The 122,751-nt window shown below is 46.0% G+C and overlaps 4 protein-coding genes across 5 annotated transcripts in view; 2 read left to right on the forward strand and 2 right to left on the reverse strand.

The window, feature by feature from the left end:
- The window catches only part of GRID2IP (Grid2 interacting protein), a 142,123-nt gene extending 120,996 nt beyond the window's left edge, over window positions 1-21,127 (reverse strand). The window contains exons 1-2 of the mRNA XM_066576551.1: window positions 21,063-21,127; window positions 17,921-18,504 (exon numbers count right to left, since the gene is read on the reverse strand). Of these exons, the coding sequence (XP_066432648.1) occupies window positions 17,921-18,496 (576 nt within the window). The 5' untranslated portion in view covers window positions 18,497-18,504; window positions 21,063-21,127. The remainder of the gene's footprint in view (window positions 1-17,920; window positions 18,505-21,062) is intronic.
- An 18,703-nt stretch (window positions 21,128-39,830) lies between these two features.
- Window positions 39,831-54,834, forward strand: ZDHHC4 (zinc finger DHHC-type palmitoyltransferase 4). The gene is made up of 7 exons (XM_066576553.1): window positions 39,831-39,963; window positions 42,098-42,227; window positions 42,856-42,917; window positions 45,408-45,586; window positions 49,622-49,747; window positions 50,951-51,195; window positions 53,108-54,834. Exons 2-7 carry the CDS (start codon window positions 42,105-42,107, stop codon window positions 53,342-53,344), a joined length of 972 nt encoding a protein of 323 aa, XP_066432650.1. The 5' UTR covers window positions 39,831-39,963; window positions 42,098-42,104; the 3' UTR covers window positions 53,345-54,834.
- Window positions 54,835-62,506: 7,672 nt separating this feature from the next.
- On the reverse strand, window positions 62,507-102,910 carry E4F1 (E4F transcription factor 1). Of its 2 annotated transcripts, none has more exons than XM_066576555.1 (13): window positions 102,724-102,910; window positions 93,383-93,525; window positions 88,516-88,615; window positions 87,630-87,829; window positions 87,430-87,550; window positions 84,822-84,974; window positions 83,721-83,863; window positions 83,403-83,508; window positions 80,333-80,550; window positions 77,511-77,709; window positions 72,024-72,187; window positions 70,565-70,627; window positions 62,507-65,645 (listed from the first exon to the last, which is right to left on the reverse strand). In XM_066576555.1, exons 1-13 carry the CDS (start codon window positions 102,830-102,832, stop codon window positions 65,304-65,306), a joined length of 2,061 nt encoding a protein of 686 aa, XP_066432652.1. In that variant the 5' UTR covers window positions 102,833-102,910; the 3' UTR covers window positions 62,507-65,303. The 2 variants fall into 2 exon arrangements, with proteins under 2 accessions (XP_066432652.1, XP_066432651.1); XM_066576554.1 differs by having other exon boundaries at window positions 83,385-83,508.
- A 6,909-nt stretch (window positions 102,911-109,819) lies between these two features.
- On the forward strand, window positions 109,820-120,465 carry LOC136577598 (testis-expressed protein 47-like). The gene is made up of 7 exons (XM_066577524.1): window positions 109,820-109,903; window positions 110,071-110,143; window positions 113,060-113,163; window positions 115,191-115,255; window positions 115,412-115,613; window positions 116,523-116,682; window positions 120,385-120,465. Exons 1-7 carry the CDS (start codon window positions 109,820-109,822, stop codon window positions 120,444-120,446), a joined length of 750 nt encoding a protein of 249 aa, XP_066433621.1. The 3' UTR covers window positions 120,447-120,465.
- The last annotated feature ends 2,286 nt before the right edge of the window (window positions 120,466-122,751 follow it).

Genomic DNA, 122,751 nt, shown 5'->3' on the forward strand with positions numbered 1-122,751 from the left:
CAGACGAGTTCTGAGAGTAGTTTCTTAGCAGTAGTCTTTGCAGTCATATTGCTCACTGCGTATGCTTCTGGCCAGCCGGAGAAGACATCTACTACTACTAGGGCGTATTCGTATCGCCCGCTCTTTGGCATTTGGATGTGGTCAATCTGGATCCGTTGAAAGGGATACATGGGTCTGGCAAGGTGTTTTGCAGGAACCCTCTCCATACGTCCTGGGTTACATTCCGCACAAGTAACGCACGACTTACAGTATCGGTCAGTCAGAACCGAGATTCCAGGGGCCACGTAGTACTTCTGAATGAGGGCGTTCATCAGCATTTTGGATAAATGCGTGGGTCCATGAGCCCATTGTACCACTGCCGGGTACAGAGATCTTGGAAGACAGGGTTTCCTTGAGATTTGATACAGCCCTCTTCTGTCTTTGGTAGCCCCCTTATCTTCCCAGATTTTCAGCTCTTCTGGCGTAACTCTCGCCTGTGCTTCTGAAAGAGTTCTTACATCTGGGGTGGTAGACACTTCTGGTCCCGTCTGAGCGACCATTTCCATTGGCTGATCCTCCACTCGAGTCTCACTTCCTTCGTCTGGACCTGCTGCTGCTTCTTTAGCTGCCTTGTCGGCTAGATAGTTCCCTCTAGCTTCTGGTGAATTTAACTTTCCGTGAGCCTTGACTTTCAGCACAGCCACTTGGGTAGGTAGAAGTAGCGCATCCATCAGTTCTCCGATAGCCTCATGATGTTTCACTGGAGTACCAGCTGTCGTCAGGAATCCCCTGGTTTTCCATATTAGTCCAAAGTCGTGTGCCACTCCAAGAGCATACCTGGAGTCCGTGTAGATATTTGCAGTCTTCCCTTTGGCCAATTTACAGGCTGAAATCAGGGCTTGCAGTTCTGCTTCTTGTGCAGACATCGTTGAAGGCAGTCTCTGAGCTTGGAGGATAGTGTCTTCCGTAGTGATCGCATACCCCGTGTGAAACCTTCCCTTGCTGTCCGCGTACCTGGAACCGTCAATAAAAATTGTAAGTTCAGGATTCTGCAGTGGGGTATCTAGGACAGTAGGTAGGTGTGAGGTTTGTTGTTTCATAAGCTCAAAGCAATCATGTTCGGGCACCCCCGGATCATTTGTTTCTTTTTCCTCTTCTGACTCTACACCCCCCTCAGGAAGTGGGAGGAGAGTGGAGGGGTTGAGTATATGGCATCGGCGTAGAGTCACATTATCCGGAAGGAGGAGCGAACATTGCAGTCTGAGGTGTCTTGCTGCCGAAAGATGTTTTGGTTGCGTTTGATTGAGGATGGCCGTAATGTCATGAGGAGCTTGAACGATCAAAGCGTGTCCCAAAACAAGGTCCGAGGTTTTGTCCAACAGGACCTGAGCAGCAAAAACGGCCCTTAGGCAGGAGGGCCCTCCTCGGGCTACTGTGTCTAGCTGTGCAGAGTAGTAGCCAACTGGCCTCATTCTGGGGCCGTGAGATTGGGCAAGGACACCCGTCGCATGTCCCTGCCGTTCGCTGACAAAAAGGTGGAAGTCCTTGTTATAGTCCGGCAGGCCCAATGCAGGGGCTGTGGAGATGGCTGTCTTCAAAAGATAGAAACTTTCAAGCGCCTCTGGTCCTAGAAGAAATGGATCCGTCTTTAAAGCATCGTACAGAGGTTGCATCAGTAGAGAGGCTTCTGGGATCCATGATCTGCAGTAGGAGATTAGGCCAAGGAAAGCCTGTAACGCCCGCGCAGAGTTTGGCACTTGTATCCTCTGGACTGCCAGTATCCGTTCGTGGGTGAGGTGCCTGGCCCCCTGCGTGATGCAGTGACCAAGGAAAACCACCGAAGTGGAGCACCACTGGAGCTTGGATAGAGATGCTTTGCAACCTTGGTCGGCCAGGAAGTAAAGCAGGCTTTCCGACGCCGCCTCAGCTGTGGGGAGGTCATCAGCGCACAGCAAGAGGTCATCAACATATTGTAGGAGAACCACCGTAGTGTGTTCAGATTGCCATGGTGCGAGGATAGATGCAATGGCTTTTGCGAACTGACTTGGAGAATTCTGGGCCCCCTGAGGCATCACGGTCCATGTATATTGCCGGCCATCATGGGTGAAGGCGAAGAGAAATTGGCAGGACGGGTCCAACGGGATGCTGAAGAAGGCATTTGCAAGATCCACGACTGTGAAGTATGTGGCGGTGGGCGGTACCCCCGCCAACAGGGTATGTGGATTAGGCACAAGGGGTGTGTCCAAAATGGTGGCCTCGTTCACTGCTCGGAGGTCCTGCACCATACGGTATTTCACTGGCATCCCCTTGGGTGTCTTCTTCTTTACTGGAAACAACGGGGTGTTGCAGGGAGATTCACAGGGTATGAGTGCCCCATTTTCCAAGAGTGCCTTCACTTGCCCTGCGATAGCCTGTGAGACGGCAATCTTGAGTGGATACTGCGGCCGACGTGGTAGGCTGGCTCCAGGTTTCAGTTTAACTACCACGGGTGGCACTCGGAGTTTACCGATGTCTTCCGGGCCTTTGGACCACAGTTTATCTGGAATTCGCTGGAGGACATCGGCCGGCACTGTATTAGGGTTTTCCGTGCTGACTGCAAGGAGTAAAGGTTCTGATGCCAGAATCATCGTATCTTCTTCTGACAAAGGCGATGATACCTTTATTCCTCCATCCTCGGTATAAGTGATGGTGGCTTGTAGCTTGGATAGCAGGTCTGCTCCCAGCAGGTTTAGCGGAGATGTCTTGTGGATCACAAACCGTGCTAACACATTAGGGAGAGAGCCAATCCGTAGGGGTTTTGAAAGGCGGTGAGAGGTAGGACGTCCTTCTATGCCCATGGTCAAGATTTCGACATTGTCCAGCAGGGTCTTGAAAGGGAAATCCGCTTCCTTAATCACACTTCTGGCTGCACCTGTGTCCAGGAGGAAGGTAGTGGGACGGCCTGCAACGGAGAGGGTAACCTGGGCTTGTGGACCCGGCAGATCAATGTTGGTATCCCGCTGAGACATGGCCATAATGGACGCAGGCTTGCCACTGTCCTATTGTAGAAGGTCAGTGGCTGGAGGAGGTGGGGGAGGAAGTTGCTCTTTGGTACTTTGGCCGGAACGTCGCCTTCTTGGAGCGCGGCAGTCACGGCGGAGGTGTCCAGGGCGACCACAATTGTAGCATGTACGCAGATCTGGTTGTCCAGGCGGTGGCACCCGAAATCTCTGCAGGGATGGGTCCTCTGCCAGCATTGCAAGTGTGTGTCCTTTTCCTTCTAGCCCCTTTGCTACCAGTAACAGCGTATCCATGGACAATGTCTTGTATTCCGGACGAGATGTGATGAGGCCTTTCCGTATGGGTTCACGAAGTCCTGACACAAAGGCAGATGAAAGCATTTGGGCATGCGCTTTGGTTTGCGTGGAGAAGCCTAGGTCATTAAACAACTGTATCAGGCGAGTGTGGTACTTCTCCACAGATTCCCCCTTTTCCTGGGTGACGTCTTGGATGGTGGTCGCTTGATCTGCAAGACGATCCTGGGCCCACACCTTGATCTGTTCACAGAACTGGATACCGGATTCATATGTAACGTCGCTCTCCACCTTCAGTGGGTCCAGGTGCTTTTCAATCACTGGCCAGTAGGTGTCTCCTGCTTTAACTTCAGTAAGGGCTTGGAGGTCCTTCCAGGTAGCACTAAAATTCTTCTGAATCTGCACCAGTCTCCGGTAAAAAGGCATCGGCTGTCTCTCCGGGTCAGGGAGACTGGTGTTAAGGGTAGACGCCTGAGTGGGAGTAAAAGAAACATACAACACAGGAGCATCGGCTGGAAGCCGGACTCCTGCGGACTTGGGAGGCTGTTGGCTGTGGGCTAAACGTGCGGGCCCTGGCATCCGGGCCCGCTGGTCTCCACTTGCGTTAATGAAGTATTCAAGGCGGTCCTGCGCACTTCGGATATCTCTCTGTACTCCTTGGAACTCCCCCAGGAGGCTACGGGCTACATTGGCACTAGCGGGGGATGGATCTGCCCATGGATGGAGTCCGTAGCCAGGGGCAACGCTCGGGGAACCATCTTCCCCTAACATCATGAGGGGAAGGCTGCCAGAATTGAACTGGTTAGCTTGTTCTACAGTGCCTTCTAGGGATAGAGGCACAGTGTTGGATGGCACATGAAAAGAGCCATCTGCATGCAGCACTGGATACAGGGATGTCAGAGAATTAGGATTCCCGGGTGTAGCAAGATGGCCGCCGGAAGAAGGGGCAGGGCCAGGTGAGGCAAGATGGCCGCCGGAGGAAGGGGCGGGGCCAGGTGAGGCAAGATGGCTGCCAGAGGAAGGGGCGGGGCCAGGTGAGGCAAGATGGCTGCCAGAGGAAGGGGCGGGGCCAGGTGAGGCAAGATGGCCGCCGGAGGAAGGGGCGGGGCCAGGTGAGGCAAGATGGCTGCCGGAGGAAGGGGCGGGGCCAGGTGAGGCAAGATGGCTGCCAGAGGAAGGGGCGGGGCCAGGTGAGGCAAGATGGCTGCCAGAGGAAGGGGCGGGGCCAGGTGAGGCAAGATGGCTGCCAGAGGAAGGGGCGGGGCCAGGTGAGGCAAGATGGCTGCCAGAGGAAGGGGCAGGGCCAGGTGAGGCAAGATGGCCGCCGGAGGAAGAAGGGGCGGGGCCAGGTCCTGTCCCTGATGGGGAGGGACCGGAAGTGATGTTACCGACACTAGAAGTGGACACAAAGGAAGAAGTAACATCACGGTAGGGGCGGGGCGCCCCACAATTACTGCAGACCTCACGCCATGTGGGATTTTGAACATTACAAACAAGGCAAGTCCAGCAGGAATGGCCGCCATCATAGGGAGGGGGTATAGTGGACACAAAGGCATTACACTGTTCATGATACAAGTAATACACATCCCCCCCCTCCTTTACCTCCTCCTCCACCCAACTCTGCTCGTGTATCCCTTTTGCTACTCTATACCATGCCTCAGCAGACTGCAGCACCCCCCTATCTGCCAGAGCCCCCTTTTTGTCCTTCAAAACTTTCCTCCATTGTTCTGGCTGTAATCTACCACCCCTAATCTTCTCCCATCCTGCAACTTTTCTGATCCTCTCCCATTGTTCAGCAAACTCTGCTCCCTCCCTTTCAGCAACCAAATCACAAGCTCTATGACCTTTGTCCTTGCTCACTTTGTTCCCCATTTTCTAAACCACCTGCGTCTATGCCTAACCTTCTCAATCTGCTCAACTCTATCCTACCTACCAAGTCTATCCTATCCGAAGTTTCTGGACACAGTAATGTTCCTCTTGTAAAATCTGCTTTCTTCAAATCCTTCCAATATAACCCCTCTTTCCCACTCAGATCACAATGCACATTAATTCTATAACACCGAACAAACGGTACAGACGGGATTACTGGAGAATACCCACAACGGCTCAAGGTATATGGCTCACCTACCTTAGCAACAGCCCACCCTCCACTTGTAATCCCCAACAACACTCCCTGAACACAATTTGGACAGGACATTTAACTATACAGAGACTGACGATTATATTCAGTGACCAAAGACCTCAACAGTATCCGGAGCCGTCAGCCGTCACAACGCACGGCTAAAATTCCCACGTATTCCTCCCTTTGTACAAGAGCATATACCGAGCTCAATCATACAAAAATGAATACGCGTTTTTCAAATTTACCTGCCCGCTCTCCAAGCGTATTAGAGCAACCGTGCCCTATTACCTAGGGGAGCATGGCCCTCGGGCGTGCACCCTCAAAGCGTATAGGAACACAGACTATGTCCTGCTATACACTCGAGTCCGCCCCTCTACACACAAAAGGTTAATCCTCACAGAATTTGTCTCTTGGTCTTAGGTACACAGTCTTTAACCGTCTCAGACACAACAGCATACAGCATACAGAATACCCCTAGACAGATAACATGGTGGTTTTTCGGGTGGACAGAACTAGAGTTATTACCTGTCTTTCAGTGAAGGTCTAGTCTGGATCAGATACAGGCAGATTTAGCAGTTAGAAATCAGTTTTTACACAGGTAGATAAAGCAATCTTACCGTGTTCTGTAGTTTTTGGGCCCCTGAGTTCCGCGTGCTATCTGCCGGTCTCTATACGTTCCAGGCTGTGACCTCACAGATCCACCGCTCACCAAGGGACGACACTGAGCTGGAATAGGGTTTTCTCCAGCAGGCTTCAGGGTATTCTGCAGCTTTCCTAATTGTGTGGAAGCAGTATGCGCACACTGACCAAGTCAAACACAAGGTATGAATCTCATGTTAAAAATGGCTCTTCTGGCAGAGACGTCCAGACAGGCCTTTTTATTGAAAAAGGATAACACCTGCCCTTTATGGGCGTTTAACAGATTACATCACCAACATATATATATTCTTATTCGCTAGATTATACAGAGTCTCCCGCCTCCCTACCCTCCCGTCCTCACGTCCGCCAAGGTATGGACTTTGTATTCTTTAGCATGCAGACAGCCTTAAGGAATTCTGTGTAGTTGACAAATGATGTGTTTAACTAGCTTGTGTTTGACGAGTGGAAGGGGGCCTAGATAAACACACAGTATTGACCACAGGATATACACATAACACTATAGCCCTTAACTCTTAGAGGTTTCTTGTGCAATTTCTATGTACTTAGTCAACATTAGATCAGACATCCTTCACCATCCCATTGTCTACTAAATACTATGATTAGATTGTGTGTCGATCAAACTCCAGAGTTAAAAGTCATTACAACAACAAAATACATTTGGGTTTATATAAATCAATAGACATTTTATATTAATCATGATGTCTACTACAGTCAAGGGTCTAATAAACATAGAAAACTGACAGCATAAAAAGACCCCATGGTTCATCTATTCTGCACTTATATTATGCATCTCTTAGGATAGATTAGGGGTGTCAAGCTCTTTTCACCGAGGCCTACATCAGCCTTATGGTTGCCTATAAAGGGGCGATTGTAATTGTAGGACTATACAGTAATAGTGACCCTCATCGTGGCCCCAGTAATAATATTGATTCCCAAAGTGACCCCAGTTGTAATAGTGACTCAAATAGTGGCCACAGTAGTAATAGGGCCACTATGGGAGCACTATTACTATGGGGGACACTATGCCATCACTAATAGTAATAGTGCCCCCATACTGGCTCCAGTAGTAATACCGTAGTGACTCCATAGTGGCCTCAGTAGTAATACTATCCCCATTGTGGCTCCAGTAGTTATGGTGACCCCTCATAGTAGCCCCAATAGTAATAGTGACTCTCATAGTGGCTGCAGTAGTAATAATGTACCTAATAGAAATAGTGCTCCTATAGTCTCCCAAGTAGAAAGAGTGGCTCCTATAGTGGCTGCAGTAGATATAATTCCCCCATAGTGCTCTTAGTAGTAAAAGTAGCGACCCCGATGGTGGTCCCAGTAGTAATAGTGTCCCAAAGTAGTGTTAGTGCTCCCATCAACCCCAAGCCAGAGCTACAACCAAGCGAGTAGATTGCCTGTTAGGTTGTTGCATGGCCGGTGGGCCACCTAAAATAAGGTGGTGGTCTGGGTTCGGCCTGCGGGCCTTGTGTTTGATATGTATGGAACATATATATGCTTATCCCAAGTAGCTTGAATTCATTCATTATTGACTTTCCATCCACATCTGCTGAAAGTCTGTGCAATAGGCCGAAGAATCGGCTGATCAGCGGGGATCCTGAGTGGTGGATCCCCGCCAATCAACTATCAATAACCTATCCTGAGGACAGGTCATCAATAGCAAATACCCAGAAAACCCCTTTAATTTTCCTTTCAAAAATGCTAGTTTTCAAAATGAAAATGTCCTATGAAAGTATTGGGGGGAAGGGGTCTCTATTAACTGGGGGGGAGGGGGTCTCTATTAACTGGAGGGGAGGACCACTGAGATCTGTACAATTCACGGACATCCATAGATACTAATGAGTGGTTTATGTGATATTGCAGAAGTGGACAGCGGCTTTAAATCCAGAGGGGATGTGAGTGTAATCCCCGCTCAGACGCTCCCTGCCCTATTTCTTCTGTCTCAAATCCAATTTTGTATTCAGTGAGAATTTCTTTGAGAATCACAGCATGAAAAATATTCTTGAAACCTGGAAGGGAAAAATCACCTTGCAAGAGATAAAGGGCGGCCCCAAACCCAGCGACTACCCCCGGGGGAGAATGCAGATTGTTCCTGCTACTGAGATACTGGAGGCTGGCACAGGCAGCATGTACATCCACTACTGCCAAGACTGACACTTTAGCTGCTGCAGAAGCTCTTGGGAATGAGATGTCAATCGCTTTACAGTACAGGCTCTCCTGACATGTCTGCTTCACTTGTAATCTTCAAGGAATAACAATTCTGGAGCATCTTTTCTTATATCTCTGTGTTCTTCTGTTCCTCTGGTAATCCTATGAGAAGTTTATGAAGTAACGCGGATATCCAGGAAGCACCCGCCGAAGTTTATACCGGGGTCAGAGCGAAAGCGCTGCTCCGACCCGTGTGTAGTGGCCAGCGCTCGTAAACTAAGCTTGCAATTACGAGTGCTGGCCACTACAAAGGGGCCGGAGCAGTGCTTTTGCTTCGACCCCGGTGTATCCTGATGGGTGCTTCCTGGATAACCCCTTTAAATGACAGCTGAGTGTTAGCACCCAGTTATCATGTATTATTATATTTCCAGGAGCGATAATAGGAGGATGTTGCAAGAAAAGATACTCCAGAATAGGTAATACAAATATTTACTTAAAGGGGTTTTCCAGGGAGAATACTACTGTTGACATATCAAATACATAGAGGTCGGAGCGGAAGTCTCCGTTCCGACCTTTGTGTAGTGGCTGGCGCTTGTACCTGCAGGCACGGCTTTCATTGAAATCAATGCGAGCCGTGCCTGCAGGTGCAAGCGCCGGCCACTGCATAGAGGGCGGAAAGGAGACTTCCACTCTGACCTCTGTGTATTTGCGGAGCTGACAGCATGCGCCCACTCAGCTGATCGGTCGAGATCCCGAGCAACGGACCCCAGCCAATAAACTATTGATGACCCATCTTAAGGATAGGTCATCGGTACTACCGTGCTTCCCCGAAAATAAGACAGTGTCTTATATAAATTTTTGTTCAAAAAGGTTTAACTTTTTTACTTGTATAGCTGCCTGGACACAATTTAAATTGACTTTTTTAATTAACTGCTAGCAGGGCTTAATTTTGGACTAGGGCTTATATTTCAAACATCCTCAATAAGCCTGAAAAATCATTTTGCATCCTCAAAAATTCTGGAAAATCATGCTATGTCTTATTTTCAGGGTATGTCTTATTTTCAGGGAAACAGGGTATTCTCCCTGGAAAACCCCTTTAAATAGGCACATCAAGAGAGGTCCTGCTTTACTGCTTCAGGACCAGAGATTTTTCACTCTTTTATTTTCATTTTTTTTTTATCTTCTCCTTTCCAGAGCCATTTAATTTTGCTATTGACATGGCCGTTTTTGAGGGATGAGTTGTATTTTTTAATAGTACCATTTAATGTATCATAATGTATGGAAAAGCTGTTAAAAAATGTTCAAGTGGGTGCTTTCCATCACCATAATCTGATACCTGTAACTTTTTTGTCAACTGGGCTGTTTGAGCGGTCATTCTTTGCAGGATGTTACTGGGATATTACCATCAAATGGCGGCATAACTCTCCCACATATTAAAAAAAGACGCAAAGAAAAGTGGTCGGAGGTGACTACTCTGAGACTGAAATTAATGGGCATCGGATGAACTATTTATCTTGGAAATGCGCTTTAAGGGCAGCTTCCCATAAACCTAGCCATCCAGCTTTTTTTCCCTCCAGTACTGTAGTCTAGTGCTGGAGGGATACTGATGGTTTGTTCGTGTACAACTATGGGTAGACTCTACTTTCCGAACACGTAGAGGTGGTGGTGTCTTCTAATGTGTAGTACTCCCAAGTTGTGCAATGCATGCACTTTTGTATGCAGGACAGGACTGAGATCATCCTGATGGTCGGTAACACAGGTTCAGCGAACTGGTAGCGTCCAGGACTAACCGAGGACTGGAGATCCAAGCAGTGTGTCCGCTCCCTGGGTGTCGACAGCCGTGCTAGCTGTGTCCATGAAGAATTCACAGAAAAGTCCCAGGAGACTGGCATTAGAGCAAGGTGTCAGTCCAGTTCTCAGTTCGTCCTGGACACTACCAGTTGACCTAAACTTCTGAATCAGTTTCCTGACAGTTTGTGCCCTGCCTGGTCGTCTTCCTGGGTGTTCTTGATTGCAAGCCATGGCCACCTCACGTGGACTTCTGTTCTGGATTGTTAACGGCGCGCGTGGGTGTCCAGCATTAAGTGTCCAGGAACAAGTGTCTTAAGCAGTCGAATGATGCAGTTCAACAGCACAGTTATTAATATTCATCTACCTTCTCTCTCAACAGGTACGTCTTCATATTGCCCTGCATTGACTCCCTTCAAGCTGATCTGACAGATTTGACCCCCTCTGCTATCTAGTGTATTGCTGCTCATGTTTTTTATGTATTGCTATTTCATGTTATAACTGTGATATGTCTCCATATTGTCCTGCTTTTTGGCTCAATTTTTTTACTATGCGCAATTTTCCCCATCACCTCCCCGAATAGCTTTTTCCCTCTCCTCTGTTTCATCTAGTGTTGCTGGGCACATTTTGTTCATGTAAAGAGGGCAATAAACCTCTCCACACCCCATCCTGTTTATTAGCCTTGAGAGGATGGGGTCAGCTGGTTGACTAGTGACCTCTAACTAACCACTCCCAGCTGTAGTCTTCTAGCTTGAACCATAAATTTAGTGGTAGCCTCATTGCCACACATTGCCTAGACAGGTGAACTCCACATTCACCACTCCATTTACATCAGCCTATCAATCCTCTGCCTACCCATTCACAGCTCCCATGCACTTTTCACCTTCCTCAGATGCCTCCTTCCCCCCCAATACCGCCAAGAAACACCTTAGCCACCCTCACAAATCCCCCAACCACCTGCTCACCCTTGCTGCCCTGCTACTCCTAGCCACAGGGGACATATACCCCAACCCTGGCCCACCCCGTACTACTCTCTACCAATACCCCCCCCCTCCCGCCCCCAACCATACCAAACCACCCCACTAGCCCATGCGCCCCCCCCCCCTCCTGCCCCATTCAAATGTGCCCTATGGAACTCCCAATCCGCGTGCAACAAACTCCCAACTATCCACGACCTGTTCACCACCAAACACTTCAACCTGCTCCCCCTCACTGAAACATGGGTACAGCAGTCAGATTCTACCTTCCCCGCTGCATTGTCCTATGATGGCCTGCAGTTCACCCACACCCCCAGATCGAATGACAGGCATGGCAATGGAGTTGGCGTCCTCCTCTCACCGATCTGTACCTTTCAGGTCATTCCCTGGGCTCACTCGCTCACCTTCCACTCATTCGAAGTCCACACCCTATGACTCTTCCGCCCACTGTCCCTGCACATTGCAGTTATCTACCGGCCCCCAGGTCCACCCACCTGTTCCTACACCCTGTCATCGCTCCCCCACTTCCTATCATGGGAAATCCCAACCCTCATTCTTGGCGATTTCAATATCCCTACTAACGACCCCAGCTCTTCATCTGCCTCTCTGCTTTTAACGCTCACCTCCACCCTCGGCCTATCACAACTCTCAGACTCCCCCACTCACAGAGAAGACAACACTCTCGATTTAATCTTCCTCCACCTCTGCTCTGCCTCCCACTTTACTAACTCCCCTCTTCCACTTTCTGATGACAACCTCCTCTCTTTCTCCATCAGGCACCCTAGCATCTCCCGTGACCCTCCTATCACACCTCTAGGAACCTCCAGACCGTCTACACCCATCTCCATCAGGCACCCTAGCATCTCCCGTGACCCTCCTATCACACCTCTATGAACCTCCAGACCGTCTACACACATCATTTTTCCGAGACCATCCAATCCTCCATGTCTCCTATCTCTCTCCTCCCCTGCCCTAACCTGGCAGCAGATCACTATAAACCCCACCCTAAGACATGCCCTGGATGAAGCAGCACCACCCGTGACCTAAGCAGTCGACTGCAAACCACGGCAACCTTGACTCACAACCCAAATGCACTTCATTCTACAGCCCTCAAAGTACGCTGAACGGCTGTGAAGAAAATCAAAGCTGCCTGTAGACTTCCCCCACTTCAAATCCATCCTTAAAACTTATAACCTAGCCCTTCACCACGCCAAACAAGTTTATTTCACTTCCCTTGTCTCCTCACTATCCCACAAACAGAAACACTCTTCGACACCTTCCACTCCCTCCTAAGCCCCAAAGAACAGGCCCCCGTGACGGATCTGACTGCTGAAGAATTAGCCACCTATTTCAAAGAAAAAAAATCGACAACAGCAGAAAAGAAATCTCCAAAAACTGCACGGCTAGCCCCAATCTCAGTCTCATCAGCACTGCATCCATTATCCACTCACTTTCTATATTAGAGCCAACGACAAAGGAAGAAGTCTCCTGGCTGCTTTCCGCCGCTCGCCTCACCACCTGTGGCAGCGACCCTCTCTCCTCTCCCCTCCTCTGCTCCCTTTCCCCAACTGTCATTACCCACCTCACTACCATCTGCAACCTCTCCCTAACCTTTGGCACCCTCCCCTCCTCATTCAAACACTCCATCATATCTCCTCTGCTAAAAGAAAAACAACCGTTGACCTGACCAACGCTGCCAACCACCGACCTGTGTCAAACCTCCCCTTCATCTCCAAATTACTAGAACGGTCTGGTCTACTCCCACCTCACATGCTTTCTCTCTGACCACCCTCTCCTCGACCCCCTCCAGTCTGGTTTCCACCCTCTTCACTCGACCACAACCGCCCTCACAAAAGTATCAAATGACCTAATGACGGCAAAGTCGATGGGTGGCTACTCCCTACTAATCCTCCTTGACCTGTCTGCTGCATTTGACACGGTTGACCATGACCACCTTCTCACTATGCTCTGCTCTGCTCTATCGGCCTAAAGGACACTGCTCTCTCCTGGTTCTCCTCCTACCTATCGGACCGCTCTTTCAGCGTCTCCTTCGCTGGCTGTATCTCCTCTCCACTTCCTCTGGCTGTCGGGGTCCCACAGGGCTCGGTCCTAGTTCCCCTTCTTTTCTCTATCTACACAGCCCCAATTGGACAAACGATTTACAAATCTCTACAATACCATCTCCACGCTGATGACACCCAAATATACATTTCTCACCATGACATCTCTGAACCATTCCTCGAAAAATATCACTGACTGTCTGCTGTCTTTAATACTACGTCCTCCCTTTTTCTCTCAAACTTAACCTCTCTTAAACTAACGACCTCGTCTTTCCGCCTTCCAAACAACCTCCCCTCAACAGTCTGCCACCATCATAACCCCCAGACATCACGCCCGCTGCCTTGGGGTCACACTGGACTCTGACCTCTTCTTTACCCCCCACATCCAATCTCTGGCCCGAACATGCCAATTGCACCTCAGAAATATTGCTAAAATCTGGCCGTTTCTAACCACGGACACGCTAAAGACACTCGTTGTCTCTCTCATTCACTCCCGAATGAAATATTGCAACTCGCTATTTATTCGCCTTCCCCGCACCAGACTCACTCCTCTCCAATTCATACTAAATGCAGCAGCTAGGCTCATTTTTAGAGATAAGCGAGCACGCTCGGTAAAGGCAGATACTCGAGCGAGCATCGCTCTTCTCGAATAACTGCATACACGTCCGAGCAAATGCGGGGTATCTGCCTTTACCGAGTATGCTCGCTCATCTCTACTCATTTTCCTATCCAGATGCTTCTCAGACGCCTCTGCACTATGCCAGTCACGGCATTGGCTGCCTATCCACTACAGAACCAAATTCAAACTACTCACCCTCACCCACAGAGCTCTCCATGGCACCGCACCACTGTACATCGCTTCCTTCTTGTCCGTACACCACCTACCCCACTCACACCGATCCGCTAACACACTCAGACTAAACATCCTTTCTAATACTAACCTCACATGCTCGCCTACAGCACCCATCCTCTGGAACGCTCTACCCCAAGGCATTCGGACAATTCCCGATGCACGAAATTTCAGACACACCTTAAAAACGCACCTCTTCAGGGAGGCATGCCAAATCTCCTGACCTAGTCCCCCCGGCCCTCCCTATGGCTTCCTACATCTTCAAACCTGCCTATCACATACAACCTTTACCCCCTGCACCTCCTTACCACCCTCACTCCGTTTGCTTCCTAATAACTTTATTTCCATATGTAATTCTTGTACTGCCTTTGTTCCCCCATGCCTCATCTCCCCCCCCCTTTGTACCTCCTGTTTCACCCCCACCCCGTTTGTTTCAAACTGATTGTATACCGCATGTAATTTGTTGTATTGTCTGTGTTCTCCCGCGCTTGAAAGCGCTGCAGAATATTAGTGCTATACAAATAAAGATTATTATTATTAGTAGTATTAACGGCATCTTCCGGTACCAGAAAAGACGTGATTAGTGTTTTCCATACTACATAATTCAACATAACATTTATTATTACTTAACATGACATCATCCATAATTGCTGATGAAATTCTATCCTTAAATCATGTATCCCATGACCCACTTTCCATTGAAGTTTCTTGGGCTGAGCCCAAGATGGCTGCCACCAGAATGGCCGACAGATGCCGCCATAGTCCCACAAAGCTTTGGCTGCCCATCTACGTATTCTACAAAGTTTCCTACTTGTACTTCTTTTTAAGAAGATATTCCTGGTGGCCCTGACTTTAGAATTACCCTGTGTGTACTGTGATAGACTAGCCGTGGCCAGCCCTGTGGGGTCTTCTTGTGCGGCAGTGTAAAGAGTAGACCAAAAATGGTGCGATCGAGAAAAAACATCCAGCAAATGGGGATCCTGTGGACAGAACAAACTTGCTGCTAAAAGGGGTCAAAGGAGGGCGTCAAGTACAGCCAACAGCAGTCCAATACAATGCTGGTGCCCTAACTAATGAGTCAGAACACAAAACGCGCCGTTCCTTAGCACGGGTGGGCTATAACCGCAGATGACCAGTTCAAGCACCATTGTGTTGGAACTGGTCAGAGAAACAGAAAGGTGAGCCTCCAGGAGGCACAAAAGTGCAGAAATGGCATCACTGATTTCCGTTGCACCGTGTTGATGGGAGGTTAGAATTTGGCGCAAGCAGCATGAATCGATGACCCCTTCCTGTCAGCTGGTGGAGGCGCAGCAATGGTGCCGGAAATGTGTTTTTGGCACACCCTGGGTCCTCTGATACCTGTGGATGGAAGCCACACTGAATAGCTGTGGTTATCAAGACCAAAGGAGGTCCAACGCACTACTAGATGGGGGTCTCTAATAAAGTGGCAATTCAATGCCTGTTAGAAAATAATATAGCGCTATGTGGGGTCCTTAGCTGAAATTCCAGCTGCATTTTTCTGCTACTAAGAGGAGGGGGAAGCCGAATAGGTATGGCACCTGACCCGTAATTTCCTTTGAATTATGTTATTCAGTAGCTCGTGCCCGACGTTCGCCCCCGTGAGACTCTCTCAGATCTCTTGGCGGGTTTCAAATCAGTTGGAAAGCTAATTCCTGTTTTATCTGCAAGTCATTAAAAAGCCAATACAGTAATTACATTGCAGCAATTCATTCAGAGCTACATTTCCCCTGTTCATAGTAAATCATCGGCTTAATAGACGATAAAGTGTTCACTGTGCATAGGGAGCGACGATCCTTCTGGAATAGTCTATGTGAATATTAAAGGGGTATTCCGGGCTTTTACTATCGCTGCCCTACCCTTAGGATAGGTCATCAGTAGTTGATCGGTGGGGGTCCGCAGCTGGGGATCCCTGACGGTCAGCTAATTCTTTGGACCACTGTTGATGCAGCAGGGCAAGGCGTCGTCATCAGTGGTCAGGGCCAAAAGTGTAATGGATGGCTTCACTCCCACTGAAATTAATGAGAGCGATGCCTACTGTTACACTTCTCATTGTGGTCAGAGTTAGAAGTGTAACAGAAGGCATAGCTCCCATTCATTTCAATGAGAGTGAAGCAGTCTGCTACACTTCCAGCTCTAGCGGATGACTATGTCTGGCCCTGCTGCACTGTCAATGGGCCAAAGATCAGCAGATCCCCACCGATCAACTATTGATGACCTATTCTGAGGGTAGGTTATTAATAGTAAAAGCTCGGCATACCCCTTTAGAGGGATTTTTTTCCCCTGGACTGTCCCTATGCATGAAAATATCATAGAAGTTTCCTCTGTAGGAGGTGCAGCAGTTGCAGATACCGGGGCCCTGACTCGATAGTTGAGCGAAGTGTGACAGATTTGGCATCTGATGAGAAAGTCAGCGGACTAGCTACAGTATTCCTTTAAGGAGGTACGTAAATAATACATAGGTGAATAAAAATGTAAATGTAAAAGGTGGGACTTACCTGGTGTGGAACACCCATCCAATGACAGGTGTTCACACCGTCAGTCCGAGGAGGTTTGATACAGTATCCGGCAGAGCACGATCCCTAGTCCTTAGGGAGAGCATCTTCAGATTCAGTCTTCAGATTTGGCACCGGGGCCCTGAAGGTACATGTCACCCCTGTGCCTTCTCTATCCAGAGTGACTTTTGCTCTGCAGGACTAGATATGCATTACATGGTCATTTGTTGGGGAGCTGCCACTAAAATAGGGGGAGTCAACCCTTTTAAAGACCATTTCCTCCTGTTTTTCGTATGCAGTTATGTTGCAACCCAACGCATTTCAGAAATGCTTCTGACTGCACCATTCTCTTGAGAGCTGATTCATGACCCTTCCTTGCTTGTATACAGCATTCCTGCAAATTACTGCTGTAATTAGAGCACCGGGCGATGTCTATATTACATCACTTTGGTTGCTCTCTAGGTCTTGTGGTCAAGTGCATTTCACTAAAACCTTTCTTCATTGCTGGAGGGAGAAGCAGCAGATGGAGGGGAGAATTCCATGTACAAACCTCTGAGCCACGCTTTTGACCAGATGGACCGGATTCTATAATAATCTCTATACAAATAGTGATATTAAAGGGGTCGTATGGGATTAACAAGTAAAGGGACCTTTTTTTCACAAAAACAGCATCATCCTTGTCTGTTGGTTGTGTTTGGTATTTCAGCTTAGGCACATACACTTGCAAGGAGCTGGACAAGAGTGGGGCTGTTCTTGGAGGGAAGCAGCCATGATTTTCTTATTGTGGAGAACCCCTTTAAATGCTTAATGGCTATTCCACCATGTCCTATGTCACGTAGTGGTTGTAGACCAGCTGACCGATTTCTCTTTTGGCAACTCCTGAAGGCGGCACCTGGGGTCTCATGGTTGTCACCCTTTAATGCCACCAAGTGGGATCTGATCTTAGCTGCATAGGCCCCCAGGTCGTTACCACAAGAGTAGTCTCAGCGCGCCAGCATCTGACATGGACAAATCAGAGGCACGGTAGTGTGATATCAGAGGGCCAGGCAGAGACGTAGTCGAAAGACAGGTTGAGGTCAGAACAGGAGCAATCTTGTGTAAACAGAGAGACAGGCAGAGGGTCTGCTCAGACTGCAATCAGATGACTTGTGGTCAAAGTACAAGTCAATGTCAGGACAGGAGAAGACAGGAAAGCTGGGTGAACAGACAGGAGCCAAAACCAAAAGTCAATCATGAAAATATAGCACCTTTGCAGAACTTTGCGAAACCTATTACTCAGGCAGCCTACATTGTGGAGGGTGCTTTAAATAACTCAGGAGAGATCAGGCTTGGCTGGGGATAGAAAAGCTGGATGCACACATTGGCCCTTTACGAGACGGGCCAGTGCTGCATGCGCTACCTATGTTGGCACTAACATTGACAAGGGCCTTGTGGTGTCTGTCACATAAAAAGCAGGGTGCTGATGCCCGCAATCAAGAGTGGAGGCATTTCTGCCACGGTCGGCAGTCATTACAAACCACTTACCTGCCGGTTAAATTCCTGAGCTTTGAGTCTCTGTGTTTGGCTTGTGGTCTCTGATCTGCTTCCACTTGCACTGTACACCCTACTGTTTCTTTGCCTCCGACCAACACACAAGAGGCCAAGATGTATTAAATCCTCCCCACAGGACGACATTCTCTGGGACGCCTCCGTCAGATCTGTCACAGGGTCACCATTAATTTCAAGAAGTAAATCTCCAGTCCTGACCCCGGCATAGGATGCAGGAGATCCAGGAGTAACACTGGCCACCAGCAGAGGTCTACCGTCACCGAGTGTGAGGCCGATCTCCTCTTCTGCTTTTCTGGACACTTCCACAATTTGGACTCTTGATATAACTCCAATACTTGGCGGTACATTATGACACTCCTGACCCAGTTTGGTCAGGGCTTCACAGGTCAGAGAAGACACCGGCCTTCCTTCTACTTCCAAAATCTGGTCGCCAGGCTTCAGTCCGGCTGCATGGGCACTGCTTCCATCCTCCACCCATACTATATAACAGGGGCCAGAACCGCCCAGCCCAAAGCCAAATGCTTCTGGCCAACCGTCATTAGTGACTGGCATTGATATACCTGTGAAGACAAAAAAGTTGGATGTAAGTATAGTCCATAACTTAGATTGGGTCTCTGCTTTGGTCAATCCCTAATTATTAAAAAGTCAATTGACAAGAGGTAAATCACTCTGGAAACTGGGCTGAATGTTTTCAATTTCCCTGCACCACCTCCAGAAGGGGGAAATGAAGTATTACATTATACCCATTCAAATCAATGAATTATTTGTGTAGGAGATGCTCCTTCTAACTGCTCCCTACTGTGGCCAGGACATCAGGATCTTGAACAGAGGACCCTCCTCTATTACAGGGGTTGTGCCATATTTGAAATAACTTTTAATTAGTGGGAGTTCGACCACTTGAATTTCCACCAATTCCAATAACAGTGGTCAGACCCCCACAATCAACAAGTTTTTCCCTATCCTATAGACAGGGAATGATATATTTTATTGGGACAACCCCTTTAAGGTATGATCTGCTAGACTGTTAGCTATACAGAAAAATACTTACAGACAAGTTTTGCTTGATCTCTGATGGCAGCCTGACACCTCCATGGAGTAATGGTAGACTTCTGTGTCATTAGAGGTAAAGATCCAGGCTCTTGGTAATGCATAACCCAGCAGGTTGGAACAGTGCCTATGGCACATAGATTGTCAAAGTACATTTATACCCAGAAAGTGCCAGGATGGAGGAGTGAATGGTGACTGGAAAGGTCCAAGTTGCATCTCACTATAGATGATGTCTGGCTCACAGCACAAACAGCTTAGGTCGGTATTAACAGCTTTGGCCACTTAATCAGTATAGTAAGTAAGCTTAATTAGCAAAGGGGAGACTAACAGCCCATGACATGGAAGAGGTGGCTGATCACCCAGGAAACTGGGCTTTTATGTCTTACATACACAGAATGGCCACTTTATTGGAGACCCCCATCTTTGGCCTTCAGAACTGCAACAATGTGTTGTGGCGTAGATTCCAAAAGCTTGTAATCTACAGGAATATTGGCGGACAGGAAGCTTCTTGTAGTTACTGCATATTTGATGGCAGTACTGACATGTTCTGACCAGCTGACAGGAAGGGCTCATCTATTCATGCTGCTTGTGCCAAAATCTGACTTCCCATCATCACGGTGCAACAGAAATCTGACCAGGAGGTTTTTCTGCTGCTCAGTGATATAATTTTTGCGCTCTTTGGCCCGCTGGAATAATCTTTTTGTTTCTCTTAGACACAATGGCGGTGGAACTGGTCATCTGCTGTTAAAGCCCATCCGTGCTAAGGAATAATAAGTTGTGCCTTCAGACACACTAGAGCACCAGCATTGTATTTTGCTGCGGTTTCCTTTTCTGTGCAGCATCGGTTGATAATAATAAGTCCTGACATCCTCCTCTGACCCCCTTCGGTGGCGAGTTATTTCTGTCCACAGGCTCCCCTTTTGGCCGAATGCACACGACCTGGTGGGACTCCGCAAGCAGGATCCCACAGCGGAATCCGAGCCGGTTCCCGTCCGGTGACCCCTGCATACCTTTCCGGATGCTTTTTCTTCTGTACTCCGGATGTGCTGGCCGTCGCGCATGCGCAATAAAGATATGACCGCATTGTCGCTAAGTGATGGCGAGGATCCCGCGCCCTTTCCACAATGATGATTGCCGTGGGATGGACAGCTGCCATTAACTTTAATATTGGGCCTTAGCTGGAGGTTTGTCCTCGATCCCACCATTCTCGGTATACTCTCCACACCACTGCAGGAGAAAACCCCACGCTTCTGGCAGTGACATCCTGGCCCTTGTAATCCAGCACTGATGACCAGACCTCAGTGGAAGTCAATCAGATTGCTAGATTTTGTGGATTCACACTGAAACTGATCCAAACATAACTTGACGCATGATTTTATGCTGCACTGGTCTAATTTCCATACAGGGAAACTCCAATCATCAAGTGGCCAATCAGTGTACAGAGACCCCGTATGGAGGTATATGGCTTCATATTATAGTGCTGCAATGTGATGCTTCCCATAGAAGGCTGCTATAGGCCTCATGTACACTGCAGTACTACAGATCTGTCTTAATGCATAATGCAGTACCCATACACTGCTATGGGCCCATACTGTACCTCTGACTTTATACGGACACTAAATAAAATAATTATGCAATGAATGCCACATTATAGAGTAATTCTCACGGAGGCACCATATGGAGTGTCTATGGATCTATTCTACAAATCTATCAGGTGGCGCTGAACAGGGAAGCGATCTGTGATTCCAATATGTTTTGCTCACAGAGGACAGCCCAGACTGAATGTAATTGTGGCAAACCCTAAGCTGTAGGTCTCTAAGGCTGGGTTCTCATTGGATGGAAATCTTGCGGAATGTCCGCAGCGGAACCGCACAGAAATTCCATGATATTTTCGCAGCGGAGAGGGTGCTTCAAAACTAGTTGGACCCAGGTACACCCATCTACTAAGGCCTCATGTCCACGAGCGGATTTGATTTGCGGAATCCGCGAGGGGCATTTGCAAATCAACCCGCCTATAGGGATGCATGTGCGTCCGCAAATTAATTAAAACATGCGGATTTGATTTGCCTACCTTCTGGTCCGGAAAATAAATCGTAGTATGCTCCATTTCTATGCGGATCCCGCACTGCAGGCTTCCATTGATGTCAAAGGAAGCCGTCTGATCCATGGCACACCTGCAGCTGACACTGCAGATGTGTCGCGGATCCGCCGAAAAACAGGAGTTTAAAAAAAAAACGGCACACCCGCACCCATTCGTAGTGCAGAAGAAAGAAGATCCGGACAGGAGCGAGAAGACTCGGACAGGTAAAAAAATGGCCTTGGCTGTGGGGAAGGTCAGCTCCTGCTGCGGGCTCCTGTGGGCAGAATCCGACCAACCTGTGAATATGAGGCTTAATACAAATCACCCAATGAACTTCCGAAGTGCTTCATTTATGAAGGCCTGAAACACTGTGGGAGCGTTAGTCAAACTTAAGGGCATCACTAGATTTCCAAAATCCCCTTAGGGAGAGTTGAAAGCTGCTTTCCATTTGTCCCCCTCCCCTGTAGTAAGTTGTATGCCCCCCGCAACTCCAACTTAGAGAACCACCTGGCACTAATTAACTTCAATAAATCGGGAATGTGCGGTAACGGAGAAGAAACCGGCAGCTGCCGGTGAATTGGATGGACATATATGTCCTTTGCTCAGACTGTCGGCAATATAATCCTTGACGGACTGTCTTTCCGGACCAGACAAGTTATACATGTGACTCTTTGTACTATTAATCTCATTCCGGATTGCAAGTTACCAATCCCCTCCCTATCAGGCAATTCTTAAGTTTGTACAGTGGAAATATCTATTGCCGTGCCATTATGTCTACAGGAAGCGTTACACTTAACAACGCCCCCCATTTCCCAATCCATCATTGGGTTGTACAACCTCAACCATGGCAATCCCAACACCACCTGTAGGGAGAGACTCCATGACAAACAAAACTATTGTCTCAGTTTGAAATAATCCAATTCTTAAACAAACATCAGAAACAAAAAATTTAGGCACTTTTGGGCCAGGGGGTGGAATCAATGGCTGATAGAGGTATCGGACAGTCCAAAGATCTAATATATAGTCCCAAAAGTTTGGCCAACTCATGATGAATTAAACTGATTCTGTCTCCACTGTCCAAAAAAACTGTCACCGGAAAACTACGCCCAGTAAGAAGTATTTCAGCTTGGTGGATGGTATTCAGGCGACCTACGGGCCTAGAGGAAACTTCCCCTTAACCTCTAGGCCAACTAGTTTCCTGACTGAGATCCTTGAAGGGGACACACCTGTATAAAGTGACTAGTACGGCCGCAGCAAAAGTAGCGAACTCTGCCCCTCTGCTTCTGCCTTAGCTCCACTAGATAATGAGCCTACTTGCACGGGTTCTTCAAGGTCAGCAGTTTCTACGTATGTGGCCAAAGAATGCTCACTCACCCACTCTCTAACTCGGCTAATGACATGGCTTTGTCTAGATTTCTAGGTGTGGGATATGAAATCATTAGGTCTTTAATTCTGACACAAAGCAAAATGGCTCCGCAATGCAGGGTGATTCCACCGGATCTCGGTTGCCCATCAGTGAAACTCTCGTAGTCTCAAAAGCTTGCACCATTAACATCATTTCTTTTGGTTAGCCATTAAAAGGTATTACTTCTACAAGATTATTTGGTGCCTCTTCTTGAGGGCAGTAACGTTGTGTCCTGCTGACTAATACAGCACCAAATGTTTCTCTTTTAACCATATTGGAATAATACATGGTCTGTGTTAATACTTATTATCCTATAGGCAGTGAATGGAGGGATTAACGTTTTAAAACCATCCATATTGAAATTGCAGCCTATAATACTCCAGTGTCTAAGCAGATAATTTATGCCCTTGAGTTTGGGTGCTTTCACACTGAACAATTCTCATTTGTACGAGCAAACAAGCCCGTGATGTCACCGCCAGCTTGTTCTCTGTCTGTTTTAGACATACAGATTCATCATTGAATCGTTCAACGAGAATCATACAGCGAATGTGAAAGACCGAACAACACTGAATAAGTGACTGAGAACGACTGAATGAGCGCCATTCAAACTGAACGATAAGTGAACGAGCCAACGATGATTTTTATGCCGGCATAAAATGAACAGCGGTTCTTGTTCATCGCTCAGTCGTTGGCCCGATACTACAAGTGAGTTAAATGCTTATCAGGTGGCTGAAGGTCCAGTATGGGGGGGAGGGGGTCACAATTACTACTGAGGCTACTAACAGGGGTCACATTTACTACTGTGGCTAATAACAGGGGTCGCTATTACTATTGGGGCCACTGCAGGAGAACTGTTATTACTAGCAGGGCAGAGGAGTTGGAGTCGGAGTCAGAGTCAGAGTCAGAGTCAGAGTCAGAGTCAGAGTCAGAGTCTCAGTCCCATTTTGGTGGTGTTGGAGTCAGAATTCCATTTTGATGTACTCTGTAGAAATACATGGACTCTGGCTAATAAAAATATTACTAGTAATTATTAGGAAGTTAAAGTACCAGTGATTCTGGTGGTGCACTGTGCCACACAGCTGTGCTACATGTACGTCACATTTACAGCACTGCTACATACATTGTTCATCCCATATACAGGGATCAGAAGCAGCACAGCACTGGAGATGAAGGACCTATGATGACATCACCGTCATGCTCCGCCCTTGATCATATGATGGTGACACTCCTCCCGAGTAAATGACCTACATGCTCCGCCCCTTATCACATGACGTGATGTCAGCAAAGGTTCTTCATCGCCATTGAGGGAGTTACATGCTCTCCCCCTTATCACATGGTGGTGATGTCATTAAAGGTCCTGGCAGACTACAAACCCCCTGTGGCCTCAGTCACTATGGAATACTAACGAGCAGCTAGCCGGACAGCAGCCCTGTGCGTACAGTACCTGTGATGATGTCACCATCATGCGACCAGGGGCGGAGCATGTAACTCCCTCACTGCATATTAGCTTTTTACTCCCCACTTCTACACGAGCCAACCTAAACAACCAATCAACTTGAATCAGGCAACCCAAATAACCAATCACCGTGAATGAAGCAACCCAAATAACCAATCACCGGGAATAAGTAAATCCAAACAACCAATGAGGTTGCGAATGGTGTGCATTTGGGGAGTAATATAGATATATGCTCCCTCACTGTGGATGAAGGACCTTAGACATCAGAATCATGTGATCAGGGGCAAAGTATGCAAGTCACTCACAAACTCACTCAATCACGCACAGACGGACAGCTCATTGTTAGTAGTTTGATAGATATGGTATAATTAATTCAATAAAGAATTTGTTGCATACTAATTTTTATAGAAATTTTTGAAAGTTTTGAAATGTCCTATAAATATATATTCTATTCATCTAAGCCCCCATTTATCAAAAACATTGATAACTAGGATATGGAAACAGCAACAGAAAATCAGTTATTGCCTTTCCTCTCCATAAGGCAGGGCTCACGTGGGCGAATTTGAATTGCGGATTCCGCGATCGGTGTTTGCGTGGAAGATGTGCGATAATACGCTGACATTGAAAGGCATGAACTTTTGATGGTTTGTTCAGACGTGTGGGTTGGAATTGCAGATTCCGCAAGCGGAAGAAAAATTGCAGCATGTTCTATTTTAGCGCAGATGCCGCGTGGACGTCCTCCATTAAAGTCAATGGATGCACATGTTCTGTCTCCCATATGCAATGCATTCTGTATGAGTGGCAGAAACGCTCACTACTTAATAAGAAAATAGATAGAAAAGCTGGGATGCTGGCTGGAGAGGATCGAGAGATCTTTCCGCCGGGCGGACGATACGCTGTGCATTACGTACATCCATGCGAAAAAAACAATCGAATACGCAATCTTCCACCATGTATCGCAGGTCTTTCACTTCGGAAACCCACATGCAGAATCCGACCTTAGACTCAGTATCCTTAGGCTGCTTCTTCAAGACTTTTAGTTTAGATGAATCTATGTTGCACGATCTGCACATGCTCAGTAGTGAAGCTCCTCCCCCAGAGAACAGGAAGACAGTATTAGGGCAAGTAAAAGCATACCTAAACATACAATAAACTTTGCATGAATTAATAGTCCAGTGTATGTTCCCTGGAGGACTGTGGAGTCGGAATTGGAAGTCGTGAGTCTGAGTCTGGGAAAAATGAGGAAACTGAGTCGGAGGTTTGGCTTATTGACTCCACAACCCTGATTACTTGGGCCACTAACGAAGTTACAATTACAACTGGGGCCACTAAAAATGCACTCTGCTACAACTGGGGCCACTATGGAGATTACTATTACTACTGTGGCCACTAACAGGGGAACTGTTACAACTGGGGCTATTAAAGGGGTCACTTTTACTGTGAGAGGGTTACTGAGGGTAAATATTACTGTGAGGGGGTCACTGTAGGACACTATAAAGAGAAACAGAGGGTGTGGCTTTGAGTAAAGGGGCATGGCCTGTCGTAAAAAATTGCCACACCACTACAGTTCACCCTTTTTCCGTTATCCAAAAGTTAGGAGTTATTGTAACCCTGTACACAGCTAGCCATGTGAAGTATATAGAATCGTATTCAGTCTCTAGACAATGCTCTATGAGCAAAACTGCCTGCACTCCACACTGATACATTGTAGCGTCAGAGAGATTTGTGCTGCTGCTGTTAGAGTTTAGCTTACAGAGCATGGTGTATATTATATCTTTCCACACTTCTCATGCCCCAAGATAGTATCTGTCACAGAAGTCACCACAGTGCCACCACGTTACCATGTGTCAGAATACCCACATATTGCCTTCAGCAATATGCACATAGTGCCGCAGTGCCCCTCTGTGGGTGCCTGTCCCAGTACTCACATAGAACCTACCACAGCACCCCTGAGAAAACCCCTCCTGCTGTACCAACACAGCACGCACCACACAGGAGGCAGAGACACTATCTACGACCCACAATCATCTCTCCAAGATGAGACCTCCATGTCCTACCTGCAGGCTCCAGGACCAGGGGGAAAAGAGATGCCGAGTGCCTAAGTAGTTGAAGACCAGCGCGCTTTTTGTATCGATTACACCCCAGTGGCAGAGAGAAGGGAGTTTCTATAACAAGCGCTCTGGTTGCCTTGAAACCCAATCAACCATTCATTAAGAAGGAAGCTTGAGTGATATGCTGCTGACAGGGAGCGCAGCAATGCCAGGAGACCAATGCCACCTTCCATAAGGACAAACTAGGCAAATTCATAGGACAGTAGAAACATATGGATAGCCAGAGAACACCTTCCTGCCCATGGTATATCTATTATAGTAAATATATTCTGGTACACAGGGGACAGTATTCTAGTAGTTACATTCCTGTACATAGGGGGCAGTATTATAGTAATTAAATTCTTGTACATAGGAGGCAGTATTATATTAGTTATATTCTTGTACATAGGGGGCAGTATTATAGTAGTTATATTCTTGTACATAGGGAGCAGTATTATAGTAGTTATATTCTTGTACATAGGAGGCAGTATTATAGTAGTTATATTCTTGTACATAGGAGCAGTATTATAGTAGTTATATTCTTGTACATAGGAGGCAGTATTATAGTAGTTATATTCTTGTACATAGGAGCAGTATTATAGTAGTTATATTCTTGTACATAGGGAGCAGTATTATAGTAGTTATATTCTTGTACATAGGAGGCAGTATTATAGTAGTTATATTCTTGTACATAGGAGCCAGTATTATAGTAGTTATATTCTTGTACATAGGGGGCAGTATTATAGTAGTTATATTCTTGTACATAGGGGCAGTATTATAGTAGTTATATTCTTGTACATAGGAGGCAGTATTATAGTAGTTATATTCTTGTACATAGGAGGCAGTATTATAGTAGTTATATTCTTGTACATAGGGGGCAGTATTATAGTAGTTATATTCTTGTACATAGGGGGCCGTATTATAGTAGTTATATTCTTGTACGTAGCAGCAGTATTATAGTAGTTATATTCTTGTACATAGGGGGCAGTATTATAGTAGTTATATTCTTGTACATAGGAGCGGTATTATAGTAGTTATATTCTTGTACATAGGGAGCAGTATTATAGTAGTTATATTCTTGTACATAGGGGCAGTATAATAGTATTTATATTCTTGTACATAGGAGGTAGTAATATAGTAATTATATTCTTGTACATAGGAGCAGTATTATAGTAGTTATATTCTTGTACATAGGAGCAGTATTATAGTAGTTATATTCTTGTACATACGGGGCAGTATTATAGTAGTTATATTCTTGTACATAGGGGGCAGTATTATAGTAGTTATATTCTTGTACATAGGAGCAGTATTATAGTAGTTATATTCTTGTACATAGAGGGCAGTATTATAGTAGTTATATTCTTGTACATAGGGAGCAGTATTATAGTAGTTATATTCTTGTACATAGGGGGCAGTATTATAGTAGTTATATTCTTGTACATAGGGGGGCAGTATTATAGTAGTTATATTCTTGTACATAGGGGACAGTATTATAGTAGTTATATTCTTGTACATAGGGGGGCAGTATTATAGTAGTTATATTCTTGTACATAGGAGGCAGTATTATAGTAGTTATATTCTTGTACATAGGGGGCAGTATTATACTAGTTATAGTCTTGTACATAGGAGGCAGTGTTATAGTAGTTATATTCTTGTACATAGGAGGCAGTGTTATAGTAGTTATATTCTTGTACATAGGAGACAGTATTATAGTAGTTCTATTATTGTACATAGGAGGCAGTGTTATAGTAGTTATATTCTTGTACATAGGGGGCAGTATTATAGTAGTTATATTCTTGTACATGGGAGCAGTATTATAGTAGTTATATTCTTGTACATAGGAGCAGTATTATAGTAGTTATATTCTTGTACATAGGAGCAGTATTATAGTGGTTATATTCTTGTACATAGGGGGCAGTATTATAGTAGTTATATTTTTGTACATAAGGGGCAGTATTATAGTAGTTACATTCTTGTACATAGGAGGCAGTATTATAATAGTTATATTCCTGTACATAGGGGCAGTATTATAGTCGTTATATTCTTGTACATAGGAGCAGTATTATAGTAGTTATATTCTTGTGCATAGGGGGCAGTATTATAGTAGTTATATTCTTGAACATAGGAGCAGTATTATAGTGGTTATATTCTTGTACATAGGGGGCAGTATTATAGTAGTTATATTCTTGTACATAGGGGGCAGTATTATAATAGTTATATTCCTGTACATAGGGGCAGTATTATAGTAGTTATATTCTTGTACATAGGAGCAGTATTATAGTAGTTATATTCTTGTACATAGGAGCAGTATTATAGTGGTTATATTCTTGTACATAGGGGGCAGTATTATAATAGTTATATTCTTGTACATAGGGGGCAGTATTATAATAGTTATATTCTTGTACATAGGGGGCAATATTATAGTAGTTATATTCTTGAACATAGGAGCAGTATTATAGTGGTTATATTCTTGTACATAGGGGGCAGTATTATAGTAGTTATATTCTTGTACATAGGGGGCAGTATTATAATAGTTATATTCCTGTACATAGGGGCAGTATTATAGTAGTTATATTCTTGTACATAGGAGCAGTATTATAGTAGTTATATTCTTGTACATAGGAGCAGTATTATAGTGGTTATATTCTTGTACATAGGGGGCAGTATTATAATAGTTATATTCTTGTACATAGGGGGCAGTATTATAGTAGTTATATTCTTGTACATAGGAGGCAGTATTATAGTAGTTATATTCTTGTACATAGGGGGCAATATTATAGTAGTTATATTCTTGTGCATAGGAACACTATTATAGTAGTTATATTCTTGTACATAGGGGCAGTATTATAGCAGTTATAGTTTTGCACATCGGGCCAGTATTATAGATGTTATTTCTTGTATATAGGAGGCAATGTTATTTTAGATATATTTTTGAACATAGAGGGCAGTACAATATCTTAATAGGTATACTTTTGGTTGGACTGGTAGTTTACCACAACATTCTGGCTTCTTGCAGACATCACTAGAGGAAGTTTAGCTACAGTACACAAACAAAGCCGACCCTAGTGTAACAGTATGCAGTAAACGCCCCCCAGTGGTGGTGATGGGCAGACAGAATTTTGTCATTAAATTTTATGTCTATGTCTAAATAAAAAGTGAACCCATCAGTTATAAAACATGATATCCCTGTGTTTGACTGCGACTGGCTGTTGAAATACTTTTTGGCTCTATGTGTGACAGGAGATGTATGAATTGTTCTGCTGCGTCTTTTATCAAGTCTATTCTTGTCTGCAGCAAAGGTAATGTGAGAGGAGGAAGATGTCACTCTTAGATAAGTGACTCAGGTGTCCGGGGACACACACACAAGTTCCAAGTGTAACTATTCATTAGAAAGGAATTTAATAGCAGCGGGCAGTAATGCACTAGAGCCGAGGGCAGAACTGAATTATGACCCTACACTGAGCTGCACAGACTTGGATTATTGCTGGAGCTGTTATATAATAGCAGAAAGCATGTGTCCTTTCTTAATAAGGGGTGCGTGACACATAAATGGGTGGCCCCATCTGGACACCCATTTTCAATATGTCCACTAGGGGCACATGGATGTAGAGGAAGGGGTCAGTGGGCTATGAAGGTCTTGCTCTGGAGGACTTGACACAGTCTTGTAAATAAGAGCAGTTGCTTACTATCTTGTGCTACTTACCAGGAGGGCACTAGAGAAGAAGCCAGGCAGTGTTATATCTGATATAATGTATATTAGATTCATACTTGCCAAGTTTCCCACAATGTTCTGTGACGCTCCCAGAAAACGTGGAGACCTCCCATGCTATCGAAAGCTCATGAGTAAGGGCATGTTGACATGGCAAAATCCGAGGTGGAATTTTCTGCATGGGTTCCACCTCTAAACCACGGCAGAACTCTGTAGCTAAGCTGAGTGGTTATGCCATGTATTTTGCCGCCGACACACACACGGATTTAGCCCAATCAATGGCCATAATTAGAGATGAGCGAGCCTACTCGGTAAGGCAGTTTCTCGAGCGAGCATCACTCTTCTCAAGTAACTGCTTAGTGATCCGAGCAGGCTCGGGTGGGCTGCGGGGGTGAGCAGGGGGAAGAGAGAGAGAGAGAGGGGGAGAGAGAGAGAGGGTGGGAGAGAGAGAGAGGGGGGAGAGGAGGGGGGGAGAGAGAGAGGGGGGTGGGGAGAGAGAGGGGGGGAGAGAGAGAACAAACAAGTTTTCACCCCTCCTCTGGATGGACGAAAACTGATAGATCAGTAGGGTTCCAACCGCTGGAACTCCCACTGATCCTGAGATTGGGGGGCCCATGTTCCCCCCTATTTCACAGTTGCTTCTCCCATTTCTGTAGTGCATTGGTAAATGGGGTGCTGGTTGCAGATGCATGGCAGCGACTATATTTCTCACAGTGGCGCAGACAGATAGCCGAGCTCTGTGCTCTGGTATTTTCATCAGCCCTATTAAAATTCTATCATTCTATCAATTGAATGGAACAAAGCTGCTTCATTCATCTGAATGGTAATGACGATAAAAGCCGGGCGCTGTGCTTGGCTATCTCCATCTTCCCCATTGAAGTAAATGGAGCCACTGCCACGCATGCACCCTGCCTCTCCATTCATTTCAATTGGGCAGCCTGAGACAGCTGAGCGCAGTGCTCGGCTGTCTGCCATTGAGAAGAATGGTGCCCCTGCCACACTTGTGTGACCAGCGTGCCATACTACACTACAGAAATGAGAGAAGTAACCGTAAAATAGGGGGGACACAGGACCCCTATTCTCAAGATCAGTGGGGGAACCCCCAGCGTTCAGTTTCCACCCATCCACTGGCAAGGAAGATGAGTAATGATGGAACCGGAAGTGACGCAATGCCAGATCCTGGACCGCCACAAAGCAACTGCAATGCTGTGCAATGAAAATAAGGGCCATGAACTAAAAAAAAAAAAGGGGGGGGGGAACTTGAGGGCTTGATAATGCTAGGTGGGAGTCTGTAATAAAAAAATTAAGTGGGAAAACCCCTTTAAGGGCTCATTCACATGGGCGTAAAGTTATTCCCTGCGTTTTATGCATTTCATTGCCATACCATCAGCTTCCTTCAGGCCAATTCCTGGTGTGCGCTGGTCAGAGCTCCACATTTCATATAGCCAGAAGTTAGCAATACTCCCTTCTGCCACCAGTGGGGCCTCTGCACTTGTCATAGTCCTCCCCTGTCTCCTGCTCTCAGGCGGAACCAGAGAACAGGAGACAGGGGAGGACAACTGAAGACGAGTAGGCTGCTGGGCCAAGCGCCAAAGTGGGTGAGAAGCTTGTCCTTCTAATGACAAGTGAAGTGACGTCATTGGGGGACGGGACACAGAAAGGGGGCATTATTAGTTTGTGCATTAGGGGTGTGGCCTGTGGAAGGGGGTGCGGGCTGTGCTAAACTTTTTGTGCAACATGCTGTGATAGACATGATGATTATTTTGTATAAAATGTCTATCGATTAATATAACCCAAATGTATTTTGCTATTGTAATGACTTCAACCTAATGTGGAACTCTGCTGCATAAGGAAAGAGTTAAATCACAGTGTCATATATATATATATATATATTGCTTGTGCTCATGGATGAATCTTCAGCCCTGCCCCCCACGCTGAAACTTCTACAACAAAGGAATTGCTTCAGCCTGAGCACATGTTGATAAGGCTGTCTGCATGCTAAAGAGGACGAAGTTCAACCTACATCCTGGCTAGTAGGAGGTGGGGGATTCTATATGATCCGACAAATGAGAATCCTATATGTTACTGATGTAACCTGTTGCACGCCCATTGTGTGTCTGTACAATAAAAGGTCCTGTCTGGCTGTTTCTGGGCAGAGAGCCATTTTTGGATATGAGATTGATCAGCTCGTGTCTCAATTTGCGCGACGATGTGTGCACACAATACTCAATTTGGAAGCGACAAAATACCCCAAAAGCCTGCTGGAGAAAAACTTAATCCAGAACAATTGGAGTCCCTGGGTGAGCGAGTGGATCTGTGAGGTCACAGCCTGGAACGTACAGAGATCGGCAGATGGCACGCAGAACTCAGGGGCCCGAAAATCTACAGAACACGGTAAGATTGCTTTATCTACCTGTGTCAAAGCTGGGTTCTGACTGCTTTTCTGCCTGTTCCTGATCCAGACTGGACCTTCACTGAAAGACAGGTAATAACTCTAGTTCTGTCCACTCGGGAAAACCACCACGTTACCTGTCTAGGGGTATTTTGTATGCTGTGTATATTATGTCTGAGACGGTTAAAAATTGTGTATACAAGACCAAGAGATAAATTCTGTGAGGGTTAATGTGTCGGGAGGGCGGACTCGGCTGTTTAAGTCTGAGGGAACACGCCAGTGACACGTGCTCCTAGGTAAAACTAGTGTGAGGTTAGGAAGATTTATGATACGTATACTTAACTTTATGATTGAACGTGTTATGTTCTCATATGTGGAAAGGTATATACGTGTGAAGTATAGTCGTGCTTTGTGACGGCTGATTTCTCCAGAATATTATTGAGGTTTTGGTCATTGAAAATAATCGTCAGTCTCTGTGTATAGCTAAATGTCCTGTCTAGATCGTGTACAAGAAGTGCTCTTGGGGATTACTAGACGGTGGGTTGTTAAAAAAGGTAGATGAGATATATATATACCTTGAGCCGTTGTGGGTATTCTCCAGTAATCCCGTCTGTCTGGTATTATAGAAAGAATGTGCAGTGTTTATTGTTGGGGGGAGGGCTGCTGATAAGAGTGAACTGAAAGCTTTTTCAATTAACCCTTTCTGTTTCCTTTGTCTTTTCTGAGTGGGAAAGAGGGGTTATATGGGAAGGATTTGAAGAAAGCAGATTTTACAAGAGAAACACTACTGTGTCTTCGAATAGAATGAATAGAAACTTTGAATAGAATAGAATAAGCAGGTAGCATAGAGTTGAGCAAAGTGAGCAAGGACAAAGGTCATAGAGCTTGTGATCTGGTTGCTGATGGGAAAGGATCAGGAAAAGTTGCAGAAAGAAATGTTAGGTCATGGACAGGTAAGATAAGTTGTAGAAAGTTTTCAGAAGATGAGCAGGAAGCCTAGCAGAAAGAAAGGTGTTTTTAGATTGCTAGGAGGAGGTATAACGTAGTTAAGAGATTGAAGAGGGGAAAGCATGTAGTGGGGTATGTGTATTGCTAATGAACAATGTAATGCCTTTGTGTTGACTACAGCCCCTCCCTGTAATGGCGGCCGTGCTTGCAATGTTTACAATCCAACATAGTGTGACTCTGCAGTAAATGTAGTGAGGCCTGCCCCCACCCTGAAGTTACTTCCCCCCATGTGCTCACTTTCAGGGTGTGTGATGTTACTTCCGGTCCCTCCCCATCCGGGACAGGACCTGGCCCCGCCCCTTCCTCCTCCAGCGGCCATCTTGCCTCACCTGGAAGTGCTGCTGCCCCTGGCCCCGCCCGGTCCTCTGGCAGCCATTTTGCCTCACCTGGGAGATCTGTAGCCCCACCCCTTTCTGCCTCTGGCGGCCATTTTGCTGCATTTGGGAGGCCTATATTCCCCAATGCCACTGTATCCAGTGCTAACATCATGATTGTCTGAAGTAAGGTTTTGTTTGACCGGCCTTTGTTACACTCCAAGATGAGGCCACTTTGGATGTGTGATAAGTTCAGGGAAACAAACCTTTGTGGAGATGCAGCTTGGGACATAGTAGACGACTAAGCTGGTTTATAGTGCATGGAAGATTGGAGTTGATGCATGGGGGGCAGAGACCAGGAATACATGACAGGGGACGCTCTCTCATGTTTCCAGGGGCTCTGTTTTCCACTGCCCGCTTCTCCAATGGATGCTCAGACAGATGATGTTATGGAAGGCTCCTACAGATGGAATAATTTCCCTATAGTCACCCAGCAAACTTTTTCATGCAATTTGGTGAAGTAATTTTACTTTTTATGTGAAGAAAGAGGGACTGAATTGCCCAGAGTAGGATGTTAATTCATCCGTATTCTTTAGTTTTTCTTTAAGTCTTTTGTATATTCTAGTGTCAGTCTACACTGAAGCTATAATTATATTCCGACAGGAGAGTAAAAGCTAAACGCTGGCCATACCCTGAAATACTATTACACTGGGTGACGTAAAATTTGAATCGTGTGGCGCCCCCTTGTGTTAAAAAATGCTAACTGCGACCTGAAAGGAAAAAAAAAAAAAAAAAAATTTTTTGTAAGGAGATTTTCGCTCAGACTTCGCTGCATACAATGTCACCTTGACCTACAAAGTGCTTGTTTTTGTGCCTCTTGGTTTACTAGTTTGAACGCAATGACTCTTTTTCCATTGAGTATTGCGGTTCAAAAGGGGGGAGGCATAAGTGATCTGGGCCATAGATGATCTAGGTGTTGTAGATCAGCTATTGGGTTTGAAAAAAAAAATAAAATAAATGGAATAAGATAACAAGATTCTGAGCCATGTGAAATAGAACATCAGCACGATTATTTAGTACTAATTCAGTAAGAAACTGCAGATATGCAAACAGTTACCAGAACCCCTGTTGATAATGCATATGTTGAGCTTTTTGCAGATGGTACCAGGGTGAGGATTGATGACTCCACATCGGATATGCAGTGGTCACACAACAAGATGTCCTAGAAGCAGAAGTTCTGCCTCCGCATGTCACAGTACAAGAAGCGGAATTGAAGGCCCTCACTGAGGCGTGTAGAGTGGCGAGAGGTAAGACGGCAACCCTTTACACTGACTCCTGGTATGCATTTGGCATAGCTCATGATTACGGCCCAATATGGAAGGCCAGACAGTTTTTTTTACCTTAGCAGGACAACCAATTGAGTATGGTGCAGCGGTGCAGAGTCGCATGGAGGCCCTCCTTCTACCTGACAAAGTTGAGAGTTCGCACCGATTCCTACACTGGAGAGGCGAGAGACGACACCCTCGCTGACAGCATAGCAAAGGCAGCGGCCCTCAAGCCGTGGAAGAAAGAAGAAAAGATACTGACAGCATGAGTCAGTGGTAGAAACTTTGAACATTGACAAAAATTTGGACTTTGATATGCTAAAGACTTTTACAGTTACCAGCCAGCAAGGAAGAAAAGAATAAATGGACTAATATGGGAGCAGCAGAAACAGGACAGCGTGTGGTGAACGGTCAACAGCACTTGCCCACCACAGTTCCTGTATCCCATGATGGCCCAGCTGATGGACGGAAAGACCCACCTAGTAAAGCAGTAATGACGACGACGCTTGAAAGAGGTTGGGCGACTTCTAGGTTCTCTGTAGCTGCTGCATCATTTGTCCGGTTTAGCATGATCTATGCCATAGGTGAGTCAGGGCAGAAGTAAATTTGCCACACCACACTTGCCGGGACCACTCTACCCATTTCAGGGATTGCAAATTGACTACGTTCAGCTCCCACTTGTTGGGAAGTATGAATACATGCTTGTTGTTGTTGATGTCTTTGCAGGTTGGAGGCCGACCCTGTTACCAAGGCAAACAAGTAGGTAACCGCAAAGAAGCTCATGAACGAGGTAAACTGTGAATATGGGGTACCAGAGGTGATTCAGAGTCAGACGGAGGTATAAACTTCGCAGGTAAATGTAACATGTCATGTCTGCTCTGGGTGTATCCCAGGCCTTTTACATACTCTACCATCTTTAGAGTAGTGGAAAGGTGGAGAGACGTAGTGGCACGCTAAAAGTAAGATACTTAAAAATGACGCCACTTTGGAAAGACTGTCATCCAATAGCCTTATACAGTGTTAGATATGAACCCAGGGGGGATCATGCATTATCCCCCTACGAGATTGTTTGGGCTAGCCCCAAGGCTAGGTCTTTACTATCCTCAGTGGTTACAATTACAATCTGATGTGTTGACTGAGTATGTGATTTCCGTTGTTAAAGAACTAACCAAAGCCTATGCACAGGTGTTCTCTTCCAGACTCAGAGGCAGACACTGGGACACATATCTTGCAGCCTGGGGATTGGGTGTGTGTCAAGAAGTTCCCCAGGAAGCACCCTCCTGAGCTCCGATTTGATGGCCCCTACCAGGTGCTTCTGACTACTGCCACAGCTGTGAAACTAGCCGAAAGACTTACATGGATCCATGCTTCATACTGTAAGAAAGCTTCAGATCCGGGAGACCAGTCTTAGTTGTGCCAAAGACATTACTCTGGTTAGGGCTAGTGAGAGAGGAGGGTGGCAACTGGAATCCTTAGTCGGAAGAATATGGGGGTATGGTTACCTTCTAGTATAACTCGTCCAATGCTCAAGTAGCCGCATATTCCTTCGACTATTGTACTGTGGTCCCGTGTCTAGGCGCAAGATCCCACCGCAGGCCAGATTTAGCTCAGTCCAGCTGGTTATATGACTTATATACCCGGGGAATACAATATGTTTGCGCCACTGATAACGTCTGGGGAGAAGACTGCCGTTATTGGGGATTAGTGGGATGGAACACAGGAATAGACTAGTCCTATAAACCGCGAAGTGCCTTAAATAAGAAAGATAAGAGCGGGAAATCCCTAATTAGTCGTATAACCCTCCTTGAGAATAATAAGGACAGCAGGTATTGGAAGGCTGAACTTAGTATGTTGCTTGGTTTTAATGCGGTTTTTACATTAACCATGGGAGATCCAAGCCCGGGGGACGGGGGAGACTTATAGTCTGGGGACATACCGGTACGGGAGGACAGATCCCTTAGGGAAGTTTAAAATAAGGGATATGGTAGATGCAGCCGAATGGAAGCCTTCACTTAGTCCCGTGCCCATAATTAACCCCCTCCGCCGTAAGATAAAGACCTTGACGAACATGATGATCATAGCCGACCCTACCTTTTGTGGACACCTTGACAGTAGCGACTGGCTACTCTGACCAGAATCTCTGGTTGGAGTTGATGAGGTACAATGCTAACAGGAGCAACAAGTCTAACTGTTGCGTGTGCGGTAGTGCCCGACTACACTCGGGGATGGTCCCCCTAAATCTCCCTGTAGATGCTAAAGAGTGGTTTATTAGTCTCTTCACGAACATTTCCGCTAATTACACTGTCCGTGAGAAATGGAAGAAGGAATACTCTATAACTACTTAAGTGTTTTGCACCGGAGAGAGTATTACTGACTACCCTGGAAACTACACCTGCCAGGCAATTAGGCAGGGTAGAGGGAGATTTTTGGGGAACTCACCAATATTTCCCTTGTTTAAAAAAGATGAAGAGCCAGTTCCGATAATGCCAACCACATACGCTACCAAAGAAAAGGAGAAATGTACTAGTACTGCGCCTGCCCCGATCTCCTAAGATGGATTGTCAGTGGAATTCCCATTTGCCAAGGGATAGTGCAGAAGACCTTAGGTTCCGGCGAGGGCACACCCTGTGGGGTGTTAACTTGTACAGATAGAGGGTATGGATGCCCGGAAATGAGCCCAGGGAATCCATGGCCTCCCTCTGAGGTGAGGTAGGGATCCCCCCCCCTCCTAGGAGTAGGGACTTACGGGCAGTGGGAAAACCCTGACGCAAGGGTGAGGCGACCTGGACGTGTTCACCATTAGGACTATCTCCAGGAGGGACATTGGTGTGGGTGAAGATTAGGGAGTCCCACACCGTGCGTGCCTGTGCACACTACTAGTATTGTAACATTATACTAGAGCGAGAAGAGAGACCCCTGGTGGTAGTTTTGATCTACATGTATAAATTGACGTCATAGGATAGCCAAGGGGGGTACCTGACAAGTTTTAAAAATTAGAGACCAAGTTAAAACTAGAATCGAGTCCATTTTCCTGATCATTATGGTAAATAAATGTTGACTGGATTAATTATGTTTATTATAATTAGCAGCGGTTTATAAATTATACTAGAGACGCCTTATAGGGACTAGTCGACCAATAGGACCTACCTCGACTATGACTTTTTTTTTTAAATAGAATGACCTTAGATATGACTTTAGCTAAAAAGGGGAGTGTCTGTAAGATGATAGGGGAGACTTGCTGTACCTACATCCTAGACGACACGTGACCCGCGGGTAAAGACGCAGTTGTCATTAAGAAGCTGACCGCACTAACTAAAAAGAGCTAACTTTTGGGACCAGCACTCGCCTTGGATGAGCGGGTGGTAAAGGATCCTGGCACAGACGGGCGTTGCTGTTGTATGTGAACTGATGGTTACCTTTTCTGTTCTAGTCTGCTGTGTTATTCCCTGTGTCAGAGAGACCTGTGAAACTGATGCTGGAAAAGCCGCCCCCACCATGAGTTTGCTGGATGCATCCCCAGAAGGAGTGGACAAGTCCTACACCTCCTTGAAGACCCTAAAACGAACCTTCAACGCGCTCCAGTTATAGGCTCATGCGCAGGGAACTGTGAAAATTAGATAGAGAATTAGAGGATAGACATTTTAAGGGGGGATTGTGATAGACATGATGATTATTTTGTATAAAATGTCTATCGATTAATATAACCCAAATGTATTTTGCTATTGTAATGACTTCAACCTAATGTGGAACTCTGCTGCATAAGGAAAGAGTTAAATCACAGTGTCATATATATATATATATATATTGCTTGTGCTCATGGATGAATCTTCAGCCCTGCCCCCCACGCTGAAACTTCTACAACAAAGGAATTGCTTCAGCCTGAGCACATGTTGATAAGGCTGTCTGCATGCTAAAGAGGACGAAGTTCAACCTACATCCTGGCTAGTAGGAGGTGGGGGATTCTATATGATCCGACAAATGAGAATCCTATATGTTACTGATGTAACCTGTTGCACGCCCATTGTGTGTCTGTACAATAAAAGGTCCTGTCTGGCTGTTTCTGGGCAGAGAGCCATTTTTGGATATGAGATTGATCAGCTCGTGTCTCAATCTGCGCGACGATGTGTGCACACGATACTCAATTTGGAAGCGACAAAATACCCCAAAAGCCTGCTGGAGAAAAACATAATCCAGAACAATGCTACATGCGCCACTCCCTGACTCTTCCAAAAGGCAATTTTTAAAAGCTGGCAAGTACGGGTGAACTTACCGAGGCTGAAAAAAAATCACACAAGATGGCCCTCGCAGTGCCCAATGTTTTCAATGGGGCCGGCGGCAGTATTGCACCACGTGCTAGGTGCATGTAGTGCAATGTCTGTCCACGGCTGAGGATCGCTACTTCCCCGAAGCGATGCAAGGCAGTGTTGATATATAAGTGGCTCGCATCCGCGGGGACATCGCATGTTGGTGAGCGCGATGTCGGGCTGTGATTCAGACAGATCACACACTCGCTGGTGTGAAGTTAGCCTAAAAGAAAATCTTTATTGCCCATAGCAACCAATCACAGCACAGCTTTCATTTTACCTCAGCAGTGTAAGAAATGAAAGCTGCGCTGTGATTGGTTATGAGCAACAAAGGCATATTTGCTTTTAGACAGCGTGGTGCTGGGATATATCTCTGTGGCCACCCTGTACTATATACATTACACCCAACAACAGCTCAACTTACTCAAACTTTACAGCCCCAAATCAGGATAACCTGCTCAGCGTTCTGTGCTCGATTAAACAGTCTGGATCTCTATCAGCGGCGGGCAGCATATATCTATATTACACTCAAGTTCGGCACTAACAACCAATCAGGTTGAATCAGACAAGCCAAACAACCAATCAAGTTGCTGGAATTGTGAATCGGAACCAATGAGGTTGCTGGAATTGTTCATAGTGCCGAACTTGAGTGTAATACAGATATATGCCGGCGGGCAAAGCAGATCATGGGCGCTCTGACTCGGCGCTCGGCTTAGAAGTCTGAGGCTCCCTCTGCCCTGCCGGCGTTCTGCTATACGGCCTGACGGCTCGTTTGCTCTTCTTCCGGGTTTCCCAAGATGGCGGCGCCCAGTGTTCATGTGTGTCAGCCTGGAAGGATGTTTCTCCTTGTGTTGTGATGACCGCAGCGGGTCCACAGTAATCTGCTAGGGTTTGTATTGGTTTATGGCGTTATTATGGGCTGTATTCTTATCCCACTGGTCACTTCCTCTTCATGAGACATAGTTAGGATATAGTTTCCATGGAAACGTCATGCTTCTAGAACTGTAAGTCACAGCATAGCCTCAAAATCCCAACACTCAGGTGGAACTGTAGTTTTCCGCAGGGGTCCAGAAAGCTGAGATAGGAGCTGTCTGCAGGGATCTCAATCTACTGAATCATGGATGTCTGACTTGTGAGACCCTCCTACTGATCCCAAGACTTGGGGTCTCATTTGCCCCACTTCTGGCCAACGCAGTATCACTGCTCTGGTCAGCATGAACGGAGGGCCGGCGGTGCATGTGCCGGGTGCCGCCATTCATTTCAGTGGGGCTGACGGAAATAGCCAAGTATAGTGTCAGCTATTTGCATTTTCGGCAGCCCCATGGAAACAAACGGTGCGGTGGTACTTAAGCTCTCCGCTCGAAGTGACGTCACTCTGATTGGAACTGTGATGGAGAAGCGAGGAAAATGGGACATTCCCCCCACCCCACACCCCCCGTTCTTGTGATCAGTGGGGTCACAGCGCTTGGACTCCCACCAATCTGCTACTTATCCTCTGTCCCATGGATAGGTAATAACTACTTTTTACTGCTATGCCAACTGTGGCTAGTACCCTTATAACTGTGCCAGCCTAGGCCAACCTCCCTAACCTAACCATTGTGTTAAAGGGAATCCGTTGGCTCCTGTGAGCTGTAGTGCTAAATCCAGGGATGTGACGAATATACTGCCCCTCCTCTGTGTTCTATCTTTGTTATTGCATGCTCTATGTAGGTAAAAGCACAAAACAGGACTATCCCTGTCATCCCCTGTGTGTGCCGCCATGTAGTCTGCCAGATGCGTGCAGCCACAACTTTGTAAGAGGATAGTGGGGGAAGGCTAAGTATAAGGCCAGGTTCACACGTGCGGACCGGATTCTGCAGGCGACAGGCTATGAGCCCAGCCAGCGACCCTGCATACCTGAATAATCTGTATCACGGATGACCGCGGCAGCCCGCCGTCGGCCATGCATGGTACTGTTTTGTTTTTGTTTTAACCCCTCAAGGACCGGGCTGTTTTGCAGCTTAAGGACCAGACACTTTTTAGGGATTTTACCCATGTGGTGGTTTTACTGCCCTATTTTATTTCCTTCAGCTACCAAAATTATTTTTGCTGCATTTTTTTCCCCGTCACATATAGGTCGTTCTCCATGGGGGAGTACTGATAGCATTGTTCCCTCCACACCCCCCATCCCCCCCGAGAAGCTACTTAAATACCAACCATTTTTTAAGCAAAATAATCGCTCAAAAGCTCGATCTTTGAGCGCTTATCTGCTTGTGTAAACGGGCCTTTAAAGCGCCGCCGTAATTTTACTGTCAGCGGGGTTTTAAGCCCTTGAGCAGGTGCCGTAAATTTACTGTGCCTGGTCCTTAATGGGTTAATGTTTGTATTTCCTGCGCCGTTTCTAAGCGATGATGCAGGTAGCTGCAGCCCATTCACAATGTTAATTGCATATGGGCTGCTGGTCAGATTGACTTCAATGGTGGCCATCTGCAGCAAAAAAGAGCATGCTGCTATTTTTTTCCTCTGTTCGCGGAATATGTAATTCATATCTGCAAGTGTGAGTGAAAAAGCAAAAGTATATCCCTTTGAATGACTGTTTTGCTGCCCTCGCCGATCATGGATTCTGCAATTGGAATCCGCCTGTGTGAGCCCAGCCTAATAGTCACATCCCTGGATTCAGCTTATAGGAGCTGATAGATTCCCTTTAATAATATGGGACGGGGGTTATTAAAGGGGGGTTAATTTTATAGCTGATTTTGCTGGGGATTATAGTATTACATGATGGCCGCTCATAATAATGACAATTCATGTAATCTACATCAGAAGCCTATTGAGTCCACCAGATTGGGAGCTACACTGGGTCATAAAGGAGGGTCCTGAGTGGGGAGCCCCCTCTGTGCTGTGTATTTGTCATGTACAGGGGTTAGTGTGATGAGGGCAGCATGGTGGGCTGTGGGTACATCTCTGTGGTCAGCTCTGTACTAATTGCTGTGATCATTCTGTACAGTGTGGCATACACTAACCTACGTTGTGTTTTATTCTAGTCTCAGCATGGACTTTCTGTCGCTTTTCACCCTCTATGTGTTTTTCCTCGTTCTATGTGTCTCTCTTTTCTGCTGCTTGTCTGGAGGAACCCCTGGTGGTCTGGACAGCATCTTCCATAGAGCAGAAGAGGTAAGTTGGCCCTTCTTCCAGGTCATAGGTTAGTGGTGCCAGTAAAAACTGCCCGGACACAATGCAGTTGGAACTCCATCTATCTGATATTGATGACTGATCCTAAGGATGGCTCATCAGTGTTTAAGGGGTTTTCCAGACTATTGATGACCTATTCTCATGATAGGTAAATAATATTTATCGGCTGGTAACTGCCACTTGAGACCCAGCTGATTGTGCGCCAGCTGTCAGTGCTGCAAATACACAACGAAAGCTGCTGCTCCAACCCCTGTGTAGTGGTAGGTGCTTGTAATTGCACGCTGGGGTCTTATTGAAATGAATGACTGCTGCATCTGCAGTTACAAGCACCGGACACTACACCGGGGTCTGAGCAGCGGCTTCCTCTCCGACCCCTGTTTATTTGTGGCAGTGACAGTGGGCGCCCGATCAGCTGATAAGCCGAGGTCCCGAGCTGTAGACCCCACCGATCAACTATTGATGACCTATCCTGAGAATAGGTCATCAATAGTATTTCAGCTAGAAACCCCCTTTAAATCTTGGGAAACTCCTTTACCTTATGAGGTGTTCCTTTAAATTGTAATAAGGATTCTAGTTCCTTTATAGTCCGCTGATGTGTTTTATATTGCAGGTCATTTCCCTTGTGTTACCGGCATGGCTTCAGAGATGCATCCACTGTTGCTTCCATACCAGGTGAGGAACGTGATTGTCCTAAAATCACACATTTAGTTCCAAAGGTTTTGATTGAAGTAGCAAAATCTGGTACATATTACTATTCTGCAACAATTCTCCCCACGCAGGGCGCCGTATAATCAGCCATAAATGCTGACACTACTACATTTTTAGTAGGAGACCTATTTTGTAATATCCCACCATTTTATCAAAAGCAATGAAATGGGTAACTTTTACCCTAAAATATGACCGTAAACAATTAAATGGAACAGAACAATGGTCATTTTGGTTCTAATTAGTTATATATTCCCAATGGTCTTGTGGAAAGATATTATAGTCAAATAGATCAACATAATCTTCTTTCTCCTTAGAACTATCTCTTTGTCTAAGTTCCGGGACATCGCCCAGATCAATGCAGAGCCCCCCACACAGCCCCGCACCCCTCCTAAAATCACTCATTTAGACCACAGAACCAGTGATTTCAGTTATAATAATAGTTAAAGGGAATTTGCACAATTGAAATCAAATCAAATGCCCTTTAAGACCTAATGCCAGACTGTTCATTACAGTGTAGCATTACACTCTGTCCCCGCTCACATATGAATCCACTGCACCGCGTACTGTTAGGCTCCGCCCTTCACCCGCCGGTCTTCATATGAAGTTTCCTGTCCTAGTAGGAGTTTCCACAGGCTGCACTGACAGCAATCGGTTTATGTCATTCGTAGGCAACTGTTTTAACTGTGGAGCAGTGGTCTTCAACGTAAGACTGGCTGGCCACGGGCAATACTTTATAGCGTGATCCGCGGCGATAAATCGCACATGGATAACGCTTGAAACGCTTTCTATAGGATAACTATGGAAAGTGCAGCCCGATGTACATGAGCGGGAAATCCGTAGTGGTTTTCAGCTCACGTCTAAAAATCGTGATGCTCCATGATGAACCTATCATTGAGATAGGCTCACCGCGGTGACCTTCAGTGCTCCCCTGCGGTGGAAAATTGCTCACGATATTCCGACTCGGCCGTGGACTGGCGGCCTAAGGCTCTCTAGCTGTTGTGAAACTAGAAGTCCTATCATGGCATGCTGGTAGTTGTAGTTACACAACAGCTGAAGGCCTATTGCTTGCAGACCACTGATTTGTCTGGTACAAAGGAGCAAAGGCCAATGATTATTATTTTTTTACCTAATTCCCCTTTTGGATTCTGATTCTTCCACCAGAGTTGATCTAAGATCAAGTAGATTGGGGTGAAAATCGAGTTTCAATTTGATCCCTTGATTTTGGTGGATCAAACTAGTTGAACTTAGTTTAGCAGCTGAAATCCAGGATAGCGGACTCAGCTGATAACCTGATAGGCTGTTCCTGGGTGGTGAAATTACACCCACAGTTGCTGCTGCTAGCAGCCATGTTTTTACTATCACTATGTATACTGAAAGCATATTTAGGATTTCAGCCGCAGTTCAGCAGCGCTGCTGATGAGAGCCACCTGATTGGCTCTTTGGCACCACGTGACTACACGGCTGCCTTCAGCAGCCGTGCACTACACACTACAGTTAAGCAGACGTGCACTACACACTACAGTTAAGCAGCACGGGGTTAGGTTTAGGGTTAAGGTTACCTAACCCTAACCCTAAACCCTAACCCCGTGCTGCTTAACTGTAGTGTGTAGTGCACGTCTGCTTAACTGTAGTGTGTAGTGCACGGCTGCTGAAGGCAATCCGCGTGCACGCTGTGTAGTCACGTAGTGCCGAAGAGCCAATCAGGTGTCCCTAATCAGCAGCACTGCTGAACTGCGGCTGAAATCCTAAATATACATACTGGAAAGATCGCTATGAATGCTGGTAAGATCACCTGACTACAGTAACCAATCACTGTGAGCGATACATTTCTTCTAGATTCAACCTTTTGATGGCAGATCAAGTGAACTTGGTTTTGCAACTCTTAGATGAAGAAGTGTTGGTGCAACGCCTTCTCATTAAACCAAGTTCCGCAGCTGATCCCAGTTTAACTAAGACCAAGCTCACATGACCGTATGATTACCGCGTATTACGCAGGCTCTGTATGCCCGTGTAATATGTGGTAACTTGCAGGAAATCAATTACATTTCCTTACATATTTCCACTCACATTAGTGAGTTGGAATTGTGTAATACTCAAGTGCAAAGTAGAACACATCATGTTCTATTTTGCCACATACATACGCGAGATAGAGCCCATCGTCCTCTAAGGGCGTGTATATACAATTGTGTATGGGTGGTGGGTATGCGTCATCGCTAAGTGAAGGCGTGGGAAATATAAACAAAAAAACAGGTGTACTCTTCTTGACAGCGTGTGTGAGTACGTGGTCCTGCACAGTACAATTTTTCCGCCATATGTGGCTGTATGCAGGGTCACGGCCAGCCTCGCTGAGTTTTATGCTTATGGCCATGTGAGCCTGGCCTAAACCTGAATCAACAGCATCGTTGGTGCAACCCGTCCTTAGTAATCTTGTATTGATCCCTTGTCTGGTTTTAGGAGCGGTGCTTTTGTCTTCTTGCACCTAATCCTGGATACACTGGTGTTTGCAGAGTACACCTGGGAGATTCTCGGCTACAGTCTGGAGCTGGAGATGAACTGGATGTTGGTTTTCCTGCCCTACTTTCTGATTACAGTAAATCTTTACTACTTCTACAAATGCTGCACAACAGACCCAGGTACGTGCGCCGTGTACAGGCCCGGGGACGCGCGCCGTGTACAGGCCCGGGGACGCGCGCCGTGTACAGGCCCGGGGACGCGCGCCGTGTACAGGCCCGGGGACGCGCGCCGTGTACAGGCCCGGGGACGCGCGCCGTGTACAGGCCCGGGGACGCGCGCCGTGTACAGGCCCGGGGACGCGCGCCGTTGCAGTGATTCACACAGTATCTAATATTCCTTTATTACAGCATCAGTGGGATCTAATAGATTATATGTTCTATCTTTTATATATCGCAAAAAATGACTTGTAAAAGTAGAGCACAGTAAAATTTAGGCGCCTTTTACACGGTCTTGCTTGATATTCCAGCAAGATCGTTTGTGGATTGATCAGGCCGTGTAAAAGTGCAAGTGATCAGATTACACACGAGCAAACACTTGTTCATTGGCTGATTGGCTTGTTTTTTGTGAGCATAAAAATGCCTGCTGATCAGCTGTGCATCTCCCCTGTGTAAGCTGTGAGATGTGTAGCTGACCAATGACAGCTGTTTGGGGATCATATTAAAGTGGTATTCCAGGCTTTTTTTTTTTTTACTGATGACTAGAGATGAGTGAGCACACTCGTCCAAGCTTGATGCTCGTTCGAGTATTAGGGTACTCGAGATGCTTGTTACTCAAGATGAACACCACTCAGTACGCGAGTCAATTCCATTTCCCTTCCCCGGATGTTTAGCACCATTTTCTAGCCAATAGACATGCGGGGAAGGCATTACCACTTCCTGCTGTGACGTGCCAGCCCTCTGCACGCCTACAGCTGAGAGTAGCTGGTGGGATCAGGTGACCGCCGAGTACTTAAACTGGTCCCGCCCGCGGCTCGCTTCAGACGCATGCTGGCAGAGGTTAGGGAAAGTGCTGCTGCTGATATAGGGAAAGTGTTAGAGTAGGATCCTGTCTTCAAGAACTCAACGGCCCTTCTTAGGGCTACTCCTCATTGTGTGCATTACTGTTGTGGCTGGCTTGGAGCAGTCGTGCACCATTTTTTTTAAAGCATCTAGGCCTGTGCAGAGCATTTTACCGATACCATTCTCAGTGTGCAGAGTATTAGGCAGAGTTCTCACCGTTAAGCAGCGCGCTAATTTTTCCTGGGCCACTGCAGAGCATTTCAGCTATACCGTTCTATGTGTGCAGTGCATTAGGCAGAGTTCTCATTGCTAAACAGTACACTAATATTTCTTCTGCCCCTGCAGAGCATTTCACAGATACCATTCTCTGTCTTGGGTGAAGTAGCCGCAGTTATCAGCACTATCCACTGGCTTTATAGTTTTCTGCCCCTGTGCAGAGTGTCTCATAATACCCTTTCCTTGGGTGCGGTGAACTAGCCGCAGTTATTTGCACTATCCACTGGCTTTATAGTTTTCTGCCCCTGTGCAGGGATGAATACCTGTGATTGGAGCATCGAGCGCTGCCTGTGATTGGCTGAGCGGGCTGCCAATCACAGCAATCTCTTGCTGGAGGCGGGGGATTTGATTCCCCCGTCACTAGCAAGATGCTCCGCTGCCTGCGCGAAGCTCCTGAGAGCAGCCCCTTGTGACACCGACGGCACCTTCAAGGTGCGTATATTGATTTATTTTTTCTCTCAGGCAGTGTAGCTAGGGCGTTTAGCGCTGCCAAATACCAAGTTGTGCCGCGTTTTCGGCAGCGCTGAAACAGCTGCCCATTCATTTTAATGGGCGACACAGGGCTGAAAATGGCTTGTGTGAACAGCCTCATTAAAATGAATGAGAGCATTGTACAGCATTTAGCGCTGTGCTAAAATGGAGTTTGGTGTGTTTTTTGGAATGTCTAGAAAGAGTTAATTGTATTTACATTGAGTTCTATGAAAATAATTAACTCTAGTTTCGTTGGTTTCAAGTTTACCTGGTTGTTTTTGGATGGATTACCAAAAAACTAGGTTTTACTGTATATAGAACTTAATAAATAATTTTTATATACCTGATGATCAAGTTGGTTGCTGAAGGTTGTGTATTTATGTATAATTTTTTTTTTTGGAGGCTTTGTAGGTAGAGATGAGCAAGCATACTCACTAAGGACAAATACTCGAGTGAGTATTGTCCTTTTCGAGTACCTGTCCGCTCGTTAGAAAAGATTTGGGTAGCGGTGGGGGAGAACAGGGGGAAGATCTCTCTCTCCCCCCCCCCCCTCCCCCTTTCTCTCCACCTCCCCCCCCCCCCCCCCCCCCCGCCTCCTTCCTCTCCCTCCTGCTCACTCCCGCAACACACCGCTGTCACCCGAATCTTTTCTCACGAGCGGGCAGGTACTCGAAAAGGACAATACTCGCTCCAGTATTTGTCCTGAGTTAAACCTTTTTGATCAAAAATTAATATAAGACACTGTCTTATTTTCGGGGAAACACGGTAGTACCCTGTCAGGTCCAGGAAAACTATTGCTGAAAATCTCTCGATTGGCCAACGATCAGCTGAAAAATAGCTCAGTGTAAAGGGCTAATTTACACGGTTGTATTCAGTTTCAGTCTATGAAATACGCAGCGTTTTCACGGACCAAAATTGTGCATAGTCTCTGCTTCTTCCTTTTTTTTTTTTTTGTACTTATTGCGTTTTTCACATAGGCAAAAATAAAGGAGGGCTCCATTGATTTTATGCATGTATCATGTATATTCACTGCGTATTTACGCAATCCCATTAACTTTATAGAGCTGTTTCAATACATTATACAGACCAAAATAGGACATACTGCAATTAAAAAAAGAAAAGTTTTATTTATTTATTTTTCTTCTTTTTCCCACATGTATCATTATATCAAATGTATCACTGAGGTGATAAATTTAGCTTATATTAGACACTTTTCACTTCTTTTACTATGTAAAAACAAAAGAAAAGCACATCTGTAGTGAAACAGTGTTAAATTCCCAAAGCTGTACTGTACTTCGCTAGCTGCGACTCGCACAGCGTAATAATGCAGAGGAGAATCCGGAGGCTTCCAGCTCCATTCAGCTAGCACTGAAGTGTAGTCTCGGAAAACAAGCAAGAAAGGTCCCCTGGCGTACATCTAGGGAGCCAGGTAAAAGCTCTTTTACATGGGACTACCTGTTGGGTGCAGATGCCCAACAGGCTGTCCCAGCGATACTCGGTCCTGTGCTTTTACATAGGAGCGATTATCATTCAGTGCATGGAGGCGGAGTGGGCCGGGGATCCTTGTAGCCCACCCACTTCCATTCACCGTAAACAGGCAGTCATTTATAGATGAAGCACTGCCTGTTTTCACAAGCTGATCGTCGTTCAGTTTTTAAATGGCGCATTTTTACGACCTAACAGAGCCATGCCTCCCTTTCTTGGCACTTTTTAAAGTGCTTAGAGAGGAGTAATATGTGTGTGATACCCCAGTTACATGGGCCGACTGTCGGGCCCTTTGGGGGCCGATGTCCATCCCAGCAGTGATCGCTCCTGTGCGTTTACACAAGAACGATCATCGCTCAGTGAATGGAGGCTGAGTGGGCCGTGGATCATTCGAGGCCGCTCGTCTCCATTCACAGTAAACAGGCCGTTGCTCATAGATGAATGACTGCCTGTTTACGCAGAACGATGCAGCGGCGGACCAACGGTGACTTTTAGGTCTGCATGAATCTTTTCACTGCATGCATTCATATTGCACAATTAGTGTACAAACCGCTCAATCTAATGAGCAATTCGCATAATCATTCTGGCACGTAGAAAGGGCTTTGAATGTGACATATGGCGCATACAATGTTTTTTTGCCCCCTGGTTAGCCAGAATTCTGTCACAATGACCCCATTATTTCCAAAACCTGACTACCCGTGCCCCACTCATACGGATGAGGGTTTGCTGCAGTGTTTTGGGGCAGGTAAACGATGGAGAGATTTGTGTTGCTTGTTTTAGTTCTTGAAGGACACATTGTGACAAAGTGCCGCAGTGTGAACTGCATCCAAATGCAAATTTGTTTTGTCATCTTCAGGTAAATGTTAACCATTTAGGAGAAAAGTACAAGTAAAATTAAGATTTTTTTTTTCCTTTGTATTCTAGGAAGAGTCACAAAACAGAACGAATCGCTTTGTACTCGGGTATATGCCTATGATGAGATTATGTTTCACCGCGGCAATGAGTGTCCAACGTGTCTCCTGATGAAACCGGCGCGATCAAAGCACTGCGGTGAGGAGCTAGAATTTACAAAGCACAACCCTGAGAAGCCGATGTTGTTGTAGAGGTTTTCAAAGGGGTTGTTCAGGATTAGAAAACCTTGGCTTCTTTCTACAGAAATAGTCCCACAGTGGTCCATGGGATGTGTCTGGTATTAGGGCTCATCTAAACACATGTAAAGGGGTGGTCTTAGCATGTTGCTGGCCCTTTAAATTAAAGCTGGCTCAGTGATCACTATTGGTCACCCGGTGTTTAGTTGTTATTGCTAGAGTAAGCTATGACTGGCCGTACGTTTCCCCTAGAGTGGCAACTACTGGAGAAATATAGTATTGCATGTGGCCATGCAAAAAACTGTTAAAGGGCCACTCCAGTGAAAACACAATTTTCAATCATTGTACACTTCACCTGATTACGTGTCACACTCTGGAGGTCTCCTACGCATGCTGTGATCACTTCTGTGGAATGCAGCTTCCTGTCTGGGGGTGGGGGGGGGGAGCATAAAAGCAAATGACAAGTTTTCTGTGGATCCGTTTCAGTGTGAATCCACATTAGTTGGGAGAATCCAATGATCTGAGCGACTTCTAACGAGGTCTGGACATCGGTGCTAGACTAGCCGGAGCCGGGATATCACTGCCAACTTTTCTTGTGCAGCGGTGTGGAGAGTATAGTGAGAATGGTGTGATTGGGGAAAAATATGTAGTGGAAGGGAATACTTTGCCGAAAACGGTCAAAGGAGGATGTCTGGAATCGTTCTGATGAACAGGTGCTGCACAGTCAAGAGCTGTACGTACAACTTCCTATGCCTTAGCATGGATGGGCTATTGCAGATGACCAGTTCTAGCGCCATTGTGCCTAAGAGAAATAAAAAGGCGAGACTCCATAGGGGCAAAAGAGCACAAAACTTGTATCACTGAGCAGCAGAAAAACATCTCCTGCTCAGATGAATCCTGATTTCCATTGCACCATGAAATGGGAGGGTCAGTATTAGGCACAAGCAGCATGAATCGATGACCCCTTCCTGTCAGCTGTACAGAACATGTCAGCAGCTCCATCTAATTTGCAACAACTACAAGAAACTTCCTGTCCGTAGAAGGATTTTTTTTTTTCACCTGTCCAAAAACTATTTCCCCTGGTATATTGGAGTTGCTGTAGGACAATGTCTACATCCATGTTACAAACTGTCCTCCTCTATTATGTCTGCCTCTTTCCCTGCAGGTGTGTGTGGCAGCTGTATACAGCGGTTTGACCATCACTGTGTTTGGGTGAACAACTGCATTGGAGCCCTGAATATCAGACACTTCTTGCTGTACTTGCTGAGTCTGACTCTCACTGCCGCCTCCCTCGCTGCGGTGATTACAGCGTTCCTCCTGCAGGTGGTGCTTCTCTCACATATGATGACTGCAGCCTACGTGGACAGCGAGGGACATGAAGAGATCATGAGCTTGGCTTATGTGATACAGGTAGATATGGGCCAACATGGTGGGAAGGTTCTAAGCCAATCCCAAAATAAAACCAATCTCGTACCCGTAGTATGACATCACTTTAGACAGTTGCTTTTTTGTAGAAACTGTCTTGCTGCTGCTAGTGCCACAAGAGATTAGAGGATATCTGTGGGTGGATCCAGCAGTAAATGTTGAATTGTCCTCCAGCGCCACCACAGGAGAAGTGTAGCATTACACAGTTCCCATTGAATTCAGTAGCCTAATTAATCATGGTCATAGAATTTCTCAATGGGGTACTTGAATAGTACAAGCCCTTAATATACCTCTATGTCAGTGCAGATTATTATTGGCTTTTCGTTCGAACACTTGAAAGGTCCTAGCTGCCTGTGTTGGAATGAAATAGTTGTCTTGTTTTGTCTTGTTTACTGCCAACTTTATGGCTTCTTTTCAGAATTCATTAGAGAGTTGTTTATAGCGGTTATCCAGAAAATAATCACTATCCTACTGAAAGTAATTGGAGAGCTGAGCAAAAATCAAAAGTAGTATTCATTTCCATATGTTACTACTTAGTGGGGCCCCTTTGGCGCACATACTCTCCTTGACATACTTTCTACTAACGTCTGTTACACTTCAACTGTTATTTCCCTCCATTCATCCTGCAAATGTCTTGAGTTCTCTCAAAGAAAACGCATCGCCCTGTCTGCAAGGAGTGCCGTAAATGGACATTTGAGCAATGCAAGAACGTTCTATGGAGTGAAGAATCGCACTACTCTTCACATCAGATGGACATACGTGGGAGTGGAGGATACCTTTAGCTTGAGTGTGTTGTACCAACAGTTAAAGAGATTGTGCAGTTGTAAACTATTCATGGCCTATCCTCAGGATAAGTCATCAGTAAAAGATTGGTGGGCCTCCATTGTCTGGGGCCGCCTGCCTATCAGCTGCTAGCTAGGCCAGCGTGTTTGTGCATGGAGCTGATTTCCGTTCTTACTGTAGTGGTCAGGCTTGGTATTGCAGGCAAAAGTTCTAATTTTTTTTCAATGGTAACTTGGTCTGCAATACCAAGCCTGGCCACAACAGTAAGAATAGAGCTGTCTGCTTCTTGCAGAATTAAATTCAGTACATGAACTTCTTTGTGAGAACTCCCCAGATATTTGCAGGATGAATGAAGGTAATACCAGCTGAAGTGTATCAGTCCTTAGTAAGGAATATTTCACAGAGAGTATCCAATGTCATTAGGGCCAAAGGAGCCCCACTAAGTAGTAACATATGGAAATAAATACTAGTTTTGCTTCTTGCTCAGGGGTCCAATTATTTTTGGTAGGATAGTGCACTTACTCTAGTCAAGGTCCAGTGGTGCCACCATCCCCATTTGTGGCCTGGTCATGTGGTATAGTGCTCATTTGTCGGTAACGTCATGACAAGGGGGCTGGTTGTCTGGCTCATTTTAGTAGCTGAGCCAGCCCCCTTCTTGTCTCTGCATTGGCTATGACAGATAAAGGACCTGATCTAGTTATTGAAATGAGCCAAACGGTCAGCCCCTGCCTTGATGTCACAGACCACTAGAGGTCCATACCGCGTGACCCGGTTCTGACACCAATGTAGTGGGATTGGGGTGAGTATAACTCTCCAGATATACCCTTTAAATGTGACTCTCTCTAAATGACTGTAGCCCCTGGTTATCACAGTTTAGAAATGGTATCTACATACTTTATATCCCCAAGCTGCTCAGATAAGTACTGTGCCAGCACCTGTAAGGGTAACAGAGGAGGAGGCAGCGCCAAAGGCGGCCTTGGGGTGAGGTGAGTCACATGATCACAATAGTCAGGGGAAATAAAAGTTGCCAGCTTCATTCCACCGATCACAAAACATCCAATCTACATTACATATAAAGATGCTGGACTGGATCTGCCTTCTTTTGCCTCCCCAGCATTTGTTCCTGACTTTCCCGAGGATTGTCTTCACCTTGGGCTTCCTATTCCTGCTGCTTCTGTTGTTAGGCGGTTACACCGGCTTCCTCTGGTATCTGTCCCTGACGAACCGGACTACCAACGAATGGTGCAAAGCTCGGAGGATTTCGGGGTCTACGAAAAGTTACTCAAGAGGAATTGTGGGTAACTTGCAAGAAATATTCCAACCTTACACCCACTGTAAGAAGGAGAGATGAGCGTTACTGTCTGCACAGCAGAGACTGGAATAAGCTCTTACATATCCAGCCTCCTGCCTATGACGGGGATGGAGCCATGCAGAACGGCTTTATCACCTGAATTCTATTCTAGCACCGCTTTAAAAGGGGTGTTCTGGGCTATTTTTATTGATGACTTATCCTTAGGATAGGTCATTAATAGTTGATAAGTTCAGGACCCCGACCAATCAGCTGTTCTGGCGCCCACTCTCACCGACAAAACACAGGGTATGGACTGGAAGCAGATGGCTCCAATCCTGTGTAGTGGCCAGTACTGGTAATTTTAGATGACACATTAATTTTAATAGGAGCTGTACCTGCAATTACCAGCATCAACCACTACACAAGAGTTGGAGCCATCTGCTTCTGCGCCATACCCTGTGTTTTGCTAGTGACAGTGGGCACCCGAACACTTGGGGTCCTCAACCAATCAACTTACTATGACCTATCCTGATTTATAGGTCATCAATAAAAATAATCCAGAAACTCCCATTTTAGGGTTTGCACATTGTAGTCACAGGTTCTCAAAATCTCATCCACAAAATGTGAAGAGTCTAAATTTAAGCAGTTTTGACAAGTACAGTCAGTCGTTAGATTTAAAGGGGTTATCCCAACAAAAATAGCTGATCTGACATGATGGCTGATAAATGTATGATAGCTGGAGCATCCAGGGATCATGAGAATAGTACAGATGTGTATATGCACGACTACCGCTCCATTCATTTATATGGAGATTGCCGAGCATCTCCCCCAGTCCCATAAAAGTGAATGGAGCAATGGCCATTTCACCACTCCATTATGTAGATAGATTCAGGGTGCAGTGTTCTCGTGATCCCAGCAATCGTACACTTATCACCTATCTTGTGGATAGATAATGTTTTGGGTAGGATAACCCCTGTTAAAGGGAACCCAGCACCCTAATTTGTAGTGATATTCTAAAGTACTAAGGGTATACAAACTTTAGTTGAATTGGATTGGTGCTGCATACAGATAAGCCGCTAGTGGTGGAAACAGACACTAAGATGTTTTTGCTTGCAAGGGGATAATGAACATCAGAGCCCACCAAATCGCTTAGTTATAGCAGGGGTTAAATGGGTTGATGGGACTTTTAAAACTGATCACCAAGATATGTCATCAATAGTTGATCAGCAGGGGTATGTTGCTCAGGATCCCAACCGATCGGCAGGCCTGTCAGTGCAGATAGCTCTGGAAGCTGATAGCGCTGTCCGTATTGCAGCAGTCGGGTTTGGTACTGCAGGCACAGGTCCCATGGAATTCCCAGGGGCCGCTGCAATGTTGACACTAAGCTGAGGATACGTGATCAAGTTGAAAAATCCCCAGACAATCCCTTTTAATGCAGTGTCCTACTATTACAATGACTAATGAATGAATCCATGACACCAGTAGGTCTTAAACCCACCTTAAACATGTGAAAACCTTTTAGCCAATAAAGTAATTATTTTGTAACCGTTTTATTCTTGTTTAGTAAAATACTTTGAGTTATTGTTCGTTATTTAATATATGATGCAGACCACCCGCGGAGGACTGGAATGAAAGGGATCTTCTGGACAAACAAAGATGGCTGAACCGCTTCTGTGACTACCTGATGCATTAGTAATATCAGTCGATTAACACACTACATGTTGCTCTGACTGGCCAGTACGGCTCATGGGGGCAGCACTGGCCGATAAAAGCAGGTGTAGCGTCTTACACACTGTAATAGCATGCATCATAAGTCTATCAGGGAGGCAGAGAAGGGGTTCTGACATCTTTGTTTGTCCAGCACTAGAGGGTCACTCCAAGGGCTCTTTCACACGACTGTATGTGTTTTTCCATTCTCTCGTCCGTGCTGCAAATTAGCATAAATGGACGATTTTTCGCGATCTCGGCCAGAGATATTTAGTGTTTTCTCGTCTATTCACGCTACCGTGAGCGACGGTTTTAGTAAAAAAATAAAAAATACATTGCACCCTGGAAAACCTTCACTCAGCATAATTCCTCAGGCTGCCTTCAAATGGCTGAAGAGAGGTACCTGTACGCTTTTCGCAGCGTTGCTAAACTATCCCCCCCCCCCCCACCTCCTATGGGAGTCGACGCCATATCTGGGTAAAAAGATAGTTCTAGAACTATCTTTTTACCCACTGTATAATTGGGGTGCGTATTTACATCACGTATGTTCCCTTTTTCACACCGTATATGCACCCATGGGGGGAGGGGGGGGTCATTTTCATGGGTTGGGTCCACTAGATCATCTAAAAATGCCAGTGACTGGTACTCCCTACCTTTTATTGCTTGGTGACCATTGGCAGCTCTTTGTGTACCCCCACAACAATGGGATATAGCAGGATTACACACTGTGCCTAAGTTGTATAGAATTGGTTTGAGGAGCATTCTAGAGAGTTCCTATAAATGGTGTGACCTGCACGTTCACCTGACATGAGCCCACCCAAGCATTTATGGGATGTGCTGGAGAGGCCCATTCACACCTGAGATCCTGCCCCTACAAATACCACAGGGCTGTGAGGGGTTATCCTGATGTCCGCCATCCAGTTGTGGAATCTGTGCCATCTCAAGTTGTTGCACTTTGCAGGCTAGATGGTGTTCTACATGATATTACTTTCTGTCCCATGACTTCTGGCATGTTAGGGCCTATACCTACCTCATGGTAGGAGCTGTATTTTATAGGAAACCCTTACTTCCATTACCAATTGCCAGTACAGGAACGATATCTCATTCCCCTGGAGGGGGCCAGAGACCATATATTGGTTTAAGCTGTCCTGCCTTTTAGAATGAAAGGGCTGCAGCAATCAGACTGCTTCAGCGCTGCTTGGAATTCTGTTACTGGAAATCCTGAGGACTCATTCAGCACTAATGCAGCCACATTTAGCTACTATATTACAGCCCAACACTTTGCCTAATGATCTGATTAGAAACTTTCATAGCTCCCTGTGAGATTGGGTGATTAGATCCGCAGTCAGACTGGTATTTACGGTGTAATAGACACATTATGGTCATTTGAAGGAGGGCTCACGGTGATCCCCCGCATGAGATCTGACAGTTTAGATCATTTGCAATGTCTGGCAGCCATTGATCTCCGCTGTGGAAGTGAAGTAACACGCACATTTGTGGTGAGCTGGATGTGTACTTAATGACCCCTTTATCAGAAACCCCGGCCCTTTCACAATTGGAGCGTCCTTGTATGGATATTAGAGCTGTGACCCCGGACCGCAGCACAAAATCATTAGATCAGTTTCAGTGGAAATCCACATTGGAGGGGAAAATCCATTGATGTGACTTCCTGGTCATCGGTGCTCAAGCAGCCGGGGCCAGGAGGGCACTATTACCCTTGTGGGGGTTGCGGTGTAGAAGGTATACTCAGAATGGTGTGATCAAGGAAAACCATCCAGCAAAAGGGAATCCTGTGAATGGAAACAACTAGCCAACAAAAGGGGGCAGAAATATTTTTCAACAGGGGCTGCGCAGTCAAAAACACTCAAGTCGTTCCTCCTTACCCTAGATGACCAATAACAGATACAATGGTACTGGTGGTATGCTAAGAGAAACAGAAAGGTGAGATTCCAGCGGGCGGAAAAGCACAAATGTATCACTAAGCAGCAGAAAACGCCATCTGGGGAGATGAATCCTGATTTCTGCAGAATTTGGCACAAGCAGCATGAATTGATGACCCCTTCCTCTCAGCTGGTGGAATAATGATGTGGGGAAGGTTTTCTTTGCACAGGGTCCTCAGATACCTGTGGATGGACACCACACCGAATTGCTGCCATTCTAGGGGGTCTTTATCAATCAGCCAATGAAAGTTTAGATGGCAACTCCAAATGTGTGAGTGCCCTTTAGCCATTGTTTCCATGATCATGCAGGGCTGGAGCCCAGTGAGTGTATGGTGAAGGGGAGAATTCACACAGCAGACTTGCTGCAGAGATTTCTGCCACTGAGTCACTTTCATTCATCTCAATGGGGATGTTTCACTTGCACACCAGATTTAGATATAAATGGACAGACAGACAGACACGTACTTGTGAACACCTTGGACTCTAAAAAGTGTTAGGCAAATTGCACGCGAGTGGAAATTCTGCAGCGAGACTTCATGTGGAATTTCTGCTGTTGCATGCTACCATAGGATCGCATTGGTTTATGCATTCCTATGCAGACAGACGCGATTCGGATCGCAGGAAAAATCGCGGCATGTCCCATTGCACTGCGCATTTGCGGTTGTGTGCAGCCGACACATCCACAGAGCGCAGACGCCGGACAGGTAAGCCGCGGGTCACAGGGTCACATCCCGCTACGGCAATCTTGCAGTCGGAATCCAACCCGGCAGTCTGCATTGGGCCTTAATTCTAAAGTAAAAAGTCCATCATGGGCGTTTTATAAAAACGTTTATTAATAACACTACTAATACAGAGCATACAGTAGTGACATGTGCTCTTCACATTTCTTCTATGATGTGGAAGTAGGCCATTATGGGCTGGGTCCCAAAGTTCACATTAGAGTGGGAGGGAGGTATAAAAACATGAAGCATTGCATAGGTATGTAAGGAACCTTCAACATAAACCCTGTGGAAAACATCAGGTAAGAAGAATGTGGATCCCAAATTACAGCAGAGAAATCTCATACAATCCAATTTAGATCTTTAAAGAGCAACTCCGTCCTCATTTACAGCAAAGTAAGGCCCAATGGCCACAAGCGGATTTCATTTATTGCATCCGCAGTGGAGATCCACCGCTCTAGCCACCCATAGGGGGGCATTGGGCAGCCGCTCTTCATTTTAGTCCCGCAGATTTGATTTTTAAATGCTTTGCGGATGCCACCCGCAGATAATAAATCGCAGCATGCTCCATTTCACCGCAGATCTGGCTTTATTCATCTCTAGGGGAGCTTAGAATCCGCAGTGCATCCGCAAATACATTTAAATGCATTTGGGGGTTTGAAGGTTAGAAGTAATTAGGGAGATGGGGTGGCAGATTTTTTCCGCAGAGCATCCGTGTGGGAAAAATCTGCGATCTCCTTCAAGGGGGAAAAAAAATAAATAAAAATTTAGGATAACCCACAATGCATCCGCTGCGTAAAACCGCATGAATTCTCTGCACGTGCCGCGGACATGAGGCCTAACTTGGTGCACACCTACAGATCGGTAACCATTCTAGTTTCCTATTAAGGCTAGCTTCCATTCATCAGACACGTCCGGCCAGCTGTTTCATGATGGGCACAAGTGATGCCATGTTTGTGCATTCTCTGCAATGGTCCAACATCCATAGTTGGACAGAAAACCACTGCATGCAACATTTTTCTGGCCAGCACCCGGCCTCAAAACTGCTGCACGGGATGTCATGAAGTGTCCCATAGAAAACTATGGGATTGGGTCTGGCATCAGGAGCATTTCATTATAACACTGGGTGGTGGGCCATATGGGGACCCAGCCTTACAGCGAGAAGCCCCCACTACACGAGTCACGGCCGGCAACAACCGACTAATGCCCAATTCGTGATCTGTTGTCAAGCTCAGCCCACATTTACGAGAGATGGAATTGCTCTTTAGTTACATAGGATGCATCAGTAAATATGGCCACCATATAGATTATTCCTTAATATACTAGAGAGGAAATAAAAACACTGTCTTTGGAATAAATAGCATAAACCAAACTAAAAGGATTTTCTCTTAATTCCTTCCTCCTCTTTCCCTTAGTAACAGCTATAAAGTAGCCTTCAGCAGGGATGACCATCCAGACATCGGTCACCATGTAGGGTTTGTCCCACAAAGGAAAGTTATCCCCTAATAACAAGGTAGGACAAAAACTTGCAGACCAGTAGCAATACAAATTGCTGGGACCCCCACTGATCTTTAGAACAGGGGTCTCGTGTCTCCAGGAATGAACACAGCAGCATTCACACAGCCACTCCATTCAATGCAATGGAAGTTAAAGCACTCGGCTACCTACAGGAATTCCTCTGAAATGGGGCAGCAGCACACATATATGACCATGGCAGTGTTTATTCCTATACAAACCAGACCCCATTCTTGGGACCAGCAGGTGTCTCAGCACTCGGGCTCCCACCGATCTGTAAGGCATCTTCTATCCAGTGAATGGAGCACAACCACTCTGAAGGGTAACTCAACAAGATCCAAATGTCTCACTCGAATTATTGGTAATTCAGACCGTTGCAAGTTTAATCACCGCATAATGAAAACTTCAAGTGTTGTGATTCCTCAGTATTGTCAAGGTCCGCTCTTGCAGTAAGTGGATAGGAACAAACTTGCTTACTTTTAGAGGCTGGAAACTGGACCCAATATGTCCAACCGAGACAGGCAGGGTTTTTTTTAGGGGTGCTCTCACAGATGGCAGAAATGTCCTTCACAAAGTCCACATCTTGGAAGCGGGCTTGCTGCAGCTTCTGCAAGACATGCAAATCTGCCGGAATATCGCAGCTGCGTCTGACACAGCGCCCCACTAAGATCCCATAAGATGCATACAATGAAGTGATTAAAAAAAACTTAACAAGTTTTGCCTGTTGACATACTTGCTGTCCTGCTGCTGCACGGGAGAGAGTATCGCTGGCTCACAATGGGGAGGCTGCAGGAGATTTTTCTTTTCGCTTTTCCCGGCCCTCTCTATTGACTTAACATAGCGGCAGTTCAATACTGAACGGCTGCTATTTACACGGGGCAATCAGCTCATCGTTTATGCTACATAAACAGCCCCCCCCCCCCCCCCCCTGCTTGCCACTCTGAGCGAGCCAGCGCTAGTAGCTCCCGTGCAACAGCAGTGGAGCGAGTGTATGCGGGGATGGGTGTCGGGCATCGTTTGCTCGACCTTCATCCCGTCTAAAAGGACCTTTAGAAGAGGAAACTAAAAGACTTATCAGCTGGACATGATTGTGCCAGATTTTCAGCTTCTAACTGAAAATAAACACTTGACAGCATGCAGAGATCTAGGGAAGTGTTGAGGAAGTGATAATATATATTCTGCAACTTCTAAGCATAGCTTAAGTCTAGGTTCACACAGGGCGGATTTGCCGCGGTTTTGCTGCAGCACATCCGACCGCGGCCGCTAATCTCAGGAGTAGCCAGCCATGTGGACGAGGTTTCTCAGAAACCTCGTCCACACAGGATGGCTAATCCGCTGTGGTAAATCCGGTTGAAACCGCAGCTGCGGCCGCCGCTTCAAAAGAAGCAGCATGTCTGTTTACTTTCGTTTTTTTGTTTATTTACGTCGCGGCTGCGCTCTCCTCTATGGGAGCGCCGGCCGCAACGGAAAAGCATGCGGCCGGGCCGCTTCAAAGCCGCCGCGGCTTAAACCGCGGCGGTTCTCCCGGTTTTTGCTGCGGCCAAACCGCGAGATTTCTGACGGGAATCCGCCCTGTGTGAACCCTGCCTAAGGATACCCTTCTGGTTGGTGCGGGGCCTGGGACACGGAGCGTGATAGAGGATGCTATACTTGTATCATGCCGTGCCTTCAGCTCCTGCACTAGACAACTCGGCAGTTCACATGAAAATCCGCATCAAAATCCACATAATTTCTGCTTCAAAAACCGCGCCATTGCTGAAGAGTGTGAAGTGGATGTTCATGCGGATTCGCAGCAGAATTCATCCCTGCTATTGAAAGAGTGAAAACAGCTGCAGATCTACAGGAAAATCCACACCAATTGTGCAGATTGACACAGAAATACTGTAGATTTTGGTCTAGATGTTCCGCTACATGGGCATGTACCCTTATATGGGAGCAGTCAGCTCTCCTGACATCTCTGGCTTAGTAACCATTGTATCCCCCATTACATAATTCTGGAGCCTCTTGTCTTAGGGCTGTGGTGTTCCGTTCCTCAGTTATTCCTCCTAGATGCTTGTGAATAAATTGACAAGTGGGCGTTACTAGTTCATGGTGTGTCTGCAGTCTGACATTGTCCAATCAGTATTGACTGCAGGGACACACCCCATTGACAATAGGAATGGTAATATAATGTCAAATCATATATTTCCAGGAGGAATAAATCACGAACAGCATAGTAAAGAGTTCAAAGAAACATTAGTCCAGAACTATTTCACGGGGAATACATGTTTTTAGCGCAAAAAAAAAAATGTCAGGAGAGCGGAGGGGTCTTACAACCTATACATAAACCCCTTACATGCTGACACGTCTATTAAAAGTACATTTATCAGTGATGGTTTAGAAAGTGACAACTGCTAAAAACTGTAGGCGGTGGCGCAAGTACCGATACCCCTCTCATTAAAGCGACCCCCCCGGGCCCAGACAAGGACCACTGCTCTGCTTCTCCAACGACCTGATGTACACTGTGTATTAGTAGAAGACATTACACCCGCTTTAATTAGGGCTCATTCCCATGGCTATATGCGTAAAACACTGCATGGGTTACTCAGCATTTTACGGTCATGTGAGCCGGTTATCGCTGTGTATGGCAGCGGTTGTGCGCTGCACATGACAGCATTTCTCACGCATGCGCAGTGTGACCAATTCATTTTTTTTTTTCCACACTCCTGCTCCGTCTCATAGCAGAGTTAAAGGGGTTGTCTCGCGAAATCAAGTGGGGTTATACACTTCTGTATGGCCATATTAATGCACTTTGTAATATACATCGTGCATTAAATATGAGCCATACAGAAGTTATTCACTTACCTGCTCCGTTGCTAGCGTCCCCGTCGCCATGGTTCCGTCTAATTTCGGTGTCTTCTTGCTTCTTTAGACGCGCTTGCGCAGATCCGTCTTCTCCCTTCGGCTCCGCTCGGCAGCATCGGCGTTTTGGCTCCGCCCCCTTGTACGCATCATCGCGTAGCTCCGCCCCATCACGTGCAGATTCCAGCCAATCAGGAGGCTGGAACCGGCACACGTCATGGGGCGGAGCTACGCGATGATGCGTACAAGGGGGCGGAGCCAAAACGCCGATGCTTCCAAGACCAGCCGAAGGGAGAAGACGGATCTGCGCAAGCGCGTCTAAAGAAGCAAGAAGACACCGAAATTAGACGGAACCATGGCGACGGGGACGCTAGCAACGGAGCAGGTAAGTGAATAACTTCTGTATGGCTCATATTTAATGCACGATGTATATTACAAAGTGCATTAATATGGCCATACAGAAGTGTATAACCCCACTTGATTTCGCGAGACAACCCCTTTAAATATGCAAGAACAATAGCACGTAATACGGAGTAAAATAGAATATGCGGCCATCTTTTTCACTTAAAGCATATACACAAATAGGAAGGGATCCATGTACTTTCACTGACTCCATTCACTGCGAAATAGGTGGTGAAAATACGTTTGTGGGAATGAGCCCTGAACCAGCGCCGGCCACAATCAGCAGTGCCGGCCAGACCAAAAAGCGTGCAGCGTTTTGTACACTGTGTATTCAGGTGCTTTTAGATGGAACAATTATGGTATAATTGAGCGAAAGTGAATGCTAATCATTCGGTCTGAACGCAAGCAAAGGACAAATGACAATCATTCACTTCTCATTCATTTCCTGCAGGCATAAAAACCATAGTTGGCTTGTTTGCTAATAGTTCAACATTTCACATAGCGAATGTGAAACACTGAACGATTATCGCTGAATGAGTCAATGAATCTGCGCGTCGTAGGAGGCCGCACAAGAGTGAATGAGCTGCTGATGAGATCACTCGCTCGTTCACTTGTGCGAATGAGAATTGTCCAGTGTAAAAGCCCCCTTAGCATGCATTGGTAGTCTATCAGGTAGTCAGAGAAGCAGTGCAGCCATCTTTGTTTGTCCAGGCCTGGAGGGTCGCTTTAAGGAAATCCCATTCATAAGTGGCTGTTCTTTAAAAACAGCTTCAATTAGTCTCAGTATACACATTCTCACTCTATGTTCCCTGCAGGTGAATACCCGATTCCTTGTTAAAAGGGGACAAACTGTATTTAATAAAAATAAATAAAATCAGTAGGAGTCCGACTCCCCGAACGCCTGCTAAGCAGCTGTCTGAACGCACAACAGCATGTTACAAAGTTTACTAGGTACAGCTCTGCACTTTTTGTAGTGGCCATGTCTAGTATTGCAATTAACTACGTCTTAGTCCTATTCAAGTGAACGGGTGTGAGCTGTAATGCCAGGCAGAGCCACTATACAATGTATGGCGCTGTGCTGAGCAGTACCTTCACAGAGGTGATCAGGGATGCGTCAAGAGCTGGGCTCCCATGATCTCATATTGATGGCCTATTTTGAAGGCCCTTTTACAAGGGACTACTGTCAGGCACTTAAAGGGGTTGTACCAAAATTACAAGTTTTACCCTATCCACACAGAATAGGGAATAACTTGCTGCTTGGTGGGAGTCTCACTATAGAGATCCTCAGCAATCTCAAGAACAGGTGGCCAATATGTCCCTCATCCTCCTCACTGTGGGGTTACTGTAGCCCGGCAGAAAAGAGACTACTTAATGAAGTGCTGGTTGTGCAAGTGCTCCATTTGCTTTTAATAGGACCGCTGAGATACCCAAGTAGCACCCAGTCTGGTATTGCCATCAGCCCCATTGAAGTGAATGGCGCACTGACCGTGCATGCTCGGCCAGTGCTTCTTTCATGCTGCTGATACTGTGGGGGAAGAAGCGATCCCCGCAGGGACACGGGAGTCCTGTTCTGGAGATTGGTGGGGGTCTCAGCATTAAGACACCCACGATCAAAACGTTATCCAAGCGATTAGTGAATGGAAGTGGAGCGTGTGAGATGTTATCTGCAAGCCGCCCGCTTCCATTCAGAACCAACAGGCAGTCATTCATAGATGAACGACTGCCTGTTTACACAGGATGAGAGTAGATTGATTTTTCATGCCCGCAGAAACTCTGCAATGAACGCTAAGCAAACAAATTGTGTGCCATTCAGTCATTGGCAGCGTTTACATTGAATGACTTTTCAGTTCAGTTTTGCATGTTGCAGCGATTACTTCAATGATAATCGTTCAGTGTAAAAGGGCCGCAAGGATAGGCCATCAAGAACCATATAACCCCTTTAAAGTGCCCATCTAGTTTTTTACTACCTTTTCAAGGAATGTAATTAGCCAATAAGTGGGAATGTCTTCTGCTTGGGGCTGTGGAGCCATAACCGGTGGGGTATCTCATGAGCCAACAGTCAATCAACAGACCCCTTACTGAGTTTTAGGCAACGGTCAGACTTCAAAACGAAAGTAAATTCCTTAAAAAAAACACTTGTCCTGCCTCCGCGGAAGTAGTTCAGTTAACACACACACACACAGTAACAACTGCACTCCTATGTACGGATGTATCAATGCTGGAGAAGGGTGGATACAGCTTATTGTTTAGTGGCACATGTCAATTCTAAAGCAAGAGTGCCATAGATAACCCTACTGTTCTAGCGCCTAGATCAGGCTAAAAGCTCGAGTGGTGAAAAGCTTACTAAAAAAACATTCCTCTGGTGGTTGCGGTAACATACGACACCCCACGCATGGCATAGCCATTAAGTTTCCATTGATGAGTGGAAAGCTGCAGCTTTCTCAATGTGAGAAGGAAGTGGGGTGCAGCTACCCACAGAAATACAGACTTTAGAAGATACCAGTACATCCGACACTGGGTTGTGACCGAGGAAATAAGTGCAAAGCTCAAAAGGCACGAGCATTATTCTGCGCTTACCACCTCCCCCCCCCCCCCTCAGACAGAACAGCGATCGCCAGCTGTTAATACAATCTACAGGTCTCTTCCTCTTAAGCTATTGGTGCATTAAAGTGACAGAGTCTTGAGCACTTCTCCCCAGCGCCTCCATCACATGACCTTAACGACGGCTCATCTCCGGCATGTCTGCAGCATGTAGGCTTTACACTTGTGTGCGCCATTAAGACCTGAGACACAACGCCATCTAGTGGAGGCTGGAGTATGCAATTCACAGCAGCCCAGCGTACGAATTTGGTTTCCTGTTTTAATCCAAAGTCATCAGATAGAAGGTGTAGACAGCTACACAATAACCGTCTGGACCTCCACCTCCCCTTCCTGTGATGTTATGACAAACTCTCCAACCTGGTCCACCATTGCCACATCCTCTGGTACTATAACTTCCTCCACAGGAGAAACTTCGTTGGCGATTATTGTTCCATCTCCAATGGCAGAGGCCAGCGTCAGGGCAACTTGCTCAGTCAGAGATTCTGGGGTAGCTATAGTGATAGTGTCTGTAGTGGGGACTTCCTCTATGCAGGGCTCAGTAGTGTCATCCAGTGTCACGTTTTGTACGATGATCTGTTGTCCTGGGCTGGCATTGCTTACCAACTGCTGTACCACATTCAGAATATGGCCGTCAACCTGTGTAGACATGAATACTTTGTAAGAAACAAGGGAAAAGGGAAAAAAAAGCCTACGGAAAAATGTTGTAACACACATATGCATTTTATAGTGTATGTATGACCGACTTATGCGACACTCTCCAGATAAACAGACCTGGGTGTAACTCACAGACAATTAAAAAGTTTCATTTCTTAAAGAGATACAGAGGATTCTGCGAAGGACTTGAAAGTCTGTGGATGAAGATGCCAGGAGGGTCGGACCCTGAAGGAAGGCTTCTTCCTGTGATCCTGTGTGGTTTTCTTGGTATCCGCTGAACGCAGACTAGTGCGCCAAAAAAGAAAGAAACTGACCATGCTTTTTTTGAGTAGCCCTCGCTTAGCTAGACTTGTTCTGTGGTAGGTGAGAACTCTTACCACCCATGACCTCCAAGATGATCCTGTCTAGCCTAGCACTGAGGAGGCGAGAACCTTAACAGAGAAGTCCAGTTAAGGACCGTTTAGACGCCACAACCACTCCCGAGGTCCAACTAGTTGCTATGGAGGCCGCTGAGGCCCAAACCACTAGTCTGTCTGCATCCAGGGAGGCCTCACAGAGGCTGTGCAATATCTGCAAGTTCTTCCAGGGAAGAACCCAAAAGAATGACGCGGCGCCATTACTTGGCCCACTCAGTAGTAACCCTGTTGACCCAGGTAAAAGCAAAGAGGTCATAGGGCCAAACTGACCACCCATAGGGTGCTGTATTTTGCCAAGCATGACACTGGAGGGTCTACCATTAAAGATGCCCATTTCATTGACGACTCTTCTGAAAAAAAATTGTCTTGGATCGATTTAGTAAGGTCCAGGACTCGCATGAGACAGAATGTGCCCGGTTCAGCAACTAAATGGGCTGTAGTATAGAGGGGGCCAGTAGGCAGATCGCTGGCAGCCTGTCTCAATGGGAGGCAGTCAGCATGAGAATTTGATGCGACATGCAAAGTGCATGACTCTGGTTGCGGCCTGTCTGGAGCTTTCGGCCCTGGGATTGGACATTGTGATATAGCAGCAAGAGAATTACGCACTAGGTGTGGCAGAGGGAACACAGATTAGAGAAGCTAGCTGTCCTGGAGAGCCTACCCCATCTTGTGCCGATGGATTAAGGTGTTGCTGCTGCGAGAGCGTGAGCCACGAGAGGTACCACAGGTCTCAGCAGAGAAAGAGGGGAGATGCAGAGATCAGGAGAAAAAAGGACCTGAAGATGGGCCTTAACCCTCGGAAGCCAAAAGGAGCACAAGAAAAGGGCGCCCAGAATACTTCCTCCTGGCAAGACATTAGGATAGGCTGAACAGACCTTGAAAGACCATCCCACTTCCCCTGAAGCACCCAGCAATCAGGTGGCTGAAGCTGCAGCCCATCCCCTGTGACAAAGCAGACCCAAAGCCATAGCCTGAAGAAAGCACACACTCTCCCCTCCTCCAGGGGCTGCGATCCAGTGGCAAGTAGGACCAGAGGAGCAGCCACGGCATGCACTGTCCCAGAATGCCAGAGGAGAGTAGCTTCAGCCTGACCCCATGCAACAGCAACCTGCGGCAAAGCATCCGGCCGCCGGGAGTAGCCGGAGCTTACCGCATGGCCTGAGAAGCAGATGGAGAAGAGCAGCAGTGGGGTAACTAACCCACTGGTGAACAAGGGCGGGCACAGCGTGTCCAAGAGGCAAGGGAGCCAGGAGGGGAGGTCTATTATAAGGAGACCACTCCAAACACGGACATGGTGGGAGTTGTAATAGGGACTGCAGTAGGGCCCCTATAGGGAAAGGTTTGTTGACATCCTGTGGATGTAGAGTATGACGATAGGAATGAGGAAGTGGAGGAGGGAGAGAATACTTACCACACTGTGAAGTATAGATACCAATCTGCAGATCATGACTCCTGTACTCAAGTAGCGTGCACCCCAGGGACTGCTCTTGTTGGAAGGGGCATGCTATGTATGGTGGGTCATGGTCAAACTAGTGTTGGCTCATTCCCTCTTTTCCTTCAAGGGTCAGGCATACCACAGGGTAGTTGATTCTAAGCTTTTAGCCCACTCAGTGGAGTAACTGGGAGAGTTTAGTGCCTGCCATGTATTCCTGATTGTAGTAGAAAAAGAACTGAAGACCGATAACAGAGAGGTCTGCCTCATACGGACACCAAGTTAAAATTGATTAGCTTGGTGCATGCAGGAGGGGTATAGCTGGTAGGAGCAGCAAACATCTTTCTGCTTAGTGTACTCCTCCTATTGGCAGTAACTATATCTACAGTCTGAGCTGTGTCCCCCCAATCACACGGATGAGAAATAACTTGCTGGGAAGGAGGCATCCTATGAGAGTGGAACACAAAGCTGTTTAATTTATGAAGCTCATAGGAGATCACAGATACCTTATTAAAGTAACAGACTCCCAGGAGATGGGGCTGACTCTGGGGATGCTTCTTTCATATTTTCCTTCCTCACCATTGGCTTGCCATCTGCCCGCAAAGATGCCAATCCATGCATCCTGGGACTACTTATGAGTGCATATAGTTCTAAGTAGTCAGCGGGATGCATGGAGTGCAGCTTTCTTTGCAGACAATGAGGGAACAGTGAGAATGGAAAGTATAAGTGAGGCATCCCTGGACTCTGTGATGCATCTCATAAGCCCATTACTTTAGTTTGTGAGGCCCATGTGAGATCAAAGCAGCCCTTCAATAGGACCCATTCTACTACTACTTTATCTGTGGAGACTGCGTAGATGGTCATACACATTAGATGAAAGTGTGTATAAGGGTGTTACAACTCTTCCCTGACAGCAAATGTCAATCATGTAGAATTTCAACATTCTGGATCATTTCTTCCCACACCGAGTCTCCTAGGTATTTAGCAATGACATGCCCTCTTCACCATCAGGAAGATATGCACACCCAGCCATATATGGCTTGGATGAGAGGAGAGAGAGCTTGGTAAGCTATATGGTCACCTTAAGGCCGGCTTCACACGAGCGCATACCTCAGCACTGAGTTTTCGCAGAATGAATGATACCGTTTTGTGCGCAGCAAACAAGTGCACCAATAGTTCCAGAGATCTTCCTTTTCCAGCGCAATGACAGTGTTTCACGCATCTACTTGTGTATTGTGTGTGCGCATTTGCGCACCCCCCATTGACCTCTATGGGGACCTATGATGCGCAAATACACAGAAAAATAAAACATTTTTTTTTTTTTACAGGGTTTATTTTGCATTACCAAAATGCACGCAAAATATGGAAAGGTGAACGAGCCCATTGAAAGCAATGGATTCTATTTTCTGTGTATTGTGTGCAAATATGCCTGTGTGAAGCTGGCATAACTGTTAGCTTTGGGTGAGGCTGAAATGACACTTACCGTATTTATCGCTCTATAAGACGCACTTTTTTCCCCTCCAAAGTTGGGTGAAAAAGTCAGTGCGTCTTATAGAGCGAACGTGCCGAAATCAGACCCGGCCAGAGCTGAAGAGGATCGCAAATCCTTCTCACTGTGCTGCCGGCCGTTTGCATACAAAGCCGGCACAGCAGTAGAGCAGAGCAGCCCCACAACAGCTGATTGCTGGGGGCGGGGGAGGAGCAGGGAGCAGAGCGGCCCCACAACAGCTGATTGCTGGGGGCGGGGGAGGAGCAGGGAGCAGAGCGGCCCCACAACAGCTGATTGCTGGGGGCGGGGGAGGAGCAGGGAGCAGAGCAGCCTGGCTGTACAGCAGCTGATTTCGGGGGTGGGGGGGGAGGAGCAGGGAGCAGAGCAGCCTGGCTGTACAGCAGCTGATTTCGGGGGGGGGGGGGGGGGGGAGGAGCAGGGAGCAGAGCGGCCACACAACAGCTGATTGCTGGGGGCGGGGGAGGAGCAGGGAGCAGAGCAGCCGCACAACAGCTGATTGCTGGGGGCGGGGGAGGAGCAGGGAGCAGAGCAGCCGCACAACAGCTGATTGCTGGGGGCGGGGGAGGAGCAGGGAGCAGAGCAGCCGCACAACAGCTGATTGCTGGGGCGGGGAAGGAGCAGGGAGCAGAGCGGCCACACAACAGCTGATTGCTGGGGGCGGGGGAGGAGCAGGGAGCAGAGCAGCCGCACAACAGCTGATTGCTGGGGGCGGGGGAGGAGCAGGGAGCAGAGCGGCCACACAACAGCTGATTGCTGGGGGGGGGGGGGAGGGAGCAGAGCAGCCCAGCACGTACAACAGCTGATTGCTGGGGGCGGGGGTGGAACAGGGAGCAGAGCAGCCCGTACAACAGCTGATTGCTGGGGGCAGGGGGAGGAGCAGGAAGCTATTGTACAGACAGGCAGCTCCTGCTATATTGCTGACAGTGTGATAAAGATAGCAGGTCTGCTCCACACCAGCACCCATACAACAGCTGATTAGTGAGAGGGAGCTGCTGCCCCCCCCCCCCTGCTCAGCAGTCAGCTGTATGTACAGACACTCTCACATCTGCCAGCTACATAGGCAGGGAGGGGGAGGGGCAGAAGGAGAAAGAGCTGCCTGCATTGTATATATATTTGTGCCTAGTTATACATAACCATAATGATACATGCCATGCAGGGTTCCTGGAAAGTTGGGTGACAACTTGACAACTAATGGAATCATTACATTGTCACTCAGCTCTTCCAGGATCCTGAATGCCAACTGCAGAGTTATGCAAGCATGCATACCACATGCATTGCCATAACTATTCAACGTGGGATTCAGGGCTCCTGGAAAGCTGGATGACAAGTAATGAGATCACCATTACATTTATACTCAGCTTTCCTGGATCCTGAATGACAAGTTGACCTAGTGGGATATACTTCATTCTGAGGCGGTACTACTGTAATACCTCCCTCACTGCCTGGTCTGGGGAGTTCAAAATATTTTTCTCCTATTTTCCTCCTCTAAAACCCAGGTGCGTCTTATCATCCGATGCGTCTTATAAAGCGAAAAATACGGTACCTCCTCTGTTCCTGTACTTTGTAGCAGCTCAGCAGCCTCACTAGTTTCTATTTCTTCAGAAGTCTGTGCATAGGAAGAAAAAAAAAAGACAAACAGTTTAAAATCTTTTTCCACGGACCTATCGTCAGCCCAATGTAAACAAATGCTGATCAACAAGCATATCAAACAGCACTCGTAGGCTTTTGATTTACACGTGCCGAAAATTGCTGCTACGGGGACAAATGGTAATTAGTATAATCGTTCATACGTATAGGCCGGCTGTTGGTCTTCCTGTTGACACAGGGAGATGTACAGCCTGCTTTCTGAAAATCAGTGATCAGCCGATGAATGAGCATTCGCTCGTTTGTTGACTCACTGATGTCCTTTACATGGCCCGATAACTGTGTTAACCCAAACACTCCCCAGCTCTTATTTAGTTTGGGTGGGAAAGCGCGTTCTGGATTCTTTGGAATTACCCAACAAAAATTACTGTCCTGATGATTTTATTAGCAATTTTTAGAAAGTTAAACGTAAGTTGCAAGTTTTTCACATTGGGAAGATGATTTGTAATAATCCTGTAAATATATGTATACTGATATTACATACATTTATAAGACTAGATTCATTACTAATTCCTCCGATATCCATCTCTGTACTACAGTGCCATACATAGGCATCCTATAACCGCATACAAATGGGAATAGCATATGTTTCTAACACTATGCAGAAGACAGCGCCGATGTTGGAGCCCTGTCCTGCAAAGTGTTAGAAACACGTTTCTAACCTCAAACATGCAGAGAACTCCCAATGTCAGAAAAGGTCTGACACTGCATTGGAAAGGGTTAAAGGGGTTGTCCCGCCACCCAAACTGATTTTTTTCCCCATTAAGGCCCTGTAGAGTAGAAGCATCACACACTACAGCTTTACACATAAAAAACGATATTTTGCTCACCTTTTTATTCCTTTTCTTCCCCTTATAAAGCTGGCCTGAAGGATTTTTCAAAGATGGCGTCGCTGGCTAGTTCCCATGATGCACTGCTGCCTCTCTCTCCTCAGCGTGCGCCCTCCCGATGACACCGGTCACATGACTGGAGGACTGGCGTCATAATGGAGACGCACGCTTCACTGCTTTGAATGGAGCCGGCAGGGAGAGCATTGCGATCTCCTGCTACTGCTGTGACAGCTGTAGTAGGAGTTTCCTTCATCTCCCCGGCATGTCCCCTCATCACTTGACACTGTGACAGCAGTGTCCAAATATCCAGTAATGAGGGGACATGATGAGGAGATGAAGGAATCTCCTGCTACAGCAGTAGGAGCAGATCGTGATCTCTAGCAGCACTTTCAAGTGACAGCCCAACTCCCGCACCCGCCCCCCCACCGCCAAGTGACAGCCCGACTCCCGCACCCATGCAGGGACTTCATGCAGAGATTCCCATGTTCCCTAACCCCACCACCACAACCACCCCCCATCAGCAATTACCTCAATGATATATTCCTGAGTATCGGCAACCACTGAAGAAAACTCCACCAGCATAGTATGTGGCTCCTCGGAGGCCGTTGTGCTGCTCATGGTTTCCGAGCTATTGCTGTTTTCAGTCGCCGTGTGGTCTGCCTGTTCTGAATGTTGAAGAATGACACAACCACCTGAAGAGGAGAAAGACTGTTCTACTTAATGGAATAAAGATGTTGTATGTTACCAGAAAATCGTAGTCACAGTTGCACAATACTGGCACTTTAACCGCTTCCCGAATGACTCACGTGAATAAACGTCTGCCAGCAATGGGCCAGTTTGCTGGGCTGCTGTATATTTACGATCCCTCTATTGTCAGCCGTAGCTGGCTTAAAGCTTCCAGGACGTTCCAGCTATGGCCAAGTGGGATTGTTCTCAGTAAGAGAAAACAGCTATGGCTGTAACCGCCTCTGATCTGGGTGCAGACACCGGGACCCGATTGATTTAGGTCCTGATAACTGCACCTGGATCAGAAGCGGTTCAACCCATCCCATGATGCATCGGTGGGTCACTGAGCTATCAGCTGTCAAAGTAAGTAACATTGGGACCTGTTCTCGATGCAACAGTCAATCCCTCCTGTGCTGCTGGGACCCGCCAGTCACAGGGTTTCCTACAGCATGGGACAAGAACTGAGCCCCAAATGCAGAAGCGCAGCTTCCTCGTTTTGGTGGTTGCTTGGGAATACCTGTGATGTCAATAACAAATATTTTTGCACGTAAATGATTATCACCCATGTACAGAAGTGGAGGTTAAAGCGAAGGGAGGAAGATACGTTTATGGCTACAATAGGGGTTTTCGTTTTAACTATTATTGCGACATCATTCTACATAGGAGAGCTGGAGTTAATTTGGGGGGGGGGGGGTATATAATAATTGAACAAATCACTTTAAAACGGTGTACAAAAATTAGGACAAAACTGCATTTTTCACCATTTCGGACCATTTTTCCCTACCTGAAAAAACACTACAAAATTACTCCCACTTCAAGTTTAAATAAAGAAGCCCCATGCACCCGACACAGTGCCAGAGCTATAGGCCCATCTCCCTTTTAAATGTGGATTTAAAAATTTTCTCCAAGATTCTAGCAAACCGAATATCCCCATACCTACAGCGACTGATACACACAGATCAAGTGGGCTTTGTCCCACAGAGAGAAGCCCGAGATAATACTATAAAAGCCATAAACCTGATCCATCTCGCGGAAAAACTATCCACCCCAATGTGCATATTGTCAACGGATGCAGAAAAAGCATTCGACAGGGTGGATTGGGATTTCCTATTTGCCACCCTGTCACAACTCGGGACGGGACCCCACATGACACAGTGGCTAGCGAGTCTGTACTCCAAACCAACTGCAGAGATCAGAGTAAATGGCCAGCTCTCGTCCTCCTTCCCCATCACAAACGGGACAAGACAGGGCTGCCCACTATCGCCACTGATCATCATATGCCTTGAACCTCTTCTAAATCACATCCGGTCCAATCAAGACATAGGGGGGGCTAGCCCTAAAAGACACAGAATATAAAATAGCAGCCTACGCGGATGACCTCTTATTTTTTATTACGAAACCGCGAATATCTCTACCCAACCTAGTAACAGAAATTGATAGATACACAAAATTATCAAATTTCAAAATCAACTACCAGAAATCCGCGGCAATGAATATCTCACTCCCACAGACCCTCGCGGAAGAGCTCAAAGACGCATTCTCGTTTCACAAGAGGAGAGACAAAATCCTCTATCTAGGGATTCATCTGACGCCCAAGGTGAGAGAGCTGTTTCCCGCAAATTATCCTAACCTAATAAACAAGATCCGTTTAGACCTAAACGCATGAACAAAGGGACTCTTCTCATGGTTCGGGAGGGGGGGCCATATTCAAGATGAACATCTTACCGAGAGTGCTATACCTACTCCAGGCCCTACCGATACACGTACCTAGGCAATTCTTCCAGCAATTACTTTCCCTCATGACGAAATTTATCTGGGCATCCAAACCAACCCGAGTATCACGTAACATCTTGACTAGAACAAAAAAGGAGGGAGGGATGGGCCTGCCGAATTTCCCCCGGTACTACCAGGCAGTGCATCTCGCATGTATAATAGACTGGCACAGACACAGGGGAGCCAAGCAGTGGATTGACCTAGAACAGTTGGCGACATCGGTACCCCTAGTAGTACTCCCATGGATTAAAAACCAGGCCACAACAGAGCTGTCAAACCACCCAACTATAGGCCCCACTCTGACAAGTCTAACAAGGCTCTCGGAGGAAGCGAGTGTATCTCCTACACCCTCCCCCATGTACCCGATACTGGGCAACCCGGATTTCCCACCGGGTAATGAGGGGAAAACATACCAAGAAAGGTTAGCGAGAGGAAATTTCAGGGCAAACCATTTCCTCAGAGAAGGCCAGTGGTGGACGGGGGAGGACCCGGGAAATGAGACGGACCAAGCTGGGCTCACATTTTGGCAAAGTTTTCAACTAAGACATTTCCTCCGATCCCTTCCCCACCCCAATTTATACACGCACCCCAAGACACAATTCGAGATTGCGTGTAGTGAAGAAGGCCCCTCAAGACACACACTGTCAAGGATGTACAACATCTTAAGCACACAACAAGAAAACCCACCCCCTAGATACATACAGCAGTGGGAGAAGGACCTAAATACAACATTCAGCCCAGAAGAAAGGGAGAGAATATATTCACATTGACGCACACAACTTCCCTGTCAAGTCAAATACAAGAATCAGGATATAAGATCCTGTCACGCTGGTACAGGGTGCCCTCCCACCTACATAGGATGTTCCCTTCGGTCTCCCCACTATGCTGGAGATGCGGATCAGAACAGGGGACGTTACTACATATCTTCTGGGACTGCCCGGTGTTGTCGAGCTACTGGGCGCAAGTGTGGAGAATCACATCCAAATTCACTACATACACCCTAAACAAAACACCGGCTCTCTTCCTCCTGCACCACTGCGACATCCCTATCTCTACCTACAAGAAGTCAGTGGTCCGCCACTTGATTAACGCAGCGAGAACCTGCGTCCCCAGACTGTGGAGACAGACAGACAGCCCCCTACTATAAGGATGTGGTTAAACTCTGTAAACTGGATGATGGAGATGGAGGACCTTACGGCCACACTGAGAGGTACGCAAAACAAATTTAGGATGACCTGGTATCACTGGATGGAATTTCAGAACACTGAAGAGTTCGCTCAACTCTGAGACCATACACAGACATATGTGGTACCCCACCTGTCCCTTCCCAACCTCTCCGCCCCACCTCCTTCCCTAATAAATGTAAGTTCTCATTAAGGTTTCACCGTTAGAAGTTGTATACAGCATAGTTTATTTGAAAACCAACAGTTCAGACAGAGCCGGCCCAGAAAACAAGACTGTTTGCACCAAACAGAAATAGAATCCGAACCGGTTAGAGCATATATAAGCCGATACTGTAACAGCTGTCAAAGTTATCTAAATATCTTTGTATCCAGAAGAAACCATTTAACAAATTACCGAATGTATGGAAAATATATTGAAAATGTTAAAGTATTTAAAAAAAAAAAAAAAAGCAGCCCCATGCGTCTCAAAAGCAAAAAAGGAACAGAACATTTTGGGGTAGGCTACAGAACTGGGGGGGGGGGGGTGGAGGGGAGTTGGGGGAACAATAATCACCTGAAGGCCACTCTCACACAGACAGTTTTTTTTTTTATAGTGTTTAGTACAACATTTGAAACACCGCGCTAAATTCTGTAAAACGCCTCTATTGATTTCAATGGCGCGTCTCAGACAAGCCTTCAAAAGCAGCATTTCAAACACGGTCTGCTCCATTTTAGTGTGTTTTAGTGCTTAACGCACCTAATCACCCATCGCACTGATGGGGTGCATTAAAAACCGATGTTGAATACATTTGTAAAGGCTGAGATTAAACAGACGTCAGTGTGAGAGTGGTCTTAGAATACGAATGACATCCTGCTCTGGGGGAAAAAAAATAAAACATTTGTGGAATGCGGTTTTGGCATTATGCAATTAACTTAGTGACACTTTTTTCACCCCTGTTGTTCCTTGCAAGCATATGACTCAAGAATGCTGTGTTGATCGCTGCAGTAAGACCTCCCCTTTGCCAATCATGCGACTCCAGCTCACTCCACCCTTTAGGCAGAATGAGAGACATCATGTACACAGATAACATGTGCCTACACTGTAGACAAAAAGCAGACAGTGTGTGTACATGACTGGCGGGGTCACATTAAAGGACAGGGCGAGCTGGAGGGGAAGTCACATGATTGGCAGATATGACATCTTGGGGCAACGATAAACACCACGCTCTTGGGTTACGTTACCATGGGAGGACAACAGGGTCAGAGGCGCAGGTAAAAATAAAGTGTCATTGAGATCTACATAACTCTAGAAAACCATTGCTCCATTATTTTTTGTTGACTGGACATCCCTTAAAAAAGGCGCAAATCCAAATTTTACACAAACACAAAATAGTATATAAGGCACTCGTTTTGAAGTAAAATCCAAATAAAATACTAGTAGCCCGATGCGGCCACTCCTGGTCACCAGGCGGTTTGCAATATAAAAAGAAGATTTTTGTTTTTCTTTTCCAAAATGTTTCAAGGTAGATTACCTCGGGATGGGAAGGGATGGGTAGGGATGGGTAGGGTAGGGATAGGTAGATAGCTCCATTGGACACCACTGTTGCGAAGGTGCCCATCAGGAAGGATTACCTCGAAGAGAAAATATCTGTGTACACAATGACAGAACCTGTACAATAGTGCAGAGGTTTTATGGCTCCATAGTAAATAGTGCAAACTGGCATGATCCAGCTAAAGGGTTTTTTCAGGCCATTTGTATAGGTTATAACCCATTAGGATAGGTTATCAACCGTTGATCAGCTGGGATCCTTCACTTGGAATCCCTGCTGATCACCTGTTCAGACGACCACTGTCAGGGCCAAAACACCGTGTACGGGGTGGAAGCAGGTAGCTCTGACCCCTCTGTAGTAGCTGATGCTTGCAATTGCTGGCACAGCTCTCACTGAGGGGTCAGAGCTATCTGCTGCCACTCTGTCCACTATGTTTTAGTGCATACAGTGGGCACTCAAACAGCCGATTGGTTGGGGTCCCGAGTTGCATACTCCTGATGCTCAACCATTCATGATGGCCTATCCTGAAAATAGGTCATCAATAGAAATATCCCAGAAAACCCCTTTAACTACAAATTCCTGTCACTGCCAAATTAGACATTTATTGAACAATTACACACATGAAGAATTGCTTTCATCCCGTTTCACTAATTCATACAATACAATCGGCACATTAAATAGCAGTCTATCGACCAGCAAGTGAATTATCTCAATGCTGCCTAAATGTATTTTCAGCAGGTAATGCCTCAATATAAAACCGCTGTAGTGACAGAATAGTATCCTTACTAAGTATATAAATTTACCTTTGGTTTTCATGTGGCGGTTTAAAGTGCCATGCTCTGCAAACCCTCGGCCACATCTTGGACACTTAAATGGCTTCTCCCCCGTGTGATGCCTAATATGCCGCACCAAAGAGCCCTTCTCCCTGAAACTATGAGGGCAGTACTGACAGACATAAGGCTTCTCTTCCATGTGGGTACGTAGATGAACTTGCTGAGCGTTCTGTAACAAGAAGTGAGGCAAATAATGAATTGCAATAAAAATAACATTTAAAAATTCCATATAAGACACATTTTATCAATATGCGGCAAGTGTCTCAGATGGGAAAACTTAATACCCCTTACGCAAATATAGTGGATATAAAAAGTCTACATACCCCGGTTAAAATGCCAAATTTGTGTCATGTTAAAAAATCCGACAGATGAATCATTTCAGATTTCTTTCCCTCTTCAGCGTGTCCCGTTATCTGTACAACTCCATTGGAAAACAGACTGAAAGCTTTTAGGGTGGAAAAATTTAGAAAAAAAACCCCTAAAATTATGTGGTTGCATAAATTTACACATCCTAAAACCAATACCTTGTTGATATACCCTTGACTTGGCAATCTTTGCCCACTTTTCCTAGCAAAATCAGTCAGACTGCAAAGTTATCTTGTGCAGCGCCCTCTACAGATCAACACATTTTCAATGGGATTCAGGTCTGGGCTCCAGCTGGGCCAATCCAAAACTTAGATCTTCTGGTGAAGCCATTCTTGTGGCGATTTTCAGGTAAACTTTGAGTCTTTGTCGTGCCGAAAGGTGACATTCTCTGCATCTTCAGCTTTTTGGCAGAAGCCTGAAGGTTTTGTACCAAAACGGACTGATATTTGGAATTGCTAATAATCCCCTGCACCTGACTAAAGCCCCAGTTCCAGCAGCAGAACCGCCCCAAAGCATAATGTTGCCCCCTGCCACCTTCACTATGGGTTGGGGTTCTTCTGGTGATGCGAAGCGTTGGCTTTGCATCAAACATACGTTTTGGAATTCTGGCCAGTTCCTCCTCTGTCTCATCAGAGCAGGACACGTCCTCCCACAGACTTCTGGCAGACTTGATGGAGGTAAAACAAGCAGTCTTGGATGTCTTTCTTTGTTAGGAAAGTCTTCCGTCTTCACCCAACACACACCACGGCCCAGACAAATGCAGAATATGGCAAATGGTTGTCACATGCTCTACACAATCGATACTTGCCAGAAACTCCTGCAGCTCCTTTACAGTTGCCGTTGGCCTCTTTGCAGCCTCCCACACCAATTTTATTCTGGTCCTTCAATCAATTTTTGAGGGACGTTCAGTTCTTGGAAATGTCACTGTTGTGCCAAATGTAATCCACTTCTCGACAACGTCTTCACTGTGTTTCCTGGTATATGTAATGCCTTGGAGATGTTTTGGTCCCCTTCTCCTGACCGATACCTTTAACCCTTTCCAATCCAATTTGTAACCTGGTTTTCCTAGGGGGCTTACTCTTTTTCTGCTGTTATACAACGGCACTATCTGCTGACGAAAGCCAGTACTGCATGAGGTGACACATTGGATAGGCTCCGACAGCAGAGAGGCTGGCAATATGCAGTAAGAGAACCCCGATAGACGTCTTCCAACATCGGAGCTGTACAGCCTTAAATCATAATGTCTTCAGAGGATCCCTTTGATGTGCTGTAAGCTCTTTACTGACCAACCAAGAAAATCTGAGTAGAAAAGCTGAACTTTATATGGAGCAAGTCAGAATCACTGTAAATAATGGCAGCGGATTTATCATGAGTTTACTTGTGATTGGCTAATTCTAACTAGAACCACATCCCTAAACTTAAGTGGGCGCTCACACTTCTGCAACCACGTTATTTTAGTTTTGTCATTTTTATTTTTCCACCCCAAATGATTTCATTGTGTTTTTCAATGGAGTTGTACAGATAACGGGTCACATTGAAGGAGGAAATAAATCTGAAATGGGTCTGTAGCGTTTTTATATCCACTGTAGCTAGGATTTACAGTGTGTTTAGATGAACTGTGCCTCTTTCTCTTCTGACAGATTTTAATATATACAAAGTTTACATTTTGGCTTCACATGACACTTTATACCACCATGTGTTTTAACTTAGAGGCGCTTATGCTGCATACACCAAGAAAATATTCCAGTCCTAGACAAACAAAGATGGCCACACCGCTTCTCTGACTATCTGATGCACACTCTACTCAATTTACACGCAACGATTGTTGTTTGAACGAATGACTTAACTACATCTACAGTGAACACTGTTTATGTTGTTTTCTCAGGGGGGCGTGTTTATGTGAAGAATCTCTGGCCAGGAGGTTTTCAATTAGTGCAAAGAAAAAGCCATTGATTGTGTTTAACTGGGCAAACAATCACTGCCCCCCCTCAAGTCACATGAAAGACTGAACGACTGCCATTTAAACGTAACGACAAGTGAACCGACAACTATTTTTATGCAGGCTGAAACTCAGTGATAAATGACAAGTGAACCAACAGTGCATGATGGCTTCTAGTTTACATGTGACGACTATCGCTCACTTTCGCTCCTTTGAATGAATTTTGAGCAAGAATCATTGCGTGTAGATGGGCCTTAAGACACTACACACTGCTCTGACTGGTCAGTACTGCTTACGCAGACAGCACTGGTTAATCAAAGCATGTGTAGTGTCTTAGACTAATGATGTCTAGTAATGTACAGTGTGCAACAGGTAGTCATAGAAGTGGTGGAGCCATCTTTGCTTGTCCAGAACCAGAGGGATGCTTGAAGTCATAACTAGGATAGATTTAATACATTTCAAAGTCACCATCCCCCGTCCCTCTCACCTTCGTTTTGTATCTTTTGCCACATTTTGGACAGGGGAACGGCCGGTCATCAGAGTGTACCCTCATGTGGCCCTTGACGTGCGCTACCGTTTTGTACATCTTCCCACATTCTCCACATTTGTATCGTCGAATATTGCCATGAGATTCCTGATGCTTTTTGAGCATGTGAGCTTTCAAGAATTCCCGACCACACTGATCACAGCGGAATAGCTTGCATCCTGCCATAACAACCAGAAGATATCCATTACTTGGGTTTGTCACAATGCATTTATGTCTCAAAAATAACTGTATGAAACAGAAGTGACCAAAGCAACACTTTTTTTTCTTTTTTTTTTTATAAAACACTGCACTTATATGAGGGCTCACCCACAATGGATTAGACAAATATGGAATCCATAAATGCCTCCTTGTCGAGCTGAGAATTTTTTTATTTTTTTTTATAGCACTGGCTGATATATTTCATTTCAATGTAATGACTTGTGATTAGCACATGTACCAGCAACAGCATCATCCCAATAACACAGGACGACAGCCTTTTGTGTATCAAATCCATTTTCACAAGTTAAGCTATAACCAATATAACAACTTTGGTCAAGTGAAACAAGGATCACGTTTGCAATGAGACAGTGCAAATAATGTCTGTGAATAGAATTGCAACACTACATGCAACGGATTCATGATAGTCATGAAAAATTCAAAGCGGCTGGATTACAAACGGCAAGTGGCTTTTGCAACACAGAGATCAAACTAAGTTATGTGTGACTGTTTCACTTGTGACATGCCAGATTTTAATTTTTCTTTTAATTATCTAATAGGCTGAAAGACCAAAAATCACACACAACTTGCAATAAAAAAAATCATATATTACAGATAGCCATGGTGCTTCAATGCAACAGCTAGTCACAAAGATTTTGAGTTGCATAACTAAAAATTGCTGCCTTAAAGAATGGCTTCACTTTCAGCAAACTTTTGACATGTCATAGGGACATGTCAAAAAGTATTGATCCATGGGGTCCACTGCAGAGACCCTCACCGATTGCTAGAATGAGAGGGCTGCATTGCTCATCCAAGCGCTGTACCCTCCTTGCTATCTTCGATGTTTTTCAACTGCTTTCAGCATCTGAAGACAGCCACATAGTGATCTGTAGAAGCTTCCTATACACCTCTATACACCTCAATGAGGCAGTCTTCAGCTGCCAGGAGGAGCCAAAAAGCAGCAAAAATAGCTGATAAATTAAAACACTTAGATGAGTGCTGCATCCCTTACATTCTAGTGATCAGAGGGGCGTCTCAGCAGCAGGACCCTCACTGATCAATACTTCTGACATGTTTATATGACATGTCAAAAGTTAGCTGAAAGTAGTTACTCTTTAAAAGAACATGTCACTATGGCAGACTAAGAGCATTGCTAAATGCAATGTTGTTAAGAGTCAGGGTTCCTGTACATGCTGTATATAATCTGCAATAACTGCATGCGGATCACCACTAACAGCTGGGCTGCACTTGTACTTGCCAATGAAAACAATTACATTGTGTAAGTGCATCCTTCTGCCATAAGGAGTGTGAATTGCACTTACTAAATACTCTCCAAAAGTGCCAAAAAGGGGGGAAAGAAAACAATGCCCTTCCTGGTTCTGTAGATTGATATGGCCTATCCGTAGGGCATACACTCCACACAATGGAATACATGATTTTTTTCCCCAGAGTTGTTCAAGTGACGCTTTGGTCAGGGATGAGCCAAGGTGGCCACACCACTTCGCTGACTACCTGATGCACACTGTGGATTGGGATGCATGGTTAGTTTAAGATATTACCCACTGCTTTGATTACCCAGTGCTGCTCACATGAGTAACACTGGACAGTTATAACAGCACATAGTGTCTGAAACATGATGCATCAGGTAGTCAAAGCAGTGGTGGGTATTATTGTATCTTGACGCCACCAAGAAGTCCTGGTGGAGCCAAGAGTAACAGCTGGGTGACACCCCCTGAAGCTGATTGGCTGCAGAGCTGGCTTCCCTGCAGATCCTGACAGCCGACTATAATTCTCTGCTCAGCTCCTGCCTCCCGTCCCGACTCCTGTCACAGATACAAGCTCCTGGCTACTGCCTGAAGTCCCATCTCGCAGCCCCTTTGTAAGGCTCCCTGCTGCTGCTCTGCATGCATCTGTCCCGGCTCCCGTCACATATACAAGCTCCTGGCTGCTGCCTGCAGTCCCCGCTCCCGGCGCCTCTGTAAGGCTCCCTGCTGCCGCTTTGTATTCCCCGGCGGCTGTACTGTCCCACCTCCGGTGCCGATGCTGCTGCTTCTTGGGCGGCTGTTTGGCGCTGATGCTCCTGATCCCCGCTGGCAGGCCAGTATACTTGCAGTCCCGGTTTCTTGCCCCTCTCCAAGGCTACCCGCAGCTGCTGTATATTCCCCGGCGGCTTTACCATCCCACGTCCGCTCCTTCAACCTCCCCCGCTGTCGGCGGTGTGAAGGCACCACAGACAGCAGCCGGTCGTCACATGTCATCGCAGGTACAGTCTGTGCGCCTGGTCATGCAGTGCAGGAGAAGGCAAGCAAAAGAGCCGCTGGTCCCAACATGTGAGCGCTGCTGATTGCCGGTGGGCCACGCACACTGCTCACAGCTGCAGTATTGCGGGAGCACAGTATTCGGAGCGGTGTCAGGGTATATGCCTATTATTTGTAGTTATTATTGTATGTTGACGCACAGCTTCCAGGACCTTGCGAAATTTACCCAATTGGGAGCTATGGGTGTGACAGGGGCGTTCCTGCATGAAAGACCTGTCAAACCCCTAGTTTCCCCTAGGCATCAAGATACAATAATACCGAAGCGATGTGGCCATCTTTGTTTGGTCGAGCCAGGAAGTGCTTTCCTCTCAGGTACCTTCATTGGCACTTGAAGGGAGGTTGCTTACAGACTGTTTGACTGTACTTGGACCCACTCTATTATGGTATCATACAGATGCCTATATTTTAGTAGATCTGTCATAGCGACAGGCTCTTTTCACATTTGCTGACAGTCTAGATATAATTAAGGATTCTGGTACCTGGCAATAACACTTTACCTTCATGTCCTTTCAGATGGACCTTCAGGGAGTTGCTACTCTTGCAATATTCACCACACTGAGGGCACTTGAAATCCTCTGTGTCCTGGTTTAGTATACCATCTATCTATTGAAAAAGAGTGCCAGATATCAACACATTATATACTCACGCACTGCAGGCTTATTACTATTGTTTCAATGTATCCCTCTACAAACAAAGACAGAATATATGATTATTGCATTTTTGTCTCCATCTTTCCTGAACTTACTACCACATGACTGCATCTGTAGAGCAAAGGTAGCATCTTGAGTTCAGGAGGTCTGAAAAGCTCTACTCACCCCCGTTTTGAAAGCCACAGCTCGCACCTGGACATGAATCTCATGTAGTAGATTGCCCTTGTCATCAGTTACTAGTTGGATCACTGGACTGCCATCTATTTCATCTGTACCTAGATGCGACGTGACGTCTGTCGATACTAAAACTGCAAAAGAGGTGAAAAAAAAAAAAAAAGAAAAAAAAAAAAAAAAAACTTATTTCACATTGAAATGCCATGCACATACCACCATCATTATCACATAAGCCAGGGGAATTAACCCTTTGCAATCCAATTTTGGATTCAGGTTTTCCTAATGGGTTCTCTCTTTCTGCTATTATACCATGGCGCCATTTGCTGGCTAGAGCCAGTACTGCGGTACGGGACATGCTGAGGCCCCCCCCCCCCCCCCCTCCCCGACAGAGCAGCCAGTAATATACAGTAAGAATACCCTGCCGGTTGTCTTCCGACATCAAAGCTGTACGGCCTTCAATCAGAAGGTCTTCAGACATCAGACAGTGGATTGGAAAGGGTTAAAGGGGTTGTCCCGCGAAACAAAGTTGGGGTATACACTTCTGTATGGCCATATTAATGCACTTTGTAATGTACATTGTGCATTAATTATGAGCCATACAGAAGTTATTCACTTACCTGTTCCGTTGCTAGCGTCCTCGTCTCCATGGTGCCGTCTAATTTTCAGCGTCTAGTCGCCGGATTAGACGCGCTTGCGCAGTCCGGTCTTCTTCTTTTCTGAATGGGGCCGCTCGTGCCGGAGAGCGGCTCCTCGTAGCTCCGCCCCGTCACGTGCCGATTCCAGCCAATCAAGAGGCTGGAATCGGCAATGGACCGCACAGAAGACCTGCGGTCCACCGAGGGTGAAGATCCCGGCGGCCATCTTCACCAGGTAAGTAAGAAGTCACCGGAGCGCGGGGATTCAGGTAAGCACTATCCGATTTTCTTTTTTTAACCCCTGCATCGGGTTTGTCTCGCGCCGAACGGGGGGGCTATTGAAAAAAAAAAAACCCGTTTCGGCGCGGGACAACCCCTTTAAGAAGCTCACACTGGTCTGAAAATGATCGCCAACACACAAGCATACAGATTGCTGTACTTTCTGCTGTGAACAGACCTGATGAGTTTGCGTCACGTTTCAGTACAATGCTATTCCCCAGGACGTGGCTGATCTTCTCTGTGCAGGGTGTCAGAGACCTCATATGCCGCGATAATGCGCCCGACTCACGGAAACTTTTCCCACACTTTGAACAGCTGTAGGGTCGTTCATCTGGTAACAGGAGATCAAAAATAAAATGTGAGGACATTTCTGAAACCTTTACAGGTGATTTTACCATTTACATAGTCACACTGTATAGCTGGCTATTCATACATGTTTCAGCCACCCAACTTCCTCATATACGTGCATCTTCCCATCAGCTCCATTTGTGTGTTAACTGTATTAGAGATGAGAATAAGCAGATGTCAGGCACTCATAGTGCCGCTCTGGAATAAGACTAACTTTAACATGCCCCAATGCCACATCACTTGCCTTGTCGGAAAGGTGGGGCACGAGAGATCAAATTGGAAATTCACTTTTTGATGGTACCCACCAACAATTCTGGTCAGCTTACAGGGGCAGCCTTGACGAGAAGCTATCTTTTGCAATTGAAACCAGCCTGGCAATCTAATGATCACCTCAGATCAGGCTTCTACAACTCTGGTCAAAGAGATGCATCTAGCTATACTTTGTATGAATGGCCAGAATAATACATTGATTAGCTTGGTCCAACAGACTTAGGGCTATTTCACCAGTCAATAGGAAAGGATGCCACCAGCACAATCCTTGTGCTAAATATAAGCAGACGGTCGCTTGCAAAGTCACCTTCTAGAAGGTCCTATCCACAAAGACCCAAATGTAGTACCAAACGGAAAGCAGGCGTGACAGCTTACGTGGTGCAGTGAAAAACAAACTTCTTTATTCCTCCACACAGTGAAACATACAACATCTCGACTCTGAGTCTTTATGAAGGGCTATTTCACATGACCGTATGTGTTTTTACAGCTCGCAAAGCCGTAAGATCGCATGAATGAAGAATTGCCGCGAGAGTCCTGATCTTTAGCCGTGTATTTTCTGCTGTTCACACGAGCAGCTGCTGCGTATCAGCAAAAGAATACGCTGCAGCGTGAAAATCCCTCAATCAGCAGCAATCCTCGGAATGACCACTAATGCTCAAAATCGCCAGCTGTATTCTTTTCCCAATGTTGGACGCAGGTAAACTCCCTCCCTTTTTTTCAGCTCCCGTAGGAGCCGCGTCATTAAGGGGTTAATCCAACAAGAGACAACCAATTATAGCACAGCGAGGGCTGAAGACCTTGGTGTGTACACGGGTACATCAGTTTTTAGGGGTTCGCAGTCTTAGAGTTTAACTAATGAAACCAAGTGCAGTAAAAGTTAGTAAATTAAATGATTCAAAATAAAGGTGTTAACCCCCTATTACATTTCCTGCTGCTCCAGCGCCAATTCTATCATGCTGTGTCCGTACAAGTTTCACACAAAGTCCTCAGAAATCCACCATCAGAACAAGCAGAGAATTGGCCATCGTGCAGAAGACTATGTGGGAGATTGCTATCCCTAGCGATTGCAATAGTTACCGGCCCCGAAAACCGGACAACAAAGCGAGGTGACGTTCTTTCTGTGAGCGTATGCAGACTAATGCAAAGTGATGGTGTCACGGAATCTTTAGTGATGAAGCCGCCTTCCACCTTTTCAGGCACATTGATCACCTCTGACAGGGAAAACATTTTGATATTCTGCACTTAGACTTTTGGAGTTTCGGTTTCCATTAATATCAAATGTATTCATCCAAGAGTCATTAAACATAAAGCGTTCACTTCTATCCCCCTGGGCAGATTAATGGGTCTCTGTGTTGCGGTGCATATGAGACCCCTGTCAATCAGGGGCAGTGCTGTGAATATATGATTAATGAGCCACACTGGACTCTTCTCTGCCGGGTACTGCAAACTTACAGATCTAAGTACAGTATTCCAAAACTCCTGCACTGATTAGTATAAATGACAGACGCTGAAATGGGCACCTAACTATACTGTGCGGCCGGCAGCCAAGGCATTATTGGGGACCTGATTGGTTTAATTAAAGGGGTTGTCCCGCGAAAGCAAGTGGGGGTATACACTTCTGTATGGCCATATTAATGCACTTTGTAATGTACATTGTGCATTAATTATGAGCCATACAGAAGTTATTCACTTACCTGTTCCGTTGCTGGCGTCCTCGTCTCCATGGTGCCGTCTAATCGCCGGATTAGACGCGCTTGCGCAGTCCGGTCTTCTTTTCTGAATGGGGCCGCTCGTGCCGGAGAGCGGCTCCTTGTAGCTCCGCCCCGTCACGTGCCGATTCCAGCCAATCAGGAGGCTGGAATCGGCAATGGACCGCACAGAAGACCTGTGGTCCACCGTGGGTGAAGATCCCGGCGGCCATCTTCGCAAGGTAAGTAAGAAGTCACCGGAGCGCGGGGATTCGGGTAAGTACTATCCGTTTTTTTTTTTTTTTAAACCCCTGCATCGGGTTTGTCTCGCGCCGAACGGGGGGGCTATTGAAAAAAAAACAACCCGTTTCGGCGCGGGACAACCCCTTTAACACTTCTAGACAAGGTACGTATATTCACATGCCACTGACTGAGCTGTGGTTACTTGCAGAGGCCTCTTTACTTCCCAATGTTCCTCACCTGTGTGCCTTCTGATGTGGCGGATTAGAGATCCCTTCGTCCTGAATGAATCTCCGCACATCTTGCATTCAAAGTCTTTCTTGGTGCTGTGGGTGAGCATGTGAGCTTTCAGAATGGTGCACTAGGGGAAAAAAGGTAGTTATTAAACAAGGGGTCCTCAAGGCACCATGACCATGTGAACCCCAGAACCTAACACATACGCTTTTAAAGGTCTTCTCACACGTCTGACAAACAAAACGCCCTCTTTCATCCACAAGCATCTTCATCACAGAAACCTCTTCAACCTGCGCTGAAACCTCAGAGCTTTCCTGCCACTCCACCTCTAGTTCCTGAACGTCGCTCTTCTGGTCACCCACCATATGGTTCTCGCTGGCAACAATCTTCACCTCTTCAGATATTGCTAGGATGACAGAAGTAAATGTAAGAGGCTGACAGCGTTTACATTTCTGACATTGTGGTGGGTTTGCTCTGGTCTTCCCACTGTACATCCAAGATAGATACAGGGGGGTGGACAAAAGTATGGAAACACCGTATGCAACGTATGCCTTAAGTTACATGGGATGATGAATCATATTCCACAATACTACCAGGAAATCTTAACTATAACAAAAGGGCAGCTCCGTGCTAATGATTATAATCCCATGAGGATCCCTCCTAATGGTCCGGGATCCATACATGTGTACTACAGCGGCGTTAGTAGGAGGGGCTGTAGTTGTTGCGTGATGGTGGTAAACGTCATTTATCTTTGAGACAGCGTTCTATGTAGTTGTGAGGGAATTATATCAGAGCTGATGAAATTCCAACGCGGTGAAATTGTTGGGGCCCGTATGATGGGTGCCGCTGTAACAAAGGGTGCCGCTGTAACAAAGGTAGCGGAAGTTTTTGCTGTATCATGAGGCACGGTATCCAAGATTATGACAGAATACAGCAAAACTGGAAAAACCGCCAAACACCAGCGTGGACGGAAATGTGTGTCAAGTCTTAGAGACAGACGATCATTGCGTAGAGTTGCGATGACTACAGCTTTGGTGTTTCTATATTTTTGTCCACCCCCCTGCAGGAAATAGCTGGTATAATAGTTGGTACCTATATCCGGAGCACTGCCGATGTCCTCTTGTAAGGAGGTGGTCTCCACAATGACGTGAGAGATGTCCACATTATCTTCTTCTATACATGGCACCACCTGCTGTTACAAACACTCATAAGATTTATAACCTTACATTTCCCCATGGAAGAACAAGAGGCTATTATGCATTTAACTATTAACAGCTTATTAGTGAATTAGGTCATTTCTAGAAAGAGGGATCAGAAGGCGATCTCGCTCCATACACGGCGGGTGTCAGCACTCTTCAGCAGCTGACACCCGCCAGCAATAGCTGTAATCAGCATGAACGCCGATTTAGGCTGTTAACCCTTTAAATCGTGGCAATAATATGGGGATGGATGTATATACAAAAATTATAGAAAAATATAAGTATTTAAAAATTACAAAATGTTATACAACAGCTGTGTCCATCTAGTGCTAGATGTGTCTTGATCTAATTCCTTTAGACTGCCATACACATTCAATAAGGTTATCAGCAGCTTCCCTGGCTCCCCACACACCAATGTTCAGGACAGCCGAATGTCTGTGTGCTTAGAGAGGTAAAGGCTCCTTTACACGGCACGACTGTCGGGCACATAAGCATTAGACATTCTGTTAATGAAGGTGAAGATCACTCTAGCCCAGCCAACCTAATTCACCGTAAGCAAGTAGTTGGTAATAGTTGAACAACTGACTATTTACATGGGCCAACAGTTACTTGTTTTTTAGTTCTGCTAAAAAAAACATACCAAGTGATTTTACACTCCGTACCCCGTCGGCGGCCATATGTGAACGGGACAACTATCGCCCTAATCTGCGGTTTTTGGTTTGTTATTTTTTGTTTTTTTTTACAACCAACTACATTTCTACCAACTCCACCAAAATCGGACTCCGCAGCCCTGCATAGCATAAAAAAAAATGGAAAAAAAAAAAAAAAGAGTCCTTTTAATTAGTCATCCAATAATTGAGAATTTAAATGTGTTTTACCAACAAAATACATTTATACCTTGTCCATAAATAGGAGATAAATGGCTGATCAACTGCTGAGATTTCAGTAATCCTGAGAAGGGTGCACTCAAGTGCCCCATGTGAATGCAGCGGCACTGAGCATGCTTGACAGGCATTCCGTTCACTTCTATAGGACAGGAGATGATCCAACCACTTGGCGATTTCCCTCCATCCCTTTGATGTAAGTGGGGTGGCGTTCTCGGGATTGTTGGGTGTCCCAGTGGTCGGACCCCCCAGTATTCAGACATTAATCCTCTATCCTATGGATAGCGGATAAAGGTTTTTGGTGGTAAAATCTCTTTAAAAGGAATCCCTTGTTAAACACTTCATTCACACATTAAGTTTTTGTTAAGCAGAAGGCAAAATTGGTGGCTTTTTAAACTTTCCATTTAAAAAAAAAGCTGAAATTTTACAGCTTTGGCGGCAATCATAGAACATCAGAATAGCAGTCACTAGAGATGAGCGAACGTACTCGGATAAGCACTACTCGTCCGAGTAATGTGCCTTATCCGAATACCGCTGTACTCGTCTTGAAAGATTCGGGGTGCTCCGCTGCTGACAGGTGAGTCGCAGCGGGGAGCGGGGCAGAGCGGGCGGGAGAGAAGGAGAGAAAGATCTCCCCTCCGTTCCTCCCCGCTCTCCCCTGCAGCTCCCCGCTCCGCAGCGCGTCCCGAATCTTTCAAGACAAGTACAGCGGTACTCGGATAAGGCACATTACTCGGACGAGTAGTGCTTATCCGAGTACGTTCGCTCATCTCTAGCAGTCACCTCAATCTCATCATATATAAGACACCCTTTCCTTCCTTCCTGTATAGACCATGCTGCAGGGTGTGCGCTTTATGGCAGTGGCAATGAATGGAGGCTAACAGAGGAGTGCAATGAATGGTTATTCTGCAGGAAGAGACCCTCCAGAAGCGCATACTGCGCCTTATCTGTGTGCATAGTGTTGCTATGCAGCCTTATGGCGCGTTTAGAAGGAACGATTATCCTTCTCAAAATAATTCAAAGAAATGAAAGAGAATGATAATCATTCAGTCTAATGCGACCCAGCGACTGGCCGACGAACGAGAATGGTGAAGTTCTTGTTCGTCGTTCAGTTTCATAGGGCATATAAATCAGCGCTGGCTCATTCCCCTTGTTGAGCAGTTTAAACACGGATCATTCATAGGAAGTGTGTGCGACTGCTGTAAAGGCCCATTTACACGCAAAGACAATCTTTCAAACAATTGAAAGATTGACAGTTTTAGCGATAGTTTTGTATAAAAAGTGTTAATAGACACTAATGTCTATTAACACTTCATTTGTGTGTAAAAGGGCCTCCGGGAGCTGTTTTCAGAGCACAGCATTTGGTCTGAGCTCTGCACACAGCTCCATTGTTCTTGTACGGGCTTTTTGCAGAATACAATGTAATCTCTGACTCCCATGCAGAACACAGCGTACGGTCTGCGTTATCTCTCTCCACAGCTGAATGATGGATTTTAAGCTCACCTTAAAATCATCGTTCAGCCGAAGAGTGAACAATGACAGAGTTTACATGCAACGATTGTCGGTCATATGCCATCGAATTTTGAGCGCTAATTGTTGCATGTAAATGGGCCTTAACTATTCCTTATCTGTGTATCATTATTGCTATCCCTTCCATTATTGAAGCCTCCAACTTTCTAATAGCGCTATCTTCTATAATTAAGTCCTCTGCCCTCTAATATGAATGTGCTGACCCTAGCCTGGCCTACATAAAGCTGACAAAAACCAGAAGTGTCAGGAGCGTATTAGCATAAAAGCTAAATACGCTAGGATTTTTCTTTCATGCCTATATATAGATAGGCAACCGTCACAGGTCACCCCCTTCCCTGCCGGCATTACAGAGCATGCCCATAATCCTCCAATATGAGTCGATGAATTATCTCCGGACACATGGGACCATAGAAACCTTTGATGTGTGTTCACTAGAGATGAGCGAGCGTACTCGGAAAAGCACTACTCGCTCGAGTAATTTGCTTTATCCGAGTATCGCTGTGCTCGGGTCTGAAGATTCGGGTGCCGCTGCGGCTGACAGGTGAGTCGCAGCGGGGAGCAGGGGAGAGCGGGCGGGAGAGAGGGAGAGAAAGATCTTACCTCCGTTCCTCCCCGCTCTCCCCTGCAGCTCCCCGCTCCGTGCCGGCACCCGAATCTTTAGCCCCGAGCACAGCGATACTCGGATAAAGCAAATTACTCGAGCGAGTAGTGCTTATCCGAGTACGCTCGCTCATCTCTAGTGTTCACACATTGCTGATTTGCTGCCAATTTTGTTGCAGATTTCGCTGCAGTTGTGCAAAAGATTTCACTCTTTCAATTTGAATTCAATTGAAGGGGTGAAATCAGCTGCAGATCTGCACCAACAACTGTAAGAAAACCTGTAGCAAACCAGCAATGTGTGAATGCACCCTTAGATTACACAGGGATATAAATGCTGCCGATTTTACATGCAGAACATCCTCTGCACACGCAGTACAAGCTGTGTGGATGGGATTTAAGAACTCTCATCCACATATCTGCAGAATTAAGAATTGTGCCACTTTAAGCCGTGGATTTTGGCCTCATTCACACGGCCTTTGTACCTGTCAGCATCACGCAAGTTTTTAAACATGGATCTGATTGTTTAATCAGCAGCACTCCAAGGTTAAGGCCGCTCTCAAACCAGCCACTATTCCCATCGATAAGCGCAGCATCCCGAGCGCCATGCTAATCGCAGTACAACGCTCCCAATAATTTCAATGGGGCCTCACAGACATGCGCTCGAAATGCCGCAATTTAAGTGCTGTCTGTTCTACTATTTGCATGCTTTTTGACGCGCCTCACCACCCATCAAGATAACGATGGGATACGTTAAAAAGCGCTGTCAAACACTGTGATGAGCGTTCAAAAATGCAGCTTAAAATCACGGTAAAAATGCTGCGATTTCGAGCAGCGTTTTCTGAACGCATGTGTGAGAGTGGTCCAAGGCGTACTCACCTCACACAGGTGTTTGTAAAACCGCTAAGATTTTACTGCATCTTCAGCTGCATTGTGGTGCATTTTTAGTGCAGTCAAAACACAGCCAAGGAAGCTTGGCAAAGCAACCTGCGTTTACAAACAAGGTAAACCGCTGTACAACGCATTTTTGATAATGTTGAAAATGCTCCCCATTTACTGCAATGGGCAACACATCGTATTAAAATAAAATCGCTGAAATGCACGAAAATAAAACAGACAGAACTCAAAAAAACGCGGTGTTTGAAACGCTGGTCTGAAAAGCCCCCATTGAAATGAATGGTGACTCTCACACGTGTTCCGGTAAACACCAGATTTTACTGTGACGTGTTCAAAAATGCTGCTTAAAATCACAGCGTTACACAATTTTAACGCACACCATCATTGTGATGGGTGATGGAGTGCGTTCAAGAATGCGAAAACCCTGAAAAATAGACCAGACAGCACCCGTAAATCACGGTGTTAAAAACGCGGCGTTTCAGCATTTGTCTGCGAGGCCCCACTGAAATCAATGGCGGCATTGTACCAGGGCACTCGGGGACACCGTGCTAATCACGGTAAAAAGCAGCAAATGTAAGAGCGGCCTGGGCCTTGGAACCTGGCCATACAGGTGAGAGCAACATTTGCAAGATTGGGTGAGCTGACCTTTTTTTCAGTTTTTTTATACCAAGAAACAGCACTACACTGTACGGCCTGGGACGGACTGAGGCGGCTGCAGCACACACCTGAGCGCCGCTGTCACTAGTCCTAAACCGCAAACCCCCACAGATTAACTACTGATGACCTATCCTGGGGACAGCTCATCAATAGTGAAGTCCTGCAAAACCCCTTTAGGGAAGGACGATCATTTACCTCTTGGCTACTGAGCGCTGAAACGGAAGACTCAAAGTTGTGATCCAGGTCCTGTTGGCAAACTTTTTGTATCTTGTGCTGGACAAACTCTTCCAAGCTCGTGAATTCAGCGTGACAGCGACCACATCGATGCACATCTGCATCTGGAATGAGCAAGAAGTATCCAGTTATGAATGAGAAGTCATACACACATTTTTTATATCTATCTACATACATACACTAATTATTGTCTATCACGGTCCGTAATAGGACCAAAATTAACAAGTACGAGAAAAGGGGGGGGGGGGGGGACAAAAAAAAAAAAAACTTTTCTTCCATTCCAATATGATAACTCTGCAATGTTCATCCTGACCCCTACAAGATCATCCAACTACCGGCAGAGGATGAGCGACAGGACTATTGTATGACTAAAGGCGGGATTACAGGCTGACAAAGCTCCATACATACTGCAGCTTTCTGGGCTGGTGCTGCACTGAATACAATGGGAGCTGCGCCTGCAGTATGTAGCAGAGAAATCAGTTGTATGGGGACAAACCATGGTTGAAACAATCACTTGTCCCCATATAGATCACATTTGTCAGCACATACAAGAGCATACAGGATTTCCAACTGAAGGAGCTGAGCATACTGACCATTATATACCAATGCCGCCCATAGTATAGGGCCGCTCCAACACCAAGTATTCACACAAGTAAGCAAAAGGAGTATGAAGCCGAACAATCACTTCATTAAAAGGCATAACACATGACACTAGATTAAAACCACGGATCCAATGGAGAAGGGATTACAGTGCATGGCAGATCTCAGTATTAATGTACCCGACCCTGTACAAGTCCCAAGGACTCTGATTAACATAAAAGTGTTTATATGTAGTTCTCCTTATTACCATTTATAATCCGACAGTACCAAGGCCGCATACCCTTATAGTACACACCAATGAAACCAGGAGGCACCCCAGTACGCGTTTTGTTTCCTTTCTCAAGGGATGACGCACGCTCCCAAACCTTTGAATATACCCCTCCAAGTAATCATATGACAGGAAAACACTGCATGTGCAGAAACGTGCAAGCAAAGAGATGGCCGATACCCGGCGTTCAGCAGTCGCAGATCACAGAGGGTCAGAGGAGGTCGGACAGTGAACGCCCAAGCCATCGCCATCTAGCGCACCCGCACCGTCACACAACGAGCATCTAGTGAATTATTGCAATAAAATAAGATTAAGGCTGCCTGTCCACGGGCGACTGTTTATTGCATTACCCACGGCGATAATCCGGCCGCGGGTAACGCAGTGAATGCTTTCCATTCCATGCTATGGAAAGCGCAGCCGCCACGGCCACGAGCGGAGAATCATAGCAATTCTCCACTCGCAGGATTTAAATCACGGCATGCAGCGATTCTCCGTAGTGAGGCTATCTGTCAGATAGGCTCACCGCAGAGAACTGACAGCTGCCCCCCCTGCTCCTCCGCGGCGGCATATCGCTGGTGATATTCCATCATGGCCGTGGACAGGGGGCCTTAGATTAGGTTATATATGTCAAGTTGCAGTGTATTCCACAGCAAAAAGTACTGAAATTATGCGCAAAAGTCCAAAACAGAAAAAAAGGGAAGGAGAAATTAAATGATGCATCAAAGAAATATTTGGTGCATCATTTAATTTCTCATTCTTGCCTTTTTTCTTGTTTTTCGGCTTTTTTATTCACGTTTTCAATACTTTTTACTGTGGCATACACTGCAACTTTACATATAGCAATCTTCATTTTATGTTATTGCGATAATTCGCTAGACGTTCGCTGTGTGACAGCGTGCGAGCGCTGGATGGCTACCACTTGGGCGATCGTCGTCCAGCCTCAGTAGTTGCTCGGTGAGCACATGACCCTTTTCGGCCTGCGCCTGCTCTGACTGCTGGAGATTTCCCTTGCACATTCACACCCATATGCCGTTCTGTCTACAGCGCCATTTTCCTGTCATATGATTACTTGGAGGGGTATATTAGCAGGTTTGGGAGCGTGCGTCATCCCTTGAGAAAGGAAACAAAACACATGGGGGTGCCTCCATTGGTGGGTACTATAAGGGTATGCGGACTTGGTACTGTCGGATTATAAATGGTAATAAGGAGAACTACATATAAACACTATTTGAATATATGCATGTTACTCAGAGTCCTTGGGACTTGTACAGAGTCGGGTATATTAATACTGAGATCTGCCATGCACTTTAATCCCTTCTCCATTGGATCCGTGGATATAATCTAGTGTCATGTGTTCCAGGTCTGCCTTTAATAAAGTGATTGTTTGGCTTATCCTTGCTCTGTTTCCTTATGTTAATGTGCCAACAGCAAGTCAACATTTACACAAGGAGATGAGCTGCTGGTTTTATGCTTGCTTGTCTGCTGGCTAATCACAGGCACAGTTAGGGTGCTATTACACATGGCAGCCACCAGTTGGACCGATGAGGAGCCAAAAGAACATTCATCAACCTGTGTAAAATTAAGGTGTTGTGCCAAGTCACCCACAGGATAAGGCAGGGGTCCCCAACTCCAGTCCTCAGGGACCACCAACAGGTCATGTTTTCTGGATATCCTATAGTAAGAACCCCTGTGGCAATGTCTGAAGCACTGACTATAATTACATCACCTGTGCAACACTGAGGAAATCCTGAAAACATGACCTGTTGGCAGTCCCTGAGGACTGGAGTTGGGGAACCTCCTTCCTCGGGACTGGTGGGGTAGCCAGTGCCCGGACGCCTACCAACCATAAAATTACCCCATATCTTGTAGATAGGGGATAACGGTATTCGTGTATCTTGACGCCACCAGGAAGCTAGGGGTTTGACAGGGCTTGGATGCAGGAACGCCCCTGTCACACCACTGGCTCCTGATTGGCTGCATTCCTCCAGGTCCTTGAAGGTCCTTTAGCCCTGTCTGTAGTGATTTTTCCCTGCTGTCCATGGTTAGGAGGTCGGGTAATTTTTCCACTTAGGCTTCAGTTATTAGCTGGAGAGGCTTCCATGGAAGGCAACTAGGAACAGTAACCCGAACCCTAGGCATGGAGAGCAGGGGGGAAAAAAATCAGTAGACATGCTGCTGTGACAGGGGAGGGCTGATGCAGCAGAGCTCAGCTACTCTCCTTCTCCCCACCCCCCACCCCGTGTATTCACACAGGGAGACTGACAGCAGGGCTTAGAAGGGTATCGCTGGTGGCAGAGCAGAGCCGGCAGCAGCGGGGCCAGTACACGGGAGACTGAGTGACAGCAGGAACCGGAGGTGGCAGAGGAGACCTGGCGGCAGCGGGGACACTGCAGGGGAGACAACCACACTGACAATGGGGTGCAGTGCAGCTGGGAGAGGACAGCCACTGGGAGCCAGCCCAGGAAATGGGAGACTGACAGCAGGGAGAGGAGGTGGCAGAGTACAGCCGCAGGGAGCAAGCCCGCTGTCTGCTATTGCTCCCCTGCTTCCTGTGCCTGCTGCAGATGTCACTGCCGACAATTCCCCCTCATTCTCTGCTGACTGGCTGCCAGGACCTGGGATAGGAGGCTGCTAGATGGCCAATCAGGGACAAGAGGGCGTCAACCCCCTGTCAATCTTGACTCCACCAGGACATCCTGGTGGTGTCAAGATACACTAATACCGGGGATAACTATATAACTTGGCACAACCCCTGCACCTGCTGCTAGTTAGTGGATGTGACACATGGTGCATGGGAGGGACTTACTAAAGACCTGTAAAGCTTCTCCGTGTGCCAGAGTAGCAGGAAAATTCACTGTATCATTACAGATAATCAGAATTTTCAGATCAGGACTTTAACCCATATTAAGGCCCATTCAAACACAAAATTCGCTCAAAGGAGCGATAATTGTTACATGTAAACGCGCGGCCGTTGCGCACTATTCGTTCAGTTGTCGCTTTTTGCGGAGTTTTAGCCAGCATAAAAAAAAAAGGCGTCAGCTAGTTCACTATTTGTTCTATTTGAATGGCTTATGCTTCAAATACTTGAGGGGGGGGGGGGGGGGTGAGGTTTGCCTTTTCCAGACACAATGGCTCCTTAGTTACTCATGCCAGGAGAAGAAGATTATGAATTTTCTTCCCACTAATTAAAATCTTGCTGGCCGGTTTCCCTCGCATAAACACACTCCTAGCTGAGCAAACAACATATACTGAGTTTACTTACTCTAGTCAGGAAAATACAGAGCACTTCAAATAATTATCTGTATGTTGTAATGCACAGCATTTTATGCAAAAAAACTCATTCAGTCATTCAAGCGATAATTGTTGCGTGTAAAAGGGCCTTTACATCTTTTTTTTTTTGTTTAAGCTACTCCTGTCCACATCTCTCTCATCAGCATGCTGCCCAGACGGGATGTTATCACAAGTCCCACCATGCGGAGGGGCAGCACTGACTGAAGAACAGCTCTATTGTACTGCAGGGGCCTAGATAGGCAGGATTCTACCTCTGACAATAGCCAGGGGATAATGGGGATGACATTCAGTCTGCACATCACAAGCTGCAAAGAGAGATGTGATGCAAAGCAGGAAGCTTCAGCCTGTTGTGTGGCGGTGAGAAGCGAGATGTAACTTTACACGGATGTTTAGAAGTGAAGCAGTGTCAGCTTATACGTATGGACCGTCCTTGGGATGGTTTTATTACGAGCCGCCGCCAGGGAGGAGACCCATTTACAGTCCTGGGTATGATTGGCACACCTAGTCCTGGGATTAGTTGGCCGTTGGACCCCCACTGATCAGAAAGTAGCAGTGTCATAACACAAGAGCCATTTACACAGGACAATTGTCACTCAAAACTCATTCAAATGAACCAAATCAAGCGATAATCGGCCAGTGTAAATGCCCAAAAATTGTTTACTTTTCGTTATTGCTGGCTTTCAGTCAACGTGAAAACCATTGGTGGATGGCGGGCTTGTCGCTCCGTGTCAGTCTAAACACTCTGTAGGAGCACAACACCCTTAGAGGTGACGTCAGCACTCCTGCAGTCCCACCTAAATGGGACAATAGTGTCCAGGCTGCCGACTGCCTGCACCAGCCCTCCCGATCACTACTGCGTGTACCAGCCCAGCGATCAGCCAACAAACGATAGAGCGCTTGTTTGTTGTCCACCCCATTTTCACGTTAGTCGGCAGCGCATTCCCTCGTGTAAACACGGATGTGCTGCAGCAATAATGGAAAGTGCAAGGGATGAACAATCCGACTACTGGTCATTCATCCCCATGCAGTTTACATACTTGCAATGATTGCTACACGTATGATGGGGGACCAAGAAGTAACACGGCACTTCTTCTGGTGGCAAGGTTACTAGTACCGTCTTCTGTTGCTGGGTGAATGTCTGCGGAGTCCTGAGGTGGTACAACGGCTGACATTGTTGGGGGGGGGGGGGAGTTGCGTTCGGCTCCAGTCAATTTTTTTTAAACACAAGTTGTTCACTTTTGCGACTATTTTGTGACGGACGATTCATACAAACAACGCGCTGCTGGGAAATTGGATTTATTTCCTTTTCCACTACTCAAAGCACTCGTAAAAAAAAAGACACATGGGTGAGATGGGGTGAATACAGAGGGTGAGGTAACGGTGTCATGCCATTTCATCAAAAATGGTTTAACCCCTTGAGTGGCACGCCCGGAAATTTTCCGGGACGAGCTCCACTGCTCATAGCAACATAGCCCGGAAGATTTCCGGGCTATGTATCACTATGGGAGCTGCAGAGCACAATGCCACAAGCTGTGACAGTGTGCTCTGCCTGCACAGACCCACAGAGAACAAAGCAGGGGCTTTGAAAAACCAGCAGAAGATATTGCCGATATGTCGGCAATCTCCTGCTTTGTTTACAGGTTGCCATAGAGACCAACGGCTTGTCAGAAGCAAGCCGACGGTCTCTGTGGCAGGGAGAGCTGCTGCTTGGCTGTCAGAGGACAGCTAGGTACTAGCTCTTACAGCAGAGATCAGAGAAAACCTCCGATCTCTGCTGTGTTGACCCCTTACATGCTGCAGTCTATGTGACTGCAGCATGTAAAGGGCTGTCACCATCAGACCCCCGGAATGTGATCAGGGGGTCCTGATGGGTCCCTGTGGAAGTCCCCTAAAGGGACAAAAAAAAAATTTTTTTAAAATAAAAAAAAAAAGTTACAAAATTATAAAAAAATATAATAAAAACACTTGTCTCCCTTTACTTTGTAAAAAAATCAAAAATACAATCACACATGTGGTATCCATGTGTCGTAATGACCCAGAGAAGGAAGTTAATACATTATTTAACCCCTTAATGACACGGCCCCTTTTTTTCTTTTTTCCCCATTTCTTTTTTTCCTCCCTCCTGTTTAAAAAAATCACAACTTGTCCCGTAAAAAACAAGCCCTCATATGGCCATGTCAATGGAAAAATGAAAAAGTTATGGCTCTTGAGACGCAACTGCAAAATTAGTTGAAATTCAATGATTAGACCATTTTAAAAAAACCTGCCCTGGTGGGCACGACAGGGTGGTAGGAAACCGGCCACTCAAGGGGTTAACACTCTGCGCTCTGTGGGCAAACAGGAGACTGGCTCTTCCATTATGACAACGCACCCGTCCACACCGCCGAGTGTTAAACAGTTTTTGAGGAAAAGCAGCACAACGCCGTTGCCTCACTCTCCGTATTTTTTTACAAGTGCTTTGAGCAGTGGAAAAGGAAATAAAATTTCCCAGCTGCACGTTGTTTGTATGAATCGGCCGTCACCAAATAGGTGCAAAACCGAACAACTTGTTGCAAAAAGACTGACATACAACATCCACCAGTCAGATGTTGGAAGTAGTCTGATCCCAGACTAAAACCTTTCCATGGGGCGACTATCATCCAAATAACTGCTAGAAACAGAATTCGGGTGATAGTCGCCCTGCGTACGTGCGACCGCCGACAGGGCACTGACTGATAATTCGCTCCCTAGTCATTTGTTTTCAGCTTACCTAAAAAATAAAAAAAAAATAGTCGTTAGTTGATCCAAAGTCACAGGCGATAATGTATGAATGACTAAACAAGCTTGCATGGAGATCCCTCCAGGACCGGTATCTCAGCGAACAACTAATCAATCATCGCTCCGTGCAGAAGGAACAATTGTCGATCACACTTCTCTGAGCGACTACCACGGCGATGTAAGGGCGGGTTTACACAAGGCGGCCATCATTTGGACAGCCACAGGAATTAGTAAGCTGTTAGCGTACAAGTGACTGTTCACATGCTTCTGCACAGAGCGACTGTCGGCCATGTTCGCGGTTGCCCAAGCGCACATCTCTCCGTAAAGTGCATTGGCTAGTCGCTGCAAGACAAACGACCGTTCACACCAGACGACAATTCATCAACCAGCGACTATTGTGAGCTGAAACGCATTATCACTTGTTAGTGCCCGGGTCTACGGGGAACATCTGTCGGCTCCCCTTACTGATTATTATCAGACTGCATCATCTGGGGGAATTGTTGGTAGAAACAATCCCAGCAGTCATAGCAAAAAAAAATAAAAATAGCCGATAAAAGGTAAAAAAAAAAAAAAAATGATAGTGTGTGTGTGTAGTAACATATCTATGGCCGCCTGCACACGGGTGGAATTCCACAGCGGAATCCGGCCCTGGCAGCAGCGGCGCCCGCGTGTACCCGCTTTCTTCAATCTTCATCTGTACCACGGATGGGCCGCACGACTCGCCGTCAGACGTGCACAGCACAGATTTTTTTCCCTAAACTCCCGCTTTTCCTGCGTGATCCGCGGCCCGGATCAATGGCTTTCATTGACTTCAATGTAAGCCGTCCGTGTGGACAGCGCAGCACAATGGAGCATGCTGCGATGGTTTCCGCTCGTGTGCGCGAAGAATCCCTTTTCCATGGCATGCTATGGGCAGCAATTGCTGCAGAACCTGAGGACGTTCGCTCGCTCTGGATTCCACAATCCAAATCCGCCCGTGAGCATTGCGCCTATATCTATCACACATAAGTACAATGGCGTTCACGTACGCAGGGTATGTGGCGCAAGCAGTAACGCACGCTGTATGGGGCCGATCCTGAGAAACACACGGAGTTGCAGCCATGCGCCGTCAACGGTTTTCCAATGCGGCGGATCCCATTTTCCCCTGGTAGGGAATCACTAACACGTTTCACGTAAATCATTTAGACGCCGGTCGGCCGACGCAGACAGCTTACAGCGGTCCAGACTGGTGATGACGCACACGGAGGATGGCTCATCAATACCAGACCAGTGGGGTCCTCCGATCGCGATCCGTATTCATCGGCTTTTGCCGTTTTTTTTTTTTTAAAGCGCCATTTTCTTGGGGGTTGTGACAAAAGGACATCACTCGGGTTCTGAGCGTTTCGTTTAATTTTTTGCGTACGTGAAAAACGCAGTGAACTTGGATACAACACAGAAATTAAAAACGAGCCAAAAACGCCCACGTGCGGTAACACCTGCTTCGCGTACCAAAATTGCATACGCCCGTGTAAACGAGGCCTGATGGCGAATTTACACGGGTGATTTTTACGTACGATTTCTGGGCATTGCGAGACGCACGGGAAAAGAACCCATCGCTGTAAATAGGCGCACTCACACGGTCAATGTGTCTCTTGCAGCGCTGCAAGCGGAAAGGATGCAAAAGACAAATTGGAGCGTTTCACGTTTTGGGGCGTTTCAGCGCCGATCCATTGCAATGATGGGGTGCTTTAAAAACCGCTGGCGACAATGCTGTAAATCATGGCGTTTTTACAGACGCCAGTGTGAGCGGCCTTATAAGAACCGGGGTGGGGGAGGGGGGACCGCACCGCTCCCGCACGTACATGTGAGTTTCACGCAATGTTTTCGCTCCCACAGATAATAATGCGCCATTTTCGCGCACGTGGGAAAAGTAGCAAGTTCTGCGACGCGACGGATTTTTCTCATAAAGAGCGTCGCACTCACATAAAATGCGCAGGTTCACACGGGCGATAACAGTCCGTGATATTACACTGCTCCATGTAAGCCCACCCCTCGTCTGCACCACTGATCCCCAACCGGCGGCTCACCAGCTGTCAGGGCATGCTGGGAGTTGTAGTTCCCCCACCTGTTATAGACCAGCGGCGAATACCAAGCACGTAATCCGCTCGTGTCGTTGGCGGTTGGACGCCATCATTTTTACAAATTCCTTTCCACACTGCGGTCAGCAAAAGCAAAAAAGTGCAAAACATAAAACCTGTCCTTATCTCCCGGCTGCAGGGGGCACTTACCTCCCTGCTGCCCCCTAGTGCAGCTCCTTCCCCGTGCCGCCCGGCCCCCTCCCGCACACACGTGCACTTGTTATGACACAGGGGACAGCAGGCAGCGGCGGCCCCTCTAATGCCCTCACCTTCCTCCTTGAAGTGGGTGATGAGGGGCACCACGGGCAGGCAGGGCAGCACCAGGCCGCTGGGCACAGTCACCGTCTCTCCCACCCCCGGCTCCAGCTCCGAGCTCATCCCAGCCAGGACTTCTCCTCCTCTGTCGCAACGAACGAGCGCACAGCGGCTGCAACACAACACAAAATGGCGACTTTACGACCGTGTCGTCATAACAACGGAGCGAGGGAAGGCACGTACAGGACAGAGAGCGGAGTGAGAACGTGACGGCGCGGCGTAAGGCGGCAGAGCGGCCATGTTGGATGAGGGCAGAGTGCCAGTAGTTTGATAGAAAGCAGAGACTTGGTATAAAACTGGAGGCTGCTACCACAAGTGTATTCTCTTCATGTAAAATCAAGGGACTGTGCCAAAATAGGTTGTAGCACAAGATAGGGGATAACTTGCTGATTGTTGGGGGTCGAGAACTCTGACTGTCACTTCGGGGGTCGCTTCTTCCCTGGCAGTGATGTCAAAATGAATGGGATGGTAACTGACCGATTGCACCAGAGCTATATTTACGTTCAAGGGCTTTCCATCAGTTCCATTCAAATGAATGAAATGCCGACTGCGCGTTCCCAGCCAGCGCTGCACTCGTTCTGACGTCACTGCGGGGAGGAGAAGCGTAACCCGCAATGACTGGAAGAGCGGACACAGGAGTCCCATTCTTGAGATTGGGGGAGAAGGGGGGGGGGGGCTCCAGATTGGTATAGGATAAGTAATGTATGCACACAGTGACTCCACCAGTAGAATAGTGAGTGCAGCTCTGGAGTATTATACAGGATGTAACTCAGGAGCAGTGCAGGATATGTAATGTATATACACAGTGACTCCACCAGCAGAATAGTGAGTGCAGCTCTGGGGTATAATATAGGATGTAACTAAGGATCAGTACAGGATAAGTAATGTATGTAACCAGTGACCCCACCAGCAGAATAGTGAGTACAGCTCTGGGGTATAATACAGGATGTAACTAAGGATCAGTACAGGATAAGTAATGTATGTAACCAGTGACCCCACCAGCAGAATAGTGAGTACAGCTCTGGAGTATAATACAGGATGTAACTCAGCATCAGTACATGATAAGTAATGTATGTACACAGTGACTCCACCAGCAGAATAGTGAGTGCAGCTCTGGTGTATAATACAGGATGTAACTCAGGATCAGTACAGGATAAGTAATGTATGTACACAGTGACTCCACCAGCAGAATAGTGAGTGCAGCTCTGGAGTATTATACAGGATGTAACTCAGGAGCAGTGCAGGATATGTAATGTATATACACAGTGACTCCACCAGCAGAATAGTGAGTGCAGCTCTGGGGTATAATATAGGATGTAACTAAGGATCAGTACAGGATAAGTAATGTATGTACACAGTGACCCCACCAGCAGAATAGTGAGTACAGCTCTGGGGTATAATACAGGATGTAGCTCAGCATCAGTACATGATAAGTAATGTATGTACACAGTGACTCCACCAGCAGAATAGTGAGTGCAGCTCTGGGGTATAATATAGGATGTAACTAAGGATCAGTACAGGATAAGTAATGTATGTACACAGTGACCCCACCAGCAGAATAGTGAGTACAGCTCTGGGGTATAATACAGGATGTAGCTCAGCATCAGTACATGATAAGTAATGTATGTACACAGTGACTCCACCAGCAGAATAGTGAGTGCAGCTCTGGTGTATAATACAGGATGTAACTCAGGATCAGTACAGAATCAGTAATGTATGTACACAGTGACCCCCACCAGCAGAATAGTGAGTGCAGCTCTGGAGTATAATACAGGATGTAACTCAGGATCAGTACAGGATAAGTAATGTATGTACACAGTGACTCCACCAGCAGAATAGTGAGTGCAGCTCTGGAGTATAATACAGGATGTAACTCAGGATCAGTACAGGATAAGTAATGTATGAATGTTTGTGCTCCTAGGACCCCTTAGTACTATGTAGGTGTGGTTGATTTGGCTGTGTGTGTGGATTATTCCAGCCAGCCAATCACCATGGGTATGACGGAAAATCGGTATTTAAACCGAACGAGCCAATGAACAATGAACGATGAGTGAAGAAAGGATCCTTGATTGTTCAATTGTTGGCCATGTTTACACTGAACCAATCGTTCCATGTAAAAGGATCCTTAGTAAGGCAGCTGTCCACGGGTGTAGCGTTTTCCAGCAGCGGATTTCTGCTGCTGGAGCCGCCGCAGGAGAACGCTAAAGTCACCGTGATTTTCTGCAATGAACCTTAATGATAGGTTCATCGCGGCCAAATCGTGGCATGCCGCAATTTTTATACGCGAGTGGAAAATTGTGGCGATTTTCCCATCGTGCATTGCGGGCTGCGCTTTCCATAGTTATCCTATGGAAAGCATTCATTGCGTTACCCGCGTGTGGATTATCGCCATGGATAACGCAATGGAATATTGCCTGTGGACAGGAGGTCTAAATGTGGGCCATTACTTGCTAATACCGCTCCTTGCTGAGTGGCGCTTCCTTCCATGTTTCATTGGGTCACCATGACTACTTTTTGCACCTCTGTTAATAACACCTCTTCAGTCTGTCTACTATTTTTTATATGAGACCCCCTATGTCTTCTGTACTCAGTTGCTCTTCTTGTCGCAGTCTTCAGCCTTTTTCAGGTAGTCTGTTGTGTAGGCGCGAGGACACAGACAATGTTAGCGTCCCCATCAGAGACTGAACCCCATAACACTTGTAACTGGAGATAGGGGCTGACATGATGACATCGCTGTAGGTGGAGCTTAGAGATGAGCGAGTATACTTGGTAAAGGCAATTGCTCGAGTGAGCATTGCCTTTAGTGAGTACCTGCCCGCTCGAGATGAAAGGTTCGGGTGCCGGCGCGGGGGAGCTGTGAGTAGCGGCTGTCAGCAGGAGGGAGCGGGGGGGGGGGGGGGGAGAGAGAGAGATCTCCCCTCCGTTCCGCTCCGCTTTCCCCCCCAGCTCCCCGCCCGCCGCTGCCACCCGAACCTTCAGTCTCGAGCGGGCAGGTACTCGCTAAAGGCAATGCTCGCTCGAGCAATTGCCTTTACCGAGTATACTCGCTGATCTCTAGTGCTGTGTCTTTGGGAGATAACACACTATATTATATGTAGGATAAGACTACTTCTGAATTATTGGGTGGGAGCAATTACTCCCATCATATTCGCTGTGAAGAAATCCAGACAAAAGACAAACACCACGATGTAGATGATAGAATTCTGTTTTATTAGAATAGCAATAAGCAACATTGTAATTAAATATTACCGGCCCTTTAATAAATGACACAATGATCACAGTGACTCTCAGGTTAGGACCGCTGGAGACCACAGAACTTGCTGCGGTCCTTCTGACCAGTCCATCAATGTCCTAAGATGAGAGCCGCCGGACCCAAAGATCCAGAGGGAAGCGAAAAAACTCCTGGAGAGTTCTACCTCAGGGGGGCAAAAAATTCCTTCCTGACCCCAGATGTGGCGGTCGGCTATCACCCTGGATGTAATCTGTCCTGCTGCATATTGCTCTATATATGTATGTAATTATAGACTTAGGACAGCTAACGCTGTGCACAAATAGACAAATACAACCTACTTCTAGGAGCTTATAATCTAATATACAATATAAACTACACCCTCAAGCCCCGGCTACAAACTTCCACCTTACAACCTCTGTACCAGCTATCAGGCCTCCACCCCCAGGCCCAGCGTCAGGTCTCCACCCTCCACCCTCAGGCCCTGGAGTCAGGCCTCCGCCCTCCACCCTCAGCTCCTGGCGTCAGGCCTCCCATTTCCACCCTCAGGCCCCGGCTTCAGGCCTCCACCCTCAGGCCCCGGCTTCAGGCCTCCCCCCTCCCCTCTCAGGCCCCGGCTTCAGGCCTACTTTAAATGTAAGCTCTTCCCTGAAAATCATTCCTATCAAGTGTAAAAACTGCCGGGGCTCAGTCGCGTATAGCTGCGTCCTCTCCCTGCACGGCTCTGAAGTTCTTTAATCAGGCAGGGATTTAAAGTCCCCGCCTGCTGAAAGAGCTGTATCTGATTGGCTGAGTGCTCAGCCAATCACAGGCAGCGTTTGGCCATTCATTGATTTCAATGGTCAGAGAAGAGAAGAGAAGGGGAGAGTTTAGCAGTCACACTGCTAAGCTTCCTCCAACCTCCCTTCTCCTGAAACTGTCATTGGCTCCCATAGGAGTTAATGCAGCTGCTGCCGCCAACGTTAGGGCGCTCAGTTGGGCGCTCTTACGCCGCGGAAATACGCCTCTGTGCACTAATGCATTGTAAACCAATGCATCAGAGGGGCAGCATATATCTCCCGGGGCGTGAAAAAAACTGGTCGATATAAGCCCATGTGAATAAGCCCTAAGAGTGATCAAAAAAGCCGTATGTACTCCAAAATGGTACCAATAAAAACTACAGCTCGTCTCGCAAAAAATAAGCCCGCACAGAGCTCCGTCTATGGAAAATGTAAAAAGTTATAGGAATTTGAATGCAGCGATTTAGAAAAAAAATTATAATTTCCAATATTCCAAAAGGTTTTTCATTGCGGAAAAATGGAAAGTGAATTATTGTTGTAATCGTACCGATCCGCAGAAAAAATATATTGTGTCATTTATGCCGCATGATTAACGCTGTAAATACAAACCCTAAAAATCTATGGCAGAATTGACGCGTTTTCTCTCCCTGCTATCATAAAAAAAATATTAAAAGTTTTACAATATAGTACCCAGAAATGGCACCAATAGAAACTACAGTTCGCCACGAAAAGAAACAAACTCTTATACGGCCATGTCGACGGAAAAATGGTGATGAAAATCCGCCAAAAAACGTTGCATTCTTAAGACCAAAATAGGCCATGTCCTTAAGGGGTTAACATACCATATAATGTACTGGAAAACTTTTTAAAATTTCTAATTGAGGTGAAATTAGAAATAACCAGAGTTTTGCCATTTTGGAGGTTTTTTGCAATGTATTGCCTATGAGCGTCTTTGCATACGCAAGGCCACTATGAGACATCGCGGGGAATTTAAAAGAAAAAAAAAAGAAACAAGTAACACCGCGTGTGACAAATACGCTCTCATGCGCAGTGCACAATCACTGGCATACGTGGCAATAACCGTCTCACCGCCGGATCCCATAGTGGAAATTGGGGAAGGGTTTATAAAGCTATGCAGCCGACCCTGCTGACCCAAGGAAATAACAGTTCCTCTTTTACCCCTTAAGGACCAACCACGGTAAATTTACTGCACCTAGTCCTGGGCCTTAATATGGCACGGGATTAAAGCTCCTGTTCCTGCAATTTAGTAGATTCTGGTCCTCGGCTATTAGCCACAACTGAGGACCCAGAGGAGAAGGCAGAAACCGAAGTGCGGCTTCTGCTATTTGACCTGGCGATCACATGATTGCCAGATGTTGACTGCCACAGCAGAGCTGCAGGGTCCTAGCAGAGACTACTGTCACTATAGGGGGATGTTTTTCCCTGTAACTGGGGCTTCTTTGGATGCCCAAACTACAGTGGAAAAGTGTGAGGAAAAAAAAGACAATGTGAATGGCAATTTAAAGCTCCTGTTCTTGCAATTTAGCAGGTCAAGTCTTCAGAGGAGAAGGCAGGAACAGAAGTGCTGCTACTGCTACTTGACCCGGGAACATAGATGTTAAAAAAAAAAGTTACAAAAATAAATGTAAAAAATTACGGAATTTAAAAAAAAATGTGTATATATATATATATATATATAAAAGAAGGAAAAACCGCCATCATATGCACCCTGTTTTCAAAGACTATACAAATTATATATCAAAATGTCCTAAACAAAATGAGAAACCCATTCTTGTGCTTTATTTTCGCATACATACTAATTCTAAAAATAAGCAACTATACATAAAAAAAAAATAAATAAATACAATTTTTTTTCTCCTTTATACTCCTAATAAAACTAAAAAATGTAAAAGAAAAAAAGGCAGTGAAGAAAGATATATAAAAAATAGTCCTATATGTTAGGATCAAAACACCCTGGTACTTAAGGAGTTATGGTTAGGGCTTCACGGCGACCTTGGTCGCACAAAGTCCCAGAAAGGTTACGTAGGATGTCGTGCGACTATTTTAGAGCTGCCATTTCTCTGTAATAACCTTGCAAGGCTGTAGGGAAAGTCAGATTTATGTAGTGTCCTTCAGGAGCTGTCAGCAGAATCTAGGTGCTCTGTAAGGCAGTTTGTCCTGTCTATACATATATCCAGGCTACAGGGACCTAGGGTGGGGTAGTCAGAAGGGGCATTGTGACTGTGTTACCAAAGTGCTGACATATGGAAATATGGAAGTCCCCTACAGTGTTATTACGGAGTAGCTCTTGTGAACAGGGTGATTCGCATGATAACCTTATATATGGAATTGTTAGTTATTAGAGATGAGCGAGCGTACTCGGATAAGCACTACTCGCTCGAGTAATTTGCTTTATCCGAGTATCGCTGTGCTCGTCCCTGAAGATTCGGGTGCCGACACGGAGCGGGGAGCTGCAGGGGAGAGCGGGGAGGAACGGAGGGGAGATCTTTCTCTCCCTCTCTCCCGCCCGCTCTCCCCCGCGACTCACCTGTCAGCCGCAGCGGCACCCGAATCTTCAGGGCCGAGCACAGCGATACTCGGATATAGCAAATTACTCGAGCGAGTAGTGCTTTTCCGAGTACGCTCGCTCATCTCTATTAGTTATGTAACTTGCTTATTTAATTATGAAAATGGCCCCAAAACTGGAATTTGCAGACCTTCAGAGGGCAATATGAGATCAATGCTGGTGGGGTGATTGCTTTCCTCATCCCTCATGATGTCGGCATCTTCTGTTGTCTGCAGAGAGTTGAATAATTAACGCTCATGGATAATTAATTGTCTGTGCTCTGTTTCTAAGTTAATCATCTATTCGGCTCTCCCTTGTGATCAGTGCTGTAACTCCACCATGTGATACCCGTTGTCCTCCCTGTTGTTTACTTTCGTCACCTGGTTGCCATGATCTGCTCCGTCTTCCTTGGGTTGCTATGGAAACGTAGGAGCTGCTCGTAGAAGCATCCTGCCTTGACCTATAGAGCACCAGTCATGGCCTCCTACAAGAGACGCTCCTCTACTCCAGGTCTTCCCCACATCTCAGCCCTGACTGTGCTCCTCGAAGCCCAGCAAATGGTTCGTGTAAACGTCCCACCATCCGCTATAATGGCAGACGCCAAGTAACCTCACTTAGACATGTGGAGATTTTTGGCTAGGAACTTAACATTGCGTAATGATAAATCCTATCACTTCCATTCTGGTCCATTTATATAATCATATCCCTGTTTCTATTGTTTCTGCAGAAGTCGATAATTCATAGGATGATTTACGTAGCGAGGATCTCTCGAGAGCAAGCGCCCCGCAGCGATATACCAGGTAACCATGCTGTATGAGGAGCAGGAACTCAGCTGTCTGAAGAAATCTTATCCTATCGATGTGTGATGTTTTATACATTTGTCGAATAGTTACGAAGAAGCCAATGATTATCAATAGAGATGAGCGAACGTACTCGGTAAGGCCGATTTCGCAATCGAGCACCGCGATTTTCGAGTATTTCACTACTCGGGTGAAAAGTACTCGGGGGCGCTGTGGGTGAGCGGGGGGTTGCAGAGGGGAGTGGGGGGGAGAGGGAGAGAAAGAGAGCCCCCACCTGTTCCTCGCTGCTACCCCCCCGCTCCACCACGCCCCGCCCCCCGGCGACCCCCAAATCTTTTCACCCGAGTAGTGAAGTACTCGAAAATCGCGGTGCTCGATTGCGAAATCGTCCTTACCGAGTACGTTCGCTCATCTCTAATTATCAAGTATAAATGTGTTCAGCTTCATGTTTTGTCCTTAATCATTTTTAGGTCATCATAAACAAATTTGATTATTTGTCCACCTTATAGTCTTTCACGTAAACGGGCACCTAAAGTACTGCAGTGTATTACAGAAATGATTAAACAATCGCAGCTTCAAACCCCTGTTGGCGATTAAAAAATCTGTAAAATTTAGGTCAAATAAAAAATTTTCAATAAAAAAATATAAAAAAAAAAAACCCTTTCCCATTTCTCTCACAAAACAATAAGACTAATTAAAAAAACCATAAATGCTAGCGCCACATCTGAAAAAAATTCATCCTATCTAACTATCTCATAATTTATTACCTGGTGAACGCATAACCTGAAGGAATACATAATGCTAGAATTGCATTTTTTGGTCACCCCACTTAAAATTGTTTTAAAAGTTTTCCAATACATTATATGGTATATTGAATGGTAGCATTAAGAAATACAATTAGTTCTGAAAAAAAACAAATCCTCACCCCCCCCCCCCCCCCCCCGACAGAAAAATAAAAAGCTTATAGTTCTTGGAACATAGCGATGAAAAAGGACTGGTAGTTAAAGGGTTAAAGGCAATCAAAATTATTTAAAAAATATATGATTATTATTACATATAGATTTATGTTTTATGAACCTTAACATTTACTATGTTATCAATAGGCACTCATTTTACACATGACCTTTCTTTTGTAACTGAGTCCAAGAAGTAGTCATTTTTAGCAGCTATGGCGCTATCGTTTTGTTACTGAGGTTTTGGGCTGTATTCACATATGGCACTTTGAACAGTATTTTCTTTTAAATCGAAAACACTGCCATCAGGTGTTACTTTGAAGTTAATTGCAAATTATTGAAAAGTCTACATACCCAGCATGCTCTGGGTATGGTATTTTTTCTAGCACTTTTATCCTATAGGTTTCTCCTTAAGGGCTGAGAGCCACTGGCGATATTTTATTTCTTGCGCTGCGAGAGGACATGAAAACTCTCGCAGCGCAAGAAAGACGCCGAAATAAGACCGGGATATCGCCAGTCTTTTCAGTGTGACAGCTGTGGCAGAAGTGCAGCATGTTATCCTATTGCTTTCAATGGGATCGGCGCTGCTGCCGGTCCCATTGAAAGCAGTGGTTTGTGGCAAACCCTGCAGTATGATTTTCGGGGAAGGGCTTAAAATATAAGCCCTTCCCTGAAAATCATCAATAAGTGGTAAAAAAATGTAAAAAAAAAATACTCACCTCTCTGCTGCTCAGATGCGTCCTCCGTTTGGCTCCCTGACACTGCTGTCCAGCACTTTCAGCAGGCGGGGATTTAAAAATCCCCACCTCCTGAAAGGGCTGTGCTAATTGGCTGAGCGCTCAGCCAATAGCAGCTAGTGCTCAGCTATTGGCTGATCGCTCAGCCAATTACAGATAGTGCTTAGCTATTCATTCATGAATAGCTAAGATAGTGCTATTCATGAATGAATAGCTAAGCACTATCTGTAATTGGCTGAGCGCTCAGCCAACAGCTAAGCACTAGCTGATATTGGCTGAGGGCTCAGCCAATCAGCACAGCCCTTTCAGGAGGCTGAAAGTGCTGGACAGCATTGTCGGGGAGCCAGCCGGAGGACGTGTCTGAGCGGCGGAGAGTGAGTAATTTTTTTTACCACTTATTTATGATTTTCAGGGAAGGGCTTATATTTCAAGCCCTTCCCCAAAAATCATACTGCAGGGTTTGCCACAAACCACTGCTTTCAATGGGACCGGCAGCAGCGCCGATCCCATTGAAAGCAATGGGATAGCATGCTGCACTTCTGCCACAGCTGTCACAGCTGTGGCAAAAGGCTGCGGTATTCTCCATATCTTTTCAATGGGGCTAGCGCTGCTGCCACTGGCCCCATTGAAAAGACTGCCGATATCCCGGCGTGATTCCGTTTTTTTTCATCACACTGCGCTGCAAGAGTTTTCACTTACTCTCGCAGCGCAGTGGAGAAAAAAACGCCAGTGGACGTCCACCCTCAGACTTGAAAAACACCAGAAAAGAAAACACATATTACAAATGTAACAACGCCACTAAAATGCTTGTAAATAACAGTTTTAAAAAATGTTTTAAATTAATGACAGTTATTTTGTACAAGAGTTTAGGAACACTAAAAAAATTGTGTGTGTGAAGGAGGCCTCAAAGATTTTTGTAGTCTCTGCCCTCATTTCTATACTCCTGCATTAGTAACTCTACCAATTAGGTTTTACCATGAATTTAAGTGAATTTATTGTAAAACCACCAAATTTGTAGGCTACAGTCACATCTGTATTTTGCCTTTTAGTCAAAATTCCATCTCTGTTTCCGAATTTTTGAGCAAAAAAATGGAATTAAAACAAAAATAAATGGATCAGTTTTTTTGCCCTATTAATTTCAATAGGTTTTCAAAACAAAACAGAAAGCTTTCGGTTTTTCTTAAACTAAACAAATAAGGCATAGATTTCTTATTCTCTGCACACAGACCATTATGAGAGACTATTTCATCAGCTGATAAAATCCAACCTTGGAGAGTCTATCTCAGGATTACTTCTGCTCTATCCCGGCTGTGTCATTCATATGATTGAGGTAAGTGTTATACTATGGAAGTGTGTTACTGATTATTAGAGATGAGCGAGCGTACTCACGAAGGCAAACTACTCGAGCAAGTATTGCCTTATGCGAGTACCTGCCCGCTCATCTCAAAAGATTCGGGTGCCGGCGGGGGAGAGTGGGGAGGAACGGGGGAGAGATCTCTCTCCCACTCTCTACCCCCCCGCTCCCGTATGGTGACTCCCACAACTCACCGCTCTCCCCCGCTGGCACCCGAATCTTTTGAGATGAGCGGGCAGGTACTCGCACAAGGCACTACTTGCTCGAGTAGTTTGCCTTAGCAAGTACGCTCGCTCATCTCTACTGGTTACTTAAAGGGATATTTTCATCATATTAAGTTATGGCATATTGCAAGGATATGTTATAGCTTCCACCACTGGGATCCAAGAACAAAGAGGTTGTGGACATAGTTAAAGTGACCCTCCAGTTTCAGAACAAAATTCTGTTCTGTGACTGGAAGGTCTATAGTACCTGTAGTTGATCTTCTTTGACGTCCCTCCTTTCCTCCAGTTCGGGGCGTCCATCTGCCATTTCCATTTTCTAGCCACTTAAAACACACTATGGTCTGCTCTGACTGGCCAGTGCTGATCGCTTGAGCAGTGCGGGCCAATCAGAGAACAGGCATAATGCATTGGTAGTCTCACACTACCAATGCACTATGGATGATTGGGTAGTCTAAAGATCTCATTGGCCATCTTGCGCAGCCAAAAATGAGACCAGGAACTACCGTGTTTCCCCGAAAATAAGACAGTGTCTTATAATAATTTTTGTTCAAAAAGGTTTAACTTTTTTACATGTATAGCTGCTTGGACACTATTTAAATTGACTTTCTAAATTAACAGTTAGCTTAATTTTGGAGTAGGGCTTATATTTCAAGCATCCTCAAAAAGCCTGAAAAATCATTTTGCATCCGCAAAAATTCTGGAAAATCATGTTATGTCTTATTTTCAAGGTATGTCTTATTTTCAGGGAAACAGGGTACTTAGATGGAGGAACGGCAGAAAAAATCATATGCAGATAGTATACTCCCTCACTTCTCTAGTTTTGGGACATCATTTTGTCCTGAAATAGAGGGTTGCTTTAATTTTTAGGTTGGATAGGCAGGTGGATAGCGTGAGGAAAGCAATTCTTGAGGAGAGATGTAAGAGACTTCTCAAAGACAAGAATGCGAGGAGTTGACCCGAGTGGTAGAGAAGAGAATGCAAGAGCAGAACAGGAATTGTATTAGGAGATTACTAAGTAAATAAAGATGGAAGCACAGGTTGTATACAACTTTGTAGAATTAAAGAGGTATTCCAGGCATTTTCAATTGGTCAAGAGGATAAGAGGATAGATCATCAGTAGTTGATGGATTGGGACCAGCCCTTCAGAATCCCTGTCCATCAGCTGACAGAATTCAGAATTTTGACTGAAAGACAAAACGTAGATATGAATGTAGCCTAAAGACTTGGTGGTTTTACAATAAATTAATTTATATATGTTGTCATTAGTGGACAGGACAGGAAGTGAGAGCGCCAGTTTTGTTCCCATTTAAAACAATTGGAGCACCGAGGTAATCACATGAAAATACCCAGAATACCCTTATAAAAGCTTGGGGGGGGGGGGGGTTGGTTTCCTCACTTAAATGCATGTACAGTATTTCAGAATTACAATCATTTTTGTAATAGAGTTTAAAAGTGTACGACTGTTTGCTTTCTGCAGCTTCTACATATCACCGTATATAAAAACTGCAGTCAAAGGCTGCCCATGCACAGTCAACAACTGTCAAATAAACAATCAGTTAGAAGTACAGGTAGATAAATCATTGGAGCTCCATGTAATAATAAAGCTTCTTCTCTTACGCTGGTCATACACGTCACATATAATTCAGCTGACCCCAAACCCCTCCATACACTCTCGCTCAGCTCAGTACATCATTTTCTGCAGAAAGAGAGCATCTTGAAGTATGTGGTTGCCTGTTTAGTCAGCTATTAATGCTTCTCTGTTGTCCACTATCATTGCAGGCTTCTTCCGAGATCCTAACTGGAATAAATCAAGATCTCATCCAGATCCAGAATCAGGGTGCAAAGTATGTCTTCTTCCTTTACAGCAAATACCAAAATGAATGTATTCTTCCATGGTTGAAGTGATGACTTGAGCAGTTATTCTAGATCATGTAGCTACCGTAGCAGGTCGGATCTCCAAAATATACCGTGTGCTCACATAACTTATCCATATTTTCTAGCTCACTTCTGCAGGACATCAAAATCATTGTCATCTCCCACAATATCCCAAGCAGGCTTCTTCCTAGGTGGTGCTTCCACATTGTGGGACTGCCCATACAATACTTGGATGACTTTGGAAATGAACAGTCAGAAGAGACTATGGTGGAAGAATGTCTCACTCTCATGATGAAGTTAGGATTGTTTTTGTCTCAGACACTAAAGGTAAGATTCTCTAGAAGACTGGCTGTAACATTCAGGCCAGGAGATCCTTGTCATGAATATGTATACGTCACTTTAGTTTAGACCAACTGTCAAGTCAAATGTTTACATTAAAGGGTCTTCCAGGCAAAAACTACTGTTGGCCTATCCTCAGGATAGGTCATCAATAGTTAATTCCACTGACTGCGGGATAGGCAATCAGTTCATCGCAAGGGATCCTAAGCAGTGAGTCCCTGTCGATTAACTATTAATGTCCTATCTTAACGATAGGTAATCAGTAGTTTTTGCCAGGGAAATTCCTTTAATAAGCCAAGTTACAGTGGATCCAATGAGATGTGTTTCTTTGCCATTTGGCTTTTCAACTTCAGTTGTTCTAAAGCTTGATGGCAATGATTTAAGCATGATTGAAGAATTGCATTGTGGGTCAATGTCTTCCAGAGTTCTCAGTATGTATGGAACAGCTGTTGACAGTCCTTAGCAGGCTGAAAAGTATGCCATCACCTAATGTCCAAACAACCAGCAATGCAAAAAAGTGCATTCAGACACAAAGATGATCGCTGAAAAGATGGATTTTGAGCGATCATTTTTGCATAAACTACTACTTGGTACTAATGCCTATTAGTACCAATTAGTAGCGTGTGAGCCGTCAGGAGCCGTATTCAGAGAACAGTCCACCTGCTGTTCTCTGAATAAATTCCCTTTGTTCTGCCACGGGGCTGACAGCTGAGACAATTTATCAGCTGTAATCAGCGCTCCCCGGGCAGATTTAAGAACTGTACAGTCCACGACTGAAAGCAAATGTATACAAAGAATGAAGGACAAAGATTATAGAATATAACATATTAGATGCCAAAGTTTTAGCCTTTAAACAAGTAAAACTTTAATCACAAACTAATAATTATATTTGTGCAGTCTGGCAGCAAAGGTCCTGAAGATAATCTGCATGATTTGGCCCCAGGACTGCTGGTCCGAGAGCAGATCATCTTCTTCCTTATTCGATCTGAGAGGTTTCTAAAGCCAGAAGAGTTCCTCGCAATGTATAATAAGCCAATCAACAGCTCTGTTGCTTCAGGTAAGCATGTACACAGCACTGCATGGTGTTACCCCCATTACTGTTAAGCTGGCGTAGGAGTAGGTGCATTGTTGAACAACCATTGAACAAACAATCATCTGGTTTCACAGAGTCAGTCATACACATTTTACTTAATATTGGCCTTCACAGCTGTTGCAATTGGTCTTACATGTTTAATGACGGCGGGTGTCAAATGAAAGATCTTTCTGGGAATGTTCTTTTAATGAAAGATTGTGCACGAAAGTTCTTTCTCTGAACAAGTCAAAGCACTTAAGTCATGGGAGGAAGCTATGCTGTGTAATAATCTGCAGTTATTGGAGCTCAAGCATTAAGGTGCATTTAGATGGAACAATTATCGGTCCAAAAAAGTGACCTACTGGTGTTTCCACCCTCTGCTAACTGACCTCATCCTGACATCTCCATCTCAGTGTGGGGCACCACCATAACTCTTAGACAGCATGCCCGCTGTCTTGGGGTTATATTTGACTCTGACCTCTCCTTTACCAGCTACATTCAATATCTTGCCCAATATCTCACCTGCACCTCAAGAACATCGCAAAAATCCATCCTTTTCTCACCGTGGACACAAACTAAAAATGCTCAGTGTTTCCCTCATCCACTCTCGGCTCGATTATTGCAATTCGTTGCTGATCGGCCTCCCCTGCTCCAGACTCTACCCTCTCCAATCCATCCTGAATGCGGCAGCCAGGCTCATCTTCCTATCCAGTCGCTGCTCGGACGCCTCTTCCCTGTGCCGGTCACTGCACTGGCTGCCCGTCAAATATAGTATTCAATTTAAACTCACTACCTTCATCCACAAAGCTCTCCATAGCACTGCGCCACCCTACATTGCATCCCTCATTTCAAACCTACCACCCAGCCCGTGTCTGCTAAAGAAATCAGATTAAGTGCCCCTTTAACTCAAACCTCTCATTCCTGCCTCCAAAACTTCACCAGAGCAGCACCAGTTCTCTGGAACACACTACCCAAAACTATTCGGGCAATCCCTGACACACATAACTTCACACATGCTCTTAAAACACACCTCTTCAGGGAGGCATACCATACCTCCTAACCCAAACTCCTCTTTACTCTGATTCCCGAGAACACACTTCCCCCTCCCCCTCTGAGGTCATTCATGTGTACGTACCTGTAAAAATCCATAATTCCCCATTTCAGCCATATCTCCGCAGGAGATCTTCCGATCTGGAATATATGCCTGGCATATTTCCAGCCATAATTTTATCTACTCAGCGATATCAAACGTGACACTTAAATTATTACCAGGTTACCGGATACGCCATTTGGAGGTGTTCTGGGGCTCATACCTCAATGACTTTAGATGCATTTTATTCAGCTGGTACACCCGATTCCAAAAATATAATTCCTATCGGGCTAGGACCTTCACACGACCAGTAATCCTTATTAAAAGATTTTTCCTAATTTTAATCTTGGAGCCAGAACATGTGTGTGAATCCAGCTTCTATTAGGAATATTTCCTTAGACTTTATTAACAAGTAAATGGTCGCACAATTTGGGTTCCCCCTGCTAATTCTAAACTAAACAGACAGGAGGGCCAAAAGAATGGAAGGGGCTTATTCACTCTTGTCCAGGGGAAGGTCAGACAATTGCCTTTCTAAATGCGAATATTCAAAAGGCAAGGGAGACTGAGAAATGTATAACTGCATTCTAACTACTCAAGGCCTGAATGAAATATCACAGTAGTACAAAAAGGGATGACACATGCAGCCAAAATGCCGGACGCCCCACCAGTCTCTATAGCACAGTAATTAAAATGAGGGAAAATATATAACAAATCTGCAGATTATGAAGCGAATGACAGCTTGCACAACTTCCCATGCCCAATAGTTTTCAAGAAATGAATTATCAAAAATTACGTTTCCCTATGACCTTCGAAAAATTAAGCCCTCTGTATTTCTTGACGCCGTGACCTGCTGGGTCTGAAAATTGAGATTTTTATATACATTCTAGCAACTGGAAATGGTCGGGTGTTACCCTTTTACTCTAATAAGTATGGACAGCTTAACTCTTCTTGAATAGAGATGAGCGAACGTGTTCTTAACGAACACTTACGCACCCGGACACCGGCTTTACCGAGGACTTCAGTGTCCGCGCGTAAAGATTCGGGGGGCGCCGGGGGGCGGGGAGAGGCGCGGCGGCGCGGGCGGCAGCAGCGGGGAACAGGGGGGAGCCCTCTCTCTCTCCCCCCCACTCCCCGCCGCACCCCCCCGCGCTGCCACGGCGACCCCTGAACTTTTTTCGCCCGAGCACGGAATTGCTCGCAAAGTTCGGTGTTCGGGCAAAAAGGGGCGGAGCCGAACACGTTCGCTCATCTCTATTCTTGAATTACATTAAAAGGGTAATCCAGCATTTATTTTGACAACCTATCCTCAAGTTGATAGATCATCAGTAGATGCCACTCGGGATGCCTGCCGGTCAGCTGATTGTCCAGCCTGCTGTCAGTGCAGCAGGCCAGATATCATCGTTAGCCAGGGCCGGAATTGCAAAAGATGACTTCACTCAAGGGGAATGATGTCTGCTATTACACTTCTGGCTGTAACCACAGTGAGGAGCCAGAAGTGTAATAAGAGGCACCACTCCCATTGATATTATACTTCCCGCTGCGATCACTGATGACGATGTCCGTGCCTGCTTCATTGACAGCGGGCTAAACAGTCAGCTGATCAGTGGGGATCCTGAGTGTTGCATCCCCACCAATCAACTATTGATGAACTATCCTGAGTATAAGTCAGCAATAGTAAAAGTCCTGGAGTACCCCTTTAAGTTATACAATTTGTTATGATATCAATTTAATACAATCTCATGCCATCGAGTAAAAAAAAAACGTATACATTGAAGATTTTTTTTTTAAATACTGGAGCCTATGTGTGATGAATGACCAACAGATGGCATGTGTCACTGCCATCCAGTACAAAAACTATAGATTTTTTTTACATGGGAGCCTAGGGTGAGACGCTTACATTTATCTTCCATGTTGCTTCACATCTCACACCAAACGTCTTGAGATGTCGGGTTTAGGAATAAGGAAAGATACATTTGTAAATGTTACCGGGAGATGAAAGGATGATCTTTTCAGGAACATTCTTTCAATAGAAGATCATTTGTGAATTAAAGATCTTTTGTCTGAGTATTGAACAAAAAATGTCTAAATGTGGCCGACTTCTCATTATGGTGACAGCATGTCATCGGGCGGCTAAGACTTTAATTGTTACATTTTACCCGAAGAATGATTGTTTTAGTTGAAATGGTCAATTTTCAGCAACTTTAGTGTAATGTGAAAAAAGCACCTTATAGATTTCTTCAAACATGTGCAGTCATACAAAGGTTGCTGCCATGACCACTACCAGCAGGGGATATGGGGGAAGCGTGAGTCTAAATGTCCTCCATAGAATGTGCTGACCCCTATTACTTTGAGTAGAGGAGGGTGACTTCAGCATGTCTTCCCTCTCAAGTCTACAGCAGAAATGGAAAGACCAGCACCGGATCAGGGGGACTTGGTGTTTAAAGGGGTATTTGTATTGTTTAGTTTGGAATATTTCATAGGACCAGAATTCTGCTTTTTGTTGCTGTAGGAAGTTTACTAAAATAACAAGAAAACCCAGAAAACATGAAACTCTCTTATGTTTGGACTCAATGCTTTTTATTGGAATGTCTTTGCAGATCTTGTCTGGCCAGCACCTCAATATCTACTGTATAACAGTCATTTTGGATCGGACAGTTGACAGCCAATTACAATCCACCTTATATCAGGTTCTTTGCTAATAAATCACTCTTTTCACAGTTTGCATTTGCTTCATACTTCACAAAATAAAATGAACAGAAAAAAACATTGCACTTACTGATGAATGTCAGCGACAAGAATAATAATAAATCTTGTTATTTGTATAGCGCCAACTTATTCAGCGGCTCTTTCAAGTAATTTATTTATTACCCCCCAGCAAGCTGGGTACTCATTTTACCGACCTCGGAAGGATGGAAGGCTGAGTTGACCTTGCACGGGCTACCTGAACCTTGCGGAAATTGAACTTGCAACCTTCAGGTCGTGAGCGAGAGCTTAGGACTGCTGCCTTAGCACATTAATACTTCTTAACCACTTAATGAGAACCTGTAACGTCCGCACAGTACTATAAACAAAGTTATGGTGCTGTTAGTGGACGGGTCAGGGAGCCAGGTGATGTGTTTGTTATACTCCCCGGCTCCTGCGGTCCAGCGCTCTTCTCCTCTGAAGTTGGCGTGCAGCATGAAAATTTGACTCTCTTCAGATTCCCATGCGTGCGCTCTCCTCTAAAAGTCTATGGGAGAGCATGCGCATGGGAACCTGAAAAGAGCCCAATTTTAATGCCACACATCAAAACGACTATTAGAAATGTGACGTGCTCCTCAGAACAATGAGGAGTTTAAGGGGGCCTTTACACGGGTGATCAGGTGCACAGAAATCACACATGAAAAGAAACTAGTGATGCAATAAGAAGTGATGCGAGAGAAAAATTGTAGCATGTACTATTTTTGGGTCGTTCTGTTTAAGAATCGCCCGTTCCCCCTTATGGGAGCAAAAAAGAAACGCATCACATTCGCATAAACATGCGAGTTTCATGTGAGTGCAGACAAGTGTGTCGGTGGTTTGGGAGGAGAAGTGCGGCGGAGCGGACAGCGCCTGTTTTTTTTTTTTTTTTTAAATGAAGCTAGGCTTATTTTTGGGGTAGGGTTTATATTTCAAGCCCACCCCAAAATCCCGGCAAAAGAGCGCTACAAAGTCGAGCAACTTTGTAGCACCACAAAATCTCAATATCACCGCGAGAAGACACAGCCATAATGCACAGAACACAGTTGCAATTTCTCGCAGCGATATGTCTGCCGCCCGTGTGAAAGAGGCCTTATGAAGAGGAGTTTTGAAGAAGGGCACATTATACTGTGAGTCCAATGCGGCATTTCCAACAGATGGCAGCTCAAGGACCTTCAGCAGTAACAGGAAGAAGGCAGCGTTGTAAGGACATTTGAGTCTTCCGCACATTGAAGTGCCGTCTAAGTATGTATGTCACTTTTTATTACAGGCACTCCAAGTCATAAGTTGTAAAAGAGGATCATTCACGCCTGTGTTGGAGCTGCGAGGGGACACTGCGTATAAAATGCAGCATGCTCTATTTCTCTGCGTTTCATACCTGCACATGGACAGCTTTGAAAGCGGAGCTGCGCTCTGCACAGAGTGGGAAATTGGAAAAACAGACGCTACACTGCGCATGCCCGTGATGTCATAGTCTCGGACATATGCAGTGCCGATCGCAGCCCGTACACGATCTCTGCCGGCACAACCAACGGGCTGTGATGAGTGCAGAGTTGCCTGTGTGAATGAGGCCTAACACGCATAATACGCAGTGAATACAGCCCAATGGGCTAAATCAATGGGTCTGTGTAGATATGCATGAAACACGCCGGAAACCCGCGTATGTACGCACAATATCAGTGGGGGTTGTGAGGTTTTTATGCCTGAAAATACGCTGCCTACTTACCCACATAAAAAAAATGCTGATAGGCAGAAACAGCGTATATCGATCTGTGAACAGGCTGCGCACTCAATGACTGAAATACACATGCACCTTGTGAAAGAGCCTAAGAGAGCAGTCAGGGACGGCTGGTTCATATCAACGCCGGAGGATCCATTCGGAATCTCCGCCACTGATTTCAGTTTAAAGACAGGATGAAATAGCGCTGCCGTAATTCATCCTGCGTAAAGCTAGAAGCCCGACCGGAAACCATACGGACCCCACTGTAGTCAACGGGGTCTGTTCGGTTCCATCATAAGACATAGTAACATAGTTCGTAAGGCCGAATGAAGACAATGTCCATCTAGTCCAGCCTGTTTATCCTCCTGTGTTGTTGATCCAGAGGAAGACGGATGTGTTTGGCCAGGGGGGCGTTTTCTTACTCTGTTTAACCCCTTCACGACCAATGATGTACATTTACGTCATGGAGCCGCGGGGTATGTATGAAGAGAGGTTGCGTGGCAACCTCTCTTCATATAGTGCGGGC

This window comes from Eleutherodactylus coqui, chromosome 8, assembly GCF_035609145.1.
Source record: "Eleutherodactylus coqui strain aEleCoq1 chromosome 8, aEleCoq1.hap1, whole genome shotgun sequence".
NCBI classification, from domain to species: domain Eukaryota; kingdom Metazoa; phylum Chordata; class Amphibia; order Anura; family Eleutherodactylidae; genus Eleutherodactylus; species Eleutherodactylus coqui.

Coding starts and splice junctions, on each gene's coding strand:
- E4F1 (XM_066576554.1), bottom strand. CDS start 102,832: ATGAGCTCGGAGCTGGAGCCGGGGGTGGGAGAGACGGTGACTGTGCCC. Junction 83,864..84,821: donor ACGTGACGCAAACTCATCAG/GTCTGTTCACAG, acceptor CCTCTTTTGCAG/TTTTAGTATCGACAGACGTC. Junction 80,551..83,384: donor AGGTAAAGTGTTATTGCCAG/GTACCAGAATCC, acceptor TTGTTATGGCAG/GATGCAAGCTATTCCGCTGT.
- LOC136577598 (XM_066577524.1), top strand. CDS start 109,820: ATGGCCTCCTACAAGAGACGCTCCTCTACTCCAGGTCTTCCCCACATC. Junction 110,144..113,059: donor GCCCCGCAGCGATATACCAG/GTAACCATGCTG, acceptor CTCTGCACACAG/ACCATTATGAGAGACTATTT. Junction 115,614..116,522: donor TTTTGTCTCAGACACTAAAG/GTAAGATTCTCT, acceptor ATATTTGTGCAG/TCTGGCAGCAAAGGTCCTGA.
- ZDHHC4 (XM_066576553.1), top strand. CDS start 42,105: ATGGACTTTCTGTCGCTTTTCACCCTCTATGTGTTTTTCCTCGTTCTA. Junction 42,918..45,407: donor CACTGTTGCTTCCATACCAG/GTGAGGAACGTG, acceptor GTCTGGTTTTAG/GAGCGGTGCTTTTGTCTTCT. Junction 45,587..49,621: donor ATGCTGCACAACAGACCCAG/GTACGTGCGCCG, acceptor TTTGTATTCTAG/GAAGAGTCACAAAACAGAAC.